The 144179-nt window shown below is 47.6% G+C and overlaps 1 protein-coding gene across 1 annotated transcript; it reads left to right on the top strand.

Moving 5' to 3' along the window:
- The first annotated feature begins 7867 nt into the window (after positions 1–7867).
- Positions 7868–80736, top strand: LHX2 (LIM homeobox 2). Its single transcript, XM_075579375.1, has 5 exons — positions 7868–8972; positions 11772–11977; positions 14355–14734; positions 74443–74648; positions 78553–80736. The coding sequence occupies exons 1-5, from the start codon at positions 8766–8768 to the stop codon at positions 78835–78837; spliced, it is 1284 nt and encodes a 427-aa protein (XP_075435490.1). The 5' UTR covers positions 7868–8765; the 3' UTR covers positions 78838–80736.
- Positions 80737–144179: the final 63443 nt, after the last annotated feature.

A 144179-nucleotide genomic window follows, 5' to 3' on the forward strand; every position in this document is an offset into this window, starting at 1 on the left:
AGTCATTTCTATTGCCACTAGGATTGATAAACTCATTTTACACATTGTGGATTTGTCCATCTAAAAGAATATAATTAAATATTGCCCACTCCACGCAGTTACACTCAGTGTGCTAATATATCTGTGTGCCAGAAGTCAGTTGCACATTGTGAAATGGTCCAGAAGACTTGTGGGCCAAAGATAGACAAAATAGGGGGGTGTAATGTGCCGCTGGTAGGAATAAAAAGTGTTAGGTTTAAGCTTCGCCAATTAATCCAGGGATGTTTGCTATTTGTCCCTGTTCTTGCTTTGCCTTGCAAGTAACAGGATACTGTTGAGAAACCTTTAACAAAAAGAATGCGGATGTTTTAGGATTTCAGCAACACTTCTAGTCTCAAGGAAAAAAAATTCAACTGTAGACAGATTTCCAGCAGACGGAACCCTTCCCCCTCCTAAATACACCTATAAAATCCAAACTGCTCCCCATCAATTGTAAGTGAGCTCTGCACCATGCCTGTGCCATGGAATGCGTGGTGGGTGCCCTGTGTAATAGGGTGAGAGGACACTGCACATCTGCCTCATCTCTCTCACTTGGTGAGTGTCACTCAGAGCCCCCCTCAGTCAGCACAGGGGGCTCCATGCATGGATTGTAACTTCACTCGGATGTGGACCGTTGCATGATCTCTGCATACTACATGCCTGGATTCTGTATTAGGCGGTGTAGGTGCATCTGTATATATGGCATAGTCCGAAGACTAATTCGGATCATTGGGTGTGTTTAGTTAGATTCGTCAGGGGTGAGATATGTCCGGCAACGTTACAATGTGCAGTTACCAATTCTGTAAATAATAATCAAACATCACCATGTGGATTGAGTTACAAAATATCCAGAAGGACTGATGTAAAACCAGCCTGTGTGAGAGAGTGAATGCTGATATTGTGTCTGTGTGTGTGTGTATATATATATATATATACTGTACACTCACACACACACACACACACCTCTAACATTAATAAACGAAGAGTTGTCCCCCAAATCCTTTTCAAGTCACAATATGCTATTTTTTGCTTCAAACGAAATGTGTTTGTTTTCTTTCAAACCTTAAAGCATCTTGTGAGATTTTACAATCCTTTTACAATCCTTATTCTGAAATAAAATAATATATATATATATATATATACATCCTTATTCTGAAATAAAACATACATATATATATATATGAGGCAAATTCGCACATTTTGGTTTCATCGATAAGAGATTAAAGAATCATGTGAAATAACAAATACGTGGATTTTTTCCTGTGAAATGCGTGTATCTTTAGTTGAAGATTTAACAAACACGGGGAACAAACTAACACATTATGTCCCGAGAATGCTATCTGCTATTTTCTGACTCTATTTACATTTAGTTAATATTTTTTTGTATGCATTTTGTCATATTGTGACTGAGTCGAAAAAAGCAAATGCCAGCGCCACCTCCCTTTAGGTGCATGGGGAATTGTTACATTTGGGAGTATAATTACCAGATACAAGCAGCAGAATCTCACATGCAAAATATGTGGGAAACCTGCTCCAGATGGAACAAAAAAAAAACAAAACAAAAAAAACAAGTCATGTATTTGAGGGGTGTTTCTGGGCAGTAAGAGGACTCCAATAAACAAACTTAACATGTTTTATTTTGTATACAATGGTTAATACAACACATGCATATTTTTTTTAAAGTCCAGTATTTGGTTATATTCAATTGGTGCTATTTATATTGAGTAAAACACTGGAAAATGCCAAGTACCTAAATAACCATCTCCCCTCTCCCAGCACCCCCCTTATCACCCCACCCCCCTGTGTCACCCAGTATAGGGGTTTTATGGATCTGTTGAAAAAGCTGCACCAGTGCATACAACAAAATCCGTGTTCTTCTCCTTAGCTCTTTGTATTCTGCATGCTCCAAACAGGCGGTGTTGTCTCTAAACCATCCTCACAGTGCCCCACTGCTATTATTAAATACCGATCCCTTCTATTAACCCCTTTTGTGCTGCAAGGCCAGGACCTTTGCAATTCACACCTACACTGAGAGAGTTAATTACATGGTCGTTTTAATTGTCGCTGTCGCTTCCAGCAAAAGCAATGCCATTCATTTTGTGATCATATTTATTGGGGGGGGGGGGGGGGGACTGGCCGTTTTAGAAATGGAGATAAAACATTTTCCATCATCTGTGTGCAGAGGATCCAATCCTAAACTGTCTCTTAAATTAGGGGAACGGGAAGAGATCTTTGTATTTAGTGCCCACCCTACGTTTGTCTTTTGTTATATAACTTGATTTTAATCTGTTACCGAATCTCTTTTCCGGAGACATAAATACATATATATATATATATATATATATATATATATATATATATATATATATATATATATGGTCCTTGCACAACTCCCATTTACATAATGTATGTCATTGCAATCATTGTATATATGCTTCTGTTGGCACTGTATTCATTGCAATTAGTTGTAGGGGTGTGTGTATATATCCTAATCATTTGTATTCTGAAGGTGATCCTAATACACCTTATTTACAGGACTACGTTTTTTTTGCTTTAAATGACACGCAGAATTTGTCTTTGTTTTCTAACAAATGCCCCTTCATGTGATGGGATAATGTGAATTGATTGATGTTATAGTAAATATAAGGCTCGGGTAACAAGTCCTCGTGCTTTTATTTCTGGGGTTAGTGTATTATGTATTATGTGGAGCACTGATTATCTTATGGCTGTGAATAGGATTATTCTAGGGTCCCTGTGCCCCCCTCGCTGGCCACATTGCTACAGAATAAAACGTCCATAGGTGGGATATGGAAGAAGGGAGCGATCGTTTCAAGTTTGGTCCAGAATCCAGCTAAATCTAAGGCACGTTGGTGCTGTTCCTCCAGACACCCAGGTAGCTGCAGACCTGATCTTGCTGTCAAGAAGCAAACTGCCTCATGTATTAGAAACACATCAATGCCTATAAAGTAGAAGAACAGACACAGTGAACATAAACTATTCAGTTAGCATGAAAACAAAGCATTAGGTCCCCTGCTTCATATCTCCATCACCAGCCAAGCCTATCTGTGCTAGGTATAAATCTCTGTCTTCCCTGCACTTTCATGGCTGGATCCTTGGAACTGTTGCTTGTTAAAGCCCAATGCACACACCGTGACTTGTGTGTCACTGAATGTATTAGAGCACATTTCCATGTGAGTAAAATGATTAATTACACAGTGTCAGTCACTGATATATGAAGACATAACACCATAGCAGACAGTGTACCAGGCGCCTGCAGCTACAACCATGCTTTTAATTCCTACTATATTGTATGCTCTGCTATATATTGTGTCCTAATGACCGTATGAGGCATGGGAAGCATATGACAGATCAATCACCCTCCTCCTCCTCCTCCTCCCCCCATCACACTCACTTCTTCTCATTGCAATCCTATTTGTTTAACTACTCCCCCCCCCCCCCCCCCCATCCTTACCTTCAGCATCCTATCCCGGTGTAAATATCCAGCACTGTATAGAGCTTCAGCACTAAAGGATCTCACGTGTTACAGGGGAACCCCCTAAAATGATACCTACAGGAAATCTACTGGTGATCTGGACCAATGAGGAGCCTGCATCTCAGCAGCCTGTGGCCTTTGTTGATGGAGGCGGCGGGACCTTTGTTGGGGTTTAGTCACAGTAGCTTGGAAGCTGGTATCTGACTGTGTGATGGCTCTGGGGTCCTGCTAGGTGGCAGGTGGCATATACCAGGGATGATACGTTACTACACAGGCGTTGGATGGAGAGAAACTGGAGACCTGTGATGTGTTCACCTGTCACCTACTTGCAAAATGACACATTGGGGACTTCATCTTCTCATTTCAGAATAGTATTTTTTTTGGGGGGGTGGGGGGTGGGATCTGCTTGTAGAATTGCTGGCTAATTCTTTTTATCCTTAGCAACATTAATATCAGCCACGTGAGAGGTTGTACAGCCCTCTTTTCATTCATACCAGTAAGTGTGAATGTATCCATTAGTCATTCCCATGAATCATTTCAGATCCGTTTCCAGCACGGGGCTTTATTTCCCTTTGAACTGTGAGTAGTTACAGGAATCACTTCCTTCTGAAGATTTACAGTTCTGCTGAGAAAAAAATCTCTGCAAGATTGTTGATTTTAGAAGATTTTTTTTTTTTTTACTGAAATGTGCAGTTTCATAATCAGCTGATTATCTCCCCCAATGAACCCCACGTTTTCCCATATTCAGTCACTGTGGAAAATGGGCGACTTTTGTTAAGAAATTCCTCTTTCTATTCTTCACTTCTTTCAAACGAGTGTACAAAAGCTTGCAGCCCTTTACTAACAAACACTGACTTATTATTGTGATATAGGCACACGGATCCATGCACATAATCCTGAACCCTGTGATTTAAACTGGGAATAAGCAGTGGAGATACAAAAAGGTACAATTCCTGTTACAGTAGAGATCAGTAATAATTATTCCCATGCCTCATGTTGGGATTTGCAGGGAAGGTTCCTTTATGCCAAAGCATGAAGCCCCCAGTACAAATGCTCTTTGCTGCTCTCACAAAGTTTACAGCAGCAGGCTTCGCTTCGGCTGGGTCTGACTATATATCCCGGCGCCAGATTAGCCAGGATCCTATTAGAGTCCTGAAAGGTCCTTGTGTTTTTAAGTAAATCTCTGCAGGACAGTAAACTGCTGCATCTATTGCGGTGGCACACACACACACACACACACACACACACACACACACACACACACACACACACACACACACACACACACACACACACACACACACACACACACACACACACACACACACACACACACACACACACACACACACACACACACACACACACACACACACACACACACACACTATATATATATATATAGTGTGAGGGGATTGGGGCACAGATACACACACATACATACATACATACACACACACACACACACACACACACACACACACACACACACTATATATATATATATATATATATATATATATATATATATATATATATATATATATATATATATATATATATATATATAGTGTGAGGGGATTGGGGCACAGATACACACACATACATACATACATACACGCACACACACTCACATGCACACTATGTATATATAAATATATATAGTATAGTATATATATATATATATGTGTGTGTGTGAGGGGATTGGGGTACACAGTTAATTAGCATAGACCAAACTGCTGTATAGTGCGCTGTTATCAGACTACCTACAGTATAAGGTGCTGTGCAAAAATAGCATAAATATGTAAACAATGTCTTGGGTCAGTAAAATACATTTGTTTGCATATTTTTGGTGTGTCTATCCCTTTGATATTCGTCTGTGACCCGCTTCAAATGTTGTTATTTGGTTGAATAAACCTTTTTGTGTCAAAATACAAAAAAAATAACATTTATACTCAATGAAAATAGCTAATAATAACGGCCGAAAATGTTGCCTTAATCGTGAAAGTTTTACTTCTTCAGGTCCATGTCTAGATGTGGATTATTTTTGTAAGGTGGGTTTTATTTTGGCATGCATGGTTTTTCTATCTTACTAAAAGGGGTGAATGAAAGGGTTAATTGTTATCAAAACTGCGCAGGGATATTCTATATACACAAAGGCCTGGAATCTAAATAGTGTGTGTTTGTGTATATATATATACACACACAATCTAATACAACCACGAATTGTATTTTTGTTGGAAATGTTAGATATATATTAATAGTTTAAGTTCAGTAATATATATATATGTATACACATACAATCTAAATAATTAATGATATATATATATATATATATATATATATATATATAAAAAAATAATAATATATTAATAATAAATATAAATCTAACATATGACAACAAAAACACAATTCGTGTTTGTATTAGTATTACATCTTGGTGACAGTGTGTTTCAACTTTGGAATTGTATTTTATTAATGACTGTAATTGGTTACATTTGATATATCATTATGCATTAATTTTCCATGTGATATGCTGGGTGACGGAATTATTCCCCATGTAAGACAGTTTATAGGATAACATCTACTGTGACACCGCATCACAACTTACTGATTGCTTTGGCAGCTGAGATGACTGATGTATAACTGTAAATATTTTCCCTTTCCATCAACAACTTGCTTTTATTCCCTCGCAGTTAACCCTCCCCATGCCAGAGAGGGGCCCTGCATAGCCTTGTGCAGCAATCCAAGGCCGGCCCCTTTAGGACTGAAAGGGTTAAATCTGAAATAATTATTTTAACTCTGCTGCTGAAAAGGGGATTTGTATTTTTTACATTTCCATCCTTCTCGCAGAGCAGGTTAACTTTGATATCAGCCAAGGGGAGAGCTTTGTAACCCTGCTCAAATTGTTACCAATATGGGACAAGTTTTACTTACAAATAAATAAATAAATAAACAAGATACAAACCTTCTTTTGCTTTTTACGTTAGTTTGAGTTATATCAGGATGTATACATTACAATATTATATGTATGGTTAAACAAATATAACAAAATGTATTTAAACATAATTTCACAGGTAACTGAAGCATTATTTTAAACAGGAATAAAATAAAGAATAATCGAAAATTCTAATACTTAGGGTGTAGGAGATTCTCTTGCAATGTAGAATATTTAGTTAGTCGGTCTTTTTTATTTTATTTATTAGCATGAAGAAGCGATGCCCCATTCCCCATTCCAGCTGAGCAGGCCACACTAGGAGATGTGCTTGTTATTCTGCTGCAGGACACTGCCATGTTCGTAAGAAAGTCATTAAGCAGATAACACTTTCTTACTGACTCAACCTACAGAATATTCAACTCCATTTAGATAAACCCAACTTCTTCTGAACGTCACATTGAAACCCGAAGAAAGAGACAAAATATTCCCTCTGACTCTGTGCCCAGAAGATGCCCAGTGTACCCAGAAGATGCCCTTTGTGCCAAAAAGATGCCCTGTGTGCCCAAAAGATGCCCTGTGTACCCAGAAGATGCCCTTTGTGCCAAAAAGATGCCCTGTGTGCCCAGAAGATGCCCAGTGTACCCAGAAGATGCCCTTTGTGCCAAAAAGATGCCCTGTGTGCCCAAAAGATGCCCTGTGTGCCCAGAAGATGCCCTGTGCGCCTAGAAGATGCCATGTGTGCCCCAAAATGCCATGTGTACCCAGAAGATGCCCTGTGTGCCCAAAAGATGCCATGTGTGCCCAAAAGATGCCCTGTGTGCCCAGGAGATGCCCAGTGTACCCATAAGATGCCCTGTGTGCCCATAAGATACCCTGTGTGCCCAGGAGAAGCCCTGTGTACCCAGAAGATGCCCTGTGTGCCTAGATGATGCCCTGTGTGCCCAGGAGATACCCTCTCTGTGCCCAGGTGATGCCCTGTGTGCCCAGGAGATACCCTCTCGGTGCCCAGAAGATGCCCTCTCTGTGCCCAGATGAAGCCCTGTGTGCCCAGGAGATGCCCTGTGTGCCCAGGAGAAGCCCTGTGTACCCAGAAGATGCCCTGTGTGCCTAGAAGATGCCCTGTGTGCCCAGGCGATACCCTCTCTGTGCCCAGGTGATGCCCTGTGTGCCCAGGAGATACCCTCTCGGTGCCCAGAAGATGCCCTCTCTGTGCCCAGATGAAGCCCTGTGTGCCCAGGAGATGCCCTGTGTTCAGCTGTGAGATCAGGGTACAGGGTGGGACAAGAGCAGCACAGAACCATCCTCTGCAAACCCCCCTCCCAGCACACACGTGTCTACAAGGAGCAGCCAATGGGCTGCGGGCAGGGGGCTGACGTCAGAGGCCCTGTAGAAAAGGTGCAGTGCTCAGTGCACAGGAGACTGCAGGGCTGGGATACAGCAGGAGGCGCTCACTTTAAGGGATTACAGCCAGTCCATGCAGGGCCCTCCTCCTCCTCCCCAATTACTCACACGCAGCCCTGCAAGGGAAACTTCAGCAAACAACTGCACCTATCAGAGGTGCAGCCTCCAGCACCCATCAGCCTCACCTTCTGGGGCAGTTTTGTTGTATTTTTAGTGCTTAATAAATTTGCTATTTTTCTTCTTTTTTTTGGTCCCATTCTGCATTTTTGACAACTGTGCTTCAGGGATCCAGGAGCTGAGATAGTGATCCCCCCTGTGCTTCAGAGATCCAGGAGCTGAGATAGGGATCTCCCCTGTGCTTCAGGGATCCAGGACCTGAGATAGTGATCCCCCCTGTGCTTCAGGGATCCAGGATCTGAGATAGTGATCTCCCCTGTGCTTCAGGGATCCAGGAGCTGAGAAAGTGATCTCCCCATGTGAGAGGAGCCTTTGCTGGAGTAAAGATCACTGGCCCAGCTCCCTTCCTTCACTCCTCTCTGCCTGTGAGATCCTCCTCTCCCACCCACCGCAGGTATCCTCAGTATCCTCTCTCTGCTGACTGCACAATTCCCACTGAATTCACATGCAGACCATTTCCAGATAAGGGAGAGCCCTGCTGCTGATACACAAATACACATTGGGATCTTCTCCAGTCTCTGCGGCTACCTGAGCTACTTTAGTGATGTCCTGCAGGACAGACTCCTAGCCCTGCTGCAGATCTTGGGGACAGACACATGACATTACAGTGACTGGGCAGCCTTGGACTTTTCCCATTTCTTCTGATTCTTGTTGTTGTTGTCACCTGTGGTTGGGTTTTAATCTGCGGGACAAAAGGACAAGTCCAGGAGAGAGGCTCCTTGATTGGGGTGACACCCAATGCATGGCTTAGGACTGCAATTTATGGAAGTGACCTCCAGCTACCAAGCCATCTGTAAAGATTCCCACATTTGTCATTTCCACGCACCCGAGATGCTTTTCCACAGCCTGTCCGGGGGAGAGATGCATGGAGTCATTGATGAAATGGACAGGAGGACCAAGAGTGAAGCCATCAGCTCTGCCATAGACAGAGGGGAAACGGAAACGGTAGGCAGAAACCGGGGTGTTGAATTCCATTTGTGGGTGGTTGGGCGACTGGGTGGTTGGATGGGTGGTTGGGCGACTGGGCGGTTGGATGGGTGGTTGGGTGACTGGGTGGTGGGATGGATGGTTGGATGGGTGGTTGGGTGACTGGGTGGTTGGATGGATGGGTGGTTGGATGGATGTGTGGTTGGGTGGGCCAACAAATAAATAATAATCTGGAACATAACTAAATATACAAAGAACCCTAACAAAGTAAGAAGAGAATGCGCGTGATGGCCAACTCCCATAATATAAACTGTCAGGAGTTATTAAAATAACATTGTTTTTTTGTAATGGTCAATTTACTTCTATACTTTAGTGCAAGACCCTAATGTATTTATAATTAATTTGTTCCTATCTGCAACAGGCAGATTACGAATCCACATTGGCAAGTACTATATCAAACCAGTGTGGTTGTTAGAAATACAATGTTACAGTCACCGTGCTGTTAACATGTGAGTAATATCCATGTAGGTTCGAGAAAAAGCATATTAGTTACTGGGGAAACAAAAGCTTAATTATAACAAAAATAAATCCATTTCTTAAAATAACAATAATCGGAAGAACCACGTTATTAAACAAATAAGCCATATTTATTGCATCTAATTGCGTTACCAATATCCAAGCACATTGTGTGATTCTAACAGTTTGGGGAGCTGGTTATAATATAAAATAAATACAACTTAAATGTTGTTGAAAGGGATGCGAATCCGAATCTGAAAATCACTTATAATGTAAATATTTCTACTAATGAATTCAATACTTTTTGCGTTTCTGTTAGATATATCAAACAAATCACCAGATTTCATTACATACATTCATATTTTCTGAATTACGTTTTAAACACACACTCACACACATTATATAAATATATATATATATATATATATATATATATATATATTTGCTTTGGGTGTAGATAAACAAACTTCATGTCTTTTATAATTATATATATAAATAAAAGGAATTATTAGTACAGACGCAAAAGCACACTAACGCGTATAGAAATGTATTTACCAGGTATATGTCAGAGGAATAATTTTGGAGACGTATTCTGAAGCGTTTCTAGTAACATATACGAAAATACAATAAAAAAAATAACAAAGACACACGTGTCATTATTTACCAGTTCACTTCTTTAGTAAACAGACATTATGCACCTGATATGTAACTGAATACACAGAATTCTGTGACATTTGTTTAGTGGGAAGGATAAGGATTATCTTAATGAACTCAACATGTTAAACAGCCATACTGTTTCGGTAATATTATCAGTATTATCCACATAGGAACAAGGCACAGAGTATGTAGATATATTGATGGAGAAGTGTATGTATGTGTATATATATATATATATATATATATATATATATATATATATATATATATATATATACACATACATACACTTCTCCATCAATATATATATATATATATACACACACACATATATATAGTTTCCCCGATTAATATATTTACGGATATGCGCACAAAGCAGACTAATTAAAATATTATTCTCACAGGAGAAATGCTATTTACCCTCTTTGGATTTCTAAATTTGTAGTGGGGGATATTTCTCAATTGCAGATCAATCACAGTTTATATAATTATCATTTTATTCGTTTTTTGTTTTTTTTTTAAACTCTTATTAACATTTATTTTGTGCACTCAAAATGATCTTCTGCTTTTCATTGTGTTCGCAAATGTAAAGATCTTCTAAATAGACTTTGCAAACAGCGCTACATTTCTACACAAGTCGGCATAGCTTTCTTTATTGAAGTGGAAAGGCCTAATTATTACGAAATAAAAACCAGCAAACAGCAACAAAAAAAACACACATTTTTTTTATCAGCTAAACTCTGCAATTTGATGTAACTTTCTTACTTATTTTGCCTTTATTTTGCCCAATAATGAGCACACGGAAGAAAGATTCCTTCTCAACAACATCAGTTCTATGACTTATTTTTTATCTAGGCAGCACACAGATACAGTTGTGTCCTAATTTTACGATTTCCCAATCTGCAAATAATTATGAGGTATTGTTGTGCTTTAATCCTATATGCAACACGGGACCCCAAATAAACCCTAAGGGGAGGCGGTGGGCGCTGTCCCCCTCCCCTGCACACATTGCATTATTTCCGGGCACTTTAGCAGTGCTGGACGTGTCATTCATTTCCCTTATTTTTAGAGAAAATACCCCAGTCCTGTTTTATATAATGGCCTCCCTTATTTTATTGTTATACACCTATATTATTCTGTGTAGGACACGCTTGGTAATTGGATGGAAAGAGACTGTCTCTCTTATTTAACAGGATTGTGCACGTTTTGCTGGCTCAGTGGCACTTTGATTACAAACATTTCACACACTACATGACAACTATGATGCAGAACTGTGCGGTTCCGAAGAGATCTGGGTTTTTATTTGCCAGCTGCTCCCTCCTTTCCTTTTAAATTCGCGTCTGCACAATGAAATGACAGAACCAGAACCTTTTATCCAGGTGACTTCTCAGAGCCACTTTCCCAGCTGCAGTGTGAGGATCACCCCTGTTAGGTTTCATACTAAACACTGCCCCGGCCACCTACCCCATGGTCACTTACCTAAAACATGGGTCCCTTTGTGTAGATTGTAAACTCTGCGGGACAGGGGGGGGGCGATTGCACCCCTCTGTGCCACTCATCCTTGTGTAGCTGTTGCGTGTGTATTGTGCGTTGTGCAGTTGTGTAGATGGTGTGAGGGTAATAACGCTGTGTGTTGGCTCCCAGACCATGCCCTCGGTGACCGGTGACCGGACAGCTGCCCTGTGTGCCGGCTGTGGGGGGAAGATTTCGGACCGGTATTACCTCCTGGCTGTGGACAAGCAGTGGCACATGCGCTGCCTGAAGTGCTGTGAATGTAAATTAAACCTGGAATCTGAGCTCACCTGCTTCAGCAAAGATGGCAACATCTACTGCAAGGAGGACTACTACAGGTACCCTATCTCCTTAACCCTTTCAATGCTTACAGTGTGGCAGGGAGCTGCAGCAAACCCCCCCCCCCTGTACCGGACAGGTTAGGTAATCACAGATTAATAAGGTTTCAGTTTTATTTTACAATACAGGACACATCTCTCTGGCCTGAGTCTGCACTGTGGCACGAGAGATTTTATTCCAAGGCAAAAAAATAAAAAATAAGTCAATAATAATTTTAAATGTTATATATTTATGCAGTGAACACAATAGTTAGGACTTTTAGACATGAAATGTTTAAACTATCCCAGGTCACAAAGCTACTGGCCTGTGAAAATGCGCCAGAAATGTATAAATCCGAATATACTACAATATAACTTTAAATTGCAGCATGAAGAGCTGGAAATACATATAATGTTTTGTTGACAATAATATCCCAGTTTATACATCTACTGCGACATGGAAATTCTGCACAATGTTTGCTAAGTCCCACTATAAAATCCAATATTAATATTTCTTCAACCAGCCAATAAAATATAAACTCCTAATGTTCATAAAAATATACGGAATAAAATTAATCAAAAATAAGAACGCTGGCACAGAAATAATCATTTCTATTCACTGGGGAGATATATATAAAATCTCCAGAACAGTTGCAACTCAACCAGTGTGTGAGGTTTCATGGTAAATTAATTACATTTTAATTGTAATACATTTCGGTTGGCAGATTGAATACTCTCAAAAGTTGGTATTGTAGTTTTCCTTAGGAAAGGCGAGAGTAATACTGGGAAATGAGACTGGGAAACGAATACAAGATGTCTCACATCGCTGTACTTTGCTAGCTTACCTCTTAATATTTTCCACTGACTTCCTACACACCGAATGACCTTCAACTTCTGAACATTTTGCACACTATGAGCAAACATTATTCATCTGACAAGTATGAGAACTCTAACGCCATATTGTCCGCCCCAGACTGTAACACATAATGTTTGGTATCACCATTTAAAAAATCCTTCCAAGAAGTACTCAGAACTTCGTGTCCAGAGAGAAAACATCTTTAAACCATCAACAATGTATCGTTTTCTGGAGATGAGACAATTACCATCAATGATCCCAAAAAGTGCATATTTTCGTTTTTAAGTAACTAACTAGCCATGCATTTAAATGAAACAAGCAGGTAGAGATGTTTTGTTTTCATAGACGTTATTTCTATATGTTTATCGTACACTTGGAGATCCCAATATCTCTATCTATGAAAGAAAAAAGCCTGGCCCAATATAAGGTGTCACTTCAGAAATTTAAGAATCTCCAGCACCAAAGCTTATGTGAATTTGCAGAAGGTTCCTTAGCTGAGGGATGCAGAAGGTTCCTTAGCTGAGGGATGCAGAAGGTTCCTTAGCTGAGGGATGCAGAAGGTTCCTTAGCTGAGGGATGCAGAAGGTTCTTTAGCTGAGGGATGCAGAAGGTTCATTGGCTGAGGGATGCAGAAGGTTCCTTAGTTGAGGGATGCAGAAGGTTCCTTAGCTGAGGGATGCAGAAGATTCCTTAGCTGAGGAATGCAGAAGGTTCCTTAAGTGAGGGATGCAGAAGGTTCCTTAGCTGAGGAATGCAGAAGGTTCCTTGACTGAGGGATGCAGAAGGTTCCTTAGCTGAGGGATGCAGAAGGTTCCTTAAGTGAGGGATGCAGAAGGTTCCTTAGCTGAGGGATGCAGAAGGTTCCTTGACTAAGGGATGCAGAAGGTTCCTTGACTAAGGGATGCAGAAGGTTCGTTGACTGAGGGATGCAGAAGGTTCCTTAGCTGAGGGATGCAGAAGGTTCCTTAAGTGAGGGATGCAGAAGGTTCCTTAGCTGAAGGATGCAGAAGGTTCCTTAGCTGAGGGATGCAGAAGGTTCCTTAGCTGAGGGATGTAGAAGGTTCCTTAGCTGAGGGATGCAGAAGGTTCCTTAGCTGAGGGATGTAGAAGGTTCCTTAGCTGAGGGATGCAGAAGGTTCCTTAGCTGAGGGGTGTAGAAGGTTCCTTAGCTGAGGGATGCAGAAGGTTCCTTAGCTGAGGGATGCAGAAGGTTCTTTAGCTGAGGGATGTAGAAGGTTCCTTAGCTGAGGGATGCAGAAGGTTCCTTAGCTGAGGGATGCAGAAGGTTCCTTAGCTGAGGGATGTAGAAGGTTCCTTAGCTGAGGGATGCAGAAGGTTCCTTAGCTGAGGGATGTAGAAGGTTCCTTAGCTGAGGGATGCAGAAGGTTCCTTGGCTGAGGGATGTAGAAGGTTCCTTAGCTGAGGGATGCAGAAGGTTCCTTGGCTGAGGGGTACAGGAGGGAATATTCTCCTGACCCCGGCGGGCCTTTGTGATGACTTGTTGACCTGTGCCTAAAATGAGTGTCCCCTCTGTCCTTTCAGGAGGTTCTCTGTGCAGAGATGTGCCAGGTGTCACCTAGGGATCTCTGCATCAGAAATGGTGATGAGGGCCCGAGACTTGGTTTACCACCTCAACTGCTTCACATGCACCACTTGCAACAAAATGCTGACCACCGGCGACCACTTTGGCATGAAGGACAATTTAGTATACTGCCGGCTTCACTTTGAGACTTTAATTCAGGGAGAATACCAAGTCCACTTCAATCACTCGGATGTAGCACCAGGGAAGGGCTCGGGGCTGGGCTCTGGGGCTAACTCCTTGGGGCTGCCTTATTACAACGGGGTTGGGACTGTCCAGAAAGGAAGACCCAGGAAGAGGAAGAGCCCAGGTCCAGGAGGTGATCTGGCAGCCTACAATGCAGGTAAGCCTCATCGTGTATTTCTAATGGGGGGTGTGCACCGTGATTACCCAAACAGCTTCATTTATTAAAGCTCAGCTGATAATAATAGTTTAGCTGGGCATAATTATTTGCATCAAGTGCTATCAAGCTGCTAATTACAGGAGCCTGGATCTCTGCGCCTCTCAACACACACACACACACACACACACACACACACACACACACACACACACACACACACACACACACACACACACACACACACACACACACACACACACACACACACACACACACACACACACACACACACACGACCCAGTTAACTCTTTCAGTGATGGGAGCATGCCATGTGTCGCAGGCTTGCCCAGCAGCGCAAGAGTTAAAACAGGTGTTCAGAGTCAGGCCCCTGTCCTGCCACAAAGTGACAGACTTGAGTGGAGTGTTTGTTAATCAAATGTGAAATACAGAAAGCTCATATAACCGAGGAAATCAGCCGCAGTCCCAGTCCTGCATCAGGTTTCAGGCGTTGCATAAGTGTTCAATAAATAACAGGAATCGGGTTTGATAGCTCCTTTCCTGACAGTTTTTGTTTTAATAAAGTGCAGCATTTGCACCGGTAACAAAACACTTGTGTCTATTTTATAGATCGACTTAGTTCACCTCATAAAGTGGGAACAAAAACTTTTTTTTTCTTCTATAGTCAGGACAATTGTATGCAATATACCCAGAAACAGCGCACTATCAGATCTCATGCATAGGTGTATTATTCTGATATCAACATTCATTCTATATGTAACCTCTGCACATTAATGGTCACCTAGAAAACATATCTAGATATATTGCATATATCAACACTTTCCACTGTAACAATTCTACATGTGTGGCATGTTCAGTATTTAAATACATACATGTGTGAGAACTACAACTCAAATTACACATTGCTATAATGTATCTGACACAACCAAACAAACTTTCATACAGGGTATGTGTGTAGGCCATATGTGGAGTGTTACACATGTAGATTTGCTGAGATAAATAACGACTACATTAAAGTTTTGCTTCATATAAATGTGAGATCATTTTTTTTTAAAGTTTCTTTTTTTCAGACACGTTAAGATAACAAATAACATATAAATATATATTCGTAGTTCTTCGGAGAAATCTTTGGTTATACTTTGAGTTACAGAATAAACTCACTGGATTATTCCCTTTGCTGTTTGATGCTTCACACGCTGATACATTTAAATCCACAGTTTGGTGTAACCGAGGCAGCTTTTAAATTGTTAGTTTGCGTCAAAACATTTTCATTCTTTCTCACTTTTACTAGAAACGGTTACAGCAGAAATATGATACGAGCAATGGTCAGAATAAGAGAGAATATTAGAGAAGAAAAATTAAAAATAAACTCCCATTATAATGTATTGTCTAATTGTTTCACCCTGGTGGAAAGAAGGAATAAGTTATTCAGTGTTTGTGTTCATTATTATTTTATTATCATTTCACTGTAATATTTAGGCGCAAGTGTGATCACTTATATAACTTATTATATTCGTTATAGGTAAAACAAAACAAAAAAGTAATCTTTTGTATTTCCATAGTGTGATGCGAAGCTTAAACAAATATTATGTATACACTTAATAGTATGACATACAGCAATATCAGGGCACTTTATCTGATTGATACAAGCGAAAGTATTAACAATTCCGAGTTGAAATTATAATTGTATAGCTAGAAACACAGGATTTCAGCTTTGTACTGGGGGCATTTTCCAAGATTTTGCAACTCTGGACCTGCTGATTTCAAAATAATTTGACACAATTTTGTCCCTATTATAGATGTATTATTTCCCAGATCTCATTTTCAAATAGTAATTCGCTTCTCTTGCCAACAAAGGCGGCAGATAAATAAAACTTAAAAAATAAAAAACGGAGAAAAATCGGAGCAAAAAAACAAAACAAAAAAAACCCCCACATTCCTAGGAGAAAATCGCTTTCTTTGAGCAATCTTGTGCATTTTTTTTGCAATACTTTTTTGAATCAGCAGCATGTTGTACTCACATACTGCTGATATACTTAGAATTGAATAATTTAATACCAGCGCAGTATTAATAAAAACAAACTCTGGGAATTATTTATCAAAGTCTCCCGGCTCCAAAACTGGAAGAAAAAAACGGTAACCAGATTTATGTAAAAAAACCAAAACAAAAACATTTAATTGCAAACTAATGGGATTTTAAAAAAAACAACTTTATATTTGTATTTCTTTTGTAATGCAATAGATAACATTACTGAGTTTTGAAGTATTCATACAACATTGCGGTGGGGGTGGGGGGCTGAGGGGGTATTGAGGGATACAAAAAAAAAAGAGGGGGGGAAGGGGGGTAAAGGGAGGGGTAATAGGATGGGATGATTATGGACATGACACGATAGTTGAATTAATAGGATTTTTAAAAATAAATCTGGTGCAGAGTTTTTTCCTCCAGTTTGCAGCCGGAATACTTGAATAAATAATCCTCTAAACACATATTACGAAAATTCAGCTGTTGTTTAGTGCTCTGCAAAATGTTCATTATTATGGGGGGGGGGGGTGTGCTTCAGCAAATGTGCGGGGGGTGGGAGCCTTGGTTGAGATGTGCATGGAGCTTGACAAGTGGAAAATAGCTCAGAAGGATACTGGGACTTCAAAAAGACTTCTTTTCTCTCTCTCTCTCTCTCTCTCTCTTTTAAAGAGTGCTTCTGTGATCGTAATTTCTCCCTTCTCTGCTTGGATTGGAGTTTGATGGGCTTTTTTAGGTCAGTAAATCAATGGCTGAAACTTGCTCAACACAGAAGCACCTGTAAAGAATTCTGAGAGAAATACTCCCTCTGTGAATTCAGCTAAAACCTGCCCCAGCCCGAATCTTTTATTCCTTCTTGTCGGGTCTCACGTTAAAATTAGGGCTCTATAATGTCACTGGAAAATAAAGGACGTGTGATGCATAGTAAGAGCACCCAATGACTGGTAATGTTCAGATTATCTGCAGAAAAACTCAACCCTGAAACAAAACACCCTCCATACAATGCACCCATTAATACAGCATGGATGTGGAAGATATATATGATCAAATACTCTGAAAACAATACACGAATATGTTAACAGAATTGCATTATGTACGAGACACACATAAATACATGTGTTTATATATATATAGTGGCTTATTAGTTTATGCTGTATGGTTTATTAGTACATTTTTATTATGTTGATAACTGTAAATAAACACACACACACACATTTATTTATAAACTATATATATGTGTATATATATATATATATATATATATATATATATATATATATACATATATATATATATATATATATATATATATATATATATATATATATATATATATATATATATATATATATATAGTTAGTTAAGGAATATAGTTAAGGAATAACAATCGTCAGAAATAAGAATTGAGTACACATTTGGTATTTCAATAACACCCTCTGGTATTTGGTGCTTGCAGCATCAACATTAAGATATTAAATTAGGCTCAGAGATTGAAACGGGTTGGAGTCTAAATATTAGTTCTTGCTCAAATTATGATTTTGTTTAGTGTGTGGGGTGTTTCTCTGCTTGAATAGTTAAGCTGAGAACTTAATTCCCAGGGAAAATAAAGTTTGCTGAGTTAGAAGGGAAGTTTTTTTGTGGATGTATTTTGTCCCTGTGTTGTGCTGGAGGGGGGGGTATCCCCTTCACAACCCTATACATAGTGTGATATGACAGAACTTGAAGTGCTTATTTGCTGTTTGTTCTCTTGCTATAAGTGACTCCACATTGTGCTTCTGATAAACAGGTTCTGGTCTCTGGGAGGAGACAGCGGATTTGGGTTCTGGTTCTGTTTATAGTGTAATTAATGGGTGTACAAGAAAATAGCGTCCTTATATCAGTTGGGTTTTTCTCTGCTGAGGATTTTAATTGGCATGCAGAAAATGTATAATTGAGTTACAGTTTGGATAATTGTTCTATTATATTAAAGTCTTAGTCTAAGTACTGTGTAAGGGGTTAAGAGCGTTTTATTATTTAATGTATTGTATTTTCTCCTCTATCGACAAATGAGCCACTTAAAACTGCAGTGAAACTTGATTTGAAGTCGAATTTAGGTTCACGAGTTAAATTTTCAAACCATGCATTTTTTCAGACTATGCATGATATATTTTTTTTAACACAATTCCTAGAGGAGAATATATATGCAAATGTACTGTTTTAAATACCCTGTAACAGCATCCTTCACATTATCGCATTGGTTCTGATTCATCCCTAGACTGAATATTTAATGATTCTTTGTCAATGTGTAAAAGTGTTTCTTATATATATATATGAAATACAAATGGGGCTTATAAAAAATAAATACAACAACAATTAATTTTACCTCAATATCAGCCTGATTTGTCCATGCAAATATTATGTTTTTAGCGTGAGAAAAAATAGAGGCAAACAGAAGATTTGTAAAGCAAATGCAAACGTGACATATCCTAAATCCAGGAGCAAGAAATGTAACCAACAATTGGAAATGCAAAAACTCTTTACTAATACTGTACAAAGAGCCGACTCTGCTATAATAATCTCTTTAAACCCCCTCTGGAAATAGATAACTATATAATAATAATAATATTAATAATAATATTAATAATAATAATAATTATTATTTTTATTTTAGTATAGGGACCAGTGACTTTAATTAAACAGATCGGTTATGTTCCATGGAGTTTTAAACGAAAATCACTACGAAATGTTTCTGTACAGCAGAACTAGACTTTTAAAATAAAATGATTATCATTGCAAACAACACATGTCTGAATTGTCTATTGTATTGGAAAATATATTGTTTAGAATTATTATCCCGTTTACTGAATAACAACTTAAACAACTCACTTTATTTTAAAGCATGGCTTAAACATTTTTGTCAAAAAAAAATATAGAGTCTGTTAAATGACTTAAAATCGGTTGGTAGTAAAGGTTCGCGGAAAAGACACGAATTTAAACATACTCGGTTAATGACAACTTCCAAGTAAAGGATTGCTGATTTTTTTGGAGGGGCTCTATTGAAATGACTTAATTGGGGGGAAGAAAGGGTAATCTTGTCACTGCTGAGAATTCTCCATGAGAAGCTAAAATCTGGATTATCACAGAGAAAACGAATCAGAGCTGGCCAGTTTTTTATATTATGTGTACTGGGAAAAAATAGTGTGTTTTTTTGGGGGGGGGGGGGGGGGTGGTGAGTGGGGAGTGGGGGGTTAATACAGCATTTTGGAATTAGAACAGGTTATTTAAACACACCATGCGATCTGTGTGAAAGTTTCCAGTGTAGATCTGTGCACACATCTCTGGTTTTGCAGCTCACTGGCTCCTCCTAAAGACTGAGAAACTCTTTAGCCCAGCTCAGGTCTCCTTTGCTATATCTGTAGGTAGAAACCCTAATAACACAAATGTAAGCAGAAAAGCACCCTCCCCCCCACCCCACCCCACCCCACCCCACCCCCAGTAACCGTATTGTTCCTGCAGAAATGCAGTAAGTGCAGATTGGGATATCTTTTGAGAATTAACCCTAGCGTTTTTGTACAGAGAATACATCTTTGAGTTTGGGGAAGCTCTATACATTATCATTTCATATATGTAGAACTATATTGTCTGTCCTCCTACACTTTACCCCTCCCCACAAATGTTAGCACAGTCTCTCTGGTGTTTTCAAGAGCAATTAACCCATTGCTATGTATTTGCAATTAAATGTGATCCATTTGGCGATAAAACAAAGCGCTGTCTCTCCCCCCCTGTTTAATGCATGGACAGCCCATTGATGTGCAATGTGTTAATGTCTTTCAAGCTGGAAGGGTTAATAAGAAACCCTGGGAGTTTCTCAGGGCGGATGTGAAAAAGATCTGTTTTCTGTCTTTCTTGTATTCAGTGTCTGTCTGGCAAAGTGTATACCAGGTGACTGCAGAGAATCGAACTTATTTCTACCCCCATATTATTAATAAATACCAATCCGCTAATGTATTATGTATGACCTTATCAGAGGCTACTTAATGAGTTAATTATATCTGTTCCCACAGTGGCAGTCACAGTGCAGTGTAACTAGTGCCAAGCTGTCATTCCTGTAGTGTGACTAGTAATTAGCTGTGCCCTGCCTGACAGAAGTCCCATGCCTTGGCATGTTGATGGAGTAACGCTGCAACTTGCAACGCTACAAACTTTCTCTAATGTACTTAGCTATTGAATCTCTATGTGTAAGCCAGCAAACCTCCATTCAATTCCACTTCCACAGACCAAGTGGGAATGTTGCCCTTGTGGGTGGATTTATCCTGGCGGCCGTGCCACTCCGACCGGTGGAGCAAGTATGCACACTGCTCGTATCACAGATCATGCATGTTCCATGTTTCCAAGACCCCAAGAGATCAGGTTTTCAGGATATCCCAGCTACAATCAGTGGCCCAGTCTTCGATTGAGCCACCTGTGCTGAAGCAGGGACTGATTGAGCCACCCGTGCTGAAGCAGGGACTGATTGAGTCACCTGTGCTGACGCGGGGACTGATTGAGCCACCTGTGCTGAAGCAGGGACTGATTGAGCCACCTGTGCTGAAGCAGGGACTGAGTGAGTCACCTGTGCTGACGCAGGGACTGATTGAGCCAGCTGTGCTGAAGTAGGGACTGATTGAGCCACCTGGGCTGAAAGCCTGACCTGTTGGAGGGGGGGGGTGGGGACTGGAGTTGAGCCCCCTGAGATACAGTAACGCCTCCTCTTTCCTCCTGTAATCCGCTCCCGTGTTGACCCCCTTCAACCTAATGTGTGTTTGAAGTCAAAGGGACCAGCATGAAAGAGATAAAGTCGGATTTTTTAACCCCGTCAGTGCGACACGTTCGGGTTCGCCGCTATCGCAGGTGACGCTTTGCTCACATGTCTTTTAGTGAGGTATTGCAATAAATCGCGCATGCGGCATTTCTATACGGTTACAGATGCGCGAAATGTCAAGATTTCTGCGTTTTCATTGCGACCCAGGGAACGTAACATTACAAACCCGAGCTTCGTTCCTCCCACGTTAGACCCAGAAGTCTGCAAAGTATTTCTTTTTATTTCTGAGGTCGGAGGTGTTTTGCTTCGGTTACATTGGGGTGTTTACATGGGGGAAGAAAGCACTCCTATCACTCACTCAAGCAAAACTATTTGTGGGTGATACCTCTTTAAGGCCCATATTCTATAAACGGTGCAATCCGGGAGCACGGCCTAACTCCCATTCAAATGAATAGAAGTTAAGACATGCTAAAGCTTAGCACCATTTAGTTAATATGGGCCTTAAAGTCTGTAAAACATACAGAACACCTACAAGCTCAAATTGAACCCCCAAAATACCCACAACATATATATAAGCATATAAGTTTCACAGAGGAGTGCTACTGAGCATGGCAATATATATTTAAAACCAGAGACATAACATAAAACACAGACAAAGCTCAGTGCACATCCAGAAAAACTTATATACGGTACAGTGCCTAAATATACATGTATAAATAACTAATAAATAAAATGGTCTTTTAGTTTAATAAATAAAATGGTCTTTTAGTTTAGTAAATAAAATGGTCTTTTAGTTACCTTAAAGTCTGTAACATAATCTTATTCTACTGTATATGTAGCAAACGGGCTGGTTCTGGCTGAAAGTCCCTATAGATATTGATATGAATTTTCCTCCGATAATAGCCCACACGACCGCCTCGGGGTATATAGGATGACCCCCGGTGTAATTAAACCTCTGAATAGTTTTACAGTTAGGCCTATATAGTTCTAGTTCTATATTGTGCGAGCGGAAGGAGCAGCGAGTAAAGGCCCTGATCACACCGACAGGGAGGCAGGGAGCCCGGTCCATATCCTGGTGTCAGCTCCTTGTGACCTTGGGCAAGTCACCTTATCTCAGGCCTGGCAGAGATTAGAGCCACTAAGATAAGGGCAATAATCTGTGACTGGATTGTATACACCTTAATATAATATATAAATATATACAGTATATAAATATATGCCAAAGACAGAGGTCATTACACTCTGCTCATATTACTCGACCTCTCTGCAGCATTTGACACCGTGGACCACCCTCTTCTCCTTCACATTCTCCATACTCTTGGTATTCGGAACAAAGCTCTATCCTGGATCTCATCCTACCTCTCCCATCGTACTTTCAGTGTCTCTTCTGCTAACACCTCCTCCTCCTCTATTGACCTCTCTGTGGGGGTACCTCAGGGCTCTGTCCTGGGACCTCTTCTCTTTTCACTGTACACACTCTCTCTAGGTGACCTAATAACATCTTTTGGGTTTAAATATCACCTCTATGCTGACGACACACAAATATACTTTTCAACACCTGACCTTACACCTGCTATACAGACCAAAGTTTCTGAATGTCTCTCTGCTATATCATCCTGGATGGCCCTCCGTCGCCTTAAACTCAACATGTCTAAAACAGAGCTCCTCATACTTCCTCCCAAACCTGGCCCTACTACCTCCTTCCACATTACTGTTGGAACTACGATCATCCACCCAGTAGCCCAAGCACGCTGCCTAGGGGTCACACTCGACTCCTCTCTTACATTCGCCCCTCACATTCAAAACATTTCTAAAACTTGTTGCTTTTTCCTCCGCAATATAACTAAGATACGCCCTTTCCTCTGTTGCTCGACTGCTAAAACTCTGATTCAGGCCCTCATTCTCTCCCGTCTTGATTACTGTAACCTCCTGCTGTCCGGCCTTCCTGCCTCTCACCTGTCTCCCCTACAATCTATCCTAAATGCTGCTGCCAGAATCACTCTACTCTTTCCTAGATCTGTCTCAGCATTTCCCCTCCTGAAATCCCTCTCCTGGCTTCCGATCAAATCCCGCATCTCACACTCAATTCTCCTCCTCACTTTTAAAGCTTTACACTCTTCTGCCCCTCCTTACATTTCAGCCCTAATTTCTCGCTATGCACCACCCCGACTCTTGCGTTCTGCTCAAGGATGTCTTCTTTCTACCCCCTTTTTATCTAAAGCCCTCTCCCACCTTAAACCTTTTTCACTGACTGCCCCACACCTCTGGAATGCCCTTCCCCTCAGTACCCGACTAGCACCCTCTCTATCCACCTTTAAGACACATCTTAAGACACACTTGCTTAAAGAAGCATACGAATAGCACTGTGAACATTCTGAACACATGATACATAAAGCTTGGCCCCCTGCAGACGCACTTACCAGAACTCCCTCTTCCTGTCTCTGTACGTTCTCCCTACCTACCAATTACATTGTAAGCTCCTCGGGGCAGGGACTCCTCTTCCTTAATGTTATGTTTGTCTAAAGCACTTATTCCCATGATCTGTTATTTATATTATCTGTTATTTATTCGATTACCACGTGTATTACTACTGTGAAACGCTATGTACATTAATGGCGCTATATAAATAAAGACATACAATACAATACAATATATATAACGGGGAGTAGAGAGGTTTGCAACTGCAGTACCTAGACGATCGGGCAGAATAGCATATATCCCTCTTAACCCTTTCGCTGCTAGAAAGGCAATGCATTGCTGGCATCAATTTAAAGCGGCAGTTCCCGCTGAGCATCACTTTTTCACATTTTATTTCCGTACTTACTTAGAGATTTCTTGCTCTTTCCAAAACTGTTGCTCATTTTTATATTCTGATGCAGGAGATATACGTTTTTGAATTATTAAGTGTCCGGGAAGTTAAAATGGAGCTCTCCCAAGGACCAGCGCGGGGTAAAAGTTCTCATGGTCACCTCAGGAACCAGAGAATAAGGAAAGCAGATATTTTAACACTAATATATATATATTTTAAAGAGCAGGGCATGTAGTGAATTAGTAACATTATACAGTAAACTCATATAGGCATCTGAGGGGGAGGGGGGATTTGTCATTCACCTAAAGCGATTTTTTGCTACAGTCTCCCAGCTGCAAAACTGCAGCAAAACCTACGCAAAAAAACTGCTCCAGATGTGTCAAAGGAAAAAATGGCGCAGCTTTCAGTGGGATTTCTTCCCGTCACTAAATATGTAACGGATTTCTGCTCCGGCAGGCGGCTGGATGTAGTAACTAGCCCACCAAAAATAGTGTATTTTTAAACAATTTAATGATGCAATCACAAACTAAATATAAAACAACTCCTGAAACTCCAGCACAGGGCGCATACAGTGATCACAAACAGCACTACAGCACAGGGCGCATACAGCGATCACAAACAGCACTCCAGCACAGGGCGAGTACAGCGATAACAAACAGCACTCCAGCACAGGGCACATACAGTGATCACAAACAGCACTCCCGCACAGGGCGCATACAGTGATCACAAACAGCACTCCAGCACAGGGCGCATACAGCGATCACAAACAGCACTCCAGCACAGGGCGAATACAGCGATCACAAACAGCACTCAAGCACAGGGCGCATACAGCGATCACAAACAGCACTCCCGCACAGGGCGCATACAGCGATCACAAACAGCACTCAGCACAGGGCGCATACAGTGATCACAAACAGCACTCAGCACAGGGCGAATACAGCGATCACAAACAGCACTCAGCACAGGGCGAGTACAGCGATCACAAACAGCACTTCAGCACAGGGCGAGTACAGCGATCACAAACAGCACTCCAGCACAGGGCGAATACAGCGATCACAAACAGCACTCCAGCACAGGGCGAGTATAGCGATCACAAACAATACTCCAGCACAGGGCGAATACAGCGATCACAAACAGCACTCCCGCACAGGGCGAATACAGCGATCACAAACAGCACTTCAGCACAGGGCGAATACAGCGATCACAAACAGCACTCCCGCACAGGGCGAATACAGCGATCACAAACAGCACTCCAGCACAGGGCGAATACAGCGATCACAAACAGCACTCCAGCACAGGGCGAATACAGCGATCACAAACAGCACTTCAGCACAGGGCGAGTACAGCGATCAAAAACAGCACTCCAGCACAGGGCGAATACAGCGATCACAAACAACACTCCCGCACAGGGCGAGTACAGCGATCACAAACAGCACTCAGCACAGGGCGCATACAGCAATCACAAACAGCACTCCAGCACAGGGCGAGTACAGCGATCACAAACAGCACTTCAGCACAGGGCGAGTACAGCGATCACAAACAGCACTCAGCACAGGGCGCATACAGCGATCACAAACAGCACTTCAGCACAGGGCGAGTACAGCGATCACAAACAGCACTCCAGCACAGGGCGAATACAGCGATCACAAACAGCACTCCAGCACAGGGTGAATACAGCGATCACAAACAGCACTCCAGCACAGGGCGCATACAGCGATCATAAACAGCACTCCAGCACAGGGTGAATACAGCGATCAGAAACAGCACTCCAGCACAGGGCGCATACAGCGATCACAAACAGCACTCCAGCACAGGGCGAATACAGCGATCACAAACAGCACTCCAGCACAGGGCGCATACAGCGATCATAAACAGCACTCCAGCACAGGGTGAATACAGCGATCAGAAACAGCACTCCCACACAGGGCGAATACAGCGATCACAAACAGCACTCCAGCACAGGGCGAATACAGCGATCACAAACAGCACTCAAGCACAGGGCGCATACAGCGATCACAAACAGCACTCCCGCACAGGGCGCATACAGCGATCACAAACAGCACTCAGCACAGGGCGCATACAGTGATCACAAACAGCACTCAGCACAGGGCGCATACAGTGATCACAAACAGCACTCAGCACAGGGCGCATACAGTGATCACAAACAGCACTCCAGCACAGGGCGCATACAGCGATCACAAACAGCACTCAGCACAGGGCGAGTACAGCGATCACAAACAGCACTTCAGCACAGGGCGAGTACAGCGATCACAAACAGCACTCCAGCACAGGGCGAATACAGCGATCACAAACAGCACTCCAGCACAGGGCGAGTATAGCGATCACAAACAATACTCCAGCACAGGGCGAATACAGCGATCACAAACAGCACTCCCGCACAGGGCGAATACAGCGATCACAAACAGCACTTCAGCACAGGGCGAATACAGCGATCACAAACAGCACTCCCGCACAGGGCGAATACAGCGATCACAAACAGCACTCCAGCACAGGGCGAATACAGCGATCACAAACAGCACTCCAGCACAGGGCGAATACAGCGATCACAAACAGCACTTCAGCACAGGGCGAGTACAGCGATCAAAAACAGCACTCCAGCACAGGGCGAATACAGCGATCACAAACAACACTCCCGCACAGGGCGAGTACAGCGATCACAAACAGCACTCAGCACAGGGCGCATACAGCAATCACAAACAGCACTCCAGCACAGGGCGAGTACAGCGATCACAAACAGCACTTCAGCACAGGGCGAGTACAGCGATCACAAACAGCACTCAGCACAGGGCGCATACAGCGATCACAAACAGCACTTCAGCACAGGGCGAGTACAGCGATCACAAACAGCACTCCAGCACAGGGCGAATACAGCGATCACAAACAGCACTCCAGCACAGGGTGAATACAGCGATCACAAACAGCACTCCAGCACAGGGCGCATACAGCGATCATAAACAGCACTCCAGCACAGGGTGAATACAGCGATCAGAAACAGCACTCCAGCACAGGGCGCATACAGCGATCACAAACAGCACTCCAGCACAGGGCGAATACAGCGATCACAAACAGCACTCCAGCACAGGGCGCATACAGCGATCATAAACAGCACTCCAGCACAGGGTGAATACAGCGATCAGAAACAGCACTCCCGCAAAGGGCGAATACAGCGATCACAAACAGCACTCCAGCACAGGGCGAATACAGCGATCACAAACAGCACTCCAGCACAGGGCGAGTACAGTGATCACAAACAGCACTCCAGCACAGGGCGAATACAGCGATCACAAACAGCACTCCAGCACAGGGCGAGTACAGCGATCACAAACAGTACTCAGCACAGGGCGCATACAGCGATCACAAACAGCACTCCAGCACAGGGCGCATACAGCGATCACAAACAGCACTTCAGCACAGGGCGAGTACAGCGATCACAAACAGCACTTCAGCACAGGGCGAGTACAGCGATCACAAACAGCACTCAGCACAGGGCGCATACAGCGATCACAAACAGCACTTCAGCACAGGGCGAGTACAGCGATCACAAACAGCACTCCAGCACAGGGCGAATACAGCGATCACAAACAGCACTCCAGCACAGGGTGAATACAGCGATCACAAACAGCACTCCAGCACAGGGTGAATACAGCGATCATAAACAGCACTCCAGCACAGGGTGAATACAGCGATCAGAAACAGCACTCCCGCACAGGGCGAATACAGCGATCACAAACAGCACTCCAGCACAGGGCGAGTACAGTGATCACAAACAGCACTCCAGCACAGGGCGAATACAGCGATCACAAACAGCACTCCAGCACAGGGCGAATACAGCGATCACAAACAGCACTCCAGCACAGGGTGAATACAGCGATCACAAACAGCACTCCAGCACAGGGCGCATACAGCGATCATAAACAGCACTCCAGCACAGGGCGAATACAGTGATCACAAACAGCACTCCAGCACAGGGCGAATACAGCGATCACAAACAGCACTCCAGCACAGGGTGAATAAAGCGATCATAAACAGCACTCCAGCACAGGGCGAATACAGCGATCACAAACAGCACTCCAGCACAGGGTGAATACAGCGATCACAAACAGCACTCCAGCACAGGGCGCATACAGCGATCATAAACAGCACTCCAGCACAGGGCGAATACAGTGATCACAAACAGCACTCCAGCACAGGGCGAATACAGTGATCACAAACAGCACTCCAGCACAGGGCGAATACAGCGATCACAAACAACACTCCAGCACAGGGCGAGTACAGCGATCACAAACAGCACTTCAGCACAGGGCGAGTACAGCGATCATAAACAGCACTCCAGCACAGGGCGAATACAGTGATCACAAACAGCACTCCAGCACAGGGCGAATACAGTGATCACAAACAGCACTCCCGCACAGGGCAAGTACAGCGATCACAAACAGCACTCCCGCACAGGGCGCATACAGCGATCACAAACAGCACTCCCGCACAGGGCGAATACAGCGATCACAAACAGCACTCCCGCACAGGGCGCATACAGCGATCACAAACAACACTCCCGCACAGGGCAAGTACAGCGATCACAAACAGCACTCCCGCACAGGGCGCATACAGTGATCACAAACAGCACTCCAGCACAGGGTGAATACAGCGATCACAAACAGCACTCCAGCACAGGGCGCATACAGTGATCACAAACAGCACTCCAGCACAGGGTGAATACAGCGATCACAAACAGCACTCCAGCACAGGGCGCATACAGCGATCACAAACAGCACTCCAGCACAGGGCGAATACAGTGATCACAAACAACACTCCCGCACAGGGCGAGTATAGCGATCACAAACAGCACTCCAGCACAGGGCGAATACAGCGATCACAAACAGCACTCCAGCACAGGGTGAATACAGCGATCACAAACAGCACTCCAGCACAGGGTGAATACAGCGATCACAAACAGCACTCCAGCACAGGGTGAATACAGCGATCACAAACAGCACTCCAGCACAGGGCGAATACAGCGATCACAAACAGCACTCCAGCACAGGGTGAATACAGCGATCACAAACAGTACTCCAGCACAGGGCGCATACAGTGATCACAAACAGCACTCCAGCACAGGGTGAATACAGCGATCACAAACAGCACTCCCGCACAGGGCGCATACAGCGATCACAAACAGCGCTCCAGCACATGGTGAATACAGCGATCACAAATAGCACTGCAGCACAGGGCGAATACAGCGATCACAAACAGCACTCCAGCACAGGGCGAATACAGCGATCACAAACAGCACTCCAGCACAGGGCGCATACAGCGATCACAAACAGCACTCCAGCACAGGGCGCATACAGCGATCACAAACAGCACTCCAGCACAGGGCGCATACAGTGATCACAAACAGCACTCCAGCACAGGACGCATACAGTGATCACAAACAGCGCTCCAGCACAGGGCGAATACAGCCATCACAAACAGCACTCCAGCACAGGGCGCATACAGTGATCACAAACAGCACTCCCGCACAGGGCGAATACAGCGATCACAAACAACACTCCAGCACAGGGCGAGTATAGCGATCACAAACAGCACTCCCGCACAGGGCGAATACAGCGATCACAAACAGCACTCCAGCACAGGGTGAATACAGCGATCACAAACAGCACTCCCGCACAGGGCGAGTACAGCGATCTCAAACAGCAAACCAGCACAGGGCGCATACAGTGATCACAAACAACACTCCAGCACAGGGCGCATACAGTGATCACAAACAGCACTCCAGCACAGGGCGCATACAGCAATCACAAACAGCACTTCAGCACAGGCCGCATACAGTGATCACAAACAGCACTCCAGCACAGGGCGCATACAGCGATCACAAACAGCACTCCCGCACAGGGCGAATACAGCGATCACAAACAGCACTCCCGCACAGGGCGAGTACAGCGATCTCAAACAGCAAACCAGCACAGGGCGCATACAGTGATCACAAACAACACTCCAGCACAGGGCGCATACAGTGATCACAAACAGCACTCCAGCACAGGGCGCATACAGCAATCACAAACAGCACTTCAGCACAGGCCGCATACAGTGATCACAAACAGCGCTCCAGCACAGTGCGAATACAGCGATCACAAACAGCACTCCAGCACAGGGCGCATACAGCGATCACAAACAGCACTCCCGCACAGGGCGAATACAGCGATCACAAACAGCACTCCAGCACAGGGTGAATACAGCGATCACAAACAGCACTCCCGCACAGGGCAAGTACAGCGATCTCAAACAGCACTCCAGCACAGGGCGAGTACAGCGATCACAAACAGCACTCAGCACAGGGCGCATACAGTGATCACAAACAGCGCTCCAGCACAGGGCGAATACAGCGATCACAAACAGCACTCCCGCAGGGCGAATACAGCGATCACAAACAACACTCCAGCACAGGGTGAATACAGCGATCACAAAAAGCACTCCAGCACAGGGCGCATACAGCGATCACAAACAGCACTCCCGCACAGGGCGCATACAGCGATCACAAACAGCACTCAGCACAGGGCGCATACAGTGATCACAAACAGCGCTGCCGCACAGGGTGAATACAGCGATCACAAACAGCACTCAGCACAGGGCGAATACAGCGATCACAAACAGCACTCCCGCACAGGGCGAATACAGCGATCACAAACAGCACTCAGCACAGGGCGAATACAGCGATCACAAACAGCACTCCCGCACAGGGCGAATACAGTGATCACAAACAGCACTCAGCACAGGGCGCATACAGCGATCACAAACAGCACTCCAGCACAGGGCGCATACAGTGATCACAAACAGCACTCCCGCACAGGGCGAATACAGCGATCACAAACAGCACTCAGCACAGGGCGAATACAGCGATCACAAACAGCACTCCCGCACAGGGCGAATACAGTGATCACAAACAGCGCTGCCGCACAGGGCGCATACAGTGATCACAAACAGCACTCCAGCACAGGGCGCATACAGTGATCACAAACAGCACTCCAGCACAGGGCAAGTACAGCGATCAGAAACAGCACTCCAGCACAGGGTGAATACAGCGATCACAAACAGCACTCCAGCACAGGGCGAATACAGCGATCACAAACAGCACTCAGCACAGGGCGAGTACAGCGATCATAAACAACACTCCAGCACAGGGTGACTACAGCGATCACAAACAGCACTCCAGCACAGGGCGAATACAGCGATCACAAACAGCACTCCAGCACAGGGTGAATACAGCGATCACAAACAGCACTCAGCACAGTGCGAGTACAGCGATCATAAACAACACTCTAGCGCAGTGTGAATACAGCGATCACAAACAGCACTCCCGCACAGGGCGAGTATAGCGATCACAAACAGCACTCCAGCACAGGGTGAATACAGCGATCACAAACAGCACTCAGTACAGTGCGAGTACAGCGATCATAAACAACACTCTAGCGCAGTGTGAATACAGCGATCACAAACAGCACTCCAGCACAGGGCGAATACAGCGATCACACACAGCACTCCAGCACAGTGCGAATACAGCGATCACAAACAGCACTCCCGCACAGGGCGCATACAGTGATCACAAACAGCACTCCAGCACAGGGTGAATACAGTGATCACAAACAACACTCCCGCACAGGGCGAGTATAGCGATCACAAACAGCACTCCAGCACAGGGCGAGTACAGTGATCACAAACAACACTCCCGCACAGGGCGAGTACAGCGATCACAAACAGCACTCCAGCACAGGGCGCATACAGTGATCACAAACAACACTCCCGCACAGGGCGAGTATAGTGATCACAAACAGCACTCCAGCACAGGGTGAATACAGCGATCACAAACAGTACTCCAGCACAGGGCGCATACAGTGATCACAAACAGCACTCCAGCACAGGGTGAATACAGCGATCACAAACAGCACTCCAGCACAGGGCGCATACAGCGACCACAAACAGCGCTCCAGCACATGGTGAATACAGCGATCACAAATAGCACTGCAGCACAGGGCGAATACAGCGATCACAAACAGCACTCCAGCACAGGGCGAATACAGCGATCACAAACAGCACTCCCGCACAGGGCGCATACAGCGATCACAAACAGCACTCCAGCACAGGGCGCATACAGCGATCACAAACAGCACTCCAGCACAGGGCGCATACAGTGATCACAAACAGCACTCCAGCACAGGACGCATACAGTGATCACAAACAGCGCTCCAGCACAGGGCGAATACAGCCATCACAAACAGCACTCCAGCACAGGGCGCATACAGTGATCACAAACAGCACTCCCGCACAGGGCGAATACAGCGATCACAAACAACACTCCAGCACAGGGCGAGTATAGCGATCACAAACAGCACTCCCGCACAGGGCGAATACAGCGATCACAAACAGCACTCCAGCACAGGGTGAATACAGCGATCACAAACAGCACTCCCGCACAGGGCGAGTACAGCGATCTCAAACAGCAAACCAGCACAGGGCGCATACAGTGATCACAAACAACACTCCAGCACAGGGCGCATACAGTGATCACAAACAGCACTCCAGCACAGGGCGCATACAGCAATCACAAACAGCACTTCAGCACAGGCCGCATACAGTGATTACAAACAGCACTCCAGCACAGGGCGCATACAGTGATCACAAACAGCGCTCCAGCACAGTGCGAATACAGCGATCACAAACAGCACTCCAGCACAGGGCGCATACAGCGATCACAAACAGCACTCCCGCACAGGGCGAATACAGCGATCACAAACAGCACTCCAGCACAGGGTGAATACAGCGATCACAAACAGCACTCCCGCACAGGGCAAGTACAGCGATCTCAAACAGCACTCCAGCACAGGGCGAGTACAGCGATCACAAACAGCACTCAGCACAGGGCGCATACAGTGATCACAAACAGCGCTCCAGCACAGGGCGAATACAGTGATCACAAACAGCACTCCCGCACAGGGCGAATACAGCGATCACAAACAACACTCCAGCACAGGGTGAATACAGCGATCACAAAAAGCACTCCAGCACAGGGCGCATACAGCGATCACAAACAGCACTCCCGCACAGGGCGCATACAGCGATCACAAACAGCACTCAGCACAGGGCGCATACAGTGATCACAAACAGCGCTGCCGCACAGGGTGAATACAGCGATCACAAACAGCACTCAGCACAGGGCGAATACAGCGATCACAAACAGCACTCCCGCACAGGGCGAATACAGCGATCACAAACAGCACTCAGCACAGGGCGAATACAGCGATCACAAACAGCACTCCCGCACAGGGCGAATACAGTGATCACAAACAGCACTCAGCACAGGGCGCATACAGCGATCACAAACAGCACTCCAGCACAGGGCGCATACAGTGATCACAAACAGCACTCCCGCACAGGGCGAATACAGCGATCACAAACAGCACTCAGCACAGGGCGAATACAGCGATCACAAACAGCACTCCCGCACAGGGCGAATACAGTGATCACAAACAGCGCTGCCGCACAGGGCGCATACAGTGATCACAAACAGCACTCCAGCACAGGGCGCATACAGTGATCACAAACAGCACTCCAGCACAGGGCAAGTACAGCGATCAGAAACAGCACTCCAGCACAGGGTGAATACAGCGATCACAAACAGCACTCCAGCACAGGGCGAATACAGCGATCAGAAACAGCACTCAGCACAGGGTGCATACAGCGATCACAAACAGCACTCAGCACAGGGCGAGTACAGCGATCATAAACAACACTCCAGCACAGGGTGACTACAGCGATCACAAACAGCACTCCAGCACAGGGCGAATACAGCGATCACAAACAGCACTCCAGCACAGGGTGAATACAGCGATCACAAACAGCACTCAGCACAGTGCGAGTACAGCGATCATAAACAACACTCTAGCGCAGTGTGAATACAGCGATCACAAACAGCACTCCCGCACAGGGCGAGTATAGCGATCACAAACAGCACTCCAGCACAGGGTGAATACAGCGATCACAAACAGCACTCAGTACAGTGCGAGTACAGCGATCATAAACAACACTCTAGCGCAGTGTGAATACAGCGATCACAAACAGCACTCCAGCACAGGGCGAATACAGCGATCACACACAGCACTCCAGCACAGTGCGAATACAGCGATCACAAACAGCACTCCCGCACAGGGCGCATACAGTGATCACAAACAGCACTCCAGCACAGGGTGAATACAGTGATCACAAACAACACTCCCGCACAGGGCGAGTATAGCGATCACAAACAGCACTCCAGCACAGGGCGAGTACAGTGATCACAAACAACACTCCCGCACAGGGCGAGTACAGCGATCACAAACAGCACTCCAGCACAGGGCGCATACAGTGATCACAAACAACACTCCCGCACAGGGCGAGTATAGTGATCACAAACAGCACTCCAGCACAGGGCGCATACAGCGATCACAAACAGCACTCCAGCACAGGGCGAATACAGCGATCACAAACAGCACTCCCGCACAGGGCGAATACAGCGATCACAAACAGCACTCAGCACAGGGCGCATACAGTGATCACAAACAGCACTCCAGCACAGGGCGCATACAGTGATCACAAACAACACTCCCGCACAGGGCGCATACAGCGATCACAAACAGCACTCCAGCACAGGGCGCATACAGCGATCACAAACAGCACTCCCGCACAGGGCGCATAAAGCGATCACAAACAGCACTCCAGCACAGGGCGCATAAAGCGATCACAAACAGCACTCCAGCACAGGGTGAATACAGCGATCACAAACAGCACTCCCGCACAGGGCGAATACAGCGATCACAAACAGCACTCCAGCACAGGGCGCTTACAGCGATCACAAACAGCACTCCCGCACAGGGCGAATACAGTGATCACAAACAGCACTCAGCACAGGGCGCATACAGTGATCACAAACAGCACTCCCGCACAGGGCGCATACAGTGATCACAAACAGCACTCCAGCACAGGGTGAATACAGCGATCACAAACAGCACTCCAGCACAGGGCGAATACAGTGATCACAAACAGCACTCCCGCACAGGGCGAATACAGCGATCACAAACAGCACTCCAGCACAGGGCGAATACAGTGATCACAAACAGCACTCCCGCACAGGGCGAATACAGTGATCACAAACAGCACTCCCGCACAGGGCGAATACAGTGATCACAAACAACACTCCAGCACAGGGCGAATACAGTGATCTCAAACAACACTCCCGCACAGGGCGCATACAGTGATCACAAACAACACTCCCGCACAGGGCGCATACAGTGATCACAAACAACACTCCCGCACAGGGCGCATACAGTGATCACAAACAACACTCCCGCACAGGGCGCATACAGTGATCACAAACAACACTCCAGCACAGGGCGAATACAGTGATCACAAACAACACTCCCGCACAGGGCGCATACAGTGATCACAAACAGCACTCCAGCACAGGGCGAGTACAGTGATCACAAACAGCACTCCCGCACAGGGCGAGTACAGCGATCACAAACAGCACTCCAGCACAGGGCGAATACAGCAATCACAAACAGCACTCCAGCACAGGGCGCATACAGCAATCACAAACAGCACTCCAGCACAGGGCGCATACAGCGATCACAAACAGCACTCCAGCACATGGTGAATACAGCGATCACAAACAGCACTCCAGCACAGGGCGAGTACAGTGATAACAAACAGCACTCCCGCACAGGGCGAATACAGCGATCACAAACAGCACTCCAGCACAGGGCGCTTACAGCGATCACAAACAGCACTCCCGCACAGGGCGCATACAGTGATCACAAACAGCGCTCCAGCACAGTGCGCATACAGCGATCACAAACAGTACTCCCGCACAGGGCGAATACAGTGATCACAAACAGCACTCCCGCACAGGGCGAATACAGCGATCACAAACAGCGCTCCAGCACAGGGCGCATACAGTGATCACAAACAGCACTCCCGCACAGGGTGAATACAGCGATCACAAACAGCACTCCAGCACAGGGCGCATACAGCGATCACAAACAGCACTCCAGCACAGGGCGAATACAGTGATCACAAACAGCACTCCAGCACAGTGCGAATACAGCGATCACAAACAGCACTCAAACACAGGGCGCATACAGTGATCACAAACAGCACTCCAGCACAGGGCGAATACAGCGATCACAAACAGCACTCCAGCACAGGGCAAGTACAGCGATCACAAACAGCACTCCAGCACAGGGCGAGTACAGCGATCACAAACAGCACTCCAGCACAGGGCGAATACAGCGATCACAAACAGCACTCCAGCACAGGGCGAATACAGCGATCACAAACAGCACTCCAGCACAGGGCAAGTACAGCGATCACAAACAGCACTCCAGCACAGGGCGAATACAGCGATCACAAAAAGCACTCCAGCACAGGGCGAGTACAGCGATCACAAACAGCACTCCAGCACAGGGCGAATACAGCGATCACAAACAGCACTCCAGCACAGGGCGAATACAGCGATCACAAACAGCACTCCCGCACAGGGCGAATACAGCGATCACAAACAACACTCCAGCACAGGGTGAATACAGCGATCACAAACAGCACTCCAGCACAGGGCAAATACAGCGATCACAAACAGCACTCAGCACAGGGCGAGTACAGCGATCACAAACAGCACTCCAGCACAGGGCGAATACAGTGATCACAAACAACACTCCAGCACAGGGCGAATACAGCGATCACAAACAGCACTCCAGCACAGGGCGAGTACAGCGATCACAAACAGCACTCCAGCACAGGGCGAATACAGCGATCACAAACAACACTCCAGCACAGGGCGAATACAGCGATCACAAACAACACTCCAGCACAGGGCGCATACAGTGATCACAAACAGCACTCCAGCACAGGGCACATACTGCGATCACTAACAGCACTCCAGCACAGGGCGCATACAGTGATCACAAACAACACTCCAGCACAGGGCGAGTACAGCGATCACAAACAGCACTCCAGCACAGGGTGAATACAGCGATCACAAACAGCACTCCAGCACAGGGCGAGTACAGCGATCACAAACAGCACTCAGCACAGGGCGCATACAGCGATCATTAACAACACTCCAGCACAGGGCGCATACAGTGATCACAAACAACACTCCAGCACAGGGTGAATACAGCGATCACAAACAGCACTCCCGCACAGGGCGCATACAGCGATCACAAACAGCACTCCAGCACAGGGCGAATACAGCGATCACAAACAGCACTCCCGCACAGGGCGCATACAGCGATCACAAACAGCACTCCAGCACAGGGCGAATACAGTGATCACAAACAACACTCCAGCACAGGGTGAATACAGCGATTACAAACAGCACTCCAGCACAGGGCGAATACAGCGATCACAAACAGCACTCCAGCACAGGGCGCATACAGTGATCACAAACAGCACTCCAGCACAGGGCGCATACAGCGATCACAAACAGCACTCCAGCACATGGTGAATACAGCGATCACAAACAGCACTCAAGCACAGGGCGAGTACAGTGATCACAAACAGCACTCCCGCACAGGGCGAATACAGCGATCACAAACAGCACTCCAGCACAGGGCGCTTACAGCGATCACAAACAACACTCCAGCACAGGGCGAATACAGTGATCACAATCAGCACTCCAGCACAGGGCGCATACAGTGATCACAATCAGCACTCCAGCACAGGGCGCATACAGCGATCACAAACAGCACTCCAGCACAGGGTGAATACAGCGATCACAAACAACACTCCAGCACAGGGTGAATACAGCGATCACAAACAGCACTCCAGCACAGAGCAAATACAGCGATCACAAACAGCACTCAGCACAGGGCGAGTACAGCGATCACAAACAGCACTCCAGCACAGGGCGAATACAGTGATCACAAACAACACTCCAGCACAGGGCGAATACAGCGATCACAAACAGCACTCCAGCACAGGGCGAGTACAGTGATCACAAACAGCACTCCAGCACAGGGCGAATACAGCGATCACAAACAACACTCCAGCACAGGGCGAATACAGCGATCACAAACAACACTCCAGCACAGGGCGCATACAGTGATCACAAACAGCACTCCAGCACAGGGCACATACAGCGATCACTAACAGCACTCCAGCACAGGGCGCATACAGTGATCACAAACAACACTCCAGCACAGGGCGAGTTCAGTGATCACAAACAGAACTCCAGCACAGGGTGAATACAGCGATCACAAACAGCACTCCAGCACAGGGCGAGTACAGCGATCACAAACAGCACTCCCGCACAGGGCGCATACAGCGATCACAAACAACACTCCAGCACAGGGCGAATACAGCGATCACAAACAACACTCCAGCACAGGGCGAATACAGCGATCACAAACAGCACTCCAGCACAGGGTGAATACAGCGATCACAAACAGCACTCCAGCACAGGGTGAATACAGCGATAACAAAGAGCACTCCAGCACAGGGCGAATACAGCGATCACAAACAGCACTCCCGCACAGGGCGAGTACAGCGATCACAAACAGCACTCCCGCACAGGGTGAATACAGTGATCACAAACAGCACTCAGCACAGGGCGAATACAGCGATCACAAACAGCACTCCAGCACAGGGCGAATACAGCGATCACAAACAACAATCCCGCACAGGGCGCATACAGCGATCACAAACAACACTCCAGCACAGGGCGCATACAGCGATCACAAACAGCACTCAGCACAGGGCGAGTACAGCGATCATAAACAACACTCCAGCACAGGGTGAATACAGCGATCACAAACAGCACTCCAGCACAGGGCGAGTACAGCGATCACAAACAGCACTCAGCACAGGGCGCATACAGCGATCATAAACAACACTCCAGCACAGGGCGCATACAGTGATCACAAACAACACTCCAGCACAGGGTGAATACAGCGATCACAAACAGCACTCCAGCACAGGGCGAATACAGCGATCACAAACAGCACTCCAGCACAGGGCGAATACAGCGATCACAAACAGCACTCCCGCACAGGGCGCATACAGCGATCACAAACAGCACTCCAGCACAGGGCGAATACAGCGATCACAAACAGCACTCCCGCACAGGGCGCATACAGCGATCACAAACAGCACTCCAGCACAGGGTGAATACAGCGATTACAAACAGCACTCCAGCACAGGGCGAATACAGCGATCACAAACAGCACTCCAGCACAGGGCGCATACAGTGATCACAAACAGCACTCCAGCACAGGGCGCATACAGCGATCAAAAACAGCACTCCAGCACATGGTGAATACAGCGATCACAAACAGCACTCAAGCACAGGGCGAGTACAGTGATCACAAACAGCACTCCCGCACAGGGCGAATACAGCGATCACAAACAGCACTCCAGCACAGGGCGAATACAGTGATCACAATCAGCACTCCAGCACAGGGCGCATACAGTGATCACAATCAGCACTCCAGCACAGGGCGCATACAGTGATCACAAACAGCACTCCAGCACAGGGCGAATACAGCGATCACAAACAGCACTCCAGCACAGGGCGAGTACAGCGATCACAAACAGCACTCCAGCACAGGGCGAATACAGCGATCACAAACAGCACTCCAGCACAGGGCGAATACAGCGATCACAAACAGCACTCCAGCACAGGGCGAGTACAGCGATCACAAACAGCACTCCAGCACAGGGCGCATACAGCGATCACAAACAGCGCTGCCGCACAGGGTGAGTACAGCGCTCACAAACAGCACTCAGCACAGGGCGCATACAGCGATCACAAACAACACTCCAGCACAGGGCGAATACAGCGATCACAAACAGCACTCCAGCACAGGGCGAATACAGCGATCACAAACAGCACTCCAGCACAGGGCGCATACAGTGATCACAAACAGCACTCCAGCACAGGGCGCATACAGCGATCAAAAACAGCACTCCAGCACATGGTGAATACAGCGATCACAAACAGCACTCAAGCACAGGGCGAGTACAGTGATCACAAACAGCACTCCCGCACAGGGCGAATACAGCGATCACAAACAGCACTCCAGCACAGGGCGAATACAGTGATCACAATCAGCACTCCAGCACAGGGCGCATACAGTGATCACAATCAGCACTCCAGCACAGGGCGCATACAGTGATCACAAACAGCACTCCAGCACAGGGCGAATACAGCGATCACAAACAGCACTCCAGCACAGGGCGAGTACAGCGATCACAAACAGCACTCCAGCACAGGGCGAATACAGCGATCACAAACAGCACTCCAGCACAGGGCGAATACAGCGATCACAAACAGCACTCCAGCACAGGGCGAGTACAGCGATCACAAACAGCACTCCAGCACAGGGCGCATACAGCGATCACAAACAGCGCTGCCGCACAGGGTGAGTACAGCGCTCACAAACAGCACTCAGCACAGGGCGCATACAGCGATCACAAACAACACTCCAGCACAGGGCGAATACAGCGATCACAAACAGCACTCCAGCACAGGGCGAATACAGCGATCACAAACAGCACTCCAGCACAGGGCGAATACAGCGATCACAAACAACATTCCAGCACAGGGCGAATACAGCGATCACAAACAGCACTCCAGCACAGGGCGAGTACAGCGCTCACAAACAGCACTCAGCACAGGGCGCATACAGCGATCACAAACAACACTCCAGCACAGGGCGAATACAGCGATCACAAACAGCACTCCAGCACAGGGCGAATACAGCGATCACAAACAGCACTCCAGCACAGGGCGAGTACAGCGCTCACAAACAGCACTCCAGCACAGGGCGCATACAGCGATCACAAACAACACTCCAGCACAGGGCGAATACAGCGATCACAAACAGCACTCAGCACAGGGCGAATACAGCGATCACAAACAACACTCCAGCACAGGGCGAATACAGCGATCACAAACAACACTCCAGCACATGGCGCATACAGTGATCACAAACAGCACTCCAGCACAGGGCGCATACAGTGATCACAAACAACACTCCAGCACAGGGCGAGTACAGCGATCACAAACAGCACTCCAGCACAGGGCGAATACAGCGATCACAAACAGCACTCCAGCACAGGGCGAATACAGCGATCACAAACAACACTCCAGCACAGGGCGAATACAGCGATCACAAACAACACTCCAGCACAGGGCGAATACAGCGATCACAAACAACACTCCAGAACAGGGCGAATACAGCGATCACAAACAGCACTCCCGCACAGGGCGAATACAGCGATCACAAACAGCACTCAGCACAGGGCGAGTATAGCGATCACTAACAGCACTCCAGCACAGGGCGCATACAGCGATCACAAACAGCACTCCCGCACAGGGTGAATACAGCGATCACAAACAGCACTCCCACACAGGGCGAATACAGCGATCACAAACAACACTCCAGCACAGGGCGAATACAGTGATCACAAACAGCACTCCCGCACAGGGCGAATACAGCGATCACAAACAACACACCAGAACAGGGCGAATACAGCGATCACAAACAGCACTCCCGCACAGGGCGAATACAGCGATCACAAACAGCACTCCAGCACAGGGTTAATACAGCGATCACAAACAGCACTCCCGCACAGGGCGAATACAGCGATCACAAACAACACTCCAGCACAGGGCGAATACAGTGATCACAAACAGCACTCCCGCACAGGGCGAAAACAGCGATCACAAACAACACTTCCGCACAGGGCGAATACAGCGATCACAAACAGCACTCAGCACAGGGCGAGTATAGCGATCACTAACAGCACTCCAGCACAGGGCGAATACAGCGATCACAAACAACACTCCAGCACAGGGCGAATACAGCGATCACAAACAACACTCCAGCACATGGCGCATACAGTGATCACAAACAGCACTCCAGCACAGGGCGCATACAGTGATCACAAACAACACTCCAGCACAGGGCGAGTACAGCGATCACAAACAGCACTCCAGCACAGGGCGAATACAGCGATCACAAACAGCACTCCAGCACAGGGCGAATACAGCGATCACAAACAACACTCCAGCACAGGGCGAATACAGCGATCACAAACAACACTCCAGCACAGGGCGAATACAGCGATCACAAACAACACTCCAGAACAGGGCGAATACAGCGATCACAAACAGCACTCCCGCACAGGGCGAATACAGCGATCACAAACAGCACTCAGCACAGGGCGAGTATAGCGATCACTAACAGCACTCCAGCACAGGGCGCATACAGCGATCACAAACAGCACTCCCGCACAGGGTGAATACAGCGATCACAAACAGCACTCCCACACAGGGCGAATACAGCGATCACAAACAACACTCCAGCACAGGGCGAATACAGTGATCACAAACAGCACTCCCGCACAGGGCGAATACAGCGATCACAAACAACACACCAGAACAGGGCGAATACAGCGATCACAAACAGCACTCCCGCACAGGGCGAATACAGCGATCACAAACAGCACTCCAGCACAGGGTTAATACAGCGATCACAAACAGCACTCCCGCACAGGGCGAATACAGCGATCACAAACAACACTCCAGCACAGGGCGAATACAGTGATCACAAACAGCACTCCCGCACAGGGCGAAAACAGCGATCACAAACAACACTTCCGCACAGGGCGAATACAGCGATCACAAACAGCACTCAGCACAGGGCGAGTATAGCGATCACTAACAGCACTCCAGCACAGGGCGCATACAGCGATCACAAACAGCACTCCCGCACAGGGCGAATACAGTGATCACAAACAGCACTCAGCACAGGGCGAATACAGCGATCACAAACAGCACTCCAGCACAGGGCGAATACAGCGATCACAAACAGCACTCCAGCACAGGGCGAATACAGCGATCACAAACAGCACTCCAGCACAGGGTGAATACAGCGATCACAAACAGCACTCCAGCACAGGGCGAATACAGCGATCACAAACAGCACTCCAGCACAGGGCGAATACAGCGATCACAAACAGCACTCCCGCACAGGGCGAGTACAGCGATCACAAACAGCACTCCCGCACAGGGCGAATACAGCGATCACAAACAGCACTCAGCACAGGGCGAATACAGCGATCACAAACAGCACTCCAGCACAGGGCGAATACAGCGATCACAAACAGCACTCCCGCACAGGGCGAATACAGCGATCACAAACAGCACTCCCGCACAGGGCGAATACAGCGATCACAAACAGCACTCAGCACAGGGCGAATACAGCGATCACAAACAGCACACCAGCACAGGGCGAATACAGCGATCACAAACAGCACTCCCGCACAGGGCGAATACAGCGATCACAAACAGCACTCCCGCACAGGGCGAATACAGCGATCACAAACAGCACTCCAGCACAGGGCGAATACAGCGATCACAAACAGCACTCCAGCACAGGGCGAATACAGCGATCACAAACAGCACTCCAGCACAGGGCGAATACAGCGATCACAAACAGCACTCCCGCACAGGGCGAGTACAGCGATCACAAACAGCACTCCCGCACAGGGCGAATACAGCGATCACAAACAGCACTCAGCACAGGGCGAATACAGTGATCACAAACAGCACTCAGCACAGGGCGAATACAGCGATCACAAACAGCACTCCCGCACAGGGTGAATACAGCGATCACAAACAACCATCCCGCATAGGGCGCATACAGCGATCACAAACAACACTCCAGCACAGGGCGAGTACAGCGATCACAAACAGCACTCCAGCACAGGGCGAGTACAGCGATCACAAACAGCACTCCAGCACAGGGCGCATACAGCGATCACAAACAGCACTCCCGCACAGGGCGAGTACAGCGATCACAAACAGCACTCCAGCACAGGGCGAATACAGCGATCACAAACAGCACTCCAGCACAGGGCGCATACAGCGATCACAAACCGCACTCCAGCACAGGGCGAATACAGCGATCACAAACAGCACTCCAGCACAGGGTGAATACAGCGATCACAAACAGCACTCCAGCACAGGGCGCATACAGCGATCACAAACAGCACTCCAGCACAGGGCGAATACAGCGATCACAAACAGCACTCCAGCACAGGGCGCATACAGCGATCACAAACAGCACTCCAGCACAGGGCGAGTACAGCGATCACAAACAGCACTCCAGCACAGGGTGAATACAGCGATCACAAACAGCACTCCAGCACAGGGCGAATACAGTGATCACAAACAGCACTCCAGCAAGGAGCGAATACAGCGATCACAAACAGCACTCCAGCACAGGGCGCATACAGCGATCACAAACAGCACTCAGCACAGGGCGCATACAGCGATCACAAACAGCACTCCCGCACAGGGCGAGTACAGCGATCACAAACAGCACTCCAGCACAGGGCGAATACAGCGATCACAAACAGCATTCCCGCACAGGGCGCATACAGTGATCACAAACAACACTCCAGCACAGGGTGAATACAGCGATCACAAACAACACTCCAGCACATGGCGAATACAGTGATCACAAACAGCACTCAGCACAGGGCGAATACAGCGATCACAAACAGCACTCCCGCACAGGGCGCATACAGCGATCACAAACAATACTCCAGCACAGGGCGAATTCAGCGATCACAAACAACACTCCAGCACAGGGTGAATACAGCGATCACAAACAGCACTCCAGCACTCCAGCACAGGGTGAATACAGTGATCACAAACAGCACTCCAGCACAGGGCGAATACAGCAATCACAAACAGCACTCCAGCACAGGGTGAATACAGTGATCACAAACAGCACTCCAGCACAGGGTGAATACAGCGATCACAAACAGCACTCCAGCACAGGGCGAATACAGCAATCACAAACAGCACTCCAGCACAGGGTGAATACAGTGATCACAAACAGCACTCCAGCACAGGGTGAATACAGCGATCACAAACAACACTCCAGCACAGGGCGCATACAGCGATCACAAACAGCACTCAGCACAGGGCGAATACAGCGATCACAAACAGCACTCCAGCACAGGGCGCATACAGCGATCACAAACAGCACTCCAGCACAGGGCGAATACAGCGATCACAAACAACACTCCAGCACAGGGCGAATACAGCGATCACAAACAACACTCCAGCACAGGGCGCATACAGCGATCACAAACAGCACTCCAGCACAGGGTGAATACAGCGATCACAAACAGCACTCCAGCACAGGGCGAATACAGCGATCACAAACAGCACTCCAGCACAGGGCGCATACAGTGATCACAAACAGCACTCCCGCACAGGGCGCATACAGTGATCACAAACAGCACTCCAGCACAGGGCGAATACAGCGATCACAAACAGCACTCCAGCACAGGGCGCATACAGTGATCACAAACAGCACTCCCGCACAGGGCGCATACAGCGATCACAAACAGCACTCCCGCACAGGGCGCATACAGTGATCACAAACAGCACTCCAGCACAGGGCGCATACAGTGATCACAAACAGCACTCCAGCACAGGGCGCATACAGTGATCAGAAACAGCACTCCAGCACAGGGCGCATACAGTGATCACAAACAGCACTCCAGCACAGGGCGCATACAGTGATCACAAACAGCACTCCAGCACAGGGCGCATACAGTGATCACAAACAGCACTCCAGCACAGGGCGAGTACAGCGATCACAAACAGCACTCCCGCACAGGGCGAATACAGTGATCACAAACAACACTCCAGCACAGGGTGCATACAGTGATCACAAACAGCACTCCAGCACAGGGTGCATACAGTGATCACAAACAGCACTCCAGCACAGGGCGAATACAGCGATCACAAACAGCACTCCCGCACAGGGCGAATACAGGGATCACAAACAACACTCAGCACAGGGCGAGTATAGCGATCACAAACAGCACTCCAGCACATGGCGAATACAGTGATCACAAACAACACTCCAGCACATGGCGAATACAGCGATCACAAACAGCACTCCAGCAAGGAGCGAATACAGCGATCACAAACAACACTCCAGCACAGGGCGCATACAGTGATCACAAACAGCACTCCCGCACAGGGCGAATACAGCGATCACAAACAGCACTCCCGCACAGGGCGCATACAGTGATCACAAACAACACTCCAGCACAGGGTGAATACAGCGATCACAAACAACACTCCAGCACATGGCGAATACAGTGATCACAAACAGCACTCAGCACAGGGCGAATACAGCGATCACAAACAGCACTCCCGCACAGGGCGCATACAGCGATCACAAACAATACTCCAGCACAGGGTGAATTCAGCGATCACAAACAACACTCCAGCACAGGGCGAGTACAGCGATCATAAACAGCACTCCAGCACAGGGCGAATACAGCGATCACAAACAGCACTCAGCACAGGGCGAATACAGCGATCACAAACAGCACTCAGCACAGGGCGAATACAGCGATCAGAAACAGCACTCCAGCACAGGGCGTATACAGTGATCACAAACAGTACTCCAGCACAGGGCGCATACAGCGATCACAAACAATACTCCAGCACAGGGCGCATACAGTGATCACAAACAGTACTCCCGCACAGGGCGAATACAGCGATCACAAACAGCACTCAGCACAGGGCGAATACAGCGATCACAAACAGCACTCAGCACAGGGCGAATACAGCGATCACAAACAGCACTCCAGCACAGGGCGCATACAGCGATCACAAACAGCACTCCAGCACAGGGCGAATACAGCGATCACAAACAACACTCCAGCACAGGGCGAATACAGCGATCACAAACAACACTCCAGCACAGGGCGCATACAGCGATCACAAACAGCACTCCAGCACAGGGTGAATACAGCGATCACAAACAGCACTCCAGCACAGGGCGAATACAGCGATCACAAACAGCACTCCAGCACAGGGCGCATACAGTGATCACAAACAGCACTCCCGCACAGGGCGCATACAGTGATCACAAACAGCACTCCAGCACAGGGCGAATACAGCGATCACAAACAGCACTCCAGCACAGGGCACATACAGTGATCACAAACAGCACTCCCGCACAGGGCGCATACAGCGATCACAAACAGCACTCCCGCACAGGGCGCATACAGTGATCACAAACAGCACTCCAGCACAGGGCGCATACAGTGATCACAAACAGCACTCCAGCACAGGGCGCATACAGTGATCACAAACAGCACTCCAGCACAGGGCGCATACAGTGATCACAAACAGCACTCCAGCACAGGGCGCATACAGTGATCACAAACAGCACTCCAGCACAGGGCGCATACAGTGATCACAAACAGCACTCCAGCACAGGGCGAGTACAGCGATCACAAACAGCACTCCCGCACAGGGCAAATACAGTGATCACAAACAACACTCCAGCACAGGGTGCATACAGTGATCACAAACAGCACTCCAGCACAGGGTGCATACAGTGATCACAAACAGCACTCCAGCACAGGGCGAATACAGCGATCACAAACAGCACTCCCGCACAGGGCGAATACAGGGATCACAAACAACACTCCAGCACAGGGCGCATACAGCGATCACAAACAGCACTCCAGCACAGGGCGAATACAGTGATCACAAACAACACTCCAGCACATGGCGAATACAGTGATCACAAACAACACTCCAGCACAGGGCGCATACAGTGATCACAAACAGCACTCAGCACAGGGCGAATACAGCGATCACAAACAACACTCCAGCACAGGGCGCATACAGCGATCACAAACAACACTCCAGCACAGGGTGAATACAGCGATCACAAACAGCACTCCAGCACAGAGCAAATACAGCGATCACAAACAGCACTCAGCACAGGGCGAGTACAGCGATCACAAACAGCACTCCAGCACAGGGCGAATACAGTGATCACAAACAACACTCCAGCACATGGCGAATACAGTGATCACAAACAACACTCCAGCACAGGGCGCATACAGTGATCACAAACAGCACTCAGCACAGGGCGAATACAGCGATCACAAACAGCACTCCCGCACAGGGCGCATACAGCGATCACAAACAATACTCCAGCACAGGGCGAATTCAGCGATCACAAACAACACTCCAGCACAGGGCGAGTACAGCGATCATAAACAGCACTCCAGCACAGGGCGAATACAGCGATCACAAACAGCACTCAGCACAGGGCGAATACAGCGATCACAAACAGCACTCAGCACAGGGCGAATACAGCGATCAGAAACAGCACTCCAGCACAGGGCGTATACAGTGATCACAAACAGTACTCCAGCACAGGGCGCATACAGCGATCACAAACAATACTCCAGCACAGGGCGCATACAGTGATCACAAACAGTACTCCCGCACAGGGCGAATACAGCGATCACAAACAGCACTCAGCACAGGGCGAATACAGCGATCACAAACAGCACTCAGCACAGGGCGAATACAGCGATCAGAAACAGCACTCCAGCACAGGGCGTATACAGTGATCACAAACAGTACTCCAGCACAGGGCGCATACAGCGATCACAAACAATACTCCAGCACAGGGCGAATTCAGCGATCACAAACAACACTCCAGCACAGGGCGCATACAGTGATCACAAACAGTACTCCCGCACAGGGCGAATACAGCGATCACAAACAGCACTCAGCACAGGGCGAGTACAGCGATCACAAACAGCACTCCAGCACAGGGCGAATACAACGATCAGAAACAGCACTCCAGCACAGGGCGTATACAGCGATCACAAACAGCACTCCCGCACAGGGCGCATACAGTGATCACAAACAGCACTCAGCACAGGGCGAATACAACGATCAGAAACAGCACTCCAGCACAGGGCGTATACAGCGATCACAAACAGCACTCCCGCACAGGGCGCATACAGTGATCACAAACAGCACTCCAGCACAGGGCGAGTACAGCGATCACAAACAGCACTCCAGCACAGGGCGAGTACAGCGATCACAAACAGCACTCCAGCACAGGGCGCTTACAGAGATCACAAACAGCACTCCAGCACAGGGTGCATACAGTGATCACAAACAGCACTCCAGCACAGGGCGAATACAGGGATCACAAACAACACTCCAGCACAGGGCGAGTATAGCGATCACAAACAACACTCCAGCACATGGCGAATACAGCGATCACAGACACCACTCCAGCACAGGGCGAGTATAGCGATCACAAACAGCACTCCAGCACAGGGCGAATACAGGGATCACAAACAGCACTCCAGCACAGGGCGAATACAGTGATCACAAACAGCACTCCCGCACAGGGCGCATACAGCGATCACAAACAGCACTCAGCACAGGGCGAATACAGCGATCACAAACAGCACTCCAGCAAAGGGCGAATACAGCGATCACAAACAGCACTCCAGCACAGGGTGAGTACAGCGATCACAAACAGCACTCCCGCACAGGGCGCATACAGCGATCACAAACAGCACTCCCGCACAGGGCGCATACAGCGATCATAAACAGCACTCCAGCACAGGGCGCATACAGCGATCACAAACAGCACTCCAGCACAGGGTGAGTACAGCGATCACAAACAGCACTCCCGCACAGGGCGCATACAGCGATCACAAACAGCACTCCAGCACAGGGCGCATACAGTGATCACAAACAGCACTCCAGCACAGGGTGAGTACAGCGATCACAAACAGCACTCCCGCACAGGGCGCATACAGCGATCACAAACAGCACTCCCGCACAGGGCGCATACAGCGATCATAATAAGCACTCCAGCACAGGGCGCATACAGCGATCACAAACAGCACTCCAGCATAGGGCGAGTACAGCTATCACAAACAACACTCCCGCACAGGGCGCATACAGCGATCACAAACAGCACTCCAGCACAGGGCGCATAAAGCGATCACAAACAGCACTCCAGCACAGGGCGAATACAGTGATCACAAACAGCACTCCAGCACAGGGCGAATACAGTGATCACAAACAGCACTCCAGCACAGGGCGCATACAGTGATCACAAACAGCACTCCAGCAAGGAGCGAATACAGCGATCACAAACAGCACTCCAGCAAGGAGCGAATACAGCGATCACAAACAGCACTCCAGCAAGGAGCGAATACAGTGATCACAAACAGCACTCCAGCAAGGAGCGAATACAGCGATCATGTACAACACTCCAGCACAGGGCGAGTACAGCGATCATGTACAACACTCCAGCACAGGGTGAATACAGCGATCATGTACAACACTCCAGCACAGGGTGAATACAGCGATCATGTATAACACTCCAGCACAGGGCGAGTACAGCGATCACAAACAGCACTCCAGCACAGGGCGAGTACAGCGATCATGTACAACACTCCAGCACAGGGTGAATACAGTGATCATGTACAACACTCCCGTGCCATTTTTTACATAACAACGTCCTTAGTGAAGTTTAGTTTAATCCCTGGAATAGTTATGGAGTGGAACACCCTTTGTACATTTTAAAATGAAATGATTTGGCCCGTGTTGGTGCCAGAGTACTTTGCAGGCAATCAGCAGATTTCATGTGTCACTATTACAATAACAGGTTTTGCTGTCCTTTGGAGACATTTCAGTTAGTTTTGGCTGGAGCGAATGCTAGATTTATTTTCAAAAGCAATTGATTTTCTTTTCAGGGCAAGACCAAAGAACTGCGGAAAATTGAAACCAGTTTGTAAACCACATATATGTATGTTTCCAGATCATTTTCTTAGGCTGCTCAGAGCGCACAAATAAAACACAGTTTAGCAGGAAATGTTTTTATCTGAAATGATTAATGTCAGCCTACAATATAAATAGCTTAAATCCAATTCAATGCATCTCTGGTGAAGAATAACTGTTACAATGAGTGTGCTTAGATGTGTTGTAAAGTGTTATTTAACTTGTTATTTAATTCCTATCGTGCCTAAAACACATTTGCAGTGTCAGGGTGTATAATGGGTTAAATATGTAGAACAGAGTGACTCCGTGTCAGCTTCTAAGCTGTCTGGCAGCCTTTCAAATGCTCATACCTTCTAAACTCTCATGGTCATTTACACTGCTGCAAAGTATAAAACTCTATCCCATTGATATCACAGCTCTTATTAATACACTCACACTCACACTCAGAACGGCTTCTCAGCTAAAGGAAGCTGCAATGGGTTACAAGACCTTCATTGACAATTAACAAATGTTTCACCATTATTATTTAGGAGGATGGGTCATTAAGGGGACTGGTTTAGTAGAAATGTTACATGCTTTGTCGTGGGAGGGCTACTGTACAATCCAAGTGGCAACTGCCTGTGACCTCCGGCTAGTTATTATGTCTCCTTTTCCCTGGATGCACCAACACGTTTGTGTAAGATGTGCACGACCAGATCTTGTAGTTTGTGTATAATGCTGTGACAATTGTAAGCCTTAGAAAGCAAACACCATCATTACTAACTGAATACTAGGAAACGCTGAACATTTTCTCATTAGATGGGTGCAAATAAATGTCCCACCTTTCAATATATATCAAATAATCCACGGTGCAGTTCTTTTCTCAATTTATTCAGACAATGGAAAACATATTTCACGGCATAATTTCAGTCGGTTACATCATTCAGGCATATAAAATGTAGTTATACAATGGAGAATCGTTAGCTTGCTTGTTCTTAGCTTGGTGGTAGATGATTCTGATTCTATACATTCAAATATATTCTTTTTAGATTTTCTTCCAACAGTCTTAACATAGTAATCGCCTGTTTTTCTCAGTGCCGGCCCAAAATGCTCTTGATTAATCAACAACATTAGAACACAGTAATTTAGCAATATTTAATCTGATGCAGAAACCCCTCTTTGTTCTGTGACTAAGTAACTATAGTTAGTCCTAGGTTCCTTATATTTTTAGAACCATCTCTATTGTATTGTCTTTTAACACTATTTAACTAACCTTTGATTCCAAACTCTTGACCATATACTATTCAACTCGGCAGACATTAAACATACCGAGTTTCTTAAATCACATAAAACATTTCTACACCTGCCTGTCTTCAGACTGATTTATCTTCTTATCTTTGCCGAGGCAGCGAATCGTTTTCCAGTATAATTTCTAACATAAATTACTTATTTTAACTGGTTACATGTTGAATATATATGTATATAGAGAATATAGCATAATTAATATTTAGGCATGAAATCGTCCTGTCTTCAAACGCATTTGACACGTATACGGTATTCCTGAATATTACAAGTAGTAACAATGTAACACTTTACTGATTTGGTAGGTTTGTCCTAACTAATGCAAACTGGTCCTGACACAAGCTCACGGAATGAGTACATTACAGGACGTTATGTGGAAGAGCGCTGCCATTAGCATTAGCGTATCACACGGTACAAATCTCTCCTCATCACGTGCGCAGCATTCACAGTCTCCCGGGGGTTACTCTGAAGTAATGAATAGAGATGGGGAAAACGTTTTAGCGAATTCGGATCCGCGGCGGATCGGCCGGTTCTTTTGGTCCGTGGAATTCAGCGGAACCAATGTCAAAAAAGGAGATTCGCGTTTTACGGATTTTTTAGTATTATTACCTACGCACACCGCGGATTTCGCAACTCGTGGACGGATTTATAGAATGCAATTCGCGAATTCAGCGATCGGTTCTTACGATTGCAGAATCCGCGGCTTGGATACGTCCACGGGTTGAACCCAAAGGTGGATTTTGATGAATCCGTACAGATTGAAACTGCCCAAATCCGATTTGAGATTTTACACTGCAAAAGGGATTTTGGGGGTAACATCAGCGAAATGGATTTGAGTAGATTCGCCCACCTCGAGTAATGATACTGCCCCAATATGTTTGCATAATGCAGACACGGTGCCCCCTTTCTTTCCTCCCGGAAAGTGTGGCTGTGTTTTACAATGCACAGATGCTACATGTCCCGTGTCCTCGGAGAACAAGCAAAGACTTACAATTATATCATCCAGAAAAGACTGCAACATCTCTATCTCTGTGATAAACAGAATATTCCTGGTCTTAGAGGTGGCATCTGTTTCGTGACAGCACAGCGTGCGAGCACTTTGATATAATAGACCTTTTACATGTTTGTGGCTCTGAGCTGTTCTTGAATGTCTCTTTTTCTCAACCACTATTGGAACCTAAGGGCACATAAATGACTTTTTTTTGCCTCTGAATTGATGCGACATTTGGAAGATGTGCCAGTGTGTGGAGCTTCATCTTGTTTATCCAATGTGCACTAGCTGGCACTTTGTGGGTGGTCACAGGAGGTGTTGCAGTGGAGTTACCAGTCACATTTTATACTGGAATATACAGTGATTAGTGATCCAAGTGGCGTAACATTTGTAGTGTTTCTGTGCTCCATTTAGAAAAGTTCTACCTCCATTAATAGGGGCGCCACGTTTAAGTTTTAATAATACGGGACGCCGAAATCCAGCATGGAAGTGAGACGTCGTAATGAACGATGAATGATTTGCCAAGGTTTCGAGCTGAATGGTGAAGATAAATGAGATTAGTTTTTTTGCTCTTTGAATACCATAGGATCCTTTTTGTGCGAAAATACAGATCCCGACACAGGTTTCTTGCAGTTCCAATATATTTATTCCGGAGGCATTTTACAATACCAAGCTTCAGTTCGGAGCAGGAATGAGATGTTACACAGGTTATAGATGGAGAGCAGTGTATTCGGTTCGCTGTTTCTTTCTGCTCTCAGGTAATTTTCCTCAAGCATTGGCTTTTCTAACTCATTTTGCACTGTGTGAATGCCGGACTCAGCATTTTCACAGAGCATGCAAAATTAACTCTTTAAATGGCTTCTTCAGTGACGCTGGCCTTTAAACCCCCCAAAAATCTATCTACAAATGTTATCTCCCGCTTGACTGCAATATTCCCTGCTTTTTATCATCTCTGCTCTTGGTCGGGCGGGGAAAGACGCGCACTGACCTAACACGTAGCAGTCGGAGAAAAAGTAACGCCTATAGGGGTGGGGGTCATGGTATTATGAGATGACCAGGCCCTGTTCTAACTTTCTTGTTTTAATAATTTAGTAAGACGACATCTTTCAGAAAAGGGAACTATTCCACTAAAGTAGAAATTGAATACATTTTTATGACTGATTTCCGTACAGTAATTTTACGTTCCTACATTTCACGTCAAAGCGCTAAAATACGCGAAAATGATGTGTCCCGACAGACCTTTCCGGGACAACGGGACTTGTCAATGAAATAAGGGACGATCACTTATATACTGTATACGGGACGTCTGGCGACCCTATTCGTTCGACATTTGCGGAAAGCACTTTGCGTCGTATTTTGGAAAGATTTAAACTTTTATGCTTTAAAAATAGGAAGGGGAAAAATATTTCTAAAATAAATCCTTTATTTATTAGAAGGGAAGTGGGATTAGAAGTTTGTAAATAAAAAAGTACTGATACTCTAGGTATGAAAATTAAAAAAAGTAGTATTTCCCTGTACCCCTTTAATGCCATTAAACATCTCCCACTGGATGTATAAATTCTTCATCTGAGATCGTCACTTTTCCCCCAATGTTTTGTGTGGCGGTATCATTGTTACATAGTTACATAGTTATATAGTTACATAATTACATAATTACATAATTACATAGTAGATGAGGTTGAAAAAAGACATACGTCTGTCAAGTTCAACCTATGCTAACTTTAGACGACAGATACTTATCCTATATTTGTACTTACAATATATTGATCCAGAGGAAGGCGAAGAAAAACTCCAGTGACACATCATCCAATGATATCTCATAAGGGAAAAAATAAATTCCTTCCTGACTCCAAATATTGGCAATCGGATTAATCCCTGGATCAACATCCTTCCCATGTTTACTTATTTGGTTTATCCCTGTATACGTTTCCTTTCTAAAAAGATGTCCAACCTTTTTTTGAACAAATCTATTGTATCTGCCATCACAGTCTCCATGGGTAATGAATCCCACATTGTAACTGCCCTTACTGTAAAGAACCCTTTCCTTTGTTGCTGGTGAAATCTCCTTTCCTCCAACCTAAAGGGATGACCCCGAGTCACCCACTGGTGATGGTGTTTCTGGTACATCGCTGCCCGGGAACATAATGTCCATTTTCAGCTCATGTAGGCCCCGAGTCCTTAGTACTGCCCGTGGGATGAATAGTTCTTTTGAAAGCTCCTTGTACTGTCCCTGAATATATTTGTATATAGTTACCATATCCCCTCTTAGATGCTTTTTCTCTAATATAAACAAATCTAATTTAGCTAGCCTCTCATCATAAGATTATCCATCACCTACGGTTTATTCTTCTGAGTTCTGCTAGTTTAACCAGATCCTTGTGTTTGGTGAGGATACGGGAAAGACAATCTGCTTGTGAATCTAGGCATACTTTTAAGGACTTTTTACATATAACCTTCAATATGTGATATAATATTGCTTTGCAATTTGAGTAAAAAATAACCACAAGAAATAGCCCTGTGCTTGGGACCCAAGGTCACCTCTCACGACCTTGGGCAAGCCACCAAATCTCCTTCTGTGGAAGGCGCTAAACACAGATTAGATTGCATGGGATCGTGGCTACAAATTTTTACCGTGGTATATTGCTGTGTACATAGGTGAACCGTGATTATTTGTTGTTTATTATAGTCTCAGCTAACTTACATTATTTACATTATTAGTGATTCACGTAAGGTTTGGACTTGCACACGTAAATAATCACAAACGCTCAAATGATTTTGTGATTGAAGGATAAAGGGTTAATAAAACATACAGCTGCATAAAGTTCCCTGCCACAGGTAAGAAATAACCCTTTGCACAGATGTATTTACCTGTCCTACGGGGAGATCCTCAGAAAGTCGCTCATTTTGTTAATATTCCGTTATCTCCAGTTAAAGTAACGCGAATTCCCACATGTGCTTAGCGCAACCGTGTCCTGTAATTTTCCTTAAACATAACGGATTCTTACATTTTAACAGACTTTTGGCTTACTCGTATGCAAATCATATGCTAATGAGCAGGTTATCCTAAGGCTGAGTCCATAGAGACTTCAGCCGTGCGGAGGCGCGCGGAGGCCGAGGGAAAGCGGGTGCTTTCCCTGGCCTTAGACCGCGCGCCATCCGGGGGCGTGTCGGGGGGGGGGGGGCTGTGACATCATGGAGCTGGTTCGCCCTCATTGGGGCACCTTCCACAATCTGCTCGTTACTAACATCCAGACCCCGATAATCATTGTGGTATTTCTGGGAACAGCCTAAAAGCAATGTAATGCCTATAGGACTTAACCCTTTCATTACACTAAGCTACATGTGTCATGAAAAGATATATATTATGGATCATATAAATGTAAATATATTATGTTTTTCAGTGATTAAAGGGATATGTTTGTGTGAACTAACATGGTATATAATGTAACAATGACTGTATAAAGAATGGGTGTACAATCATGTGTATCCATATGTAACCCCTCTTTACTTTCCCTCGGGCTATAGAACCTGTCACTGAGGTGGGGGCCTGAGTCCTGTAACTTGGGGAGTAACTCTTATAGTGGGGGGTACACAGAGTGGGAAGCAGGAGTAATTAGACACAACAAACCTGTAAGGAATTATAATACATTTTATATTACTTTATCTATCATTTTGAACAGGGAGACGTACACAGGGCTACCAAATAACCACCCAGTAATTCTGCAATCCTACTAAAACAATCACCAACGCTGCGCCTCTGTCTTTATATATCTCACAGTCACTGCATATTAGTTCACAGGCCCTGTGATCAGACAGGGTGTTTGTACAATAACCTTTCGTTGGAGATCTGGAGTCAAACAGATGCAGCTGCTGCTCCTTACAGTTACTGTGAAACATAACCTGTGTCCCAATGCAGGGGATCTCTTTCTTTCCTCTGGATGTTACAATGCAGGGGGATCTCTTTCTTTCCTCTGGATGTTACAATGCAGGGGGATCTCTTTCTTTCCTCTGGCTGTTACAATGCAGGGGGATCTCTTTCTTTCCTCTGGATGTTACAATGCAGGGGGATCTCTTTCTTTCCTCTGGCTGTTACAATGCAGGGGGATCTCTTTCTTTCCTCTGGATGTTACAATGCAGGGGGGGTCTCCTTCTTTCCTCTGGCTGTTACAATGCAGTGGATCTCTTTCTTTCCTCTGGATGTTACAATGCAGGGGGATCTCTTTCTTTCCTCTGGATGTTACAATGCAGGGGGATCTCTTTCTTTCCTCTGGATGTTACAATGCAGGTGGATCTCCTTCTTTCCTCTGGCTGTTACAATGCAGGGGATCTCTTTCTTTCCTCTGGCTGTTACAATGCAGGGGATCTCTTTCTTTCCTCTGGCTGTTACAATGCAGGGGATCTCTTTCTTTCCTCTGGCTGTTACAATGCAGGGGGATCTCTTCCTTTCCTCTGGATGTTACAATGCAGGGGGATCTCTTCCTTTCCTCTGGATGTTACAATGCAGGGGATCTCTTTCTTTCCTCTGGCTGTTACAATGCAGGGGGATCTCTTTCTTTCCTCTGGATGTTACAATGCAGGGGGATCTCCTTCTCTCCTCTGGCTGTTACAATGCAGGGGGATCCCATTCTTTCCTCTGGCTGTTACAATGCAGGGGGATCTCTTTCTTTCCTCTGGCTGTTACAATGCAGGGGGATCTCTTTCTTTCCTCTGGCTGTTACAATGCAGGGGATCTCCTTCTTTCCTCTGGCTGTTACAATGCAGGGGGATCTCCTTCTTTCCTCTGGCTGTTACAATGCAGGGGATCTCTTTCTTTCCTCTGGCTGTTACAATGCAGGGGATCTCTTTCTTTCCTCTGGCTGTTACAATGCAGGGGGATCTCTTTCCTTCCTCTGGCTGTTACAATGCAGGGGGATCCCATTCTTTCCTCTGGCTGTTACAATGCAGGGGGATCTCTTTCTTTCCTCTGGCTGTTACAATGCAGGGGGATCTCCTTCTTTCCTCTGGCTGTTACAATGCAGGGGATCTCTTTCTTTCCTCTGGCTGTTACAATGCAGGGGATCTCTTTCTTTCCTCTGGCTGTTACAATGCAGGGGGATCTCTTTCCTTCCTCTAGCTGTTACAATGCAGGGGGATCCCATTCTTTCCTCTGGCTGTTACAATGCAGGGGGATCTCTTTCTTTCCTCTGGCTGTTACAATGCAGGGGGATCTCCTTCTTTCCTCTGGCTGTTACAATGCAGGGGGATCTCTTTCTTTCCTCTGGCTGTTACAATGCAGGGGGATCTCTTCCTTTCCTCTGGCTGTTACAGTGCAGGGGGATCTCTTTCTTTCCTCTGGCTGTTACAATGCAGGGGGATCTCCTCCTTTCCTCTGGCTGTTACAATGCAGGGGGATCTCCTTCTTTCCTCTGGCTGTTACAATGCAGGGGGATCTCTTTCTTTCCTCTGGCTGTTACAATGCAGGGGGATCTCCTCCTTTCCTCTGGCTGTTACAATGCAGGGGGATCTCCTCCTTTCCTCTGGCTGTTACAATGCAGGGGGATCTCTTTCTTTCCTCTGGCTGTTACAATGCAGGGGGATCTCTTTCTTTCCTCTGGCTGTTACAATGCAGGGGGATCTCTTTCTTTCCTCTGGATGTTACAATGCAGGGGGATCTCCTTCTTTCCTCTGGCTGTTACAATGCAGGGGGATCTCCTTCTTTCCTCTGGCTGTTACAATGCAGGGGATCTCCTTCTTTCCTCTGGCTGTTACAATGCAGGGGGATCTCTTTCTTTCCTCTGGCTGTTACAATGCAGGGGGATCCCATTCTTTCCTCTGGCTGTTACAATACAGGGGGATCTCTTTCTTTCCTCTGGCTGTTAAATCCTGATATTTCTCCCCTTAGCTGTTGCAGGGCTCCCTGAGGTGTCACTGTACTGGCCAGCAAAATCCACCAGTCTCCTCACTCCATGGATCGGTCAGGCCCTTGCAGAGTATTCTGCAGCAGCCTCACCATATCAAAACAAAACTGCCACCCCAGTCCCCTCAGCAATCCCTTTCCAACTGACACCAACTGTTATTCCACTGGCTAAGCACAGTCACATGGTCCAGTGGAATGCAATTCTTAAAGGGGCCATGTCCTGTGCTGATAGCAGACACAGAGGGTTACATCCTCCCCCTGCTGAAATGTTGATGTCCCCATCAACCAGGATAAACCAACAATACATTTATCTGATCTAACAATTAACTCCTCTCTAGGTACATAACATCACAGGTACAGTAGATCCGACACTCAAACAGTTTTGACAGATAGCATTCTAGTTACATAGTTACTATAGTTACCCCAGAATGTTCTACATTCCACAACATCTCCTATTTCCAGAGTCATGGGTACTACCCATCGAACAGTACTAACCATAGGGACCTTAGTCGAAACTCCCAGTAAGTCATAGGTAAATCTCATGGGGGGCTTTGTCTCCCTCTTAGGACGTGTGACTAATGCTGGAGGTATGACGTCTACTTCCCTTTCCACCTTAGGGGACTCATATGGTACCGGTGACTCAGATATTGTGGGCCCTGCACTAGGGGAAGACTCACAATCATCTATCACGGATTCATCAGGACCTAAGGGGGTACATTCCTCTGCTCTGGGATCCAGTTCAAGAATAATAGTTTTTTCTAAATCTTGAGACCCTACTGATTGTATTTGGGGACCCGGTTGAGGGGCAGGCAGTTCTTCCCTGTTCAAAATATTTGCCAAGTGCCCTAACATTCCTTCCCCGGGGTATCCCTCCTCTTGTTCGGACTCATCATCACTGTCTTGCCTACCCTGGCTAACTGGATTTGTACCAGAACCCTGTCCTCTGTTCAATCGATCACTTATCCTGCGCCTATGGGGTTCTCTTGGAATGTTTTGTCTCTCAGGGCAGCGCACTAACTGACCTATTAGCAGGAGGTGGTTTCTATGTAGATTCTTTGTGGACCCATTTCCCTTTTCAGGCCTCACTCGATAGACGGGGTGTCCTTCTAGCTTCTCTACTACCACATAAGGCTCGGTTTTCCCGCGATTTGCTATTTTATGTTTCCCTGGTATCCCCAGATTCCGGGTAAGGACTCTGTCCTGCAGTTGTAGCTCTTGCCCGTGTACTCTTTTATCGCAACGGCTTTTGTTTCCATGATTATTTGTGTCAGTTGCAGAAGTGTCCAGCTTCTACGCTTCTTGTAACTGGTCTCTGAGTTTTTGTACATATTGCATGTACGTGGTTGGGGATGTGCCATCTGCCGACACTCCAAAACACATGTCAATGGGCAATCGGGCTTCCTGACCAAACATTAGGTAATAGGGTGAATACCCAGAGGATTCATTTTTGGTGCAGTTATAAGCATGGACTAAGTGGTGTGCATGCTGACTCCATGTTTCCTTTCCTTGATTATTTAGGGTACCCATCATATTTAATGTGGTCCTATTGAATCTCTCTGGTTGCGGAACTCCTTGTGGGTGGTAAGGCGTGGTTCTGGATTTTTTTAATCCCACAGATGCGCAGTAATTCCTTGATAAACCGGCTTTCGAAGTCCCATCTTTGGTCAGAGTGTATCTTGGCTGGCAATCCATAATGGACTAAATACTTTTCCCGTAACACTTTGGTGACTGTAGTGGCTTGTTGGGCCTTTGTGGGGAATGCTTGCGCATACCGGGTGAAGTAATCTGTGGCCACTAAGATATTTCTGGTGTTCTTGCTATCTGACTCTAATGACAGGAAGTCCATGCAGACTAAGTCCAGTGGCCAATAAAAGACAGGGAAGCCCAATGCTACATCCAATTTGACAAAATATATATGGTAATAAGTATTAAGTTAAATATTTCAATAATAATATTTTCTTGGTCATTTAGTTAAACCCTTTGGCCAAAGTGTTATAAGACTGCATGCCAACGTCAGGGCATGGCGAACGTGGCCCACTGCTGGTGATATTGGTCAAGGGTGCGGCCCGGTTAGTCAAAGTCTTTCTGGTCACACACCTTCCGCAGTTCTTACAATATTCCTCGACATCCTGTGCCATCCTGGGCCAATAGAATCGGTCTTTCACTAATCTCATTATTTTGTCTGTGCCAAAATGGCCATGATCATCATGTAGTGAATGTAGAACCACTTGCCTATACCAGTACGGAAGTACTAGTTGCTGAGTCACCAGGTGCTGCGTTTTCTTAGCAACTCTGAACATTACTCCATTCTTAAGCACCAGGTTATCCCATTGCCTCAGTAGAGAGATTGGGAGGAGCGCACAAACCAAATGGAGCAGGAAGGGACCAGAGTCAAAAATATATAAAAAGGGTACTTTAATTTGTCATGAGACCCATCCAACGCGCTTTGAATGTCGCAGCGTTCTTGATAAAGAACGCTGCGACGTTCGAAACGCGTTGGATGGGTCTCATGACACATTAAAGTACCCTTTTTATATATTTTTGACTCTGGGTCCATTCCAGCTCCATTTGGTTCGTGCGCTCCTCCCAATCTCTCTACTTCTGCGAATCACCATTGGAAGCTGCACAGCCAGTCAGCCACACCAAGGAAAAGTGAGTACTTTTACCAACTGAGGGGAACCTGCCAATGAGACTGATCATGGGTGGGCTTGTACTACCCACCACCTGTCTTTAGGAGGACTGTACCCATTATTGTTGTGTATTTTCACAATCTCATATTTATGATTACGGATTCCTTTGGATGGTGGTTCTGGCATTATATATATTATTATTGGCCTGGCATTGGAGCGCTTTTGCCATTTTTTCTATCCCATTGCCTCAGAAGGAGTCGACTCTCAGGGTGCTCCCCGATGACTATAAGAGTGGAGTAGGGGAGCGCAAAAAACTGATACAGATGATGCAATTAGTATTGTTGCTGATGTTTCAGCTGTATAAAACAAATGCAAACACACAGAGCAGTGGGTGCTGCTACTTGATGAGAGTATAAAGTGGGGCTGGATGCACCACTGAAAAGATGCAGCTTACCTAACCTGACGAAGCTTCTGGCGAAGCGAAACGCGTTGTTCGAGTAGCGTGTACCTTTCTGACCCTTGCCGGCTTCCGTAGCGTCTCATCACAGCTGCACTCCAGCCCTGCACACCGGACGCAGTGAACAGGGGAGTTACAGCCACACGCAGACCGGAGCAGCCAGGAACATCCAGCATGTTGTTTTTACATGTAAGTTCTCTGTTGCACTTACATTTTAATCTAATAAATACTTGTCTTAACTGTTCAAATTGGATATTTGTCATCCTTACGGGTCACCATCCCCATCACGAGGGCCAGTCCACCCTGAGGGACGGGACTACTGATCCAGGGAAAGATACCAATTTGAACATAGACTTGCACATGGCCGTGTAAGTCGTTTTATATTTACATGTGGAATGATTCACCTATACACCAGCCCCATATAGTATGGCACTTCTAGCTGTATGGTACACAGCTGCATCTTGTCAGTGGTGCATCCAGCCCTGCTTTATACTCTCATCAAGTACTGTAGCAGCACCCACTGCTCTGTGTGTTTGTATTTGTTCTATACAGCTGAAACGTCAGCAACAATTAGTAATTACATCATCTGTTTCTGTTTTTTTGGGCTCCCCTACTCCACTCTTATCGTCATTTGAGGATCGTGGGACGAGCCTCTTCGGGCTGAGCTGCAGTACATCACTGGGCCAGTATTACACATTTCTTTCATGGCCTTATTTCGTTTGATTTGATCACTTCTGACTGTATTCTAGTATAATCTCTGAGAGTTTTATGGTAGACTTTGCTAGTCTCTAGATTAGGAGCGCCCCAGACATTTTCCTACTATGCTCCCCGATGACTGCCCAAGGCGACTTCCGGTCCCTCAGAGCTGACCACGCTTCTCTCAGTCCTGTGTCTGTGTGCTGCGATCGGGATAGATCTTGTTGGTTTAGTTTTGGTAATCCCTCCATGGTCAACTCTGGAAGTGAGAGTACACTAAATGAACTCCAGTGGGAGAGATCCCCAGACTATCAGCCACTCTATTTGGATTCTCAGTGGTAATTTGTCTCAGCATTTCTACTTGCTTGTACATTGCGGGCACTCCTGCGGCGGTAATGTTTTTCCAAAGTCCATCCTGGGCTTGAGCGTCCCAGTGAATTCGTGACAATGCGTCCGCATCAATATTTTGTTTCCCAGGTCTGTACTTTAGACTGAATTGTAAGTGGCCAATGCTGCCAACCACCTGTGTCTAGTGGCATCCAGTTTCGCTGATGTTAGAATATACGTAAGGGGATTGTTGTCTGTGTGCACCACAAACGCTGCTCCATATAGATAGTCATGTAGTTTGTCCACTTCCGCCCATTTCAAAGCCAAAAACTCCAGTTTGTGCACTGGGTAATTTTTCTCGGACGGCATCGACCCCCGGCTCACAAACGCTACTGGTCTCAGTCCCTCTTGGTGCTCTTGGTACAGCACTGCCCCCAGTCCATTCAAACTGGCGTCTACATGTAGTGCATAGGGCTTTTGGCTCTGCAAACGCTAGTACTGGCGTTTTCATCAGGCAGACTTTTATGGCTTGGAAAGCCTCCTCTCACTTAGGAGTCCATCTATTCCCAAATGGTTCATTCATTTTTAAATAATCTTGACTGGTTGCCCCCACGGCCATGCTACGCCCTTTTGGTGGTGGGTAACCCTTTGCCAGCTGTGTCAAGTGTTGGACTACAGCTGAGAAGTTGTTCACAAACCGTCTGTAATACCCGCAGAATCCCAAGAAAGACCGCAGTTCTGTTAGCTGCGTAGGCTTTGGTCATGATGCAATAGCCTCTAATTTAGAAGGGTCGGTGGCCACTCCTTTCTCAGATACGATGTGCCCTACATATGTGACAGACGTCCAACAGAACTGACACTTGTCCTCTGATAATTTTAGTCCACTGTCACTTAATCGATCTCACACCTTCATCAACCGAGCTTCGTGTTCCTCCAGGGTTTTCCCAAATACTAATTATATTGTCCAGGTATACCAGCACTTCAAGTGGGTTCATATCTCCCACTACTCATTCCATTAGTCTTTGGAACGTAGTTGGGGTCCCTGACACTCCCTGAGGCATCCGCTCAAACTGGTAGAACCCCGATGGGCATATAAAGGCAGTCTTCTGTTTGTCGTGTTGGCTTATTGGGATCTGATAATATCCACTGCGAAGATCCAAAACTGAAAACCACTTGCTCCCAGTGAGGTAATCCAATGTGTCTTCTATACGTGGCATCGTGTACTGATCTGGGGTGGTCCTTTTGTTCAATGTGTATATATATATTCCACACAGCCTCCCGCTCAGGTATCGGCTCAATCACATGGTCCGACCATACACCTATTGAGCTGACCCTCTCCCCCCCTTTTGTTACAAGTAAAGTATTTCATTGGAGACTGAATGATTCTCTATTAAACTATCCCGACATTGAGAATAAAATCAGATTATCCCTGAAAGAATACTTTAATATAAATAAAGATCGGTATCGGAGCCCTCGATGCTATGGGAAGCTCATAAAGCAACAATCAGAGGAGATTTCATCTCCATACCCTCAGATAGGAAAAGAAGCAAATTAAAACTATACAAAGAATTATCGGACAAAATTGTAGAAATGGAAAGATTACATAAAACTAACCCGTCACAAAAACTATATACATCCCTTCTGGAAGCTAGATTGGCTCTGAAGCAGGTCCAAATGGAGGACGTGTAGAGATCTCTAAAATGGACCAACCAGCAGTATTATGATAAGGGTAACAAAGCTGACTTTGAGGTATAAGAGTTAGGTCACAAGTTTCTTCAATTAAATGTAAAAATGGTCGAACTACCCACAATGACCGAGAGATAGCTCATGAATTTACAGAATTCTACAATAAACTATACAACTTGAAACCCCCCAAACAACAAGCCCAACTCTCGAATCTGGAAGCTATCTCCTAATATCTGAAAGGTTGCGACCTCCCTCCTCTGACACCAACAGAAATTGCCTCTCTTAATGGAAAAATCACACAAATAGAATTAGCAAACGCAGTCAAATCTTTGAAATTAGCAAAATCCCCAGGTCCCGATGGCCGCACTAATGCATATTATAAGAAAAACCTGTCGATCCTATCACCGCACATGCTGGAAATGTTTAATTCATTTTTAGTGGGTAAGCCGATACCTACAACTATGTCCGCTGAAAATTTGGCCATTATAAACAAAGAGGGCAGAGACCCTCTCCAATGTGGCAGCTACCGCCCGATATCACTGATGGACACTGATCTCAAGATCTATAGTAAAATTTTAGCCAACAGACTGAACCCTATCCTACCGAGGCTGATACATGTTGATCAGGTTGGGTTTATATTGGGGAGACAAGCCTGAGATAATACCCGGAAAATAATAGACATTATAGATCACGTACATTCCACCGAGACCAAAGCCATTCTGTTGAGCTTAGAGGCAGAGAAGGCATTTGATAGAATAAACTGGACTTTCTTGGATATAACGTTGCAAAATTGGATTCTCTGGACCTTTCCTAGATGGAGTCCAGAGCCCTTTACCAGAGTCCGACAGCATATGTTAAATTTCCAGGGAATGAGCTGAACCCAATTAAAATTAAAAATGGCACGAGACAAGATTGTCCATTATCTCCCCTCCTCTTTGCCCCCTCAATAGAACCACTTGCCTCAAGCATCAGACGTAACTCAAATATCCAGGGCATTACAATCGGGGACATAGACTATAAAATGTCGCTGTTCGCGGATGATATAATACTAACACTAGCCAATCCCTTAACATCACTCCCCAATCTTCAACATCTTTTGACAGAGTTTGGCAGGATATCGGGATACAAAATTAATAATGACAAATCTGAGACTTTAAATCTGACACTACCAACCTAAGAAATTAAATTGCACAATTAAATTTAATTACAGATGGTGCCCATCTCATATTAAATATCTAGGGGCCCATATTGCTAGGTATTACGGCTCTCTCTACCAATACAATTACCCTCCCTTGTTTGATAGGATCAAGAAGGACCTCCTGAAATGGAATAATTACCAGATATCATGGATCGGGAGGATAATATCGGTTAAAATGAATATTCTGCCTAGACTACTATTATACTATTTCCAGACCCTCCTGATCCAGATTCCTAGAACAGAGTTGAAAAACGTACAAAATAGAATATTTCAGTTTATATGGCATAATAAGAGACCTAGAATAGCAAGGTCAGTCATGTTAACATCGAGGGCGAGAGGAGGCATGGGAGTCCCAGATATACTAAAATATTACCAAGCTGTTCAGCTTAGACAAGTAGTGGTCTGGAATGCTGACCCAAAATTGTACTGCTGGTTGGCCATTGAGTCTCACTACTCAAAGTCACTCCCCCTTCCAGTGTCGCTTTGGGCACCGGGGAAACGAGAGTCGAGCAAGAGGGTGGCTGAGCTGGGGGCGATGAGATGTACGTGGAACGTCCGGAGCAAAACGAAAGAAAAATTTAAGTTAGCCTCGCGTGTCTCCCAGCTCACCCCCCTCTATAATAACCCTAATGTCCCACCGGGTTGTAACTCAAAGCTGTCCGACCAATTTAAAAACAAGAATATCAGCACAATGGCAGATTTTTTAAATAGAGGAAAGCTTCTCAGCTTTCAAGAGCTCCGCAACAAGTTAGAAGCCCCAGAACTCCCCCTATTCTAGTATCTCAAGTATCAAGTGGGGGTTGGATTAGACAATGACCTACCCCCTCCCCCCACCCACCCGCCATCCCTACCTCCTCCCCCCACCCCTCCTCTCCCCCTGTCAGCTCTGATGTGTTTTTATTAATTTTTATAATCTTTGGATAAATTCGGACGTATAGCATTTATAAATCTGGCCTATACCAAACTGTTTTTGGATATCTACATATAAAGAATATGGCCAATCGCAAACACCCACATCTGTACGTTTGACCATTGTTACTCTATTTAGTTTCGAAGTGTACATTTTATTTTATTTTCCTTGTCTTGTTCTATTATATGTAATGCTGAAAATTCAATAAAAAACTTATGTGATGTTGGTGAATGTTATCATCTTTCTGCAGAGAGTTATTTTAGGATATTTCTGCTTTATGTCTCTGTTATTTTGCTCCTGGTACTTTTTTCTTGAAAGACTTCAGGTGACATTATTTGCACAACTCCAATGAGTGGCCCCCACCTTGTATATCATTATTTGGGTTAATTAATAATTAATTGACACTGTGACATGGAAACACCTTAACACACATCTGCACAAGCACAGCTCTTCCCCTCTCCCTGTCCTGTATCATTCTAGCAATCCTCGCAGACATACCGGCCATTGGCTGGGGAAACGGAAGCATTCCAGCTGCTTTGGTTTCTTGACCATGATTTCTTTGGGGTATCTGAATGGGAAGTGTTTGTTAATCAATTTTACTATTGGCCCACCATGTCCTTATCAGTGAGCCAATACAGATATAGAGAGAGGGACGTGTAGGGTTTCCAGGTGTCCAGTATTGAACCGGACTGTCCTGTATTGGGACACTCTGTCCAGTAAAAAATGAGAGGTAATACTGGACATGTATGTGTATACCGGTATTACCTCTCTGGGCGTGTATGTGTATACCGGTATTACCTCTCTGGGCGTGTATGTGTATAAACACACAGATACCCAACAAGCTCTGAGAAACCCCAAGCATTACCACATAATATATATATATATATATATATATATATATATATATATATATATATATATATATTGTATGTAAGTGTCAAAAGGAGTGCTAGTGGGTGTGGCTAAATGTATACAACAAAAAACAAACAATGATGCCCAAAGCTACTTCCAATGTGACAAAAATACACAGTGCAATACCTATATATTCTCTTGAAAAAGGGTCATTTAGTTTAACCCTTTGGCCAAAGCGTCTTAAGCCTGCTGCCACTTTCGAGGCATGACCATTAGCAGGTCCTAACACTACCTGAGTTAAAATTCTTACTAACCTGTATAATTACAGGAAGAATGATCAGCATTTGATCTGTCGTAAGCCAGCAAAATTAAACTGATCTGCCAACTTGGACAGTGGGGAGGGGCGAGCTTAAACCTTGGGGGGGAGGGGCCACTAACCTCCCAAAAAACAGCTGAGACCAGCTGCACACAGTTAATAGACACACAGATACCCAACAAGCTCTGAGAAACCCCAAACATTACCACATAATATATATATATATATATATATATATATATATATATATATATATATATATATATATATATATATATATATATATATATATATATATATATATGTAGATAAGTGTCAAAAGGAGTGCTAGTGGGCGTGGCTAAATGTATACAACATAAAACAAAGAAAGATGGCCAAAGCTACTTCCAATGTGACAAAAATACACAGTGCAATACCTATATATTCTCTTGAAAAAGGGTCATTTAGTTTGTGTGCAGCCCTGTTTCCCCCACCCTCTGGGAGATACTGCTAGTGTGGTGCTGAGGCATACCTGTTAGGGTCAAGAGATCTGAGTGGCCTGCGATGTGATGGAGACCAGGACAGGCTTTTGGTGATCACTGAGATTCTTCCATGGTGCTAGTGCCTCCAGTTGTAGTGGGCTCCAGGGTTCCAGAGAGCAGCCCCCACCACAACATACCTTCCATCTGCCCAAGGACTGACACTCAGACAGATATATAAAAGATCCAGGGCTTAATTCTTGCAGTCACTGCACATGATGGTGATACAGTATTGCAGAGTTTCCAAAAATTCAGTCCTATGGGTGGTGCTGGATCCCCTTGAAAGTATAAGGTCCTCTATCAATCAGATGTTCTCACCAGCCACAACGGCTGGGGGTGGGCACGCTCATCCCCGATGGTGGAGGCTCACAGCCCTACTGGTCTCTCCCTCCTCCAGACCAGGACTGCTCAATATTGGGTACTTCCTCTCTGAGATCTGGAAAGGGAGGGTCTAGTGTCTACACCACAATTGGCTGCATGTAAACACCAGGTCACCGCCTCCTTTTCACTCAGAGAGTAGTAGGAGGGGGTCAAAAGCCCCAGGATTAACCTGTCATACCATGTAGCTATCAGGACTTACATGACAGGAGGCAGAGAGGCATACTGAACCAGCCTAGGCAACATGTGTATACCGGTATTAGCTCTCTGGACATGTATGTGTATACCAGTATTACCTCTCTGGGTGTATATGTGTATACCGGTATTACCTCTCTGGGCGTGTATGTGTATACCGGTATTACCTCTCTGGGTGTGTATGTGTATACCAGTATTAACTCTCTGCACATGTATGTGTATACCAGTATTGCCTCTCTGGGCGTATATGGGTATACCGGTATTACCTCTCTGGATGTCTATGTGTATACCAGTATTACCTCTCTGCACATGTATGTGTATACCGGTATTACCTCTCTGGACGTCTATGTATATACCGGTATTACCTCTCTGGACATGTATGTGTATACCGGTATTACCTCTCTGGGCGTGTGTGTGTATACTGGTATTACCTCTCTGGGTGTGTATGTGTGTATGTGTATATCGGTATAACCTCTCTGGGCGTGTATGTGTATATCGGTATTACCTCTCTGGGCGTGTATATGTATACCGGTATTACCTCTCTGGGTGTATGCGTATATCGGTATTACCTCTCTGGGCGTGTATGTGTATATCGGTATTACCTCTCTGGGCGTGTATATGTATACCGGTATTACCTCTCTGGGTGTATGCGTATATCGGTATTACCTCTCTGGGCGTGTATGTGTATACCGGTATTACCTCTCTGGGTGTGTATGTGTATACCGGTATTACCTCTCTGGGCGTATATGTGTATACCGGCATTACCTCTCTGGGTGTTTATGTGTATACCGATATTACCTCTCTGGACGTGTATGTGTATACCGGTATTACCTCTCTGGGCGTGTACGTGTATACCGGTATTACCTGTCTTGGCGTGTATGTGTATACTGGTATTACCTCTCTGGGCGTGTATGTGTATACCGGTATTACCTCTCTGGACATGTATGTGTATATCGGTATTACCTATCTGGGCGTGTATGTGTATACCGGTTTTGCCTCTCTGGGCATGTATGTGTATACCGGTATTACCTCTAAGGGCGTGTTTGTGTATACCGGTATTACCTCTCTGGGCGTGTATGTGTATACCGGTTTTGCCTCTCTGGACATGTATGTGTATACCAGTATTATCTCTCTGGGCATGTATGTGTATACCGGTATTACCTCTCAGGGCGTGTATGTGTATACCTGTATTACCTCTCTGGGCGTGTATGTGTATACCGGTAATACCTCTCTGGACATGTATGTGTATACCGGTATTACCTCTCTGGACATAGTGACCTGATTGGCTTGGGGGGCCGCGGGATTTCTCAGAGCAGGGAAAGAGCAGGGCTGTTGCTAGGGGGCTGCGCAGCTTCCTCCATCCTGATTGGCTGCATTACCCTGCACCAGCCAATCAGCAGGAGGTGGAAAGGAGAAGAGGAAATAGCATGGAGCACAGAGAGATGTGTGTTCGTGTCTCGAGCGTGTCGCTCACCATTGTGTGCAGTATTTTTGGAGAAGCCGCCTGGCGCCCCAAGGAGGTTCGTAAACCATGAAATCAGATAAAAGGGAGCAGCTAGAAGAAATCAAATCCCTCCCAAGTCTCAGCTCGCCGTGTTAACAAACTCACACTAAAAGAGATTTAAAAATACTTCCAGGTGTCAGATTTTGGTACAATTAGTGCTGGATTTCCCATTAGGCCCGATAGGCCCGGGCCTAGGGCAGCAAAATTTTGAGGCGGCAAAAATGTCCGCCCCATTATACAGCTGCCGCGCTGTCAGGCCTGATGGGAAGGTGCTTACATGCGGCGACAGCCTCCTTCCTTCTCCCTCCGAATCTCAGCGTCAAACGTCGCCGCGGACATCACCAGCGTGACGTTACACGGCGTCTCGCTGCCACGGCAATGTGAGGTCGCAACGTCAAACGATGTCATGCCGTCGCGCTGCCATGACAACGCGATGCCGTGCGACGTCACGTTGGTCACAATGACGCCGCGATTCGGAAGGAGGGGAGCGGCAGCAAGGGAGCGGCCGCCACATTTAAGTGCCTAGGAGCGGCGGGTCTTCAAATCCGCTGCTGGGTACAATAGGCGTCACCAGATGTGACCCCTTAAACATGTCACTTCCGTTGATGGACTTCGGTCGAAGGAGTGACTGCCCCTTTAAATAATGTTATTTATATACAAAGATACTGGTTCTCAATGTTAATCTTTTTTTTTTTTTAAATCAGTGTTTTCAGTGTTAATAACGGGAAGAATTGGACACGCTTGAGTTTAGTGGTTGCCATGCACCTTTCCAGGTTTCCTACTGTCTATTGCCTATCTCCCTCCGCTGTAGCTGGGTTTAGAAGTGGCACTCACAGCAAATAATGCCCCGTTCCTGCTGGCATTCTCCAGCTGGCCGGACTCTGTGCTATATAATACGGGCCAGCACTTTCACTAATGTTTTGGTTCTAAAAAAATAAAAATAATTATGTTTAGGTTTTGCTGGAAATCCATTGGTTTTTTTTTGTTTTTTTGAAAACACATTCTGAAAAAAAAAGTCAAAATAAGCAGGATTCTTTTACATAGCGAAAAGAATTTATATCTATGGCGCTGGGCTTATACAGAATAATTACACATTTGTAAAGGATATATACAACCAGGAATGATGATGCTGGCAGATCCAATATGATACTCCACGTGTGGATGATCAAACATGAGACGAAAAAAAAAAATACATAGTATAATACTGTAAAACACTTAGTGAGCACTAAAGACAAACAGAGAAAACAAATGCTGAGAACAACAGGTGACTATAATGATTAAAAAAACACATTTAATATGACACAATGAATCAATACAATTATTAAACACAATTTAAAATAGAAAATGAATGTGGGTCCCACTAGTACAATCCTGCTGTGGCGAGAGTGCCCGCTTACCAGAAGATGGTGGGATGTAGGCAGTGGATAATCAGAGAGTATCCCCTCTCGTGTGGCTACTCCATGCGCTCCTCACCGACATCGGCGCCGTGTTGTTATAAGCCCCGGCTGGGGTATGGGGCGGCAGCCCTGCTCACGCTGGGACGGGCCTCTGCAGCTCTCGGTATTCCACAGCTCGATACACGTGTACCTGGGAAATCCTACTGTCCACCGCCTGTAGCAGATTCGCCAAATCCCTGGCCCGCGGTGCTGTGAAGATGGCAGCGCAGATTCGTCTGCGATCACTTGGCGGGAAACTCGGCAGGTAGTAAAGCAGTGTGTACGTGGGACCACCCTACGCGTTTCGGAAGACCTGAGGAAGGAAGCTTTACTACCTGCCGAGTTTCCCGCCAAGTGATCGCGGACGAATCTGCGCTACCATCTTCTGGTAAGCGGGCCCTCTCGCCACAGCAGGATTGTACTAGTGAGACCCACATTCATTTCTATTTTATATTGTGTTTAATAATTGTATTGATTCATTGTGTCATATTAAATGTGTGTTTTTTAATCCTTATAGTCACCTGTTGTTCTCAGCATCTCTTTTCTCTGTTTGTCTTTAGTGCTCACTAAGGGGCCTATGCAGAGAGCAGCGAATTTTAAAATTGGCGAATTTATTAAAAAGTAGCTTTTTTGGAGAGTTTTATTCTCCATATGCAGAAAAGTGCGAATTCTGCTATGTTTAACATGGATGCGTGTGGCGAGTTTAAATTGGCGAGATGCGCGCTTCAGAAACGTGTAAAAACAAATTCGCGCCTTTTTTTTCCCTTTGCAATGGCCGCGAGCGGCAGCTTCTTGCCAGTTTTTTCTGGCGAGGCAAAAAGGAGACAATCGCGCCATTTTATTGGCGCGAACAGCCGCTAGATGCCGTTCGCGCCTCTCTGCATTAGGATATTTTTAAAACTGGCGAGATTGAGGTTCTCGCCAGCCGCGAGGCGAGTTTTACAAATAGAAAAGAAAAATTGGCGCGTTTTTCGGAACTCGCCATTTTCTGCTGCTTTCTGCGCGATTTTCTCCAAAAAATGGCGAATTTCGAAATAGCGCTGCTCTCTGCATAGGCCCCTAAGTGTTTTACAGTATTATACTATGTATTTTTATTTTTCGTTTCATGTTTGATCATCCACACGTTGAGTATCATATTGGATCTGCCAGCATCATCATTCCTGGTTGTATATATCCTTTACAATTGTATAATTATTCTGTATAAGCCGAGCGCCATAGATATAAATTCTTTTCCTATCTATCACCTGACCTGGGGTCAGTGTTATATCGCAGGCAGCCAGCTGGTCACCTATACTATATATTATTCACTGCAGAGATTAGCGCTACCTATCTGTTTTTTCTGTAGGATTCTTTTACATGTATTTTGTGACATTTTCAAACGTTAAACCTTTTTTGCAAAAGTTCCTGGGTTTGAGCCTTTTTCAGGTTTTTTAAAGTTTGTCCCGGAGTTTGACAGCCGAACAAACTTCAAACGTTGTGAAGGAAAGACTCAGTGAGTAAAGGCTCAGTGAGTAAAGGCTCAGTGTGTAAAGGCACAGTGAGTAAAGGCTCGGCGATTAAATGCTCAGTGAGTAAAGGCACTGACTGAGAGCATTGACATTGAGTGTGAATCAGGGGAACCTGGATCAATTCCTGGTGTCGGCTTCTTGTGACCTTGGGCAAGTCACTTTATCTCCCTGTGCCTCAGGCACCAAACACATAGACTGTAAGCTCCATGCGGCAGGGATTGTGCCTGTAACATTCCTATGTGCTGCGTACCGCGCGCTGTACTGTGATTGTGACGCGCTTTTGTTCCATTGGGAGAAAAGCGTTATATGAAATAAAGTTATTATTAATAAGATGACACTGTGAACAAAGCAGCGTGTTCAAATCCTACGGGGGGTCCTAAGGATGGGGTGACTGTTTCCCCTCTCGCCTCACACACAGAGGGTTAAAAATGAAGCATGTGACAATAACAGGACTCCCTTCTAGCTCCTCAATCCGCCCGTGAAGTAGCTGCACAATCTATCCTGAAACTCAATTTGTTTTGGAACTAGAAGCCTAGTGCTATTAGGGGGTTTGCTCTGTAATTAATGACATCTCCTCTCTTGTTTCTGCTAGCGCTAAGCTGCAATGAAAACGACGGAGACCATATGGACAGGGACCAACAGTACACTCCCAACCAGAAAACCAAACGCATGAGGACCTCCTTCAAACACCACCAGCTGCGGACTATGAAGTCTTACTTTGCTATCAACCACAATCCAGACGCCAAGGACTTAAAGCAGTTAGCTCAGAAGACCGGCCTAACCAAAAGGGTGCTGCAGGTAAGCTGCAAGTCTGCGGCCTGTCTATGCTTTGCTACCTGGGTGCAGGCTGCGGCCTGTCTATGCTTTGCTACCGGCGTGCAGGCTGCGGCCTGTCTATGCTTTGCTACCGGCGTACAGGCTGCGGCCTGTCTATGCTTTGCTACCAGCGTACAGGCTGCGGCCTGTCTATGCTTTGCTACCGGCGTGCAGGCTGCGGCCTGTCTATGCTTTGCTACCGGCGTGCAGGCTGCGGCCTGTCTATGCTTTGCTACCGGGGTGCAGGCTGCGGCCTGTCTATGCTTTGCTACCGGCGTGCAGGCTGCGGCCTGTCTATGCTTTGCTACCGGCGTGCAGGCTGCGGCCTGTCTATGCTTTGCTACCGGCGTGCAGGCTGCGGCCTGTCTATGCTTTGCTACCGGCGTGCAGGCTGCGGCCCTGGCAAGGAGCATTGTGCAAAAGATAGCGGTTATTAAAGCGCCCGCCAGGCTGTTCCCTCTCTCTGACGTGCTGCGTAGGAAGGATAACACGATGGGGCCTGGTTGTAAAATATGACAAAAAAACGTAATAAAAAAAAAAAAATTCATACAAAAAATAAATAAATGATAAAATAAACATTCTTAGCGCTTAGTGATCTCTATGAAAACGCCCAAAACTAAACAATCTAATTAAAGATGCCCTTAATGTGACACAGGAAGATCAGACGGACCTTGCAGGAACGCATGCACAAGGCGTTACAATGGTGCAGGCGGGACTGCAGATTCAACCCTTATTAACCCTTAGTTACCCCAGCCACATATCTCTAAGAGACGCGGCTGCTGCCCCAGTGCTGGAGACGCCGCGCAGGAATGCTGCACACCTGGAATATTGAACTTATATTTCTAAGTTTGTGAGATTGGCTTTAGGCCTCTGCTATTAACCTCTTCGTTGCCAGATCGTTGCAGGCCCCTCCGTCTGCGGAGGGGTAAATGGCGCTCTTTAGCATGCCAGCTCTTGGACCCAGAACCACAATATACATCTAGTCTGCCATAGCATGACACACAGTTATAATGACCGGCTGTAGTAATGCCCCAGTCCCACTGCCTGACTCACACGGAGGTCCTGGGACGCAAGCTGGGGTTTCCCTACTCCAAAAGCAGTGCCTCTGCCACACGGACCCTACTCCCCCTGCGAGAGGGTGTCCAGCCACCTTCTCTTGGGGGTCAGAGTGTTGTCAGGGTGCGCCTGCACATTACCGCCGGCGCTTTGTATGTTACACTCCCAGGGGCGTGTCATGGAAGTGTAGAGGTTGTGTGATGTGTCTGTAACGGAGCTCCGGGCTCCTAGTGTAAAAGGGCTTAAACCAATACGTACAGGCCAGCAGCTACAATTATTGATGGGCTCCAGTTATATATTATGAGGCTCAGTTAAGAGAAGAAGTATGTTGGATAAGTGTGCAGGCATGCTCAGCATTGCTTTATACTGCAGCATATTTTCAGAAGCTTTGACTGTCTATTTTCATCACTCTATATGAAGGAACTCACAGCCAGTCTAGAAGTAGTTGTGTTCTTGCAACGTGACCTGGCCTACACTCCTCAGTTATATGCTGATGGTGTGTGTGTGTGTCTGAGTCGTGTGTGTGTCTGATGGCGTGTGTGTGTCTGATGACGTGTGTGTGTCTGATGGCGTGTGTGTGTCTGATGACGTGTGTGTGTCTGATGACGTGTGTGTGTCTGATGACGTTTGTGTCTGAGCCGTGTGTGTGTCTGGGCCGTGTGTGTGTCTGATGGCGCGTGTGTGTCTGATGGCGCGTGTGTGTGTGTCTGATGGCGTGTGTGTGTGTCAGAGCCGTTTGTGTGTCTGATGGCGTGTGTGTGTCTGAGCCGTGTGAGATGTCCTCATGGGCAGAACAGAGTCGACAATGCAAAAAACAAGCTGTGCCATGTGTGTATAGAGAAAGAGAGATTAACACCTCCCAATCTATAAAATGTAGCATATATATGTATATATTATACCGTACATATTTTAAGTTATGATGGGTGAAAAGGGAGACATGTAAGGGTTCCATGTAAAAATGGATTTCAGGCAAAAGGTCACATGGTGTGCTCATTTGCATGTAATTTCCCAGAATCCCTTGCTACAGTGGCAGCACTGTATGCTAGGTGATAATGGTGAAAAGCAGGGTTTCAGACCTGTCTAAGACATGTTACTGTGCTCACAAGTGATCTTTTTATATGCTATATATTATACTATATATTCTATACACTTTTAATCTGATTGCCAGGGTCGGGGTTGGCTAGTCCTGGTTTTGCAGTTTTCCGCATTTTCCCATTTTTTTCACACCACATAAAAGGGAAAATGACAAGATTAACATTCTGAAATAAGAGCAATGCACCCCCCCCCCCCCAAAAAAAAACCAAAGCATCATACCCTGCTGGGTGTTAGTGTGCCACATTGCAGAGCCAGGACGCTCTGTGCTTGTTGAATGGACGGATGCACAGATTGTATAGTGAAGGTGCTGCGGCATGTTACTCACTATAGTGCTGTTTACTTACTCTTGCACATGTCTTGCACCTCATCCCCAAGTGCAACATAGTGAGACGCAGGGAAACGCACAGCTAACGATGCAGTAACGTCCGTTCTCTTGAACAGAAGTTGATGCATCACTATCTGTCTTAGCACTTGGAATAGGGCCGTATGTTGAATAGAGCGCTCCTCTGTTCTCCCTCTCACCTCCTATGACATCTCTCCCTATGTAGCGATGACTTTGTTCCCATTCCCTCTCTTTTCATTTTGCCTTTTTTCTATCATCCCCCTCTTTTTCTCTCTCTGTTTGGCACATTTGTTCCAAGCTCTTGTTCCTCCCTCTCCTCCCTGCCCTCGTTCCTCCCTCCCCCCTCTCCCCCCTCACTCTCCCCTCTCTCCCCTCACTCTCCCTTCTCTCCCCCCTCCCTCTCCCCTATCCCCCCCTCCCCCCTTTCCTCCCTCCTCTCCTTCCCTCTCACTTACATCCCTCCTTTGCTTCCCCCCACTGAGCTTGCCCTCTGTGCATACCTCTGATTCAATCCCCTCTGGAGTACCTCCAGCCCTCTGACCTCTAGCAGGACCGGCTGGATCCATGCGCACAGATAAGAGCCCTTCTGTGTGACCGTGTTAGGAAACCCTGCCTTGCATTGGAAGTTTTCTCATTACTAAGATTGTGCTCAGCCCTGGAGGGGCCTGTCACCTGTTACCCTCCAGCACACAAAGGTTTACAACTGATTTTAATTTCAATAAATGACCCACTATGGTTTAATTGGAATGTCCTTTGCAAAATGTCTACATTTTTGATGCTCCTTTGGATTCCTCTAATTAGCCGATTTACATAATTCAATCAGAGGTGTCCCAGCACCTCACTGCTTCGCCTCTCCATGGGCACAGGGAAGGGCACAGGGGAACAGTTCTAGCTTTCTGCGTTCCATGTCTGACTTTGATAGTAACAGTGAGACACAAGTGCACTACGGACCGAGAGAACTCATAAAGCCATTAACATCGTTACATTATTCTTTGCTTACGCTAGGGCCAGTGCACTGACTCGGTGCCAGCTTAATTATACGTCAGCCGGAAGGCCAGGCTTATTTAAGGAGCTTGAGGAAGGCACGAGTTTGCCAGTTGAATACACCTCCATCCCACAATCATCAGACAGACACCTCCTGTAATGTAAACTGGGAGAATGTGCTGGGGAAGCGTAAAGATGTCCGTGTTCTTTACCAGTGTGATCATATGTCTCACTCTTAGGAATAACATTACAGATGATTAGTGGACATAGCAGCTGTAGATATAGCCAGTGATGTGTTTCTGTCTGTGTTCTGCACTGAGGAGGAAGCTGGAAGCCATTAAACTGTTGTGATAATGAAAACTGTAAACCTGTGATCATGACTTAAGTCAATTTGTTCAATGATTCCAGGTATGGTTTCAGAACGCACGAGCCAAATTCAGACGGAACCTTCTGCGTCAGGAGAACGGAGTGGACAAAACGTCCGACTCAACACTCCAAGCTGGGACTCCGTCAGGACCGGTGTCTGAAATCTCCAACGCCTCCATGAGTCCTTCCAGCACCCCTACTACTTTAACAGACTTGACTAACCCTACCATGCCAACCGTGACGTCCGTTCTCACGTCGGTGGCTGGCAGCCTGGAACTGCACGAGTCCCGGAGCCCCCCGCAAACAACGCTCACGAATCTCTTCTGATGTTCTCGCTGCAATTTCTTTAAGAAAGAAATTATTTTTAGTCGATTTCCAAGTGTATTTTAATAGAGACTTTGTTCAATGAACTAACTACATTTTTTTTGGGGGGGGGGACTGTCCTGAAGGAAAGCTCATTGTACTGGTGTTAAGATAAACTGAAGGACAGCTTGGAAGACGTATCTGCAACACAACATTTGTGTAACTGTACAATTTTGGGGACTCTACAAGGGAAAGAACCATTAATTTAAGTTGGCTGAAGCTTCTGTATTCTCAAAGACTGTTACGTGCCTTATATACTGTCTTATCAACATACGTTTTCTCTCTGTATATTTATGACCAGAACAATATTGTTTCAAGTTTGTTACTTTTCAAATAGTCCTCAAAACCTACCTTGTTGTTTTAGATATTTTGCAACAGAACTTTTGCTCTAAGCTAATAATGTAAAACGTGAGCAGTAATAAAACCGTTTGTGGAGTCTGACAGACGAGGACTTCCAATTAGGTTTGCCCCGAGCACCTCCATTCAGACATGTTTATAACGCTCAAGGTTGGCCTAAGACAGGTGATGTTACAGAGGGATCTACTCATGGTGTGCTGGTGGGAAATGTCTCTTATACAGATCCTTCCAGTTGGGTGTTTAGTGATTTCAGGATTAATGTTCCAACCCTGTTTGCTTCTGGTTACCAGTATATTTGTGAAAATACGTTGCAGAAGTTCTGAAGAAGTTGTGATTGGCTAGGCTGAAATAAGTATTAACTATAGTGTGCGCGAATGGATCAGCGCCAGTTACTGAATTCAATAAAATACGTAAGTGGTTCCTCCAACAACGCAGGATTGACAAAAAAAACAAAGTATCATTGCTTTAATCTCCCTGACATTATACTTCACCATGGAAATCGACAGCTGATTGGGATAAAATAAGACTCCGGAGTCATTAAAAGTCGAAGTATAAATTAGATCGTTTTTTTCCCCTCGTTACAAAATTCAGTTTATTTTGACGTTTCCAGTATTAACTTTTTAACACAACATTTAAAACCTAGGCTTGAAAGCCCAACGCCAGGGAAAGGCAAAGAAACGACATCTATAGCGTCCACATAACTGCGCAGTGCGTCACCTCCAGTGATACTGAACATGGGTAGAGCTATTAGGAAATATCCCCGCCCCCTCTACATAGTTCCCCGCCACCCCCCCAAATACAAGCAAAGAATAGCACAGTGAAGTATGAGATGGGATACTACAAGCAGAGGAAGTGGGGATGGAGTCGAATGTTTTAACGTGACTTTTCCCTCCCCCTTATGCTGACCCGTTTCCATACAGAATTGCACTTAATATTGCTCGTGTTTGGGAAGTATGCAGAAAGCACAGCGCACGCCACCCCAATACCCTAACTCTATCAGTGCCGCAGTGGCCCAGGGGCTTCGGAACATGCTGCGGCCTCTCTGACACTGCAGGTGTTGCCGGAAGTATTTAGAAACGTACCCTTACGACTAAAGGCGTGTTTAGTTCGTTTTATTTATAACATTGGTAAACCCCATTCACACCAACCAACCGTGTACACATTTATGGCCTTTTTGTATTTTTTTTGTTGTTGTAATGTTTTGTTTTGTCTCTAAAAGGTATAAAGCAGGTACGAGAATAAATATACTAATAAAAAGCTGCTTCTTTGAACCTGTTTTGGGCCCCGCCATTCCTTAGCACCTTCTCCCACTCTTATTTCCCCCCTTGTAATGTTGGATAAGGTCGGAACGATTTTGAGATGTTGCATCTTTTGGATGGATAATTATACCTCAGCAATGCTTAACTTTTACATTAGAATGAAGGGATGCATTTATTTGTCCTTGTTTGATTAATACAGAAACGTTAGTGTTCTTGATATGGAGAATAAATTTTGGCCGTGACACAAGTAATTTGTTGCTTACGAAGTGAATGCCTTTTGTTTTTTCTCTCCGAGTGACTCTTTGTTATCGCGTCCCACAAGTGTGTGACATTCCCAAGGTGCAGGGCCATTCCCAGCATTTGGGTTAGAAACCCATAAGCTACGCTGGAGATTTGGGATGTCATACATGAAACTGGCATGGTCACACAGGATGGCGGGTTTTCACATTCATTACTAATTCTTCTGGCTTCTGCTTCCTCTGGAACAGCCCGACCCTGTCCTTCCCCATTCTTGCTTACTTGGGCAGGTTGTTACGGTTCTAGAAGCGACAAAAGGGGTGACATTTGGGGACTTTAGAAAGGGTGCAGACAGTTTTCAAGGCAGCACTGCTAGAATGTATTTGGGGTGATTTGTTGGGGCAGGACCAGAATTCATCCTCAAATTCAGGAACTAGCACTCCCCAAACTTGCCCCGGGGTGGAAAGAATGTCTGCTTACAGGAAGCTGCAGGTAAGCCAATCGGTAAGGGCGATGAATAAAGTAACCCCTCAGGGATTGGCCGGCTCTTGCCAGTGAATCCCAGAGAGGCTACTTTATTCATCGCCCTTACCGATTGGATGAAGATACCCAGTGACCCTCTTCCAAAATTCGATGGCCAAGCCCGGAATATAAATAAAGTTACTAAATGTCCATGTATGCCCTGGACGTGTGTACAGGACGTGTGTGTACAGGACGTGTGTGTGTACAGGACGTGTGTGTACAGGACGTGTGTGTACAGGACGTGTGTGTGTACAGGACGTGTGTGTACAGGACGTGTGTGTACAGGACGTGTGTGTACAGGACATGTGTGTACAGGACATGTGTGTACAGGACATGTGTGTACAGGACATGTGTGTACAGGACATGTGTGTACAGGACATGTGTGTAGAGGACATGTGTGTACAGCAGTGGTTCCCAAACTTTTTCAGTTCAAGGCTCCCAAAGGCGATCAGGATTTTTCCGCGGCTCCCAAAGTGAAGACAAAGTTGTACATACATACCTAACAGTTGCAGTGCGCAGTTGGTGGCTTGGTGCGGTTACGGTTAGTGAAAAAAATTAAACGCGAATGTAAAAACCACAAAAACAATGTATTGATGGAAATAATTAGTGAGACGGATGAGCCTGTTTTTCACTACACATCTTTTCAAGCCTCGGAATCAAACTGGATAAAGCCACCCTCATTTCCTGTTCCACGTTGATTTTTCGCACGGTATTTGCTTTTTATCACTGCGAACCGCCGAAACCCAGCTTCTCTCTCTCTCTGACTCTCTCTCTCTGACTCTCTTTCTCTCTGACTCTCTCTATGATTCTCTGACTCTCTCTCCGACTCTCTCTCTCTGATTCTCTGACTCTCTCTCTCTCTGACTCTCTCTCTCTGACTCTGACTCTCTCTCTCTGACTCTCTTTCTCTCTGATTCTCTCACTCTCTCTCTCTGACTCTCTTTCTCTCTGATTCTCTGACTCTCTCTCTCTAACTCTCTCTCTCTGACTCTCTCTCTGATTCTCTGACTCTCTCTGATTCTCTGACTCTCTCTGATTCTCTGACTCTCTGACTCTCTCTCTGACTCTCTCTCTCTCTCCGACTCTCTCTCTCTCTGACTCTCTCTCTCTCTGACTCTCTCTCTCTCTCTGACTCTCTCTCCCTGCCTCCCCCTGCACCCACCGCCCACCACCGGAGAGGCAAAGGTACAACCCCCACTCCCCCAGGCTGGCACCCCTGGCTGGGACCCGGGGTAGAAGAGGGGGTTGGGGGGACGACGACACCACGCAGCCGACAGAGAAGCCAGGAGCGGGAAGACAGACACACACACTCACCGTGTGCTCTGCACAAAGCGGAAGGCCCGCCCCCAGCACCCTCTGACCTGCAGCCAATCCCCTGCGGCCCGGCTGGCATTCTAAGCCCCGGCCGGCATCCTCCATACCGGGACAGGACATAAAAAAAGGACCTGGCAATACTGGTGGGGAGGGATAATTGCGGCGGCCCTCTTGTCAAGCCATGGCGCACCAGGGCGCCGCGGTGCACAGATTGGGAACCACTGGTGTACAGGACATGTGTGTACAGGAGCAGACAGAATAACTGCAGACAGCGTTAAAAAGCAACATCTAAATCACCTAAACCATGTTATTATCTTTTACATAAATGACCTGTCCCGGTTGAGTTCTCCAAAAAGGTCATAGCTTTAAATATTTAAATACATAAATTATAATATACAGCAGGGCCCCGCTTCTCGGCGCCCCGCTTTTCGGCGATCCGCCGATATGGCGGCACCGAGAAGGGGGCCGCCATCTTGGATTCTCAGTCGCGCATGCGCAGAATGGGCGGTTGCGCCCGGCGCACATGCGCAGACCGTAGTTTGCGCACGCATACTGTAGTTTGCGCGCGCAGACCATAGGTTGCGCATGCGCAGAATGGCAAAAATGACGATTTGCGCATGCAAAATAACTGAAAAATGCCGGATCCGCTTTCCGGCGATTTTCACTGTATGGCGGGCCCCTGGAACGGAACCCGCCGTATACCCAGGGCCCTCCTGTATTTAAATACATAAATTATAATATATTTATATAACTTTAATATATATACACACATACATAATATACTGTTCGGGACACTTAGCGGTGGCCTAAATCAAGACCACAGCTTCATGAGTCACTACCCTGACACAAGAGAACTCTCTTCCCATGAGTGCTAAAGGCCATGTCTATACATACTGCGCTATGTGAATGCACACATAGCTGTCTCTTACACATACATATGTACAATGTCATTCTATCCCTATATACCAATAGGGACCACATAGTATCTGCACACACTAATAGTAATGCAACACCCTCTTACATTTCTACACCTACCCACACCATTGGTATACACTCCCACACACACCTTTTGTAAAGCGCTGTATACACTGTGGGCACTTTATACATTTATATTCACACACATACACACACAAACTCTTACATCAATAACATTCAGGGACCATTTAACACCTTAAGTCATAAATCACATACTGCACGGGGAGGAGGGATAGGCTTCAGCCAGGATGCACTGTCTTTAATTAAAACCCTTTCTTGCTTTATCCATTGTAACACCGCTGGAAGAAGAGATCAGTGTGTCTCGAAAGCTCGCACAAATAAAAGAATTTTGTTAGCCACAGAACGGTATCGTCTATTCGTTTTTGATTATATATATATATATATATAAAACAATTATTAAGGTTATGGTGGGTAAAAAAAGTGACAAAAACCCTCCACAGTAAAGCATAAAGCAACTGTAAATATTACAGTAATATTTACAGTTGCTATATATATATATATATATGCTTTTTAGAAATGTATATGTACAGTATATATATATATATATACACACACACACATACAAATGTATATAAAGCTAAAATATGCTATTTGGGATTTTCACAAGATATATATATATATATATATATATATATATATATATATATATATATATATATATATATCTTGTGAAAATCCCAAATAGCATATTTTAGCTTTATATACATTTGTATGTGTGTGTGTGTATATATATATATATATATACTGTACATATACATTTCTAAAAAGCATATATATATATATATATATTTATTTAATTATTTATATATAGATGGTTTATTGAGGGATTGCTATGTAAGTTATTGAGCAGAAGTGGTGTTACTTGGGTGGGTGAAGGTGTAGCTTGGCTGAGCGCACTCCCTGTATTAGGTGAGTAGGAGGTGTTATCTTGGGGCAGAGGGAGAAGCCTGCAAGGTTTTCCCCGGCTGGCAAATCCCAGGACATGATCGGTGAGGATTTAGTGTTAAGGAGTATATATATATATCTTTGAACCCCTGATCTTACACCTGCTGTACAGACCAAAGTCTCTGCATGTTTCTCCGCTATATCATCCTGGATGGCCCTCAGCCGACTCAAACTTAACATGGTAAAGACGAAGCTCCTCATACTTCCTCCCAAGCCTGGTCCTACTGCCCCCTTCTACATTACTGTTGGCAGAACTATCATACAGTACACCCAGTAACACAAGCACGCTGCCTGGGGGTCACACTCGACTCCTCTCTCACATTCTCCTCTCACATTCACAATGTAGCTAAAACCTGTTGTTTTTACCTCTCCAATATTGCAAAGATACGCCATTTCCTCTATCGCTCTACTGCTAAAACTCTAACGCAGGTCCTCATTCTCTCCCATCTTGACTATTGTAACCTCCTGCTGTCTGGCCATCCTGCCTCTCACCTGTCTCCCCTACAATCTATCCTAAACGCTGCTACCAGAATCACTTTACTCTCTCCCAAATCTGTCTCTGTCATGGAACAAGAATCACATCTCTGTTTCACCCCCCCTTTCCTTTGCAGCTTCTGCTTGTCAGGTTCTCATTCCAGCTGCATGTATTTTGCTCTGTACACACACACAGTGCCTGTGTGTTAGACACAGTGTTGCGATCCCTGTCTCTGCATTATGCCAGTGAGTTGCTACAGCAACCTCAGCCTTTCTATCAGAATGGGCTAGTCTGCCTTCTCCCCCTCTGCCTTGCCTACAGATGGTCTGTCCCCAGGCTATCTTGCTACCCAAAATACACTGGCACTTCCTTTTCCACCTTCAACACTGGCTGAGTGAGTACCCTTCTGTAATTTGCTCTACTGGCAAGGCCTCATCCTTTTTCACCTTTCCCCACTATCAAGCGCACTCACCATAGAGACATTCTCTCCCAACACCATCATCCACAAGTGCCTTTGTAATCTATGCTTTTTCTCAATAAAGTGAAGAAAGACAAAGAACTTGTTGTGCTTGTAAAAGGAACGAGTTGAACCTATCTGGGCTATTCATACCACACATGACTCTGGCCTCCAGAATAGTGAAAAGGGGGACCGTGTGCCTTACAGGCACTTACAGGAGCTGCTACTCTAAGACTGTATGCTAACACGGAGCAGTCTCTGCAGACTTACAAGCAGCAAGCAGCTTACACTGCACACAGCCTGCAACCTACACTCAAGGCAGCAGCTTTGCAGACAGAAAGTTCATAACACAAAGAGCCTTGATTGCCTTCTCTGTTTTTTTGAGTCCACCCTCTGCACAGTTTCTCAGTGAGGAGCTACCATCTCACCTACCCCCTGCGCACGTCTCCCGGCTAGCGCCATCAAGGGCCACGCCACCGGACACCCGCCAGGACACGGGTCAGAGACACTGGACACCTGTGAGTACAGCGACCCCTACGCTGAACGCTGCAGGACACCGCTCGGCATCATCTGAGACAGTCGTCCATCGCTGACACAGGTAAAAGAGTGCACGCCACACGCACTGGCTAAAGGCCTACACACACCTACAGCATGGCAGAACTCAGAGCCTCACCAGATATCACGCAGGAGAGTGACCACTCAGACAGAGAGACCGCTGCACAACTGCAACAGGCGCAGGAAGGCGCAAGGCCTAAACGGACAATCACACTCACACAAAAGGCCCACGAAAAATATGAGACTGACATTGAAGCGCACTGCGCTAAATTAGAGTTGGCCTGGGAAACAACCACACTTGGGATACGCAATGTCGCCGGCGCTGGCAATTATGTACAACAGCTCGAGCAGGCAATAACTCAATTAAAGATAGATCACGCACGCTACCAAGAGTTGTCAGAGGCATACGTCACTTACTTGGCCAGGGCTAACACCGGCGAAAGCCTGCAAGAAAGGGACTTACAGCATAACATTGACTTGACACGTGACAGCCGCATGCGAATCTCTATCACGGAAGCCGAGAGTAAGAGGAAAGACCTTTTGCTGGAAACCGCATCACAGCGCTCAAGCACATCCAGGCATTCATCAAGGTCAGCAAGATCAGCGCAATCTAACGCGTCCAGCGGTAGCGCAAGCGCTACCAAGGCGCGATCCTCCGCAGAGGCCGCACGTGCCAGTGCCGAATATGGTCGGAGAGAGGCAGCCGTAAGGGCAGAAAGAGCGCGCATAGAAGAGGAGGGGCAGAACACCGCCAATGCCGCCGCCAATGCCGCCGCTGCACGTAAAAAGGCCGAACTGGACGCGGATCTAGAAGCTCTAAGCAAAGAAGAGGACGCTGCTGCCGCCTTAGCCCAAACCGAAGTCTTAGAAGCAGGTGCGCGACAAGACGGCGGGAGCAACCGTACAGACGGATAGCCTCAGAGGATCCAGTCCAACGCACTGAAGACTACGTGAGGAGCCTCTTCAGCATAAACACCAGCGCGCCATCTCAACACGGAGGGAGTGACTCCACAGACACCGAAGACCTGCTAGGTCCACGAGGAGAAGACGCTGCTCCTTCAATGGTACATGCTGCCTGGGATAGCCACAGCCGCAACAGTGATCCATATGCCAGCGCGCACACGGATGCACCACAACAGGCTCGCAATCCAGGTACACCCACACGTGAGAACACAGCCCCTCACACTGACCAGCAGTCATCACGCGTCCACGCCAAGGAAGAGGCGACCGCACGGATCCTCCCAGCAACTACCTCAGAACGTGACCAACACGCCGATGCCTCAGGCCTGACAGACATAGCCAAGTACCTGATCCGTCGTGACCTGGTGCAAACAGGACTCACCAACTTTGACGACCGTCCTGAGAACTACCGGACGTGGAAGTTCACGTTCAAGGACGCAATCAACAGCTTGGGCTTCTCAGCAAGGGAAGAGCTCAACCTGCTATCCAAATGGCTGGAAAACGAATCCAGGGAGCACGCGAAGAGACTTCGGACGGCAAACGCGAACCACCCCCAAGTAGGTCTTGACCTAGTATGGGAAAGGCTAGAAGAGTGCTACGGTAGCCCCGAAGCAGTCGAGGATTCGCTCTTCAAAAGAGTCGACAGCTTTCCCAAGATCACAGCTCGAAGTTACGAGAGCTCGGGGACCTGCTGCAAGAGCTGGAGTTTGCAAGGAAAGACCATTCCTTACCTGGTCTCAACGTCTTGGACTCAGCTCGTGGAGTGAGACCCATCTTGGAGAAGCTACCCTACAACCTCCAAGAAAGATGGATTTCACAAGGCTCCAAATACAAAAGGGAGAAGCAAGTCGCCTTCCCCCCATTCTCATTCTTCTTGAGCTTCATCCGCGAAGCGGCAAGGACAAGGAACGATCCCAGTTTCATCTTGAGTGCGCAAACCACACACAGTGCAAGCAGCCTGAGGAATGAGAGACCAGTGGCGAGATACGGTAACACTCAAACACCCATCTCGGTCCACAGGGCGGACGTGCCTCCCACGACCCAAACTACTCCCGATCAGTCGGTCGCCGGAGATGAGGAACCAAGGACCCAAACAGGGAATGTCCCATACACAAGAAGCCACACCCACTTAACAAGTGCTTTGGGTTCAGGATGAAGTCCCTAGAGGAACACAAGAGGTTACTCGGAGAATTCAGAGTTTGCTTCAGGTGCTGCGGTTCCACGACTCACCTAGCCAGAGACTGTAAAGAAGAGATCAAATGTGCAGTGTGCAAAAGTGACAAGCACGTAACATCTTTACATCCAGAGGCGCTGACACTCCACCAACTCAAGAACCCATCCTCCGTAGCGGAGCATGGCGGGGAGGAAGGAGAAGGGAGCCAACATCTGTCACGTCTCAGTGCACCGAGGTTTGCGGAAAAGGATGTGACAAAATGTCCTGCTCTAAAATATGCCTTGTCGCAGTGCACCCACAGGGGCAACCTGTGAAGGCTATTCAGATGTATGCAGTCCTCGATGATCAAAGCAACAGATCATTGGTGAAGACGGAGTTCTTCCACTTATTCAACTCACAAGACAATGCCTCACCCTACACCCTCAGAACCTGTGCAGGGTCAACTGAGACAACAGGGAGAAGAGCAAGCGGTTACGTCATACATTCAGTGGATAACAGAGTGAAGATAGCTCTCCCCACACTCATCGAGTGCAACCACATGGCCACAAACAAGGATGAGATTCCCACACCAGACGTGGCACGCCATCACCCGCACCTCAGAGGAATAGCCAACTACATCCCGCCGGTAGAACAAGGCACAAGATCTTGCTGCTGCTCGGTAGGGACATCTTGAGGGTACATAAAGTCCGTAAACAGCGTAACGGACCCCACAACGCACCATACGCCCAAAGACTTGACCTAGGATGGGTGATAGTGGGCAACGCGTACACTGACAAAGAGCACGGAAAAGACTATGTTGACGCCCGCAGAACAGTGATAACAGAATGTGGACACACATTCCTCTCTGAACCATGTCTTGGCCATCTCCAAGTGACAGGAGGACCAAGTGAAGAGAAGAGACAAGGTCATACCCCTGAGATTGACAAGAACATCCTCACATCAGGGGGATGTGACAATGGCCTAGGATGCTTAGTGGTTAAGACAACCAAGGATAACGAGTCGACTCCACCGAAGGAAGAAAGTAACCTCCCGAAGGTGACCGACAAAAGGATCTCCCAAAAGGAAAGAAACAATCAGATAGTCCTCCTGAGTGCAATGACACAGCTGAGACGTACAGCCATTCCTCTCCACAGAATGTCAAGCGAAAAAGCAGCCAGCTGCCACGGCTGGAATAGCCGCAAAGGATTGTACCCTGCAGGTGAAACCACAGGGATAAAAAGACTGTTCTTTCACACACGTAAGAGGAGACAGTTGCAGAGACATTTCCCAAAAGGATTTACAAGGACAAAAGAGACAGTTTTTCGTCATGTCAGGGAGAGAAAAACCTCCTGAGGGCAGTCAACAAAGAGACACAAAGGCATATCACCAAAATACGTGGAGACGTCCTCTTGCAAGAGGAATGCACCAATGACTTAGGGTGCACAGCATTCCAGACCACAAGGGACGATGACAAGCAAACACCATCGATGGGAGATAGAGGATTCCTGATGTTAACGGTCAAGGAGCTTGTCAAAGACGGACCGGGCAGTTGGGTGGACCCGCTACCATTCCGTTCACCAAGAGGGCGCCTCCCAAACAATGGAGAACATGCCATCTCTAGGTTCACTTCGCACCTCTGCGACCTACAAAGGGAACCGGGGACCAAAACCAACTTTGTGGCCTTCATTCAGAAGATATTCCTTACCGGCCACGCAAAGCCAGCACCTCTAAAAAAGAAAGGTGAAGAATGCTGGTATATCCAATCATCTGGGGTCTACCACCCTCAGGAACCCGATCAAATTCGTGTAGTGTTCAGCCCCAGTGCTCAGCTCCAGGGAGTCTCCCCGAACGACGCCCTATTTACTGGACTAGATTCGACAACTAGTCTTCCAGGAGTGTCGATCCGCTTCCGCAAGGAGCCAAAAGCCATCTCCTTCTGCCAAACGCCAGGTGTCAGAGTGACAGGCTGCCACAACTGGCATACCTACAAGGGGATGCACTCTGTAGGTAAAACCACAGAGACAAAAGGACTGTTCTTCCATAAGTTCAAAAAGAAACAGTGCCAGAGACTTTCACCAAGAGAAACACTGTGGTGCACCCAGCTAACCTGGAGCGGTGCATCCACTTTGCATCCTTTGCCCAAGAACCTTGGCCAAGGGACTTTGAAGCCAGTGATGCCAGCCGGTATCACATCGCTATGTGAACATGGACTTTTGCATTGTTATATTATGTCTGCATTGCACATATGTTCCACATACTTCATTATAGTGGTATCTCCAGATACCAGACGGGGAGTGTCATGGAACAAGAATCACATCTCAGTTTCACCCCCCCCCCTTTCCTTTGCAGCTTCTGCTTGTCAGGTTCTCATTCCAGCTGCATGTATTTTGCTCTGTACACACACAGTGCCTGTGTGTTACACACAGTGTTGCGATCCCTGTCTCTGCATTATGCCAGTGAGTTGCTACAGCAACCTCAGCCTTTCTATCAGAATGGGCTAGTCTGCCTTCTCCCCCTCTGCCTTGCCTACAGATGGTCTGTCCCCAGGCTATCTTGCTACCCAGAGTACACTGGCACTTCCTTTTCCACCTTCAACACTGGCTGAGTGAGTACCCTCCTGTAATTTGCTCTACTGGCAAGGCCTCATCCTTTTTCACCTTTCCCCACTATCAAGCGCACTCACCATAGAGACATTCTCTCCCAACGCCATCATCCACAAGTGCCTTTGTAATCTATGCTTTTTCTCAATAAAGTGAAGAAAGACAAAGAACTTGTTGTGCTTGTAAAAGGAACGAGTTGAACCTATCTGGGCTATTCATACCACACATGACTCTGGCCTCAGAATAGTCTCAGTGTCTCTCCTGCTGAAATCACTCTCCTGGCTTCCAATTAAACTCTGTATCACACACTCAATTCTTCTCCTCACTTTTAAGACTATACACTCCTCTGCCCCTCCTTACATCTCAAACTAATACCTCACCATACCCTCCTCTGCCCCTCATTACATCTAGGGTTGCCAGGTGGCTTGTCCAAAAATACTGGACACCCACGCCCACCCGAACACATATAAAAAATACCCCCACACCCCACAAATGCATATACAAAATACCCCCACGCCCCCAAATACATTTAAAAAACACCCCACCTCCCCCCAAATACTTTTTAAAAATACCCCCACCTCCCCCAAATACATTTAAAAAATACCCTCACCTCCCCCAAATACATTTAAAAAATATACCCCCACCTCCCCAATACATATAAAATATACGCCCACCTCCCCAATACATTTAAAATATACGCCCACCTCCCCAATACATTTAAAATATACCCCCACCTCCCCAATACATTTAAAATATACCCCAACCTCCCCAATACATGTAAAATATACCCCACCTCCCCAATACATTTAAATTTTCCCCCATCATCATGATCTCATCTCCCCAGGCTGGCCCTCATCACCATCTTATCCTCCCCCCCCATTATCATCTTATTCCCCCCCACCATCATCTCACCCTGCCCCCCATCCTCTCACCCTGGCCCCCCCATCCTGTCACTATCTCCCCCTGCCCCCCATCCTCTCACCCTGGCCCCCCCCCCATCCTTTCACCATCTCACCCCCCCATTATCATCTTATTCCCCCCATCATCATCATCTCACCCGGCCCCCGATCATCTTCTCACCCTGCCCCCCATCATCTCATCCTGGCCCCCCCATCATCTCACCCTGGACCCCTCATCCTTTCACCATCTCACCCTGCCCCCCCCATCCTCTCACCATCTCACCCTGGCCCCCCATCCTGTCACCATCTCACCCTGGATCCCTTATCCTTTCACCATCTCACCCTGCCCCCCCCATCCTCTCACCATCTCACCCTGGCCCCCCCATCCTCTCACCATCTCACCCTGCCCCCCCACTCCCCCTCTCTCTCTTTCTCCTTCCCCTCTCTCTCTTTCTCCTTCCCCCTCTCTCTCTCTTTCTCCTTCCTCCTCTCCTTTTCCTTCCTCCTCTCTTTCTTTCCCCCTCTCTCTCTTTCTCCTTGCCCTCTCTCTTTCTCATTCCCCCTTTTCCCCCTTTCCCATCTCTCTCTCCTTCCCCTCTTTTTCTTCCTCCCTCTAGCTGTTTCCCCCTCTCTCTCTCACCCCCTCTTTCCTTCCCCCCTCTCTCCTTCCTCTTCTCTCCCCTTCCCTCTCTCTCCTTCCCTCTCTCCCCTTCCTCCTCTCTTTGTTTCTCCCCTCTCTCTCCTTCCCCCTCTCTCTCTCTTTCTCCCATCTCTCTCTCCCCCCCGCTCTCACTCCCCCTCCCCCATTTCACTCCCCCCTTTCTCTCCGTCATCCCCCCTCTTTCTCCCCCTTCCCCTTCTCTCCTTCCCCCTCTCCCCTCTGTCTCTCCCCATATCTTGTTCTCCCACCCCAAAGGAACACACAATACGATGTGCGGTGTGGAGATTAATGGGTGGGGATGAGATGCCAGGGAGAGATGGGGGGATCAATCGGGGGGGGGGGGGGAGGGGGCCCTGCTTCTTTAATTTGTCCCAAGATTTCTATTGGTGGCCCTGCTGACCAGTCCTCACTATCACTGACCAGTCCTTACTATCACTGACCAGACCTTGCTATCACTGACCGGGCCTCGCTATCACTGACTGGGCCTCGCTATCACTGACCAGGCCTCACTATCACTGACCAGGTCTCACTATCACTGACTAGGCCTCGCTATCACTGACCAGGTCTCACTATCACTGACCAGGTCTCAATCTCACTATCACTGACCAGGTCTCACTCTCACTATCACTGACCAGGTCTCGCTATCACTGACCAGGTCTCGCTATCACTGACCGGGCCTCGCTATCACTGACCGGGCCTCGCTATCACTGACCCGGCTTCGCTATCACTGACCGGGCCTCGCTATCACTGACCTGGCCTCGCTATCACTGACCGGGCCTCGCTATCACTGACCCCGCCTCGCTATCACTGACCCGGCCTCGCTATCACTGACCTGGCCTCGCTATCACTGACCAGGCCTCAGTGTGACTGACCAGGCTTCAGTGTCACTGACCAGGCATTGCTATCACTGTCCAGGTCTCACTGTGACTGACCAGGCCTCACTATCACTGACTAGGCCTCGGTGTCACAGACCAGGCCTCAGTGTGCCTGATCAGGCTTCAGTGTGACTGACCAGGCCTCGCTATCACTGACCAGGTCTCACTATGACTGACAAGGCCTCACTATCACTGACCAGGTCTCAATCTCACTATCACTGACCAGGTCTCACTCTCACTATCACTGACCAGGTCTCGCTATCACTGACCAGGTCTCGCTATCACTGACCGGGCCTCGCTATCACTGACCGGGCCTCGCTATCACTGACCGGGCCTCGCTATCACTGACCCGGCTTCGCTATCACTGACCCGGCCTCGCTATCACTGACCCGGCCTCGCTATCACTGACCCGGCCTCGCTATCACTGACCGGGCCTCGCTATCACTGACCGGGCCTCGCTATCACTGACCGGGCCTCGCTATCACTGACCGGGCCTCGCTATCACTGACCGGGCCTCGCTATCACTGACCCGGCCTCGCTATCACTGACCCGGCCTCGCTATCACTGACCCGGCCTCGCTATCACTGACCAGGTCTCACTATCACTGACCAGGTCTCACTATCACTGACCAGGTCTCACTATCACTGACCAGGCCTTGCTATCACTGACCAGGCCTCGCTATCACTGACCAGGTCTCACTATCACTGACCAGGTCTCACTATCACTGACCAGGTCTCACTATCACTGACCAGGTCTCGCTATCACTGACCAGGCCTCGCTATCACTGACCAGGCCTCGCTATCACTGACCAGGCCTCGCTATCACTGACCAGGCCTCGCTATCACTGACCCGGCCTCGCTATCACTGACCAGGCCTCACTATCACTGACCAGGCCTCAATGTGACTGACCAGGCTTCAGTGTCACTGACCAGGCATTGCTATCACTGTCCAGGTCTCACTGTGACTGACCAGGCCTCAGTGTGACTGATCAGGCCTCAGTGAGTCAGTGTGAATGACCAGACCTCGCTATCACTGACCAGGCCTTACTATCACTGACATCCGGCGTCACATAGGCAGACCAAGCCTCCATTGCTTCCCTTCTCTGCTCTTCAGCGGGGGCGGAGCCCACACCCCGGCGGCCCAGAGAAGTCTGTGTCCTTCCTGGCAATAAGGTAAGGACACAATTTGGGGGATGATGGGGGAGCCAGGGCCATTTTAAGACCTTCGTAGGCCCTAGGCACTTTTATTTCTAGAGGCCTGTGTGTCCGATATTTTTACTAATTTTTATGCTAATTTTATCGTTTGCTTGTTTCTTTCGATGCTAGCGATATTTGGCATCAATACTTTTTTTTCGATATTTAAAGGTATCGATACTTCGAAGGCATTTTAAATTAAAATGTGCTGTTTTCTCTTATTTTGTGATTTTTTTTGTTTAGGTATTTTTTCAAGTGAAATATTGTAGGCCCTAAAAGGTTCGTAGGCCCCAGGCACTGTGCCGAGCCGGCCTAATGTATAAAGCGTCCCTGTCGGGGAGCCAGGATGAGGTGAGGTGATGGGGGGCCAGCATGAGGTGAGGTGATGGGGGCCAGGATGAGGTGAGGTGATGGGGGGCAGGATGAGGTGAGGTGATGGGAGCCAGGATGAGGTGAGGTGATGGGGGGCCAACATGAGGTGAGGTGATGGGGGGCCAGCATGAGGTGAGGTGATGGGGGGCCAGCATGAGGTGAGGTGATGGGGGGGCCAGGATGAGGTGAGGTGATGGGGGGCCAGGATGAGGTGAGGTGATGGGGGCCAGCATGAGGTGAGGTGATGGGGGGCCAGGATGAGGTGAGGTGATGGGGGCCAGTATGAGGTGAGGTGATGGGGGCCAGGATGAGGTGAGGTGATGGGGGGCCAGCATGAGGTGAGGTGATGGGGGCCAGGATGAGGTGAGGTGATGGGGGGCCAGCATGAGGTGAGGTGATGGGGGCCAGGATGAGGTGAGGTGATGGGGGGGCCAGCATGAGGTGAGGTGATGGGGGCCAGCATGAGGTGAGGTGATGGGGGGCCAGGATGAGGTGAGGTGATGGGGGGCCAGGATGAGGTGAGGTGATGGGGGGGCCAGCATGAGGTGAGGTGATGGGGGGCCAGGATGAGGTGAGGTGATGGGGGGCCAGGATGAGGTGAGGTGATGGGGGGGCCAGCATGAGGTGAGGTGATGGGGGGGCCAGGATGAGGTGAGGTGATGGGGGGCCAGCATGAGGTGAGGTGATGGAGGGCCAGGATGAGGTGAGGTGATGGGGGGGCCAGGGTGAGGTGAGGTGATGGGGGGCCAGGATGAGCTGAGGTGATGGGGGGCCAGGATGAGCTGAAGAGATGATGGGGGGGGGGCAGGATGAGGTGAGGTGATGGGGGGCCAGGGTGAGGTGAGGAGATGGGGGGCCAGGATGAGGTGAGGAGATGGGGGAGCCAGGATGAGGTGAGGAGATGAGGGGACAGGATGAGGTGAGGTGATGGGGGGCCAGGATGAGGTGAGGTGATGGGGGGCCAGGATGAGGTGAGGTGATGGGGGGGCCAGCATGAGGTGAGGTGATGGGGGCCCAGGATGAGGTGAGGTGATGGGGGGCCAGGATGAGGCGAGGTGATGGGGGGGCCAGCATGAGGTGAGGTGATGGGGGGCCAGGATGAGGTGAGGTGATGGGGAGCCAGGATGAGGTGAGGTGATGGGGGGGCCAGCATGAGGTGAGGTGATGGGGGGGCCAGGATGAGGTGAGGTGATGGGGGGCCAGCATGAGGTGAGGTGATGGGGGGCCAGGATGAGGTGAGGTGATGGGGGGCCAGGGTGAGGTGAGGTGATGGGGGGCCAGGATGAGCTGAGGTGATGGGGGACCAGGATGAGCTGAAGAGATGATGGGGGGGGGGGGCAGGATGAGGTGAGGTGATGGGGGGCCAGGATGAGGTGAGGAGATGGGGGGCCAGGATGAGGTGAGGTGGTTGGGGGCCAGGATGAGCTGAGGTGATGGGTGGCCAGGATGGGCTGAGGAGATGATGGGTGGGGGGGGGGGGCAGGATGAGGTGAGGTGATGGGGGGCCAGGATGAGGTGAGGAGATGAGGGGCCAGGATGAGGTGAGAAGATGGGGGAGCCAGGATAAGGTGATGTGATGGGGGGGCAGCATGAGATGAGGTGATGGGGGGCCAGCATGAGGTGAGGTGATGGGGGGCCAGCATGAGGTGAGGTGATGGGGGGCCAGGGTGAGGTGAGGTGATGGGGGCCAGGATGAGCTGAGGTGATGGGGGGCCAGGATGAGGTGAGGTGATGGGGGGCCAGGATGAGCTGAGGTGATGGGGGGCCAGGATGAGGTGAGGAGATGGGGGGCCAGGATGAGGTGAGGTGATGGGGGGCCAGGATGAGGTGAGGTGATGTGGGGCCAGGATGAGCTGAGGAGATGATGGGGGGGGTGGAGGTGGGGGTATATTTTATATGTATTGGGGAGGTGGAGGTATTTTTTAAATTTATTGGGGAGGTGTGGGTAAATTTAAAATGTATTGGGGAGGTGGGGGTATTTTTAAAATGTATTGGGGAGGTGGGGGTATATTTTATATGTATTCGGGGGGAGTGGGGGTATTTTTTATATGTATTCGGGGGGCATGGGGGTATTTTTTATATGTATTCGGGGGGCGTGGGTGTATTTTTAATATATATATTCGGGGGGCATGGGGGTATTTTTTATATGTATTCGGGGGGCGTGGGGGTATTTTTTATATGTATTCGGGGGCGTGGGGGTATTTTTTATATATATTCGGGGGGCGTGGGGGTATTTTTTATATATATTCGGGGGCGTGGGGGTATTTTTTATATGTATTCGGGGGGCGTGGGGGTATTTTTTATATGTATTCAGGGGCGTGGGGGTATTTTTTATATATATTCGGGGGCGTGGGGGTATTTTTTATATGTATTCAGGGGCGTGGGGGTATTTTTTATATATATTCGGGGGCGTGGGGGTATTTTTTATATGTATTCTGGGGGCGTGGGGGTCCAATATTGTGTCCAGTATTTTTGGACAAGCCACCTGGCAACCCTACTTAATATAAAGGCAGTGATAACGTTTCTATAACACGCTGTCACCGATCTTCACGTGCCTTTAATTAGCTGAAGGTTCCGAGCTTCGACCAATGGGTGACGGGCTGTGCATCATTCCCTGACTTTCACACCAGGAATAGGTACACTAGGTATAGATGGTTTTCATTGGCACAGTCCCTGCTAAATAGGTGCGGAGGGGCAGGGTGCGGAGAGGCAGGGTGCGGAGGGGCAGGGTGCGGAGGGGCACGGTGGGGGGAGGGGGGTGTGTGGAGATGGATTTCCTATTCATGTTGTCAGTCCCACTGGAAATTCCCAGAGCTAATGAACAGTGGACTGGGCTGGCACTATAGGAGGGCTAGTACTGGGGCTGGCACTATATGAGGGCTGGTACTGGGGCTGGCACAATAGGAGGGCTAGTACTGGGGCTGGCACTATAGGAGGTCTGGTACTGGGGCTGGCACAATAGGAGGGCTGGTACTGGGGCTGGCACAATAGGAGGGCTGGTACTGGTACTGGGGCTAGTACTGGGGCTGGCCCAATAGGAGGCCTGGTACTGGGGCTGGCACAATAGGAGGGCTGGTACTGGTACTGGGGCTAGTACTGGGGCTGGCACAATAGGAGGCCTGGTACTGGGGCTGGCACAATAGGAGGGCTGGTACTGGGGCTGGCACAATAGGAGGGCTGGTACTGGGGCTGGCACAATAGGAGGGCTGGTACTGGGGCTGGCACAATAGGAGGGCTGGTACTGGGGCTGGCACAATAGGAGGGCTAGTACTGGGGCTTGCACAATAGGAGGGCTGGGGCTGGCACTATAGGTGGGCTGGTACTGGGGCTGGCACAATAGGAGGGCTGGTACTGGGGCTGGCACTATAGGAGGGATGGTACTGGGGCTTGCACAATAGGAGGGCTGGTACTGGGGCTGGCACAATAGGAGGGCTGGTACTGTGGCTGGCACAATAGGAGGGCTGGTACTGGGGCTGGCACAATAGGAGGGCTAGTACTGGGGCTGGCACAATAGGAGGGCTGGTACTGGGGCTGGCACAATAGGAGGCCTGGTACTGTGGCTGGCACAATAGGAGGGCTGGTACTGGGGCTGGAAAAATAGGAGGGCTAGTACTGGGGCTGGCACAATAGGAGGGCTGGTACTGGGGCTGGCACAATAGGAGGGCTGGTACTGGGGCTGGCACAATAGGAGGTCTGGTACTGGGGCTGGCACAATAGGAGGGCTGGTACTGGGGCTGGCACAATAGGAGGCCTGGTACTGGGGCTGACACTATATGAGGGCTGGTACTGGGGCTGGCACAATATGAGGGCTGGTACTGGGGCTGGCACAATAGGAGGGCTAGTACTGGGGCTGGCACAATAGGAGGGCTGGTACTGGGGCTGGCACAATAGGAGGACTGGTACTGGGGCTTGCACAATAGGAGGTCTGGTACTGGGGCTGGCACAATAGGAGGGCTGGTACGCGGGCTGGCACAAGAGGGGGGCTGGTACTGGGGCTGGCACTATAGGAGGGCTAGTACTGGGGCTGGTACTGGGGCTGGCACAATAGGAGGGCTGGTACTGGGGCTGGCACAATAGGAGGGCTGGTACTGGGGCTGGCACAATAGGAGGGCTGGTACTGGTACTGGGGCTGGCACAATAGGAGGGCTGGTACTGGGGCTGGCACAATAGGAGGGCTGGTACTGGTACTGGGGCTGGCACAATTAGAAGCTGCTACTATAGGAGGGCTGGTACTGGTACTGGAAATGGTACTATAGGAGGGCTGGTACTGGTACTGGGGATGGTACTATAGGAGGGCTGGTACTGGGGATGCCACTATAGGAGGGCTGGTACTGGTACTATAGGAGGGCTGGTACTGGTACTATAGGAAGGCTGGTACTGGGATTGGTACTATAGGAGGGCTGATGCTGGTACTGGGGCTGGTATCGGTACTGGTGCTGTTACTATAGGAGAGCTGATGCTGGTTTGGTACTATAGGAGGGCTGATGCTGGTACTGGGGCTGATATCGGTACTGGTGCTGTTACTATAGGAGGGCTGGTGCTGGTACTGGGGCTGGTATCGGTACCGGTGCTGTTACTATAGAAGTGTTGGTACTGGGGCTGGTATCGGTACTGGTGCTGTTACTATAGGAGGGCTAATGCTGGTACTGGGGCTGGTATCGGTACTGGTGCTGATACTATAGGACTGGTGCTGGTACTGGGGCTGGTTTCGGTACTGGTGCTGTTACTATAGGAGGGCTGATGCTGGTACTGGGGCTGGTATCGGTACTGGTACTGTTACTATAGGAGGGTTGGTACTGGTACTGGTGCTGGTAATGGGGCTGGTATTAGTACTGGTGCTGTTACTATATGAGGGCTGATGCTGGTACTGGGGCTGGTATCGGTACTGGTGCTGTTACTATAGGAGGGCTGATTTTGGTACTGGTGCTGGTACTGGGGATGGTATCGGTACTGGTGATGTTACTATAGGAGTGCTGGTACTGGGGCTGGTATCGGTACTGGTGCTGTTACTATATGAGGGCTGATGCTGGGTCTGGTATCAGTACTGGTGCTGTTACTATAGGAGGGCTGATGCTGGTACTGGGGCTGGTATCAGTACTGGTGCTGTTACTATAGGAGGGCTGATGCTGGTACTGGGGCTGGTATCGGTACTGGTGCGGTTACTATAGGAGGGCTGATGCTGGTACTGGGGATGATATTGGTACTGGTGCTGTTACTGTATGAGGGCTGATGCTGGGTGTGGTATCAGTACTGGTGCTGTTACTATAGGAGGGCTGATGCTGGTACTGGGGCTGGTATCGGTACTGGTGCTGTTACTATAGGAGGGCTGATGCTGGTACTGGTGCTGGTATCAGTACTGGTGCTGTTACTATAGGAGGGTTGATGCTGGTACTGGGGCTGGTATCGGTACTGGTGCTGTTACTATAGGAGGGCTGATGCTGGTACTGGTGCTGGTATCAGTACTGGTGCTGTTACTATAGGAGGGTTGATGCTGGTACTGGGGCTGGTATCGGTACTGGTGCTGTTACTATAGGAGGGCTGATGCTGGTACTGGTGCTGGTATCGGTACTGGTGCTGTTACTATAGGAGGGCTGATGCTGGTACTAGGGCTGGTATCGGTACTGGTGCTGTTACTATAGGAGGGCTGATGCTGGTACTGGGGCTGGTATCGGTACTGGTGCTGTTACTATAGGAGGGCTGATGCTGGTACTGGGGCTGGTATCGGTACTGGTGCTGTTACTATAGGAGGGCTGATGCTGGTACTGGGGCTGGTATCGGTACTGGTGCTGTTACTATAGGAGGGCTGATGCTGGTACTGGTGCTAGTATCGGTACTGGTGCTGATACTATAGGAGGGCTGATGCTGGTACTGGTGCTGGTATCGGTACTGGTGCTGTTACTATAGGAGGGCTGATGCTGGTACTGGGGCTGGTATCGGTACTGGTGCTGTTACTATAGGAGGGCTGATGCTGGTACTGGGGCTGGTATCGGTACTGGTGCGGTTACTATAGGAGGGCTGATGCTGGTACTGGGGCTGGTATCGGTACTGGTGCTGTTACTATAGGAGGGCTGATGCTGGTACTGGGGCTGGTATCGGTACTGGTGCTGTTACTATAGGAGGGCTGATGCTGGTACTGGGGCTGGTATCGGTACCGGTGGCCACTTTCTGCCTGGGGGGGCTAATAACAGACCTTTTGTTTCAGCCAAATAAAAAAAAATGCAAACAAAATAATGTGAAAAAATGTCAGGATATTTAATTTCATTTACAATTACATAATCTTAAATATATTTATAACTAATATCCTAATATTGTGCTCGTCTGTCCCACTTATATTGCCATTAGATACTTATGTTCACACTAGGCGTTTTAAAGCAACGATGCTACTTTCCAACTTTTTTTGTCTTTTTAAAAATTATTCATATGTGTACAGCACGTGACAATGTATAATCCTACATTCTCACCTAAACTGGCATTCGTGGGCTGCTCCTGTTATAAATCTGTACAAATCCTGATTGTGTGCCTAACATAATGGCTGCTTCAGTCAGTGTAACTCAGCAGCTACAATGTATCCTTACATTTCTAATGCAACATTATCTATTGTTACAGTTTGCAGCTCAAACTGCTGGGAACATTGGCAACAAATTATACCAAACAGGAAAGTGTTGCAAAGATCTTGCATTGCTGGGGAGGGGGGTTAAACCCTGCTATAGAAATCAAAGGATGCTCAGTATACTAAAACTCATTAAAAATGGCATTAAGAGTTAAATAATTGAAAAAAAAATGCAATATTATCTAATACTACAGAACTGATTTATTTAAAAAAACCAAACCTGCAATATTTCACGTTTCGCTGCTTTAATAACAAAGTTAAATATCAAAAACAACGCAAGACATTTGCTGCATTACGGCCCCTTCTTCATTACGTTCGAGTAGCCACTTCCCCTTACTGGAGAAGGTTTAAGGCCCATTCATGTGCACGGAGGAGCCGAACTCTTCCCCCAGCCACTTCACTTCTTCGCCATTTGCGGGTTTATTATCCCGCCGCGTTCTTGAGTTAACGGCGTCGCGGGCGCCCTCGGCAGGGAAAGGGTTAACGGCACACTGCTGCTCCCAACGAGACGTTGACACCAGACCGGCTCATTTTGTCATTAAATAGCTGGCACCGGCCCAGACCCGATGTTACCTGCCAGAGCCCATGAGCGTCCCCAGCTCACCTGGGTGATCACGCGCAGCTGCTCCCAGCGTTTCAGCCTTGATGCTGATACCCGCGGATTGCTTTCGTTGGAAATAAAAGAGAAACGAAGGCAAACGAAGAGGGGACATTAATAAAAGCAGCGCTTGTGCGTCTCTCTTCCAAGGGAAATTGCTGAGAATCCCTGTTTTGTGTGTGCGTTGTTGCCTTTGTTCTGCTCTTAGCGCTGAGGTACTCAGCAGTTGCTGCTGTTTCTCCATGGACGACAAACGGTCCCGTTGGGGATGTGCAGGGAAAATACAAAACAAGCGGATGTGTGGTTGCGAGTTGTGTGTTAGGGACCCTGTCTGGGTGTTGTGCACGCGTCGCTCATCTATTCCCTGAGTCAGCTGAATGAAATGATCCCGGCGGCAAATATCCTGTTTCTCTCTTGGCAGAAGGATGTTACAGGGAATGTTATTTTTACGCTCTCATTTGCAAGGTAACGGCAGATTGTTTACAGAAAGGGAACGCGCCATTTCCTTTTGTTCAGCGCACACATCATATTGTTGCGGTTGGACATCACAGCGCTATATTCCACGTGTATTTCTCTATGACGTGTCTGCGGTTATCATGGGGCAGGTTCTCTCCACTTGCAGCACGAAGGGACATTGTCAGAGGCTTAATGAAGAAATGAGAAGGGGAGATTCTGGATCTGAGAAAGATAATAGGATGTCCAGATATTGTCTCCCACTATGCACGTTACAGGTGTCAACCGCTGGCACCCTTAAAATGAGACTTTATCTTATATGTAATCCTCCTTGCCCAGTTCTTAAACAGTTTATCAGTTGACGATGTACATGGCTTGACTCAGTCTCTCAGACCTGGTCAGGGTGCTGGGTCAGTGCAGGCTGGACTCAGTCTCTCAGACCTGGTCAGGGTGCTGGGTCAGTGCAGGCTGGGCTCAGTCTCTCAGACCTGGTCAGGGTGCTGGGTCAGTGCAGGCTGGGCTCAGTCTCTCAGACCTGGTCAGGGTGCTGGGTCAGTGCAGGCTGGGCTCAGTCTCTCAGACCTGGTCAGGGTGCTGGGTCAGTGCAGGCTGGGCTCAGTCTCTCAGACCTGGTCAGGGTGCTGGGTCGGTGCAGGCTGGGCTCAGTCTCTCAGACCTGGTCAGGGTGCTGGGTGGGTGCAGGCTGGGCTCAGTCTCTCAGACCTGATCAGGGTGCTGGGTCGGTGCAGGCTGGGCACAGTCTCTCAGACCTGGTCAGGGTGCTGGGTCAGTGCAGGCTGGTCTCAGTCTCTCAGACCTGGTCAGGGTGCTGGGTCAGTGCAGGCTGGGCTCAGTCTCTCAGACCTGATCAGGGTGCTGGGTTGGTGCAGGCTGGGCTCAGTCTCTCAGACCTGGTCAGGGTGCAGGCCGGGCTCAGTCTCTCAGACCTGGTCAGGGTGCTGGGTCGGTGCAGGCTGGGCTCAGACCCGGTCAGGGTGCTGGGTCGGTGCAGGCTGGGCTCAGTCTCTCAGACCTGGTCAGGGTGCTGGGTCGGTGCAGGTTGGGCTCAGTCTCTCAGACCTGGTCAGGGTGCTGGGTGCAGGATGGGCTCAGTCTCTCCTACCTGGTCAGGGTGCTGGGTCAGTGCAGGCTGGGCTCAGTCTCTCAGACCTGGTCAGGGTGCTGGGTCGCTGCAGGCTGGGCTCAGTCTCTCAGACCTGGTCAGGGTGCTGGGTCAGTGCAGGTTGGGCTCAGTCTCTCAGACCTGGTCAGGGTGCTGGGTCAGTGCAAGCTGGGCTCAATCTCTCACACCTGGTCAGGGTGCTGGGTTGGTGCAGGCTGGGCTCAGTCTCTCAGACCTGGTCAGGGTGCTGGGTCGGTGCAGGCTGGGCTCAGACCCGGTCAGGGTGCTGGGTCAGTGCAGGCTGGGCTCAGTCTCTCAGACCTGGTCAGGGTGCTAGGTCAGTGCAAGCTGGGCTCAATCTCTCACACCTGGTCAGGGTGCTGGGTTGGTGCAGGCTGGGCTCAGTCTCTCAGACCTGGTCAGGGTGCTGGGTCGGTGCAGGCTGGGCTCAGACCCGGTCAGGGTGCTGGGTCAGTGCAGGCTGGGCTCAGTCTCTCAGACCTGGTCAGGGTTCTAGGTCAGTGCAAGCTGGGCGTGGATATGCTGATGGAATAATGAAAGGCGCCAGGGACTTTTATAGTACAAACAAGAGTTTTATTGACAGCCATCCACAATGCTTGACACACACCGATATTACCCACAATGCTCCTCACACATTGACATTACCCAGAATCAGGGCCACTGACATGGGGGACACCCAGGACAAGTGTCCAGGGCCCGCTTGCTGCAGGGGGCCTAGCGGCCGGACAAAGCAGTTAGGCCCGACCTTTCGTGGCCGCCGGGCCCCCGTTCTCCCCAACCTGCGGCCTCCTTACTCACTAACTGTCCCACGCCGGGCCCTCTGGCGCGCACCGTAAGTAAGCTGGGCTAAGCTTCCGGCGCGCCGGCATGAGGAAGGCATGGCGCGCTGACATCAGACGCTCGGCGTGGGACAGTGTAAGGGAAAGGCCTGCAGCTTTGGGGCCCGGCCAGAGGCCTGAAACCTGTGACCAGCAAGGTAAGGGTTCATATGTATTGGGGTTTTTTTATTGTTTTTTCTATGTATTGTTTTTTTTTCCGATGTATTGTTTATTTTTTTATATGTATTGGGGTTTTATATATGTACTTTTTTTAATATGAATTTTTTTTTTAATATGGATTTATTTTTTTACTGGATTTTTTGGAGGTTTATATGTATTGTTTTTTATATACGTATGTATTTGGGGGGGTTTGTATATATTTGCGGGGGTGATGAATTTTTTGTATGCATTTAGAGGGGAGGGCTATTTTGATATGTTTTTTTGTGGGGGGGATTGTGTGAGGGGTGAGGAAGTGAGTGTGAGGAGGAGGGTTTGAGAGAGTGGGGTAATTGACGGGGGGAGAGTGAGAGGAGCGAGGGAGGGTGTAAGAGTGGGATGCAGGGGAGAGAAATACATGTGAGGCGGGGGGCAGGGATTGAATGAGAGTGGGGTAATTGATGGAGGGGGAGAGGTGAGACGGAGAGGAGAAAAAAACATGGGAAGGAGGGAAATAGAGGGGGCTCGCGAGGTGTGAAATGGGGGGGGGGGGGCTCGCAAGACCACCGACACGGGGGGAACGGGGGCCTGGTCGTAACTCTAGTCCTGGGCCCTGGGAAATCTGTCAGCGGCCCTGCCCACAATGCTCCTCTCACATAGACATTACCCCTACATATGGCTACATATTTAAAATGAGATGTCCACGTGCATCATCCGTAACGCCAAAGGGGTCACCTCACTATCACATTTATACTGGGTTATTAATTATTATTTCCTTGTGTTCCTGTGCCCTTTTATCTGATCTGCCCACATCCTAGGCCCGGTGTGGTGGAAACATACCTAATTATTCAGAGGAGTACCTAGCCATTTATATTAAACTTCTGTAACCTTCCCTGCCGGCTTCTAGGGAGGTCACATCGGTGTGTGTTATGTGTACAGTAGCTACTCCGCACGGTCACCGTGACTCAGGGGCGGGATTCAGGTGGCTGGGACATGAGGTAGCACGGATGTAGAAGAACGGACGGCAGGATTTTTTTTTATACCACAGTGTTTTATTCAGATCCCCAGCCACGGGGGCCACTTACCGTCACATTTCCAGACGTTGTACGACTTAATATTAAACATGCAGGATTACGGTTTCTTCCATCGGTGCCCACTCTTATCACTATAACGGAGGAATATTAACTTTGTTTCTTTCTTGTGTTGGACCTGGCCTCCCCCGTTTACACTGGGCCCCTACGGGAATCCTGGTGGGTCCTTTGTGTGTGACCAGCACTAGACCTTTGGCCTGTTTGAGACCGGCCACTTCCTTACGGACTGAGAGGAGTGTTAATGCAGATCCGCAGTAAGATTTGATCCGCCGACACCTGGTAGCCCTCTTGACTTGAGAAAAGAAAAAAATGTGAACAAGCGCTAAAGTTTAAACACCAATGTGACAAGTTACAAATATCTTAAAATAAATGTTTAAGTTAGGCTGCCTTGTACCTACTGCCAGTACTAACAGAAAATACGTGAAAAAAGAAAAAAACCTGGCGCCAAATATTCAATGGAAAGTCCTGTATTCCTCATGGAATCCGCACAAAGCAGCAGGGCATAAACACGCGATGTTATGACAGAGTCCTCTTGGCGCAGATGGTATCCTTGCAGAGTTGTACCTCTGCTCCGCCGCGACTCAAGTCCAAACCGCTACGTAGCCCCTGAGGAAGTAGAGTAACGTCTACGAAACGCGTAGGGCAGGTGACACAGTCACTTTGTGTTTGGTACTGGACTTGTATGAGACATTTGGTTAGGAGCCTGTTTAGATCTGCCAGCTCCCGGCAATCAGAACGCATTAACTGTCCCTTTAAGGGCACGGGCACACTCGCGCGCGGGCGCTCTTAGACAGCCTGTGTAACAGGAGGAGGAAGTGAGGAGAGCGGCCACACGTGGTGTAGAGCCGTGTACCCCACGAACCAGCCTCCGTCACCGGCACTGTTCCTGGGAATACCCGAAGGGCGGTTTGGACTTGAGTCGCGGCGGAGCAGAGCTACAACTCTGCAAGGATACCATCCTCTTGACTTGAGGCTCTCTCTGGCATGCCGGTTTCCTGTTCTGTAGCTATGTTGGACTCCTTTAGCCTTCTGCTAGAATCCGAACTAACAGGGGCACTGCCCCTATCTACAACACAATAAAATAGGGTTACCTGGTCTGTACTCATTACTTTAAGAACATACTTATCCACTCTCCCCGAGGCTCCACTCCTCTTGTCCTCTGGGAACCTAACCTTCTCCTTCTCTAATATACTCCTCCGTGACATCAGGATCCCATGGCAATGCAGGGTGGGGCCCGATATACTCCAACCTTCTAGTAGCCCTTGGGGGGGGGGAGGGGGTTACACTTCATAGTAACGCAGTAGGTAAGGTTAAAAAAAAAAGACATGTCTATCGAGTTCAAGCTTTAGTTAAATTCTACATATATTGATCCAGAAGAAGGCAAATGGATAAACTCTAGTGACATATCTGGCAATTATGTTTCATAAGGGAATAAAAATCCTGCCTGACTACACAGATCAGATTTCTCTCTGAATCAATGCTCTATGCTTCATCTTATTTGGCATATCCAAATATACAAGGATATGCAGTATACAGGCAGCAATATTAGGTAGTGAGTAGAGTTATGGGAGGAGTTACCTGACGCACATTTTAACCCCATCGCCGCCCTTGGCCCCAGCAACACTGGTGTTAAAAATGACATTTCTTATTTCTTATATATAAGATATATGTGTATAATTGTTCTCTGTCCGATGTGTTAATTAACACTCTTGGTTGCTACATTATGAAGAGATAGAATACATGGTAACCACACATCCTGCTTCTTAAATAGCATCTAATATCCAATGTTCGACCGTGGGCCGTGTGGCAAAGGACGGGTGGGGTTTGCTGGTATGATGGCATGTGGTGTGTTAGGTGAGATTAAAATGCACCTTTCCTTCCTTTTGGAATGTAATTCGAATTTAACCAAAAAAAATAGGAATGGTACATCCTTTGTTTATAAGTAACCGGAGTGTGGATCCCGCCGCTGCCCCTGGAAATACCACATACATTACCCCAGACCTGAGCTGCCACACTAACACCACTGTCCGGCTTTCTTCATTTGGGTTTATATTGTGATGCATTCAGCAGGCGATGCCCATGTTAGCGTGTGTTATGTAATTTACATCACTCTGTGCCCCCGTTGTACCACGCTGCGGATATGTTGGCGATCTCCAAATAAACAATAATAATAATAATACATACTTTAGATGTCAGCTCCACTAACCATTAAATAATTATTTGTGGTGTTATTCTGATATCCACCACTAGGGGCTGCTCTTCAACTTCCACTACATCAAAGTGTGGGCTCAGTGACAGCATCTCTGCTGCCCTGAAAAGTGAGTGAAGTATTTAACCTGTTCAACACTGATTATTATTTTTTTAAACCTCAACACTGCATTGCTTTGCAATACTTTGCAGGCCCCTCTGGCAGGGAAGGGGTTAAAGTGTCACCCTGTGCTTTTCCCTCCCCGCATTTTGTTGATTTTTAGAAACCTCTTCTTGCCCTTTCCAAAGCTAATTTTGTTTTTAAGATCTGATGCTCCTGTCAGGAGATATACGATTTTGAAAATACTAGGTGTCCGGGAGGTTAAAATGAAGCTCTCCCCACAGCCCAGTGCAGTCTAAAGGTTACCATGGTAACCTCCAATTGAGAAATGCAAGCCCTTTAACAGTAGATCCTGAAAAAAGAAGAAGAAAAGGATAAGATACTAACATTATAGGAATTAAACCCATATGGGCTTTTGTGGGATGGGATTGTTTATTTAAGCCTTACATCTCACACAATACAATTGGAGATAAATAAAACAGAGTTTGCATTTAATTTGTTTCCCCCCCAAAGTATCTACTTCCAGTTTTCCTTTATCTGTGGGGTGGCCATACATTCCGGTTTAGCCCGGGACAGTCCCAGATTTTCATTAAATGTCCTAACAATTTACTCAAAATCGTTCACATGTCCCAGTTTTAGCTTTTCACTGTTCGGACTCACTTAAAACTATTATAATTGTAAAAATAGACACTGCATGTTTTTATGTGATTGATCATACAGTATCAAAGATATTGGTCTAATTACTGGTAGCAATATGCAATACAGTAATGTGCTGTGAGTGTTGTGAGGCTGAGCGCTGTGCTGTGAGTGTTGTGAGGCTGAGTGTTGTGAGTGTTGTGAGGCAGAGCGCTGAGAGTGTTGTGAGGCTGAGCGCTGTGAGTGTTGTGAGGCAGAGTGCTGTGAGTGTTGTGAGGCAGAGTGCTGTGAGTGTTGTGAGGCTGAGCGCTGTGTGTGTTGTGAGTGTTGTGAGGCAGAGCGCTGAGAGTGTTGTGAGGCTGAGCGCTGTGAGTGTTGTGAGGCTGAGCGCTGTGAGTGTTGTGAGGCTGAGCGCTGTGAGGCTGAGCGCTGTGAGTGTTGTGAGGCTGAGCGCTGTGTGTGTTGTGAGTGTTGTGAGGCAGAGCGCTGAGAGTGTTGTGAGGCTGAGCGCTGTGAGTGTTGTGAGGCTGAGCGCTGTGAGTGTTGTGAGGCTGAGCGCTGTGAGGCTGAGCGCTGTGAGTGTTGTGAGGCTGAGCGCTGTGAGTGTTGTGAGGCTGAGCGCTGTTAGTATTGTGAGGCTGAGCGCTGGGCTGTGAGTGTTGTGAGGCTGAGCGCTGAGAGTGTTGTGAGGCTGAGCGCTGTGAGTGTTGTGAGGCTGAGCGCTGTGAGGCTGAGCGCTGTGAGTGTTGTGAGGCTGAGCGCTGTGAGTGTTGTGAGGCTGAGCGCTGTGAGTGTTGTGAGGCAGAGCGCTGAGAGTGTTGTGAGGCTGAGCGCTGTGAGTGTTGTGAGGCTGAGCGCTGTGAGTGTTGTGAGGCAGATCGCTGTGAGTCTGAGGCTGAGCGCTGTGAGTGTTGTGAGGCTGAGCACTGCGCTGTCAGACTTAAACCATTATTATATTTATTTTTAAGGGGTGTCATTTTTTTTTAATAGAAATAATCGTTTAACTTGTCCCCGTTTCTACTATTGAAAATCTGTCCTTCCTATTTATTTGCCTCCGGTTAAAGACAGAATGCGCTCTTTCTAGTCCCAAATATACCCACAAACTCGTTAAAGAAATGCGGCGGGATGGGTCGGTTTCAAAGGGCTTAAGTTACAAGAAAACACAAGAAAACGCGCTTGTTCAGGCATTGAAGATGGCGGCTAGCTCCCCACGCAGGAATGTAAGGTCTTGCTGGTAAAAAGTAACCTGCCATTTTGGATTTGTGATGTCACTGATGACACGGCTCAGTATATGAATGCTCATAATACCTCCAAACTAATATCTGATTACCACAAGTGAATTCCAGTAGCCTTGAAGTCATGCAATTCTCACAACTTCTCTCCTCACAAATTCAGATCAATCGTTTGGAATAACACGCTTCTGTTCTATGAATATACGTTTTTTTTGTTGGATATATTATAAATGGCCATTTCCTCTCTTTAGAAAACACATCCAGTAATTATCATTTGAAAATCAGTTTCCATGAATATTTCAGCCCAAACCATACAAATGGTCAGAAACTGTATAGCAGAACGCATGTCTCAGCTTTCCTTTCAGTCCTGTTAACCTGGACCCTCCTGCTATTCCAGTAATCCATACGTAATCAATATGGCGTTTTGAAAAGACGGTGTACAGTGTATTTAATCAGGTTGTTACATAGTTGATGAGGTTGAAAAAAGACGTACGTCCATCAAATTCAACCTATGATAGATTTAGACGACAGATACTTTATCCTATATCTGTACTTACTTATTGATCCAGAGGAAGGCAAACAAAAACCCCAGTGCCATATCATCCAATGATATCTCATAAGGGGAAAAGTAAATTCCTTCCTGACTACAAATATTGGTAATCAGATTACTCCCTGTATCATCATCCTTCCCAGGTTTACTTATTTGGTTGGATTTGGTTAAGTTTACAAGTCTTTGCTGGTGGACAGAGTGACCTTTCGGTGACATGTATTATAAACGCATTGAAATATGACCGTGGTTGCAGTGGCACTGCCTGCATTAGGCCTCGGCCCCAGTCTTACCTGCAGAACGCGCGCCTGGGGACCTGGCGGCGCGTGCACAGTTTAAAGCCGCGACCGGCGGTCTGTAGGGGAGCTATGGATGCGCGGGGGGCGGGGCCATGACGGGGGGCGCAGCCATGACGGGGCATATCTGCCCTTCCAATGGCTGAGCGCCGACCACGTGATTCTGTCGCAGCACGGGAAGACAACATTCTTGTCTTCCCTGCCAGCGTACGCGTCAGCGCTCTGCGCGCCCTCACGCACGCCCACTGGGGCCTGCCCCACAGAGGGCCGTACATTGGTGTGTGGCGCAGCGGCCATTGAAGACTTGGCCTTATGCTGACAATCTGGTTCCACACTAGCTGCACAGGATTTTATAAACGAATTGGAATGAGGTACAAATTAGCTTATAAACTTGTGGAAATGAGTTGGAAAATGCAGTGGAAAACAATGTATTCATTTCCAAACCACTTGGCGGGAAAGCCCCGAGAAGCCTGGGCCTTGTTAGTTTATGTGAAATAATAGATGCCGTTGTTTATTATGGCAGCGTATTTGCGTCGAGCAAGATTAGCGTTTTCTTTCAAAATAAAATGTCAAATGAATCCCATGCATTCTTATCAAACATGCCAACATGGGTTTTTCCAACACGATGTATTTGTTATCCAACCTAAATGTCTCTCCTGCCTGTGTCATGAAGTCACAAACACTATATAACACAAATAGAGGTATCGCACAGCGCAGAGGTTCCCAGCCGTCTTATTTTACACTGCCCCCCCCCCCCCCGCCCCCCTAATAGAAAATATTTGTACCGTAAACGCCGTCATTAATAAATCTCGTTGCCTACACCCCGTAATATTGCTAACAAAGCTGTTCGATTCCGGGCAGAATATGCCCGAGCTCATGGAAGGACGGCACTCTTAGTGAGGGTCCTAAACTGCACTCAGTGTGTGCGGGCAGCATGGGGGGTATAAGTAGCTGCCAATCACCAAAGGAGCTTCCAAAGGCACAACCCACAATGCCTCACTGCGGCTGACGCGAGACTCCAAGGGGCGCGACTTTGGAAGCTATTGACACCTGTCCCACCCACACTGAGGTGTAGGTTGAGATCTTACAAAAGCGCCTAGTTCCTCGACAGGCTTAGAAACCCATGAAACTGCCTGGGATCTGCCTTGGGAATTACTGTTACACCATATACGTCATTATGTTCTGAATTCATGCACTTGAAAATGAAAATATCATAAAGATGTCATGTCAGATAGTGTCAGCTCCGCGTTGCGATTTAATGATAAACACAAAGCATTATGGTACAGTGAGATATTAGGGTGAGATGTAAGGAGGAGCAGAGGAGGGTATAGTGAGATATTAGGGTGAGATGTAAGGAGGAGCAGAGGAGGGTATAGTGAGATATTAGGGGGAGATGTAAGGAGGGGCAGAGGAGGATATAGTGAGATATTAGGGTGAGATGTAAGGAGGGGCAGAGGAGGGTATAGTGAGATATTAGGGTGAGATGTAAGGAGGGGCAGGAGGGTATAGTGAGATATTAGGGTGAGATGTAAGGAGGGGCAGAGGAGGGTATAGTGAGATATTAGGGTGAGATATAAGGAGGGGCAGAGGAGGGTATAGTGAGATATTAGGGGGAGATGTAAGGAGGGACAGAGGAGGGTATAGTGAGGTATTAGGGTGAGATGTAAGGAGGGGCAGAGGAACGTATAGTGAGATATTAGGGTGAGATGTAAGGAGGGGCAGGAGGGTATAGTGAGATATTAGGGTGAGATGTAAGGAGGGGCAGAGGAGGGTATAGTGAGATATTAAGGTGAGATGTAAGGAGGGGCAGAGGAGGGTATAGTGAGATATTAGGGTGAGATGTAAGGAAGGGCAGAGGAGGGTATAGTGAGATATTAGGGTGAGATATAAGGAGGGGCAGAGGAGGGTATAGTGAGATATTAGGGTGAGATGTAAGGAGGGACAGAGGAGGGTATAGTGAGAGATTAGGGTGAGATGTAAGGAGGGACAGAGGAGGGTATAGTTAGATATTAGGGTGAGATGTAAGGAGGGGCAGAGGAGGGTGTAGTGAGATATTAGGGTGAGATGTAAGGAGGGGCAGAGGAGGGTATAGTGAGACATTAGGATGAGATGTAAGGAGGGGCAGAGGAGGGTATAGTGAGATATTAGGGTGAGATGTAAGGAGGGGCAGAGGAGGGTATAGTGGACATTAGGATGAGATGTAAGGAGGGGCAGAGGAGGGTATAGTGAGATATTAGGGTGAGATGTAAGGAGGGGCAGAGGAGGGTATAGTGAGATATTTGGGTGAGATGTAAGGAGGGGCAGAGGAGATTATAGTGAGATATTAGGGTGAGATATAAGGAGGGGCAGAGGAGGGTATAGTGAGATATTAGGGTGAAATATAAGGAGGAGCAGAGGAGGGTATAGTGAGATATTAGGGTGAGATGTAAGGAGGAGCAGAGGAGGGTATAGTGAGATATTAGGGTGAGATGTAAGGAGGGGCAGAGGAGGGTATAGTGAGATATTAGGGTGAGATGTAAGGAGGGGCAGAGGAGGGTATAGTGAGATATTAGGGTGAGATGTAAGGAGGAGCAGAGGAGGGTATAGTGAGATATTAGGGTGAGATGTAAGGAGGGGCAGATGAGGGGGTAGTGAGATATTTGGGTGAGATGTAAGGAGGGGCAGAGGAGGGTATAGTGAGATATTAGGGTGAGATGTAAGGAGGAGCAGAGGAACGTATAGTGCAGGGCTGCACAACACGCGGCCCGCGGGCCGCATGCGGCCCGCCTGGCCTCTCTGTGTGGCCCTCGATGAGATTTAAAAAAAAAAAAAAAACTTTGAAAAAATTTTTTTTTTGAAAAAAAAAAAAACTTTGAAAAAAAAAAAACTTTGAAAAAAAAATGGCGCCAATTCCCTGCGGTCCCGGCGCGCATGCGCTAGGCCCGCTCCGCCCCCCCCCCCTTCCCTGCTCCCAACGCGGGGCGGAAGGGGAAGCAACATGCAGCTCCTCTGCGGGCCCGCTCCCCCCCCCTGCTCCCAACGTGGGCCGGAGGGGGAAGCAACACACAGCTCCTCTGCGGGCCCGCTCCCCTCCCCCTTCCCTGCTCCCAACGCGGGGCGGAAGGGGAAGCAACATGCAGCTCCTCTGCGGGCCCGCTCCCCCCCCCTGCTCCCAACGTGGGCCGGAGGGGGAAGCAACACACAGCTCCTCTGCGGGCCCGCTCCCCTCCCCCTTCCCTGCTCCCAACGTGGGCCGGAGGGGGAAGCAACACACAGCTCCTCTGCGGGCCCGCTCCCCTCCCCCTTCCCTGCTCCCCTCCCCCTTCCCTGCTCCCAACGCGGGGCGGAAGGGGAAGCAACACACAGCTCCTCTGCGGGCCCGCTCCCCTCCCCCTTCCCTGCTCCCCTCCCCCTTCCCTGCTCCCAACGCGGGGCGGAAGGGGAAGCAACATGCAGCTCCTCTGCGTGCCCGCTCCCCTCCCCCTTCCCTGCTCCCAACGCGGGGCGGAAGGGGAAGCAACATGCAGCTCCTCTGCGGGCCCGCTCCCCCCCCTGCTCCCAACGTGGGCTGGAGGGGGAAGTAATAATTAAATAATTCAGCTCCTCCAGCGGCCTGCTTCTCACCGCTTCCCTCCGCGGCCAGCTTCTCGCGTCCCCCACGAGCTCACCTCCCGTGCCCTCCTCCCCCCCCTTCCCCCAACCCGCGCCCCCAAGCCCACCTCCCGTCCCAGGCAGCTGCCGCAGGGATATCGGGGGCAGGAGGAGCAAGCGTCCGGCGGCAACCTGCACCCACCCGGGTCAAGGTAAGTCACTGTCACTGTTAGTCACTGTCACCCAAGTCACTGTCACCCACCCACCCACCGTCACCCACCCACCCACCCACTGTCACCCACCCACCCACTGTCACCCACCCACCCACTGTCACCCACCCACCCAGTCACTGTCACCCAGTCACTGTCAAGTCACTGTCACCCACCCAGTCACTGTCACCCAGTCACTGTCAAGTCACTGTCACCCACCCACCCAGTCACTGTCACCCACCCAGTCACTGTCACCCACCCACCCAGTCACTGTCACCCACCCAGTCACTGTCACCCTGTCACCCAGTCACTGTCACCCACCCACCCAGTCACTGTCACCCACCCACCCACTGTCAGTGTCACTGTCACCCACCCACCCAGTTACCCACCCACCCAGTCACTGTCCCACCCTGTCACTGTGTCCCACCCTGTCACTCTTCCCACCCTGTCACTCTTCCCACCCAGTCACTGTGTCCCACCCCGTCACTGTCACCCACCCAGTCACTGTCACCCACCCAGTCACTGTCACCCACCCAGTCACTGTCATAGTCACTGTCACCCACCCAGTCACTGTCACCCACCCAGTCACTGTCAAGTCACTGTCACCCACCCAGTCACTGTCACCTACCCACCCACTGTCACCCACCCACCCAGTCACTGTCACCCAGTCACTGTCAAGTCACTGTCACCCACCCAGTCACTGTCAAGTCACTGTCACCCACCCACCCAGTCACTGTCACCCACCCACCCAGTCACTGTCACCCACCCACCCAGTCACTGTCACCCACCCAGTCACTGTCACCCAGTCACTGTCACCCACCCACCCAGTCACTGTCACCCACCCACTGTCAGTGTCACTGTCACCCACCCAGTCACCCACCCACCCAGTCACTGTCCCACCCTGTCACTGTGTCCCACCCTGTCACTCTTCCCACCCAGTCACTGTGTCCCACCCCGTCACTGTCACCCACCCAGTCACTGTCACCCACCCAGTCACTGTCACCCACCCAGTCACTGTCATAGTCACTGTCACCCACCCAGTCACTGTCACCCACCCAGTCACTGTCACCCACCCAGTCACTGTCACCCACCTATCCACCCAGTCACTGTCACCCACCCAGTCACTGTCACCCACCCAGTCACTATCACCCACCCACCCAGTCACTGTCAAGTCACTGTCACCCACCCAGTCACTGTCACCCACCCACCCACTGTCACCCACCCACCCAGTCACTGTCACCCAGTCACTGTCAAGTCACTGTCACCCACCCACCCAGTCACTGTCAAGGTCACTGTCACCCACCCACCCAGTCACTGTCACCCACCCAGTCACTGTCACCCAGTCACTGTCACCCACCCACCCACCAGTCACTGTCACCCACCCACCCAGTCACTGTCAGTGTCACTGTCACCCACCCACCCAGTCACCCACCCAGTCACTGTGTCCCACCCAGTCACTGTGTCCCACCCAGTCACTGTGTCCCACCCAGTCACTCTACCCACCCAGTCACTGTGTCCCACCCCGTCACTGTCACCCACCCAGTCACTGTCACCCACCCAGTCACTGTCACCCACCCACCCAGTCAATGTCATAGTCACTGTCACCCACTCAGTCACTGTCACCCACCCAGTCACTGTCACCCACCTATCCACCCAGTCACTGTCACCCACCCAGTCACTGTCACCCACCCAGTCACTGTCACCCACCCACCCAGTCACTGTCACCCACCCACCCAGTCACTGTCACCCACCCACCCAGTCACTGTCACCCACCCAGTCACTGTCACCCAGTCACTGTCACCCACCCAAGGGGGAGAGTGATGTGAGGTGCAAGGGGGGGAGAGTGATGTGAGGTGCAAGGGGGGGAGAGGGATGTGAGGTGCAAGGGGGGGAGAGGGATGTGAGGTGCAAGGGGGGGAGAGGGATGTGAGGTGCAAGGGGGGGGAGAGGGATGTGAGGTGCAAGGGGGGAGAGGGATGTGAGGTTCAGGGGGGAGAGGGATGTGAGGTTCAAGGGGGGAGAGGGATGTGAGGTGCAAGGGGGAGAGGGATGTGAGGTGCAAGGGGGCAGAGGGATGTGAGCTGCAGGGGGGAGGGATGTGAGCTGCAGGGGGGAGGGATGTGAGCTGCAGGGGGTGGTGGGATGTGTGTGGGGTGTAGGGGGGTATTGTGTGTTTGATGTGGAGGGGGGTATTGTGTGTTTGATGTGGAGGGGTGTATTGTGTGTGGGTGAGGGGGAGAGATGGGGGTATGAGAGATAGATGGGGAGTATCGCAATGGTTGATAGTGTTGGGTTCTGGGGGAGATATGAGGATGATGATGGGTGCTGGAGGAGAGATGATGATGATGATGATGATGATGATGATGATTTTACCCGTGCGGCCCAATTTATTTTTCCTTGGAGCAGTTCGGCCCTTCGCACTTTACGAGTTGTGCAGGCCTGGTATAGTGAGATATATTTGTGTGAGATGTAAGGAGAGGCAGAGGAACGTATAGTGAGATATTAGGGTGAGATGTAAAGAGGGGCAGAGGAGGGTATAGTGAGACATTAGGGTGAGATGTAAGGAGGGGCAGAGGAGGGTATAGTGAGATATTAGGGTGAGATGTAAGGAGGGGCAGAGGAGGGTATAGTGAGACATTAGGATGAGATGTAAGGGGGGGCAGAGGAGGGTATAGTGAGATATTAGGGTGAGATGTAAGGAGGGGCAGAGGAGGGTATAGTGAGATATTAGGGTGAGATGTAAGGAGGGGCAGAGGAGGGTATAGTGAGATATTTGGGTGAGATGTAAGGAGGGGCAGAGGATGGTATAGTGAGATATTAGGGTGAGATATAAGGAGGGGCAGAGGAGGGTATAGTGAGATATTAGGGTGAAATATAAGGAGGAGCAGAAGAGTGTATAGTGAGATATTAGGGTGAGATGTAAGGAGGAGCAGAGGAGGGTATAGTGAGATATTAGGGTGAGATGTAAGGAGGGGCAGAGGAGAGTATAGTGAGATATTAGGGTGAGATATAAGGAGGGGCAGAGGAGGGTATAGTGAGATATTAGGGTGAAATATAAGGAGGGGCAGAGGAGGGTATAGTGAGATATTAGGGTGAAATATAAGGAGGAGCAGAAGAGTGTATAGTGAGATATTAGGGTGAGATGTAAGGAGGGGCAGAGGAGGGTATAGTGAGATATTAGGGTGAGATATAAGGAGGAGCAGAAGAGTGTATAGTGAGATATTAGGGTGAGATATAAGGAGGAGCAGAAGAGTGTATAGTGAGATATTAGGGTGAGATGTAAGGAGGGGCAGAGGAGGGTATAGGGAGATATTAGGGTGAGATATAAGGAGGGGCAGAGGAGGGTATAGGGAGATATTAGGGTGAGATGTAAGGATGGGCAGAAGAGTGTATAGTGAGATATTAGGGTGAGATATAAGGAGGAGCAGAAGAGTGTATAGTGAGATATTAGGGTGAGATGTAAGGAGGGGCAGAGGAGGGTATAGGGAGATATTAGGGTGAGATATAAGGAGGGGCAGAGGAGGGTATAGGGAGATATTAGGGTGAGATATAAGGAGGGGCAGAAGAGTGTATATCCTTAAAAGTGAGGAGAATAATGTTGTGTGTGATACAGGATTTAATAGGAAGCCAGGTGAGGAATTTTAGCAGGAGAGACACTGAGACAGATTTAGGAAAGAGTAAAGTGATTCTAGCAGCAGCGTTTACAGATGCAGCGGTCGTTATTCGAACAAATCACGGAGCCGTTTTCGTGTGCGCTGCTGTACTCCATGCGGCCAATCACGCGGTTGCGATGTTTGAATTTCATGGATCCCGATTTCTTTGGGTGCAATTCTTTGCGTATCCGTGGCAGAAATGAATGAATTGTAATGTGTACAGTACAGCACTGTGTCAATTTGCAGGTATTCCAAAACCAGAACACTAAAATGCAATTTTCTGCACTCGATAAAAACGAGTCAACACGCGCCATGACATGAGTATTCCGAGGTATACAACGCGCGGTAATGACGCGCCGTGACATGGGTTTTCCGAGGTATACAACGCACGGTAATGACGCGCCATGACATGGGTTTTCCGAGGTATACAACACACGGTTATGACGCACCATGACATGGGTTTTCCGAGGTATACAACACACGGTTATGACGCGCCATGACATGGGTATTCCGAGGTATACAACGCGTGATATGTTCGAATAACGGCCGCACAATCTGTAGGACAGATTGTAGGGAGACAGGTCAGCAGCAGGAAGGCCAGACAACAGGAGGTTCAATTTAACCACATTGAATGCACTATATATAATATCAAGTCACACAGTATTCCATTCTTTTTAAAATGAGTTTATTTATTATTTAATTAATACAAAATGGTTGGGGACAGAAGGAAAAACTGGTGGGGAAACCTTGGGATAAATAGTTTAGTGTTTGAAACAATATTATATTCAGAATACAAGACAATCCAAAAAGCATCTTTTAATTGGACATAGGAAATAGGGGAAAGAGGACCAGTGGCACCCCTCATCTAGTCCAAGTGTGTTCTAAGGAACCAGGGTATACCACAGTCACAAGATCAGCATATCCTAAATGTAATTGTAAGGGGAACACCAGCTGTGTCTGTATGACCCATCCAACCGAGCCCAGGTCTTCTTAAATGTTGAAACAGAGTAATGGAAGATGACGCGACTGGCGCCCAGGAGAGGGCTGCACTTCCTTTTTGATCAGGTCGCTGAACACCTAGAAAACGAGTGAGTGCCCACGACACACCTCATATCGCATGACGCTTCCGGTTTGTCGGGTACATCATAAGGGTGCTGAACAGGTTTAAGTAAAGCTAACCATGGGTCCAGAGAAAGACACAGACGTCTGTTTATTGGGGCAAAAAACCTGAAACCATCTGGTTTCCCGAAACCGTCACTTCCTGGGGAGTCACACTAAATATGGTACATTGTACGTTTCTGGTTACAGCCTCCAAAGCAAAGGGGAGAAATGGTTTGGTGGAGTTTATGCAAGCAGGCAGGGGTCAAATACCAAAGTAGAGAATCGATGATAACAGGTTTGGCATCAAAGGCTTTTCTATTGACCCGGATCCATGGTCCTTTCTTTGGGTGCCACAGTGAGCTGACTCTATCCTGCCACTTTGTAGTATGCCACCAATTTAGTCTTCAGCTGTCTTTTAAACTGGAACCCTGATTACAAGGTAATAGATTATCTAACGTCCCGGAGACACGTAGCATGAACTTTACCCTCTCGCCCCACTCCCATTAATCCCACGTATGGAAATCCCTCTTATCATAGAACATACAGTATATTAGCATGGAAATAAAGGGATCAGGGAACCAAGAGTGACTTACGTGACCCGGTGAATGTAATTACCAAGAATCCTTTGTGTCTTCAATCTTTTACAAACCTCAAATAGAAATCGGGGAGCATTTCCATATATCTAAAAAAAAAAAAAACCCCATATGAATGACAGAAGTGCAACATTTTAATCATTTGATTTAACAGCATACATAATTTCATAAAACCGCTACGACTCGTTATCCTGCCCGAGAGCACGTTCTAACCACGCAAGGCCCCCCAAAAAAAGACCTATCGCATAAGAAGAATAGATTCAAAAGGTTCATCTTTATCAAAGGGAAACATTTACCAGCAGACTCAAAGTGTGAGATACTCAGAGGTATTGCTCGATACAACGGAGGTAAGAAGAATACGGCTCAAAGAGATAGAGAAAGACACAGAGCTTTCTGCTGCCTTGATAATGAGCACGGAAACATCACACTGCAGAGACCTACCTCGATGTGTTCAATCACTGAACAATGACACGGAGAATCAAGCAGCCCACACCGCTTTTAAGTGGGATGTATTCACCAGTTGTAAATATAAGTCATTTCCTGTATAAAAGTACAACCTGAGTGCCCGGTGCCTTTCGTGTCCCGCCGCTCGGCAGCGTTTGTACTGTACATGAGTGCTGAGCGCCTGGTATTGGGAGCTCAGATGAAAAGCTGAGACAGTAACATGAGAGAGGAGAGAGATTCCTCTAGTAGAGCCGCGTTTTGTACGGTAACCCTGCTTGTGGGAATGGAGCATGTGGTATGCGTGACTACGCTAACACTGTAATACTTACAGAGTGCAGACCGCACATCTTCATCTTATAGTTACAGATACTGACTTCCATGGCTGATACCCTACCGTCCATCTCCAAATCCCAGCATCTACCTCCTCCTGTGGGACAGGCGTAGTATCCGTGGATGTTTTAGCAGGTAGGATGTTTGGAGGGCAGCATTGTCATAATGAACCTGGTAAGTGGTTTTTTTCTTTTGGGGATATTTAGTTGTGTGTGTCATCATCATCCTCATCCCCAGCCCGTGTCTCCCCACTGCTGGATGAAGCCTCCCCGATGATCTCCCAGGTACTGCGGCGGTTACATATATATATATATATATATACCACACATTAGATAAGTTATGGTAGGTGAAAAAGGTGACAAAAAAACCTCCACCGTTAGCATATAGCAAATAAAAATATCACTTGTGAGCACATTCACATGTCTTAGACAGGTCTGCAACCTGCCTTTCACCATTATCACCAAGCACACAGTGCTTCCACTGCAGCATGGGATTCTGGGAAATCACATGTAACTGTGTGCTCATTTGCATGTCATTTCCCAGAATCCCTTGTCTAAGACATGTGAATGTGCTCACAAGCGATATATTTTTATTTGATATATATATATATGTATATGTGAGAATGGAGGCGCAGCACCACTGTAACACAGCTAACTTTATCTTGCCAGGGTGCACTACAAAACAAAGGGTTATAGGTGCCAACGGGGATACTCTTAAGTACAGTTGGTCATATTTTTGCAAAGTCCTGCGCTTGCCTATTCTCCTTTGTTTAATATATATTCTCTATAAGGAGAACAGGAAGGTTGCGATGTTCCATTTCTATTCAGTATTGTTAAATAATGCAGCCTGTTTATTTTTTGGGGAAAAGAGAAGTTTTCCTGAAAATAGCATTGTCTTACACCCCCCCCCCCCCCCCCGCTAAAACATGTGGGAGATTCACTTTAACCCTTTAAACGCCACACCCCTCTCCCACTGATGGGGCTAGCCACTATAATGCTAACAGTGCTGGAAGGAGCCACGGAACGTGGCAAAGTGACGTGGGAACAAAAATAACCAATGTTTCAGCCAACGCTCCAAGCAAATTCCCGCTGACAAGCGGCACTGCCCAGACTTTCACTGTCATTTTATCTGTTCTAACTTCCGGCGAATGTGCGCTCGTCGCAGCACGAGCTGGCATTGCACGCGTCACTTTCTCACACTATGCCACCCTGTTGTGCAGTCTCACTTGCTCACTTCTATCGGTGTTAAGTGCTCGCGTTCAGCAGCGTAACACCTGCTCGCGTTTCCAAAATGGAAATGCTATTTTCGGTAGCTTCCTAACTCACGGTGCAAATGCCGGATTCCAAATGGCGCAACAGCCAACATCACAGAAACGGGGCTAGCGAATCTGCGGCAAGGTGCTTTCCTGTTTACCGCTATACATTTTTATTCTGTTCGGGGAAAACTGTTAACAGGATTGCAACGCATAAGAAAATATTGTTTTGTATTCCGTCACTTAACACCATTGCGTGCTCGCTACAAACCCCATAAATATCCTGGATTCCAGCGCTCGCTTTTATTTCCCCACACATAGAAATGTAAAACCTTTGCTTGAGTTTTCTCTGGTAGCTTTCCAGGCTTGTGAATTTGACATGCAATGTTAATTTATGTGCTGTACTCTTGTAATGCTTCTCCCAAGAGAACGAGCTGGTTTACTTACAATTCAGCGTGTTACCCTACTGTACCAATAATCCCTCACTGTTACACACTGTCTGTCTGTTGGTTTGGGGGAAGGGGAGCCAGCACATTCTGGATGGGGGGAGCAGTTGGCTGCTTGATCTTCCTCTCCATGTGCCCAGCAGCATCTATATGGGCTACATATGTGACCATTCTCTGTATTGGGTGTTGTTCCCATTGATTTTCTCTTTGATTCCTCAGATCCGTTGGTCCTCACTTAACCCTATCGTGTCTTACATCCAGCCCTACCTCATGTTGTTGGGCTACAGGGGGAAACTATTACTTTGGCTGGAAAAACCCCTCATAAAAACGCTAACACGCTTTGAGTAGTGAAACTGAGCTATAATCCCCAGGCAGCTCTACCCTCGACCACAACTTTCATCCTGGTGTAGTTAGTGCAAAAGAATTTCCCTTAGCTTAGCATTCGCCATCCAAGGAATCCACCCAAACATTTACTTTTCCAAATTAAAACAACAGCAGTAAAAGTCACCAGCGTCTTATCCCACCGAACAGGTCCCAGAGGATCTGTATGATGAATAGTTTATGTTGCATAAAGCGTTTCCTCTATTTGGTGAGATTTATTGTTTGGCTGAGATACCCAATGATATCCTTCATTGGACCCCGGTGAGTTCTGCAGCACCGTTGCTTAGCACCGCTTAGTAAATATGGCACTATGTGTCATTGCTGGTGTCTCCGGCTGGGAAGGGGGCGAGAGGAACGAACCTGACATTGGTTGTGCATTGTGTTTGCACCGATCTGCATTGGTGTGGAGGAGTAAGGTACATATGCTAATATTAAATGAAACATCTTGAAATCATTTTCCATGGCATGCCACAGTTACCCAGTCCCATGAGTTGAACTCCCAACCCAAACTGGGCTTGCTCTGCACCTCCCCGTGTGAGGGCATTGAAGTAGGCACGCTATAATCTACATTCAACACTATGTGATTTTTGTAAGTGTTTAAGCTATAATTGTTGTGTGGTCCTAACTGGGATAATTGACAAATCAAGACTAAAAAATCCCAAGCTAGAGCTGCACTGCTGAAGCAGAACCCCAGTATCACTGATCACTATGTAATGTCCATGTATTTAATGATTTGGAAGTAATGAAGGATAGGTACGGGTGAGGGGTGAGTCAATTTTATATATGTAAATCTGGTGACAGTGTTCCCGAAATATTCAGCCCAGCAATGATCCACAAAAAACGAGGGTCTACAGCAGGGGTGCACAACAACAAGTTTTAAGGATATTCCTGCTTCAGAACAGGTGGCTAAACCAAAATAACTGAGCCACTGATTGAGCCACCTGTGCTAAAGCGGGGATATTAGGTGGTTGGGATAGCTAAAGTGGGGATATTAGGTGGTTGGGATAGCTAAAGCGGGGATATTAGGTGGTTGGGATAGCTAAAGCGGGGATATTAGGTGGTTGGGATAGCTAAAGCGGGGATATTAGGTGGTTGGGATAGCTAAAGCGGGGATATTAGGTGGTTGGGATAGCTAAAGCGGGGATATTAGGTGGTTGGGATAGCTAAAGCGGGGATATTAGGTGGTTGGGATAGCTAAAGCGGGGATAGCCTTAAAACCTTCGCCTGTTGGTGGCCCTTGATGACTGGAGTTGTGCACCCCTGGTCTACAGCAACGCCGAGCAATGAGCAGGGGGGTATATAAGCGAATTGGGTTGCAGTCCAGTGGAGACTCAGGGCGGCCCCAGCAACCAGTCCCTCAATAATCCCAGCCTGGGATAAGCCCGGCCCCCCACAATAAACCCTACCTATGTATCAAACATGGGGGAAAAAGGAGGAAAAGCAGCACGCGGGACGTTTCAAATGACCGTGTCCTTCTGCATTGTCAATATTTATGAATTTTAATTTGGCCCTGCGTCTTTGATACAAGATATTTGTGCTGTTGTGTAATTATGCAAAACCCTGGAGCATTATTCAAAGGACTGTTTAGAAAATGAGGCATTCCAGCAGCCACCTAGGGAGGTAATGGCGTGACACAACATTTTATTTCAGGTTTTAATTGCAGGAAAACGCAGCGCACACGCATTATAATAAAAGTAAAACATATTCAGCTTCGCCTAGTACCACCAGCAACCGAGACCAAATATTTCCCGGTGCCTTCGCAGTTTTGTAGTCGGGCTTTTTTAATACTCCGCCGTTTAACCCTTTCGCTGCCGGATAGAGGTTCGCAGGCCGTGAAAGCGTTGAGGTGTAAGAAACCTGATGGTCAAAATCGACACGAATCTTTTAAGCCATCTAAGTTTCCTCCCGTTCGGAGGACGGGGATAGCCACGTTATTACGGGAGGCCCTGTGAGATATGCAGGATTCCCTCGATACGTTCCTGATAAGGCCCGGGCCATAGAAGGGTGAGGCGATCCCAGCCGCGCTGACGCCGAGGCTCGCCTGCTGAAATCTGGGCGATTTCATGCCCATACAGGCGAGCCAGCGTGCGCGATCGGAGCCGGGGGGAGGTGGTTGGAGGCGGGGCAGTGACGTCGCTGGGCCAATCGCCCGCGACGCACTGACGTCGACGTCACGGCGCCGACGTCACGGCGCCGTTGACACTGCTGTGCTGTGATTGGATGTTTTCAGCCGACAGCGCGCTGAAAAACAGCTTGGCGCTTGGCTGAAAACTCCAACTCGTCAGCACGCCTGCGGACGCTCGCGTGAGCCCCCTCTCAAGGCATCCTCATTGAGGATGAAGGGGCTCAGCGCTGAGCGTCCGCACGGCTCAGCACGGCCTGTCCGTCTATGGACTCGGCCTAAGTTGTGGATAGGGCGTCATTCCGTCTATCGAACCCTATTCTCCCTTAGACTTGCATGATATAACGGGAGAAGCGTTCCTACGGAAAACAATTCAGCCCCGAAACATAATCAAATTCCACTTAAGAATGGATAAAAACCTTTTTTTTTTAAGCGCATATTTATTGGGAAATCGATAATTGTATGACAAAATATTAATAATAATGGTGAAAATGAAGAGCGCGGGGAAACCAGTTTGGTATGAAAAGCGCGCACAGGCGTCCTAGAGACGTATAAACTGCGTTAGGACAAATGACAGACCGTGCGTTGTACAATTCCCCCCGCCCCCCAAAAATGTAACGTTTACGGATTCTAAGGGCCTCGTGCAGAGAGCAGCGCTATTTAAAATTGGAGAGGGGAATAAAAAGTAGCTTTAATGGAGAGTTTTATTCTCCATATGCAGAAATGGTCAAAATCCGCTATTTTTAGCATTACTGCATGTGGAGAATTGTAAATGAGGAGATGCGCGCAGCTGAAAGGGAGAAAAAAAATCGCGCATTTTTTTTTTTTCCCTATAGCCGGCGAGCTCCTGCTTCTTGCCAACTTTAGTTGGCGGAGAAAATTGAAGAAAATCGCGCCAAAAACAGCCGCTAGATGGCGAGCGCGCCTTTCTGAATTCGGATATTTTTCAGACTGGCGAGATGTAGTTTCTCGCCAGCCGCGCGGCGAGATTTTCAAATAGAAAAAAAAAATGGCGCGTTTTTCCTACCTCTCCATTTTCAGCTGTTTTTTGCGCGATTTTCTCCAGAAAATGGCGAGATTTAAAATAGCGCTGCTCTCTGCATGAGGCCCTAAGTCCCATAAATGTGAGTTTAACATTCGGTATATTAATTTCTTCCCTAATTCATAAATTCTGCTGCAGCGAAATTCTGTATATCGCGGGTACCTGCTGCATAACGTTTCCCCCCATCAAATACTAACAGTACCCCACCCCCAGATAGAGGTATTGCCAGAGGACGACTATTAAAATGCTAGTACCGCTGAAAATGGCGTGGAATACAGATCCCGAATCTCAGTGCAAAATATTTATTCAAACAGCTCCTTAGGGCAGAGGTGCGCAAACGTTCCGCCCTGCGCCCCCTGCCTGCTCCCCCCCCCCCTGCTCGCGCCCCTCTCCTTACCTTGTCTTCGCCGAAGACAAAATAAAGGATGTTGCTGAGCCCTCACGCGATCCCCCGGCATTTATTTTAAATGACTTGGGGAAAGCGGGGACCTCTGCAACCACTGCGCCCCCCCTGGAAAATCTTGTGCCCCTCCCCCCTTGGGGGGTGCTCCCCCAAGTTTGCGCACCTCTGCCTTAGAGCATGAAAGCAGTAGGTTGCAGCAGACCCCATTACTGCCTATGAGAGAAATTAGCAATCATTTTATACACGTTCGTAAATATAAAAACACAAAATATAAGGAGTTATCTTCACAGAGCAACATCATAAAAAGGGCTAACAAAAAAAAAGCCCTAGAAGTCTTTTATAATTATATCTTCATTAAACATACAACTTACAAAGCATCTGATCTCAGACGCGCTATTAGAGAGGGTTGGGGTTCCTTACAATGCATCTGATCTCAGACACGCTATTAGAGAGGGTCGGGGTCCCATACAATGCATCTGATCTCAGACGCGCTATTAAAGAGGGTTGGGGTTCCTTATAATGCATCTGATGTCAGACGCGCCATTAGAGAGGGTTGTGGTTTCTTACAATGCATCTGATCACAAACATGCCATTAGAGAGCGTTGGGGTTCCTTATAATGCATCTGATCTCAAATGTGCTATTAGAGAGGGTTGGGGTTCCTTATAATGCATCTGATGTCAGACGCGCCATTAGAGAGGGTTGAGGTTCCTTACAATGCATCTGATCACAAACATGCTATTAGAGAGCGTTGGGGTTCCTTACAATGCATCTGATCTCAGACGTGCTATTAGAGAGGGTTGCGGTTCCTTACAATGCATCTGATCTCAGGCACGCTATTAGAGAGGGTCGGGGTTCCTTACAATGCATCTGATCTCAGACGCGCTATTAGAGAGGGTTGGGGTTCCTTACAATGCATCTTATCTCAGACGCGCTATTAGAGAGCGTTGGGGTTCCTTACAATGCATTTGATCTCAGATGTGCTATTAGAGAGGGTTGAGGTTCCTTACAATGCATCTGATCACAAACATGCTATTAGAGAGCGTTGGGGTTCCTTACAATGCATCTGATCTCAGACGTGCTATTAGAGAGGGTTGGGGTTCCTTACAATGCATCTGATCTCAGGCGTGCTATTAGAGAGGGTTGGGGTTCCTTACAATGCATCTGATCTCAGGCACGCTATTAGAGAGGGTTGGGGTTACTAACAATGCATCCGATCTCAGGCGTGCTATTAGAGAGGGTTGGGGTTCCTTACAATGCATCTGATCTCAGACGCGCTATTAGAGAGGGTCGGGGTTCCTTACAATGCATCTGATCTCAGACGCGCTATTAGAGAGGGTTGGGGTTCCTTACAATGCATCTTATCTCAGACACGCTATTAGAGAGCGTTGGGGTTCCTTACAATGCATTTGATCTCAGATGTGCTATTAGAGTGGGTTGGGGTTCCTTACAATGCATCTGATATCAGACACACTATTAGAGAGGGTTGGGGTTCCTTACAATGCATCTGATCTCAGACGCGCTATTAGAGAGGGTTGGGGTTCCTTACAATGCATCTGATCTCAGACGCGCTATTAAAGAGGGTTGGGATTCCTTACAATGCATCTGATCTCAGACATGCTATTAGAAAGGGTTGGGGTTCCTTACAATGCATCTGATCTCAGACATGCTATTAGAGAGGGCTGGGGTTCCTTACAATGCATTTGAGGGTTGGGGTTCCTTACAATGCAGCTGATCTCAGACACGCTATTAGAGAGGGTTGGGGTTCCTTACAATGCATCTGATCTCAGACGCGCTATTAGAGAGGGTCGGGGTTCCTTACAATGCATCAGATCTCAGACGAGCTATTAGAGAGGGTTGGGGTTCCTTACAATGCATCTGATCTCAGACGCGCTATTAGAGAGGGTTGGGGTTCCTTACAATGCATCTGATCTCAGACGTGCTATTAGAGAGGGTTGGGGTTCCTTACAATGCATCTGATCTTGCTATTAGAGAGGGTTGGGGTTCCTTACAATGCATCTGATCTCAGACATGCTATTAGAGAGGGTTGGGGTTCCTTACAATGCATCTGATCTCAGACATGCTATTAGAGAGGGTTGGGGTTCCTTACAATGCATTTGATCTCAGACACGCTATTAGAGAGGGTTGGGGTTCCTTACAATGCATCTGATCTCAGACACGCTATTAGAGAAGGTTGGGGTTCCTTACAATGCATCTGATCTCAGACGCGCTATTAGAGAGGGTTGGGGTTCCTTACAATGCACCTGATCACAGACGCGCTATTAGAGAGGGTTGGGGTTTCTTACAGTGCATCTGATCACAGATGCGCTATTAGAGAGGGTTGGGGTTCCTTACAATGCATCTGATCTCAGACGTGCTATTAGAGAAGGTTGGGGTTCTGCAGCATTTCACAATATAATGATAGGTTTCCTTAACAAAATTAAGGTTGGAAACCCCTGCACTTGGGGTTGATATTTCTCAGAGATACCCAGTATCATTAAACATTGTGCATGCTTACATAGCGGAAGGCTTTCCTAACATGGCTCCTTCACACATTCACTGTAAGTATGGATGCAGCGGGTACATTAAATACTCTTATTGTGTCAACAGGAGACCTGGGGACAGAAGATAAACAAGATCGTTAAGAGACTTAAGAAAATAGCTTCACTGCTGTCTTGCCGAGCAATTATCTGAGTCACCTGGAGAATTCGAGTCATCTTCAATGGCAGCTTTTTCTGTTACCGCTGGACAAACAAATGTGTGCAGTGTGTGAACAGCATGCATTTACACACCGGACAGTGACAAAACCCGCCCCCCGTGGGAACACAAAGTGGGGCACCAGATTACTTCATTCCCGGCGGTGCCGTTTGTTAATTAACTTTGTTTCCCAATTGTTTTGTGATATATGGCTGTTGCTTTATTACTGCGCCGCGTTCCGTCTGTGGCTTTTAGCTGCAGTCACATTCGCGCTCACAGTCAGAAGGCTCCATCATCCCTGCCACGCCCCTCCTGCATCGCTCACGGTAGCTGCCGGCGGCTCTTGTGCCAGCCACACAGGAGTGGAACTAATGCACCAATGGGGCAGGGTATTGGAAGCTGCTCTCACAGCCGCCACCAGTCTAAGTTCTTTCAAAACAAAGGCTGTCTCACATTTTAATCCGGTCTGTAACTGTTACATACGCCTATAATATATATTATCTAATAGGGTGCGCTTATAGTATTGGCTACGGTGAAGTGCTTGCGACCGTTGATGTCACAAATCGCTATAGCGATTGTTGCACTTGGCGCAGGAGACCTCGGGAGAGCGACAAGGGGCGTGGCAGAGGCGTGGCCTGTGGCGTCATGCGAGCGGTACACCATTATTGGCTGAACCACTTCACGTGACGCTGAAGTCCTGCGGCGGCCACACGCTAACACAAAATCCACTGACTTCAGAGATTTTGGCCACCATTTTCGCTGCGCAGCGCCGTTGCAGTCGCGTCCACTATGGGCACCCACGACGGACTTCATGTCTTTGTTTTCGTGCTGCGCTCCGTCACCGCTACTGTACACTGGCGACACACTTTATTCGAGCTCGGCTAGTCCCAACGAATTCGGGTATACCCGGGTGTATTGAGGTTTGTGACTGTTTTCTGCCCGAGTGCATTGGGTTATTTTCCAGGCAGGGATTGAAGCATTTTATTCCCGCTGGCTGCAATACTGCACAGTATATATATATATACTGCATAACAATTCATGAATTTATGCCATCTGGTAGACACGCGAAGCATTGCAGCCTATTAAATCCTAATCATTATCATTTAACAGATCAGCCGCCCGTCAGCCAGGCATGAACCCAGGCTGGAAGGCAAATGCAACGGGGCTTGTCAGAGGTGAGGAGTGGCGCATTCCAGGTATCTGCCAGGTACATACTGGGTATTTGCTCGAATAAAGTGTGTCGGTGCAGTAAGTGCGGCTTTACCGTGCATGCAGGGCCGCCAAGAGGGGGGGACAGAGGGTACGGGCGTCCCGGGCCCCGTTCAGTCAGGGGAGCCCGGCCGCTCGCGGCACCGCCGGGCCCACCGTGTGTCAGAAAAAAAAAAGTTTAAAAAAGAAAAGAAAAAATGAGTAGAGGGATCCAATCAGAGCCTCCTCCTCATGGGCGGGGAGTGGGACGGATTTACAAGTTAATATAAGCAACTGCACAGGGGGAGAAGCGTGTTTGAATGTCCTGGCTGTGCAGCTGCTTATTCACATACAACATAACCGTTAAGTACATTCTGACTTATCTGTACTGTGAGTGTGTATCTCTGTATGTGCGTGTCTGTGTTTTTTTTGTCTGTGTAGTGTGTGTCCGTCCCGTTCAGACCCCCCACAGGCCCCCTTACCTGCATCCACCTCACCTTACCCTCACCGGCATCCACCTTCCCTTCACCCCTACCGGCATAAGCACTGTCCTTCGCGCACCCTCCCCAGCCAGGGCCTCACCCCCACCGGCATCCACCTTCCACTTCCCCCCAGGCTGCCACACCTACAGGCATTATCCACCCCGGCATCCAGACCGGCAGACCATCCTCCGCGCCAGCCCTCACTCTGTCTCCACTCCTACGCGCAGCGTTTTGGGCCTAGTGCACACGGCCCTCCCCAGCCTCATCCAGCCAGCTCCTCGCTCCCCTTCCGGCATCCACCTCCCCCCCCACCGGCATCCACCTCCCCCCCCCCCACCGGCATCCACCTCCCCCCCCCCCACCGGCATCCACCTCCCCCCCACCGGCATCCACCTCCCCCCCCCCCCACCGGCATCCACCTCCCCCCCCACCTGCATCTACCTCCCCCCCCCCACCGGCATCCACCGCCCCCCCCCTAACTGGCATCCACCCCCCCCCTAACCGGCATCCACCCCCCCCCCCCCCTAACCAGCATCCACCCCCCCCCATAACCGGCATCCACCCCCCCCGAACCGGCATCCACCCCCCCCACCCAACCGGCATCCACCCCCACCCCCAACCGGCATCTACCCCCCCTCAACCGGCATCTAGGCCCCCAACTGGCATCCACCTTCCCCTCACCCCTACCGGCATTAGTACTGTCCTCCACGCACCCTCTCCAGGCAGAGCCTCACCACCACCGGCATCCACCGCCCCCTCGCCCCCACTGGCATCCACCGTCCTCCCCCTCGCCCCCACTGCTGTCTCCACTCCTACGTGCAGCGTTTTGGGCCTAGAGCTTCATCTAGCCAGCTCCTCGCTCCCCTTCCCCTACCGGCATCCGCCTTCCCCCCCCCCCCCCACACCAGCCCTACCAGAATCCACCTTCCCCCGCACACCTACCGGCATCCACTGGAGCCGGCCTGATCATCCACAAGGTAAGTTTTTTTTAAATATGTATTGGGGGGGGGGGGGGGGGGTATTGTTATATGTATTGGGGGAATTTTTTTATGTATTGGGGGAATTATTATATGTATTGGGGGAATTTTTATATGTACTGGGGAGGATTGTTTATTTTTGTGCCCAGGACATACTTGAATCGAGAGGTAACTCTCAATGTATTTTTCTCTCTCTCTCTCTCTCTCTCTCTCTCTCTCTCTCTCTCTCTCTCTCTCTCTCTCTCTCTCTCTCTCTCTCTCTCTCTCTCTCTCTCTCTCTCTCTCTCTCTCTCTCTCTCTCTCTCTCTTTGTTTTTTTTATATATGTATTGGGTAGGTGGGTTTATTGTATGCATTCGGGTGGGGGGAGGTTGTATATATTTAGGGGGTGGGGATTTTTTAAATGTATTTGGGGGTGGGAAGTATTTGGTATATATCTTGGAGTGGAGGGAATGAGTGAGCGTGGGGTAATTGATGGAGGGAGAGGAAAGAGCGGGTGAGTGAGGAAAAGAGGGAGAAGAGTGAAACGCAGGGGAGAGAAATACATGCGAGGGGGTGAGACGGAAGCGAGATAAATACATGGGAGGGAGGGAAAGAGAGGGGGCTCGTGAGGTGTGAAATGGGGGGGGGGGGCAGCGGGCAATTCCGCCGACACGGGGGGGGGGGGGGGCGGCCTGCTTAAAAAGTTTGTCCCGGGCCCCACGATTTCTGTTGGCGGCCCTGTGTGCATGCAATGTCTTGTATATAATGTATCACCCTGCTCACTTAATGTAACCATGCATTTGTCATCATACAGTAACTCTGTGCCCAGGACATACGTGAGAAAGAGAGGTAACTCTCAATGTTATACAGTTTCATAGTAGATGAGGTTGAAAAAAGACATACTGTATGTCCATCGAGTTCAACCTATGCTAAATTTAGACGACAGATACTTTATCCTATATCTATACTTACTTATTGATCCAGAGGAAGGCAAACAAAACACCCCAGTGTCATATCATCCAATGATATCTCATAAGGGGAAAAATAAATTCCTTCCTGACTCCAATAATTGGCAATCGGATTACTCCCTGGATCAACATCCTTCCCATGTATACTTATTTGGTATATCCCTGTATACCTTTCCTTTCTAAAAAGATGTCCATCCTTTTTTTTAACAGATCTATTGTATCTGCCATCAGTCTCCATGGGTGATGAATCCCACACTGTAACTGCCCTTACTGTAAAGAACCCTTTCCTTTGTTGCTGGTGAAATCTCCTCCAACCTAAAGGGATGGCCCCGAGTCCTTTGTACTGCCCTTGGAATGAAAAGTTATTCATTCATTCATTCATTCATATACTGTCCCCGAATATATTTGTATAGTTATCATATCCCCTCTTAGACGCCTCTTTTCTAATGTAAATAAATTAATTTAGCTAGCCTCTCCTCATAAGTTAAATTGTCCATCCCATTTATTAATTTGGTGGCTCTTCTCTGCACTCTCTCTAGTTCCATAATGTCTTTTCTAAGAAGTGAAGCCCCAAATTGTACTCCATATTCAAGGTGTGGTCTTACTAATGCTTTGTAAAGGGGCATAATTATGTTTACTTCCATTCCAGCCATTGCCCGTTTAATGCAAGATAAGATCTTTTTTTGCCTTTGCAGCTACTGCATGACTTTGGGCACTATTGCTAAGCCTGCTGTCTACCAGAACTCCTAAATCCTTATCCATCAAGGATTCCCCCAACTTATCCCCATTTAATTTACTGTATATGTTGCCTGTTTATTCTTGCATCCGAAATGCATAACCTTACATTTTTCTGTATTAATCCTCATCTGCCATTTACCTGCCCACGTTTCCAGTCTCTCCAAGTCCTTCTGAAGAGAAATTACATCCTGCCCTGATTCTACTACCTTACACAATTTAGTATCATCAGCAAAGATGGAGACTTTGCTCTCGATGCCAACCTCAAGGTCATTAATACACAAGTGAAAAAGTAGGGGTCCCAGTACCGATCCCTGAGGTACTCCACTCACGAAAACAAGAAAAGAATGGGGGAGCACAGGGTGAGAGGAATGCTATAACACTCTTCAATAGGTGCAAAAGATAGATTCATGCAATAATGCGTATGAAACCGCGCTATCTGGTGGATGTGCAGAATTACACATAGGATAGGCGGTGGGTGAATGGGTGGATAGTATATAACAAATAAAGTCACACGGGCCTGTGTGAGCCCCCAAGTTGTAATGGTATGTTTATCCTCGTTGAAGTGATTGGATAAACTCCAAATAGAACCAATGCCTCATAGAGGGTGAGTGAGATGAGGGATGATATAACAAGTATACAAGCACTCACATGGCCAAGTGTGAGTGAGTGCACATCAGGGTTAACTTGACTCCTCCTGCAGGGTCCCGTGTCTGCTTGTGCTCCATCAACCTCACTTCCCTTCGGTGTAGATAATCCACCAGTCAATTTTAAATGAAATGACAGTGTTTTACTTGTAACAGATAAAAACCACACTTACATAAATGGTTAAAAGAGTGCTGATCCCCCCGAGAGTCCGCGTCTGTGATCGATTAGTGCCGGTGCCCCTTTTCCGCGTCCAGATCAGGGGCTTACTTCACAGGCTTCTTCCTACGGGTGCCGCACTGGTGCAAAAAACTGAGCAACGCGTTTCGCCCTCAGGCTTCCTCAGTGAAAAATTCAGCATTAGAAAATCCGAAGGGCCTTGTGCCATTCCTTTTCTTGCATTAGCAAGCATGCGTTTAAGTTCTTTTCAGTCTGTACTATTATCTTATCTGCTCCTTCGTTTCTGCGCCCACTTCATTTAGTCTTTAGAAGTTTTCTAGTATTATCTGTATGTACTATGGGTGTCTCACTGCTTGTCAAACTCGCACTTGCCCCCATTCTACCTCCATACCACCTTGTTTCCTCTTCTATTCTATTTCGTTCGTTATCTGTTTCATTCCCCTCCATCCTAGTTGAAAATCTCCTCCAACCTTTTTAACATTCTCCCCCCTAGCACAGAAGATCCCTCTTCATTGAAGTGCAATCCGTCCCTAGAATAAAGATGGCACCTCTCAGATAAGGAGTCCCAGTGCTCTAAAAAACCCAAACCCTCCTTCCTACACCTTCCTACCCTCCTAATGTATTCCTTGTGTGTAGCGTGAAGAGCCAGCGTACTGCTTTTCTGACAGCAGAACTACCCCTTCATTAGCGCAGAACGAGACGTTCCCAGGGTTACATATTGTCAGCACTTCTGAAGAAGACACCTATGCGTTTTTGTTGGTTCACTAAAAGGTATCACAACTTGCAACAAAGCCTCACAAGTGAAACAATGTGACCATGATTAACGCCTTCACTGCCTGCCAGGCCTGCAACGCATTGCTTACACACATTATATATTTTATTGTTGTTGTTAAATGAAATACGATAATTGTTATATTATTACATTACACGGGCGCTAGAAATGTACCTGTCATGCATGGCGTCAAACATGGTCTGCCGTTCTCCGCCCCGGGAGTGAGAGGTAGTAGAGGCGTGGGGGATGTATGTATATTTATATTTTTGTAGCGCCCACCAGTTAGGCCGTGGTTATACCTAAAAACGCCGGCGGCGTCGCACGGCTGAAAAACAAACAGCATAAATACAATGAGTAAATATACCCATGGCGACAGCCGCTCAGCGCCGAACGGCAAAGCGGCAGACTGGAGAGCAGACAGGAGATCTTGTTTTCACTGAGCGACGGCCGCGTTGCGTGAGCGGTTCAGCCAATGAGGGCGAAGCGCTCACGGCCACGCCTCCCTGTCTCCTCTGGCTGCCTCCTGCCTGCAGTCCAACTTGCCGCTTTGCCGGATCGCCGCGGTGACGCCACAGCGTCGTGCTGCCACCCTGCAGCTCCTTGTATAATTGTAGCCTTACACAGCACTTTTTCATTTTTTACAAACAGTACAATATAATTACAATGCAGATAATATAATAACACAGGCGTGATATATAATATATAAATGTAGCATTGGGAGTCCCTACCCCAAAGAGCTTACAATCTAATCGGCATGTGGGGAGACTAACAGAAGCAGTAGCTAAGTGTGTGTTAGACTGGAGTACTGTACGTTAGTGAGTTGTGGTTATACAGGATGCGATATTGCGATTCTCATTGCAGTTTCCCGTGCTTGGAGTGGGACGTTATACATTTGTTAGAACATACAAAGATCGCTAGGAAATGTAAGGCAATGAAGGTTTGGAGTTTGGGATTGCATCCCTGGAATATGTTGCGTCATATTATACCTCCAATGTTTGTAGTAGCAGGTAATGTTGAAATAATGCACCTCTTGGCCTCATAGAGCCCCCCACCAACGCCAACTCAGGAGAGTTCTGTCCAGTGCTGGTTTTAATCTCACGACACGGTGGGGGTTTCTCATGTGGTTATTAATATAAAGACAGGACGGCAAAGTCCCAGGGTGCGCATGTATGAGTAGGAGCTGAAATGCAGTAGCCAGTCTGTTCTGGAAATCTATATTCAGTTCACAGGTCACGTGGATCCCCAGAGGCCAACCTGTGTGACATTGTATTGAGCCAGAGGAAGGGCCACAGCTGCCTGCGGGAGGTGTTAGGCTGCAAGGTAGGGTGGCCATCTGTTCCTCACACAACCAGTCCTGGGAGCCGTCACTCCCCATAGGGGTAAATATCGTGTGGTAAATCCAGTGGGATGTGAGACAGGGTTAGGGTGAGGCTGACCCTGCTAATCAGGAGAAGGTGGATATGCAGCAGGAATGCCATGTATAGCAATATATAATAACAGGTTCTTTCTCCCCAATGATCAGTTCTGTGAAGCACGTGTGTAAGTGGGAAACAAGATCTTTACACTGAATATATGCACACGCCCCACTTGGGATTAAAGTGATTTTTGTGCCTGCCTTTTTTTATTGTCTTTGTGTATCTCTATAAATGTCACAAACAGGGATGAATTTATTGCCACTTCCCCTGCAATGGTTAATCTATTCCATATTCATCAAACTGTCCTCATGTTATATGATCACAATGTCATTTGAAGAACGTGTCATGTGATAAGGGGGGAATATCAATATCTTTTGTGTGGAAGTCTCTGGCAGAATAGCGAATTCTCACTTCTTCTGCAACATGCACCAAATCCAGCCAGGGCACGGCAAAGGCTGTTGCCAAGCTGCTCACGTCGCGCTCTCCTGCTGTATAAACGGACAGGCGGCTGCGTGCACGGTCACGCAGAATCGGTAAAGTGCGCCATCCAAGAGAATACAAGGATTGCGTATATCAATGATCGAAAAACTCTGTTTACAATGGACAGGAAAACCCCCCCCCGAAAAAAATAGAACTTAGCAGGGAGCTGTTTAATGAAAGAGAAGGTGTGCTGGTATTGTCCGCGATTTTGCAGTACTGTATAGTTTGAGTATCGTGGTTTCTGCTTTAAATAGCATCTGCATGCCTGGCTGTTTTTCTACCCAGACTGGCTTATGTACAAAGTACCCCAAGTGGCAGCTGTCACAAGTGAGGTGGCATTTTTCTTCACTGCTGCTGACAGCAGCTGTCTGTTAGGAGTCTGAATGGAATGGAAATGACATCATGTTTATGCAGGAGTGACATTCTCAGCTCTGGATCAGTGTCAGCAAGATTCTCATATGCTACAGAATGAGAAAACACTTCCTGAAATGCCCAGGATGTGTCCTTTGTAACACGCGCGACACAGAAAATAATTAAAGCGCTCTATCTGGGCAAGGAATGCATTACCGGCCTGCGTCTCACAGCCCACAGCCTCTGCAATGGGAGCAGGCTGGTAGGGGAATGAAGGGTCTTTAACGCTTGAATGGCGGCCAAAATTGGCTAAGAAGTGGAGTTAGCTTCTTACACAGCAGGTAATGGCCTTTGTGCTGGTACAGATGTCACAAATAAAGAGTTAAGAAGTCATACAGCTACAAAACATACAAGCAAAGAGCCTAGAATTCAACGGTTGACCCAAGAGCTCACCACCAAAGCCGCTAGTTAAGTTGCCAAATGGTTAGGTATCTTAGTCCGTTTGGTGTCATTGGGTGACAGGCAGTTCCAGGTGGCTATGGTGTTTATTAACCCTTTCTGTTGTGCAGGGGACAACGGTGTTCTTCAGAACGGTGAATACTTCAGGAATTTATAGTCTATATTGAGGCTGTACGTCTGGCAAAGAATATGTCGTGTCATATTGTGCATTCTGCAACTACTTAAACACACACGAACAACATTAAGGAGAATGAAAAATGCTGCTGCAACCTGTAGCGAAAGGAAAGAATAAGAAAGAAGGCAGGAGAGAGAAGTGATGAGCCCCCAGGGATCTGCCCCTGTCTGAACCCCCAGGGATCTGCCCCTGTCTGAACCCCCAGGGATCTGCCCCTGTCTGAACCCCCTTGCAAAGTTTTTCAAGAGCCACCCAGTTAGAACCCAATTTCTAGTTTCCCGGCGAATCACTCAGGGTTTGCTGCTCTATGATAATTAGAGGGCGGTTCTAGGTCACTCTATCCGTGCAACTACAGATGTTAATCGCCCCGTTAATGTCACAATGATGTAAAAAAAAAAAACTTGGTAAAATAAATGCCGATGGTGTCTCATTTCGCGAGCGTCGACATTGTTTCACTGGCTCCCCGTCACCTCTTGCGTTAAATGACGAGCCGGTTTCGCATTAACGGGAGCCATAATGACTGGTACAAGTGAGTACTGGGGCGTATGAAAGTATGTACAGTACTGGTAAGAACAGGCATTCCTGGAGAAAGTACCGATGGGGGAGAAACCATCCTTGTGCTGCATTCCAAGCATGAGCAAAGCATCTTGTGTCTTTGAATAGGAGATCCAGTGGTAATGAATGCCTCAGTTTAACCATTACAGCGCCCTAATAACATACTTGGCCCACCAGAGGCCCTTACAATGTATCAGGTATATGGTAGGCACGTGCTAGTTTTCTAGGGGGTGACCGGACTGACCGCTCCAGCAAAGTGGCCAGTCCGATTGAAACAGAAATGGATGGTTCTCATCTTCTGTGGCGTGGCACTCATGTGATCACTCCTGGATCGATCGCGTGACCTGGAAGTGCTGGAGGTCCGGTTGGTACCAGACCCCGGAACTGGAAAGATTAATTGTGCACTTCTTCCCTTTTATGTGTTGTTTATATTATGTGTTATTTATATGATTGTCACGTGTATTACTGCTGTGAAGCGCTATGTACATTAATGGCGCTATATAAATAAAACAGAGTGGTAGCCGAGCACACCAATGAAAGATGAAATAAAATTAGTGCAAATAGATCATTTTAATGACTGAGCACAGTCATAGAACATCCAACGTTTCGGTGACTCGCACCTTCATCAGCTCAATTTAAGTAATTAAAATGATCTATTTGCACTAATTGTATTGCATCTTTCATTGGTGTGCGCGGCTACCACTCTGTTTCAGATGCTGTTATCCTGACTGGTTTCTTTTGCCAGCAGCACCCAGATTTAGTCCTCTTTCTGTTACCTTCTGTCCTGATTTAGTTGGGGCACCCCAAGTTGCATATATGCTGATTCTCTTGTGTTTAGCTTTACTTTGCTAAATAAATAGACATATATACATACACATATACATACATACACGCACGCACGCACGCACGCACGCACACACACACACATATACATACACATCCACACATACACACATATACACATATACATACACATATACACATGCATACTATACATACACACAGACATCCACACATCCACTTGTATACAGTGTGAGGAGATGTTTTCAGCTTTGTATTTTACACACGTTACCTGACCCATTTGTCTGAATGAGTTCTTCTTGTCTCTTTCCCGCTTCTGCGCCCATCAGGATTTCACCACGCCCCAGTTATATCCCAGCATTCCATGCCCCTGTTATATCCCAGCATTGCATGCTCCTGTTATATCCCAGCATTCCACGCCCCAGTTATATCCCAGCATTCCACGCCCCAGTTATATCCCAGCATTCCACGCCCCAGTTATATCCCAGCATTCCACGCCCCAGTTATATCCCAGCATTCCACGCCCCAGTTATATCCCAGCATTCCACGCCCCAGTTATATCCCAGCATTCCACGCCCCTGTTATATCCCAGCATTCCATGCCCCTGTTATATCCCAGCATTCCACGCTCCTGTTATATCCCAGCATTCCACGCTCCTGTTATATCCCAGCATTCCACGCTCCTGTTATATCCCAGCATTCCACGCTCCTGTTATATCCCAGCATTCCACGCCCCTGTTATATCCCAGCATTCCATGCCCCTGTTATATCCCAGCATTCCACGCCCCTGTTATATCCCAGCATTCCATGCCCCTGTTATATCCCAGCATTCCATGCTCCTGTTATATCCCAGCATTCCACGCTCCTGTTATATCCCAGCATTCCACGCTCCTGTTATATCCCAGCATTCCACGCCCCTGTTATATCCCAGCATTCCACGCCCCTGTTATATCCCAGCATTGCATGCCCCTGTTATATCCCAGCATTCCATGCTCCTGTTATATCCCAGCATTCCACGCTCCTGTTATATCCCAGCATTCCACGCCCCTGTTATATCCCAGCATTCCACGCCCCTGTTATATCCCAGCATTGCATGCCCCTGTTATATCCCAGCATTCCATGCTCCTGTTATATCCCAGCATTCCATGCTCTAAGTATATCCCAGCATTCCATGCTCCTGTTATATCCCAGCATTCCATGCTCCTGTTATATCCCAGCATTCCATGCTCCTGATCTTCCTCGGTTCCCTTCAACGGGAGCTCTGTGGAAAGACGCAGGAATTTGCTACTCTTCCGTGCACCACTTTTACGGCAAAATTGCTTTCAACAACACTACTTACCGGACATGGTCCCCTCTGTGTCTTCTCCAATATCTCCGTGTGCCGGTGTCCTCAGAGCTAAACCACGGGGTCCGGTGAATGAATGCTCAGCCTTTATATTTCTAACATCCTCTTTGCCCCCTTTACTGTTGCTGTGCATTGAAATGATTTCATAGTGTTCTGTTTGAGGACACCATTCCTTTTCAATGAGCAATTCTTGATACATAGAACCCACCGCAGGGGAACAAGGCAGCTCAGAAGTACTTAGTGAGCACCATCGCATGAAATAGCCTAAACATTGGCCCTTTAACTCAACATTGGGAAGACCGTTTTACTGTCCTCCGCAGAGGTTAATTAGCATGTAAGGCCCTAGTCGTTGACTAAGTCAGGGGTGCAGAATCTTTCCTCGCTGCGCCCCCCTGCCTGCTCTCTCAGCTCGCGCCCCCCCCCCCCTCCCCCTTACCTTGTGTCCGGCTCTCCGGCATCAAATGACCTCACGGGGTCACGCTGACACGACAATGTGACGTCACATGACCCTGCGGCGCCATTTGCCGCCAAGTTGCCATGGCGACGCGTCGTGGAAGACAAGGTAAGGATAGTTGCAGAGGCCTCGCGCGATCCCCCGGCATTTCATTTAAATGCCTTGGGGAAATGTACGGGGCCTCCAACCGCCGCGCCCCCTCCGGAAAATCTTGCGCCCCCCAGTTTGGCACCTCTGGACTAAGTCACCGATTGAGACACCTGTGCTGAAGCAGGGATATCATTCTGACCTGTTGGTGGCCTTTGAGGACTGGAGTTGCCCTCCCCTGCCCTAGTGGAAGTGGGCGATCCCCCGCATGTTTCATGGACATGATATACCTATCCTGGAGTCATTTGCTGATATTCCTGCCCTTCCGCAAATTACACGTTCCGCTGGTACTAGAACATTAATTAACCTTTTCAATACACGCAGAACTAGAGGGCTAATAAAATCTGTAGCTTGTGATGGGCATAGTGGGCTAATTAACCCATTCACTGTGATCTAATTAAACAGAGTTCACTTTTCATTCTTATAGATAAGAGTGTGCCTGTTGTAATTAGCTTGTTATCGCTATGGATAAGAGCTACCCTCTTAAGCGCCTAATTGCAGGAGCACGCTCATTTACACTTTTATTGCCAATAAATAGGCATTAGATTGTCTGTTTGCCCTTTCAGCGCTGGCGGTCGAAGCAGTCCAGGTTATTAACTCCTTAATTGCCGGATTTATAAATGTGCCGTCCTTATCCATTCAGCGTGAAAGCAACACCCAAGAGGTTAAACATAACACGTATTCCTAGCTTGCTAGCTACAGAAACAATATCCCATCGTGTCACAGACAAACAGATTACCAGTGCTCACCCAATAGACCAGATCATTTGTGGTGAAGAGGATCAATGTGTTTAGTCTTCTAAGGGCTGGGTTCCTCAGCTCTTCAAGGTTCTGCCAGGGAACTTCCAAATACATGCAAACAACGAAAAGAAGACAGACACAGACCTCTTTAGATAAATAAAAGATATGTATTAGGCCACAAGCCCCTATCCTTACTCCCAAGTATAGAAATTGTAGTGCAGCAAAAGAGGAAAACAATGGTAGGTAACCACAATGAAAGACACTGTCCCATCCCAGTCGGTGTCTGTGGAACACAACACGTGGGTACCGTTATCTTGTGAGGCACGTAGTGATGTCCTTCCTGGTGATAGCTCGTCAGGGGCGGTTTGGGGTCGCGTCTTAGGAACACTGCAGTCGCCTGCAACAGTAAAGCTCCCCCCGCTGTGATCCACTCGTCCTCTTCCGGGTTCTCACGCCCAACAGTGACATCTAGCGTCTGACGTCAATAGCGTCACCACTCCGCTTGCCAGGAAAATCTTACAGTCCTTGTTGCAATCCTCTGCATTGAATATACAGCGCCACCTAGTGAACCCTACGCGTTTCGCTTGTTTCTAAAGCTTCGCCAGGGGAAGGCGTATTTCTAGCTTGCCAGCTACGAAAACAATATCCCATCGTGTCACAGATACCAAAAATAGTATTGTTAACAAAAACTTTGGAAAATATACAACATTAAAGCAGCAGTTCCTGCTTCCGATCCCCCCCTTTATGTGCCCCTTTATTTCATTGGGGGGTAGCAGAGAGTCTCCGGGTACGCTTTGATTACCGAGATACATACTAGTAATGCTATTTCCAGTACCGTCAACACCAGGGGAAATAAAATGGCCGTCCAAATCTCCCGCGTTACACAGGCCAAAAGGAAGCTGCAACGTCATACCTCAACCAGGCGGTACCTGCGCTGGTGTTCCCGGTACCCAGGGGGTCTCTGGAGCTGAAATGAAAGCGGTTCAGCTCCGCTGCTCTAAGAAGTTATCGGTTAACACGGAATTAACAAAACCGGGTTTGATTAAAAAAAACTAAAACATACCTTTGAAAGAGTATTGGAAGAGTGGAAAGGAGACTATTGAATTTATTTATACAATTAGGTTGTAAGCTCTTCGGAGCAGGGACTCCCTTTCCAAAATGTTATTGTCATGTCTCAAGCACTTCCCCCCTTTATGTGTTAGTTATATTATTTGTTATATATATGATTGTCACGTGTATCACTGCTGCGACGCGCTATGTACATTAATGGCGCTATATAAATAAAGACATACAATACAATTGTGAGTATAATGGCATTAAGCACTACACACTTGTATATATGCTGTATCTAAGGGAATACATGCAATCTCCCCTATTAATGGATTGCTCCTATAAATCCAACTTATGTTGGGGGAAACAAGACGCCCCTTTAGATTTTACTTGGTTTTGTGATGGAGGAGAACATTTATTTATTGTGTAATCCTTTGAGCATGGGGATATCGTTCATTGCCCTCCCAAATCTCCTGCAGATTGCTTTTATATCATACTAAGTCCACATTTTATGGTGGCGCAGTTTCTTCTTCCAGAAATCTGGAAAAATAATAAGTGTAGAATAAGTGGTGACTGAACCGTGTTTACAATTCTGACAGCGGCAGAAGACTTTTACACTTTGTGTACACCAAAGCGTGTTTCTTGGCCTGGATGTATTACACGAGGAACCTCTGCGCTCCAAACTGTGGGAACTCCATGCACTTTGCCGCCTGGCAGCTGTTCACTGAAGAGAGCATTTTAACCCCTCGCGTGCTGCGGGAATGGAGAAGACTGACCCAACTGGTGATGCATGAATGAACATTGGGACACATCACTCAGCTGCTCCGTCACTTACAAAAGAGCAGAGGGACACAAGAGGCTAGTGTCAACGGCCCGGCGTGTTCTTATTTCCCATCTATCAGTAAAAACCAACCCGAGCCCCCCTGAATTATTGTATCGCCCCTGCAAGCTGGATGTGAAATCCTGAGTCAGAATCAGTTCCCACTGATCGTGCCCCGGCTGCAGCCTTTGGTTGCTGCTTATTTTGTATGTTCTTCAAAATATATTTTTTATAATGCAGTTCTCGATTGCAGAAAAATAAGGAATTGCTGTTATTAAGATCCCTGGGTCCAAGTTCAGCAGATACTGTGTGTGTGTAACACACCCACCACACACACACACACACACACACACACACACACACACACACACACACACACACACACACACACACACACACACACACACACACACACACACACACACACACACACACACACAGACACTCCCCCATATACACACAGTCCCCCATATACACACACACACACCCATATACACACACCCCCATATACACACACACACACACACACACACACACACACACAAACACACACACACACACACACACACACACACACACACACACACTGCATAAATATGTCTTCAGGAACATGGAATGGCTACAATG

Source organism: Ascaphus truei, chromosome 21, assembly GCF_040206685.1.
Source record: "Ascaphus truei isolate aAscTru1 chromosome 21, aAscTru1.hap1, whole genome shotgun sequence".
NCBI classification, from domain to species: domain Eukaryota; kingdom Metazoa; phylum Chordata; class Amphibia; order Anura; family Ascaphidae; genus Ascaphus; species Ascaphus truei.

Bases quoted from the DNA above. Each gene is read 5' to 3' on its own strand.
- LHX2 (XM_075579375.1), top strand. From the start codon at position 8,766: ATGCATGGCTTAGGACTGCAATTTATGGAAGTGACCTCCAGCTACCAA. The intron at 8,973-11,771 runs GTAGGCAGAAAC...GTTGGCTCCCAG, and splicing joins ACAGAGGGGAAACGGAAACG to ACCATGCCCTCGGTGACCGG. The intron at 14,735-74,442 runs GTAAGCCTCATC...TGTTTCTGCTAG, and splicing joins TCTGGCAGCCTACAATGCAG to CGCTAAGCTGCAATGAAAAC.